Source organism: Malania oleifera, chromosome 1, assembly GCF_029873635.1.
Source record: "Malania oleifera isolate guangnan ecotype guangnan chromosome 1, ASM2987363v1, whole genome shotgun sequence".
Taxonomy (NCBI): domain Eukaryota; kingdom Viridiplantae; phylum Streptophyta; class Magnoliopsida; order Santalales; family Ximeniaceae; genus Malania; species Malania oleifera.
In genome coordinates, this window is record NC_080417.1 from 64,285,427 (window position 1) to 64,429,605 (window position 144,179).

Consider the following 144,179-nt stretch of genomic DNA (forward strand, 5'->3'; position numbering starts at 1 on the left):
CATCTCTTCAATATCCTGGACCCAATTCTCAATTATAATCGGGTCATCTCCTCCGGCAAAAGATGGGGGCTTCATTCGCGTAAACTGCTCGATCAAATAGCCACGCTCCCCAGAGCTCTTGGCTATCTCAGCCATCACCTGCTGGGTGACACTGCGCAGAACAACATCAGTATGGGCACCTCCCATACTGGAAGGTCCTGCTCCATCCCTCCTAGGGTTCATACCGCTACTTCCTAGATCCATCCTGAAAAGACAAGAACACACTTAAGAACCTTATCTTCTGCACAGACCCTACCCATTTCATTCTACTCAAATCTTATATTTATAATCAACTATTCTCCCCAATCATAACTCAAAGTCCAGTTCTGCCACCTAGACACATGACCCGATGATAGTTTACTATGATTTTCCTGAAATCGTCACCCGAGGAAAAACACAAAAACCACCATGGTAAATCCTGTACCTAGACCACAGATCAAACCTCAAATCATTTCCCATACTCTGGTATTGCTTCAACTGCATTCTAAAATCTACAGAACCTAGAAACCTAAGCTCTGATACCAAATAAAAACGACCTGCTAATAAAATAAAATTTTTTCCCCTATTATAATATCAAATCATTAACCTTAACAGCGGAAAGCCAACTATATAAAATAAATCCACACATAATACAATACCAGAGTGTAAAATCATTCCACCATATACAAACATCGTTGTTCTCTCAAAAAGTACCTTTACATATACCAATGGTTTACCAAAACATTCCACCCAAAAATAATACTCACTCTCAAAAAGGGCAGTACAACAGCCCCTCTACCTGCGAGCCTACACCACTCCCCTAGCAAGTTCACCTGAAAAACAATTCAACATTGGGATGAGTCAATGCTCAGTAAGATGAAACATGTTATTACTAATGTGTGGCTACTGAGTTATATTTCTGTATAAATAATCTGTTTTAAAAATAATATCACGAATAACTGGAACTATAAAAACTGGTACAAGCAACATATATTAAAATTATACAAATTTACTTTTCATAATACTGCTACCATTTGTGGAAATCTACTTATACTTATAATATCTGAGAAAATTTCTCTGCTTGGTTGTATGTCATGATTTAACCCCTCATGATAGGGTTGTGCGGCCCGAAGGTGGGACTTATCCTGGCTGACTGACCAAGGTAAGTCAACCAAACTCCGATAGTCTGATCAGCCCCCTCAATCCATATCTGATGGAGACCCGACGTGGCACGATCGATCTCATACCACTTACTATTTGAGTATAGTGATTGCACTCTGAACTGAATATCTGTAGCTACGGTACCGTGCTCTACTGTTTGATCTATTAGGGTCTGATACTATATAGGTAACTGATATCTGTAATATACTGTTTTTACAGTGGTTTCTAGAATAACCATAACCCCATAGAATTCATCTGAAATTTTAAATAAACTAACTAAAAATCTGATTTTTGTATAACTGAACTGCTGTTTAAATATCTCTATATTGGGGTGTTATGGTACTGATAAACGTGTTATTCTGAAATTACTGAAAATGCATATTTTTAAGTATACTGTACACTGAAAAATTGTCATTCTATAAACATGCAAGTATCATGGTATTTCTGTTAATAACTATAAACATGGTATTCACAAATTCTATAAATATAGTACTTGTTTCTGTTATTAACTCAAGCCACACAAGTAAATATTAATATTACCATGCTCTGAAAACTGTATATATAGTTTGAATAATAAGTTAATACAAGCATATAATTTGTACTGAAATCATATATGGTTACCTTCCATAACATGCTTCCCTTACCTGACTACTGGAAAAGCCCCTATGGTATACTGGTCCAACACCCGTAGGGCTTCCTATTCAACACCCTAAAAACATTCGCCAGAACAGAATATCATTATTTCTTTGTCTCCATCATTTTCTACAACTTCTAAAAGGCCAAAAACTGAATAAAAGGTCTTACGCTGATTCTGGGAAGAAATTCAACTCGATCCCACCAACGATCTGCCCCACCAAACTTGAAAAGAACTCCGCTAGGAGTCTCGTGGTGGCCTCAGATTGTCAATTTGGCGTTTGACGGGGCCAAAATCGAAGAAAGAAGAGGGGAGGACCACAGGAGAGAGAGGGATATTTTCGTTGATTTTTTCTACGATTAGACAAAGTTTAGGGCTATTTATACTGTGGCCTTCGTCAACGAGCCACGTCATCTTGTCGACGAGTCTAATAGGAAATTTTTCGATGAACTCTCCCCTTCGTCGACGAAATTCTAGATTGCCCAAAACATTCTCTTGGTATTTTCTCGTCGATGAAATATGCCCTCGTTGATGAGACCCTCTATGCATTTGCTCAGTATAAATTGAAAGCTTCAACATTTTACACTTCAATTCATTACAATCACATTTTGAAATATTCCTGTGCATTTGTCACTATCTTGGGAGGAAAGTCGTTGAATTCCTAAACTATGCCTAACACATGAGCTGGCACATATTAACACTATCCAATTTTTGATCATATTAATTATTATTAGTTATTTAATTACTTAAATTATTAATATTTCCTCTAATGATTATTTCAAAATACTCAGTTACTACCTATAACTATCTCAAAATATCATTATAATTATATCAAATTTATCCATATAATGGATGGGAAATGCAATGGTTGTGGTAATGCAATATATAGGAAACGTGGAAGAAAGGGACAAAGGCCAAGCTGTCATGTCTAAAGGAAGGAATTTCACCTTGAATTTTAGCTAAATTCAATTATATTTTTCTCAAACTTTATCCAAAAAGGTACATTTGTATTTCAACTTCAAATTCAATTACACAACACAAAGTCATGTTTCCAAACTAACTTTTTATAAATTAAAATTATGATTATTAAAAATTTCGATTTATCCAAACAAGGACTTATTGTCTAAACTAGTTAAGGGAGAATTAGTTAAGGGTTTACCTAAAACTCAGTTTGTAAAAGATAGAATATGTTATAAATGCCAACTAGGAAAACAAACTAGATCTTGCTTTAGGAAAAATATAGTCATCTCCACCACTAGACCACTTCAACTGTTGCGCACTTAGATCTATTTGGTCCTAACCAAACCCAAAGTCTAAGAGGTATGTCATTTGCTTTTGTAAATGTTGACAATTATTATAGATTCACATGGGTGTTGTTTCTTGCACATAAAGATGAAGCATGTGAAAACTTTATTAAGTTATGTAGAAGAATTTAGAATGAAAAGGGCTATATGATCACACATATATGAAGTGATAGGGGTAGAGAGTTTCAAAACAAGGGTATGGAAAAATATTGTGACTCAAAAGGAATCTCTCTTAATTTTTCTGCACCTACGACACCACAACAAAATGGAGAAGTTGAAGAAAGAATAGATCCCTACAGGAAATGAGTAGAACAATGCTAAATGAACATAAGTTACAGAAATACTTCTGAGCCGAAGCAGTGAGCACTACTTGCTATGTTTTGAATAGAGTTCTAATTAGGCCTACTCTTAATAAAATTCCATATGAATTGTGGAATTGCCATATACCTAATATTTCCTTTTTCCATGTCTTTGGCTGTAAATGTTTTGTTCTTAGAGATAATGAACACCTTGGAAAATTTGACACAAAATCTGATGAGGGTATCTTTTTAGGTTATGCCTTAGATAGTAAAGCCTATAGGGTGTATAACAAAATAACATTGACCGTTATAGAATCCATTTATGTAGTATTCGATGAGTCCAATCCATTTTCTAAAAGGTCTAATAAAGATGATCTAGAGATAAGTAAGGGATTAGAAAAACTATCTATTGAAAATAATTCAGATAAGGACACTGAAGTTAAAGAAACATCTTCTGAGAATATTCAAGCAGAAAGAGAGATTCATGAACTACCTAGGGAATGGAAGTGTGTAAGGAATCACCTTATAGATCGAATTATAGGCGAACCATCATGTCAAGTAGCTACCCGATCATCACTTAAAAATATGGTTAGACACTTTGCATTCTTATCATAGAAGAAGCCTAAGAATGTGAGTGAGGCAACTGAGGATAAATCATGGAGGATATCTATGCAGGAAGAATTAAACCAATTCGAGAGAAACAAAGTTTGGACATTAGTTCCTATACCTAATGATCACACTGTTATTGGAACAAAATGGGTCTATAGGAACAAGAAAGATGAAAATGAGATAGTAATTAGAAATAAAGTCAGACTAGTAGATCAAAGATATAACCAGGAGGAAGGCGTAGATTTTGTGCAAACATTTGCTCCTATTGTTAGAATGGAAGCCATTCGGATGTTATTGACATATGCTGCTTTTAAGAACTTCAAATTATATCAAATGGATGTTAAAAGTGCATTTCTAAACAGTTTTATAAATGAGGAAGTTCATGTTGAACAACCCCTAGGATTGGAAAACCACAAATTCCCAAATCATTTTTATAAATTGTCTAAAACCTTCAATGGGTTGAAGCAAGCTCCTAAAGTTTCGTAACAACGACTTAGTTGTTTTCTACAAGATAATGGGTTTTCTAAAGGGAAGATTCACACAACACTCTTCATAAAGGCTAAAAATGATAACTTGCTCCTAGTACAGATATACGTAGATGACATCATTCTTGGAGTAACAAACGAAGAGTTGTGTAATGAGTTTGCCAGCTGCATGCAAAATGAATTTGAAATGAGCATGATGGATAAACTTAATTTCTTCCTAGGACTCCAGATCAAACACGAAAACATGGAATCTTTATAAACTAATCAAAATACATTAGATGTGATGCCCTAATTTTTCATTCCATTTTTTTAAAAATAAAAACCACATATATCGGCCACATTAACCACTCATGCCATAATACACAACCCAACCCGCAAATGGGTACCGGGAAAACATCATACTCATATATATAATCCTAACAGTGGAAGTCATTTCATATACATATATACATCCTACAGCGAATACACATACCAGAGTGTCAACCAACCAAAGGATTATATATCAATATACATCCCAAAATAACAAAACTATTGGGGAATCATCCATCCCTAATATATACACTTACCCTGTAAGTCAGGGTACCAGCTCCACTCTATCTAGGAGCTTTATCACCAGCTCGATCTCGGTTTCCTGAAATATTTAAATAATTAGGCGAGACACATCTCAGTAAGACGGAATAAATTATCTAGAGTGTATGGCAATATGAGATTCATTATATCATAACATATAAGCATACCAGTGTTAGTATTTTCTAAGAAAATATACCATTCCACATTTACTATCATATAAATATACAAAATAAGTTTTCAAAAGCTTTTATAAGGCACAGATTCGTCGACGAGACACGTTACCTTGTCAACAAGTCTATGAAGGAAGTTCATCGACGAACTCGTAACCCTCGTCGATGAAATTCAGGCTCCCCTAAACAACTCTCGGTAAGTTCTCATTGATAAGACATGCATTCACGTCAACGAGACCAGTAAGTCTGTTCATCGACGAGCACTCTGCACTCGTCAATGAGGCCCCTGCAGGATCCCCTTTTCTTTTCTTTTTTATTATTATTTATTCTCTATAATTCTCCGGGTCTCTACATTCTCCCCTCCTTATAAAAATTTCATCCTCAAAATTTACTATTTGTAATATAAACATCCACTAAAGGAAAATTGGGTACTTATTTTATTACTTACTCTCACTTATGGTGGAGGAATACCGTGGTTACAAAAGGTCCTGGGAGATTACAACCATTGAAATAAAATTCTCCCCCAAACCATTAAAAATTTAAACACTACCTAACCTACACCATACAAATTAAATTACATACCTTAACCCTAATTTCTGTCGAACAGGTGTGGATATCTGTTGCGCATCTACTCCTCTAACTCCTAAGAAGCCTCCTCCACTGCATGGTTGCGCTGTAGAACTTTTACCAACGGTATACTTTTTGTACGCAACTCCTATTCTTTCCAATCCAAAATATGCACTAGCGCTTTTTCATAAGCCAAAGCATTACTGAGTTCCAGTGCCTCATATCTAATCACATGGGAGGGGTTTAGGATGTATTTCCTTAACATCGAAACGTGAAATACATCATGGGTTCTAGAAAAAGTAGGTGGCAGAGCCAACTTGTAAGCAACTGGACCCACTCTCTAAAGAATCTCAAATGACCCAATATACCTAGGTCTCAGTTTACCCTTCCTCCCAAATCTCATAACACCTTTTAACGGTGCCACTTTTAAAAACACATGATCCCCTGTGTCAAACTCTAACTCTCGCCGGCGAGTATTAGCACAACTCTTCTGCTGGCTCTGCGCTGCGCTAATTCTATCTTTGATGAGTTTAACTTTATCCTGAGTTTGTTGTATCAACCTTGACCCCACTATCTATATCTAGCCAATATCATCCCAATATAATGGGGATTGGAATCCTACCATACAATTCCTTAAATGGTGTCATCCCTATGCTGGCCTAATAACTGTTATTATACGCAAACTTGACCAATGATATAAGCTGTAACCAACTGCCCCCAAAATTCAGCACGCATGCACGTAGCATATCCTCCAATATCTGTATCATTCTCTCTGTCTGTCCATCTGTCTGAGGATGAAATGCAGTGCTAAACAACAATTGAGAATCGATGGCCTCTTGCAAACTCTTCCAGAAATAGGATGTGAATCGTGGGTCTCAGTCTTAAACTATGGACATAGGCACGCCATGTATTCTCACTCTCTCCTGTATATATCTCTGCCAATCTGTTTAAGGAGTAGTCACTCTGATAGGCAAAAAATGGGTAGTCTTCATTAGTCGATCGACCACTGCCCATATGGCGTCCTGTCCATGAAGCGCCGATGGTAGCCTAGTGACAAAATCCATCGTTATATGCTCCCACTTCCACTCAGGAATATACAGCGGCTGCAATGATCTCGCCGATCTTTGATGCTCAACTTTCATCTGCTGGCATATTAGACATGGTGCTACAAACTCAACAATTTATATTTTCATTCCGCTCCACCAAATTGAATCTCATAGATCCCTGTACATTTTAGTGCAACCAGGATGTACCGTGTACAAGGATCGGTGCGCTTCCTCCAAAATTACTTTCTTGATCTCGAGATCGGCAGGTACACATAACTTGGTATGGAACCTCAAGGCCCCATCATTTGAGATACTGAAATCTTCCTCCAAACCATCTTGTACTTTCTCTATCAACTCTACCAATTCTGCATCACTCCTCTGTGCCACTTTAATTCTTTCCTATAAAGTCAGTTGCAACGCCAGATTGATAATAAATTCCTAATGGTCACCCTCTACAAGTTCTATCCCCAACCTCTCTAGATCCATTTGAATGGAATGCTGAATCTCCACTACAGATACTAATGCACCCACTGATTTCCAACTCAAGGCATCAACCACCATATTTTCCTTCACGGAGTGGTAATTAATGATGCAATCGTAATCTTTTATCAGCTCTAACCATCTCCTTTGCCTCATGCTCAACTGATATGAACCCACAAGCTCCAAATTGCACACGATGATCAGCACATGCCAAGTGGACCCATCACAAGAGCTAAAGCCAAGAAGGTCAAGGAGGCTATGCATGGACTAATCGAGAAGTTGCTTGAGCAAGAGTCAATGAGGGCCATGGACACTAAAAAAAAAGACTTTCTTGAAGAGCCTACGATGCTAAATTATCTAAAGGCGGGTGAAGCTGGAACCTTAAGCCAATAAGGGCTATTTGGGGAATTTTTATGGATTAAATAGTGGGCCAATTGTATCGATTAAGCATGACATGTGACTCGCACATGTTTCATTAAATGACACATGGCATGTGACTTGCACATGTTTCATTAAATGACACGGCATGCTTAAGGTTATGTGGGATTATTTTATTGGCCAGATTAATGTCATAGTTTATTTTTATTGGTCAAACTAATGTCATGGCTTTCTTTTATTTTCTATAAGTTGTCAACTCTTTATTGTATTAAAGGATGATTATTTTTGCTGAATACAATTACTAGTGAGGTTTATTTCTCTTCAAGTTCTTCATTGAACTTTCACCAAACTTATCAAAGGTGCTACCTTTGTGGCATTCATCCATTAATTTGATATTCTTAGTTTGTGCTTCACGTCAAATAATAGGTCAAGGATTCACTGCCATGTTGAATCTTATTTTGGGTTTGGGGTTTTGATAAATCTGATTTGGGGTCTCCGGACGTTCATTCTTGGGGTTCCGTATCATTAACTCTTTCTGCATGAAAAAATATTTCAAACTCTTATGGTCAGTAAAAATTTCACACCTACCCCCATAAAGATAATGCCGCCAAATCTTTAGTGCATACACTACTGCTACTAGCTCCAAATCATGGGTGGGTAATTCTTCTCATAATCTTTCAACTGACATGAGGCATATGCTATAACTCTCCCCTACTGCATCATAACACAACCAAGCCTTTTATATGATGCATCACTATAAATCACAAAACCCCCATCACCAGAAGGAATCGTCAACACTGGTGCAATGATGAGTCGTTGCTTCAACTTCTGAAAGTTCTACTCGCATTCATCTAACCATTCAAATATTACCCATTTTCTGGTCAACCTCATCAGTGGACCAGACAATTTAGAGAAACCCTTAACGGATCTACAGTAGTATCCTGCCAATCCCATAAAACTTCTAATTTCCTACACATTCTTTGGTCTCACCCAATCAAATACCGCCTCGATCTTACTCGGATCCATTGATATACCACCCCTAGAGATTACATTTCCAAGAAAGGTAACCTGCTCTAGCCAAAATTCACACTTCTTAAGTTTCGCAAACAGTTTTCTTTCCCTCAATATCTGAAGTACTATCTTTAGATGTTCATTGTGCTCCTTTAGGCTCTTTAAATACACCAATATATCATTAATAATGAACTGATCCAGGTACCAGTAAAATACCCTGTTCATCAAATCCATAAACACCACATGAACATTTGTCAACCCAAACGACATAACCAAAAATTCATAATGGTCGAATCGAGTCCCGAAGGCCATTTTAGGAACATCCTCTAATCTAACTTTTACTTGATGATACCCAGATCGTAAATCTATTTTTAAGAAAACCTGTGTCTCCTGTAGATGATTAAACAAATCGTATGCGGGGAAGCGGGTATTTATTCTTGATGGTCACTTTATTAATTTCACAGTAGTCGATGCACATTTTCATCGATCAATCTTTCTTTTTCAAAAATAATATTGGCACTCCCCAGGGCGATACGCTGGGCTGAATAAATCCCCTGTGTAACAATTCTTACAACTAATCCTTTAATTCTGCCGATGTCATTTTGTATGATGCTTTTGAAATCGGTGTTGTCCCCGGTACTAGATCAATAGAAAACTCTACCTCAAGATCAGGAGGTAGTCCTAGAAAATCCTTAGGAAAAACATCAAGAAAATCATGCACTACTAGAATATCCTCAATCCTCAACGCTCTTTCTGAAACTGCCTTTTCACAAACCACAAAACCCTGACAACCATCTAATAGCAACTGCCTCACCTGAATGGCAGATAACAACTATGGTGGGGTACGCACACAAGATCCCGCAAACCTGTACTCTTGTCCCCCTGGAGGTCTAAACACAACCTCTTTCTAATGAAAATCTATACTGGCATAGTGAGCGACTAGCCAATCCATACCCAATATCACCTCGAATCCATGCATATCCAAGACAACCGGATCAGCCATTAAAATCCTCCCCTAAATACACATTAGACAATTGCTAAGTACTTTATTGCATGTCCCCACAGCCCCTGTTGACATAGATACTGAAAAACTAACCCCCAACCGTTGAGTTTCAAACCCACACAATTTTACAAATTCTTAGACGATGAAGGAATGGGTTGCCTCTGAATTAAACAAAGTAGTAGCTTTAAATGACAGAATTGAAATGATATCCGTCACAACGTCTCCAGCCACCTCTACATTTCCGGGTGTCAATGCATAAACTTATGTCGAGGTGGTATTCCTTTATTGACCACCACGAGGTGCCTGATGACCTCCTCTGTACAGTCTCGGAGTAGGTGCTATCGTTAGCGATACACGACAATCCCTCGCTAAATGTCTAGGTTGATAACATCGATAGCAAATTGTCTCCCTGAGCTAACATTCACCCGGGTGCCTCCTATAACATGTAAGACAAGGAGGGGGTACCTGACTGCCCTGTACAGCTTGATCTCTCACTATCTGTCTCCGTCCACCTCTGCTATCCTACCTCCTCCATGGTCCCCGACTATACCCTGCCTAAATATTTGAAGACGCAGGCTTCTTCCCCTAACTTTGCACTGTTGTGCCTCTCTAAAGGCCACCCTCAATAACAGCAGCTTTGTCTACCACCCATACAAATGTTTGAGCTTGAAAACCTATAACCTGCTTGAATAGATTCTGCCTCGAACCCTCCTCAAATTTTCTCGACTTCTTCTCTTCATCAGGTACCGGATACAGAGCAAACTGAGATAGCTCGACAAATCTCATCGCATATGGTTGTACTATCATCGGTCCCTACGTCAGATGTAAAAAATCCGTCACCTTTGCACCCCTAATCGTAGCGGGAAAATACCTCTTGAAAAACATCTCCTTGAAGTGGCTCCACGCCACCGCCACAAGGTCTGGTCTCTTCTCTTTCAACAATCTCGTTGATCTCCACCAGCGCTTTGCTTCCCCTATTAGCTTAAACGTCGTAAATAAGACTTTCTGCTCATCCGTACATGGCAACACTACCAGCATATCCTTTATTTCCTAGAGCCAATTCTCAGCTATCAATGGGTCAGCTCCTTTAGCAAATGATGGGGGTCTCATCCGCGTGAACTACTTGATTGTGCAACTCTGATCCCCTGAAACTCTAGCCATCTCAGCCATTACCTGCTGAGTGACACTACGCAATACTGCATCGAAATCCCTACCCCATATATGGGAAGGTCTTGCTCCATCACCTCTAGTATTCGTGTCACTGTTCTTAGGGTCCATCTTGAAAAGGAAACAACCAATCTCAGAATTCCATCTTTATCACACAATCAATATATTAATCAGATTATAGCTTATAAAACATCCTTCCAAAATCATATATCTTAATATCCTCAGTCCCCATTTAGAATTCGGTCCTAGCACCCAAAACAAGACCCAGCGATAGTATCCATGGTTTTCCTAAAATCGTCACCCCAGGAAAAACGCAGAAACAAAACCCCTGCTTCCAGGTCACAAGAAAGAATCCTAAATTCTAATCTCATCCTTTAACAACATCTATCTTATATCTCGTCAATATCCATTCTTATACTCTCGTATTGTATTCCATTGTTTACTAATGTCTCTAGAACCTAGCAAACCTAGGCTTTAATACCAAACTGTGAAGTCTCGATTTTTCATACCATTTTTTTTAAATAAAAACTACATATATCGGTCATGTCAACCACTAATACCATAATACACAACCCGACCCGCAAATGGGTATCGAGTAAACATCATACACACATATATAATCCTAACAGCAGAAGTCATTTCATATACATATATACATCCTACAGCAAATACACATACCAGAGTGTCAACCAACCAAAGGATTATATATCAATATACATCCCAAAATAACAAAACTCTAGGGGAATCATCCATCCCTAGTTTATACACTTACCCTGTAAGTCAGGGTACTAGCTCCACTCTATCTGGGAGCTCTATCACCAGCTTGATCTCGGTTTCCTAAAATATTTAAATGATTAGGTGAGATATATCTCATTAAGACAGAATAAATTATCTATAGTGTGTGGCATTATGAGATTCATTATATCATAACATATAAGCATGCCAGTATTAGTATTTTATGAGAAAATATATCATTCCACATTTACTATCATATAAATATACAAAATAAGATTTCAAAAGCTTTTATTTTCATTTCCAAAATCATTCACTATAATACCAAATTTACCCACGAGGTTCCCAAGAATAGAGAAACTTACCCACCCATACAGGCAGCTTCCCTCTGCCCTAAAATCGTTTACAACCTAGTCTGATTAACTCGAGTTCAGTTACATATGATACTTATCAAAGCACTCACCTTACTTAGTAAGCCCTTAGGTAGTGTGTTTTACTTCGCTTTAATTGTTTATTAACTCACGCTATTCATTTTCCATTTCATTCATTTTTCCCTTTTTCATGTTCATTTCCATTTCTAATTCTTTCCCTTTTTCCATTTCCATTTATAGCACATAAGTGTCCTCAGTAACCCACACTGCTGTGTCTGTAACTCATGGCTGCCCTAAGGATTTTTCTCCACGCCATGCTTCCCCCCATGGTCAGGGTTGTGCGGTCCGAAGGCTGGACTTAACCGCTGCTGGCCAACCTGGTTAAGTCAAATTTCATCACATATCTCATGTCTGTAGTACGACTGGCCGACCGAAGCCCTGATCCGGATTCATGGGGCACAACAACTCTACAATACAGCTCAGCCTATTGCCATGCCACAAGCTTCACAAGTCTTTGTGGTTGCACTGTTTCACTAGCAATGGTACCGTGCTCAATATCACAACCCATCATTAGGATTTCCATGTCCATCCATCAGGGTTTCACTGCCATATACTAATAATCATTATGTGGTATTGGCATTTCATACATTACATGTCTGTATTCCTCACGCGGAATTCCACATTTCATTTCTCACAATTTAGAGTACATATTGCAGAATTAACGTGCAATATTCACATTTCACATATTTACATTTCCCATAACCATATTTCGCATTTTCATATTACAGAATTAACATTGCAATATTTTCATTTCCCATATCCACATTTCTTATCATCATGTTTCACATGTTCACATTCCTCATATTCATATTGCAAAATTTTATTTTGCAATATACATATTTCAAAACCAGTATTCTCAACACATTTATCATTTCAATAATCCTTTCTCAGTTCATGATTCATTTCACCGCATTTATTATATAAATATCTTTTTTTCACTAATATTCAGTATTTCTCAAACACATTCACATATTTCACATTTCCTCATTTTTTCAGAAAATACATTTCCTGCATATTTTACTTTCAACATTTTCCCACAATTCAATTCTCATATCACAACACATTTCAATATCACATATTCCACAGGACAGTTCATTTATCCTAGTTTAAACATTTTCCAATATAATTCATATGGCACACAAATTTCATCTTATATTTATATTATAAATAAATTTTAGGTAAACTATCATATACCATTTTCACATAATTTCCAACCCATAATTTCCATAAAAATACTAGTATAATTTATTCCCCTTACCTGAGTTACTGAGATGCTCATAATAACACCCAATTTTACTCACCTTAATGTTCCCAACTCAAAAGCCTAAAAATCATATTTTAACCAAATTGATCACCTCATATCCCACAACAAATTCAGTATAATACTACTTAGATTTCAAATACTCCAAACAACCATAATACCCTTAAATCTCTTACTTACCTTGGTTTTGGGATGGTGCCCAAGTTGGCCTAACGGACGAACTACTCCAACAGATTTGAAGATAATCTTCCTAGAAGTAGCGTGGTATTTTTAGATTGTTAATCTGGGCTTTAACGAAGCCGAAATTGTAGAGAGAAGGGGAGAAGGACGAGTTTAGAGAGAGAGAGAGACCAGCTACATGAAATTTGCTTGCTGAAATCCCGAGGTTGGTGCTTTTATAGGGCGTGGATTCATCGACGAGATACGTCACCTCGTCAATGAGTCCATGAAAGAAGTTCGTCGACGAACTCGTAACTCTCATCAACGAAATTCAAGCTCCCCTAAACAACCCTCAGTAAGTTCTTGTCGACGAGACACGCGTCCATGTCGACGAGACACGCGTCCATGTCAACGAGACCAGTAAGCATGTTCGTTGACGAGCACTCTACACTCGTCGACGAGACCTTGCTGAATCCCCTTTTCTCTCATTTATTTTATTATTTATTCGCTATAATTCTTCGGGTCTCTACATTAGAGACTTGCTCAAAAGGTTCAATATGGAAGATGGTAAAATTTTAGGAACACCAATGAGTTCTTCCACAAAATTAGATAAAGATGAGCAAGGTATACCAGTAGATAGTAAGCTCTACCATGGATTGATTGGTAGCCTATTATACTTGACTGCTAGCAGGCCTGATATAATGTTTAGTGTTTGCATATGTGCAAGATTTCAGGTTGCACCTAAAGAGTCACATTTATTAGTAGTTAAAAGAATACTTAAATACATTATTGGAACTATTGAACTTGGATTATGGTATCCTAAGCACACTTATCTTGAGATTGTTAGTTATTTTGATGCTGACTTTGTCTGTAGTAAAGTGGATATAAAAAACACGAGCGACACTTGTCACTTTTTAGGACAATCCTTAGTTTCTTGGTTTTCCAAGAAATAGAACTTAGTTGCACTGTCCACAGCCGATGTTGAATACATAGCGGCTGAAACTTGTTGTGCTTGAACGCTTTACATGAAGCAACAACTCATGGACTATGGATTGCACTACGAAATTGTTCGCATAAAATGTGATAATACATAATAAATATCTCAAAGAATCCCATATCACACTCACGAACTAAGCACATAGAAATTAGATATCACTTCATTCGTGACCATGTGCAAAAGGGATATGTGGCACTTGAGTTTGTGTGCACAGATGCCTAATGGGCCGATATATTCACGAAACCACTTTCAAAGGATAGGTTTATCCAAATTAGAACTGAAGTAGGCTTGATGCATAGTGGAGAAGTTGCGTAAATATATATTTGAGTACATAGCTAAGGGGGAGCAACTTAAATTAATATTAAGTAATTGCTATTCGTAGAGTACTACATGTTAAACTCTTTTATGGATATTTGATACATGTTGATACACATATGACTTTTGGACTTTAATGAATTGAATTGTTTGTCTGCCTATATAAATGTAGATTGAAATACTGTTGTATGTTCAACATGAAAATTGTTTTTACAAAACAACTATACTTTTAGAAAGGGGGAGAAATACAAATTTTTAACAAAGGGGAGAGTTATTTCAGTTCGTACATTTTTTTACCGTATACCTTTTTGTTGATGTCAAAAGGGGGAGAGATATTTTCTAGAGCAAAAATAATTTTTTAGAGCAAAAGGGAGAGAAATATTATTGGGCATAATTGTCTCAATGTTTCAAATTGCATATTCTACAATATGTTTAAATTACATTGTTATATTATAAATCATGCATTGTCTTAGGAGGAGCCTTGTTAGGCTTAACCTATTTTTACTTGTGTATTTGTCATCATAAAAAAGTGGGAGATTGTTGACTCTATGAGTCCAATCTAGTTTTGGTAATGACAAATTACTTGGTATTTTACTTGTGCATTGAGATTTTGAACAGGATCATGACTTAGCATGCACGGATGATACGTAAGCTATGGAAGCCACGAGGAACTTGAAGCACATTTGACTTGACTCAATCCATGGTAGCAGAAGAGCAAAAGGAAAAAATAATCCAGATTTTTAGTTGTAATCTACATTAGGTTTGATTGTATTTGCATATTTCATAAGATTTGATGCGAAGCTCAAAATGACATAGAGGATGCATGTTTTTCATGAAATATTCATATGCATTTGTCATAGGGTGGATATGCATTTTAGAAGGATCGTAGGGCTAAAAAACAGGGCACTCATCGACTAGCCACATGAAGTCATTGACGAGCGAGTGTAGAACACTCGTTGACTAGTGAATCATCTCGTCGACGAGAAAATACCGAGACCCTAATTTTCTCAGTCAGCCCACTCGTCGCCGAATCTCCTGTTCTTGTTGACGAGCGACTGAAGGACATTCGTTGACTAGTACGGACATTCGTCGATGAGTCCGTTGGGCAAAACGACACTCGAGCACTAAAATGAACATATATTTTTATTAAATGTATTTTAAATGATCCAACGACCATAAATCATTTAGATGCCGAGATTACTTATAAATATCAACCCAAAACCCTAGTTTGTTAGCTTTTGAACCCTTGCACAACTTTCGCTAAGTTTTGCCTACTTTCAACATATGCACATCAAGTTTGGGCATTCTTCACTCTCATATTCAAGATCCAAGTGCTTACACTTATATTATCTTGTAAAAAGTGGTTTGATCTTGAGGTTTGGTAGATAGAGTTTACTTTACATTCAATATTATTGTCAAAGTTCATCTATTCTCGTATTCTTTTGTTTAAAATATTTATTGGGAGCAAGAACTCTAATGTTCCATATATTTGGTTGAAAAATCTTTTGTTATATTCAAAGGTATATATTTTTTTATTCAAAAGATTTCATATTATTTATGCAAAAGGTATTTGAAGGCAAGAGCTTAAATCTTTGTGATATTCAAAGTTATATTCTTATTCAAAGATTTTATTATTCTTTCGAAAGGTATTTGAAAGCAAATTTTAAGATCTCTAAAGCATATTTTTTAAGAAATCATTTTTGGGAGATATTGAATAAGGGTTAGATCTTTGAAGCATCATGAAGTTTGGGCATTCTTCACTCTCATCTTCAAGATCCAAGTGCTTACACTTATATTATCTTGTAAAAAGTGGTTTGATCTTGAGGTTTGGTAGATAGAGTTTACTTTACATTCAATATTATTGTCAAAGTTCATCTATTCTCGTATTCTTTTATTTAAAATATTTATTGGGAGTAAGAACTCTAATGTTCCATATATTTGGTTGAAAAATCTTTTGTTATATTCAAAGGTATATATTTTTTTATTCAAAAGATTTCATATTATTTCTGCAAAAGGTATTTGAAGGCAAGAGCTTAAATTTTTGTGATATTCAAAGTTATATTCTTATTCAAAGATTTTATTATTCTTGCAAAAGGAATTTGAAAGCAAATTTTAAGATCTCTAAAGCATATTTTTTAAGAAATCATTTTTGGGAGATATTGAATAAGGGTTAGATCTTTGAAGCATCATACATATAGATATATCTCATACAAAGATCATATTTTATGCATATACATCATTGAGAAAAACATATTCTATCTTGAGCTTCATATTATATCTTGTGAGAGTACTTAGGGTTGATTGTACTCATTAGCTTATTGAGAAGTGTCTGAGCATTCAAAAATATTTATTCATTATTTGTATTAACAGTTCGGTTAATGAATCGTGAGGAGGAAGCTACGCTTCTTGTAAACAGTAGATTGTAAGGAAGTAGTTATGCCTCTTGTAAGTAGCAGATTGTAACGAGAAACTTCGCTCGGGTTTAAAGAAGTGGTTTAGTGGAATCCTTGGGTGGTTTGGCCAAGGCAAGGAACGTAGGCCGGGTTTGGCCGAACCTTGTAAAAATTGTGTTTGCATCTCTCTTCCCTTAACTCATTTAAATTTTTGCTTGCATTTAATTATTTGCTTATTGTGTATGTATTAAACATTTATTACGTTTGTGAGTGATTGGGTATTATTGTTTGTTTGATAAAATCACACATTAAATTGGTAAGTCGTGTAATACTGAACTTGTAGTCACCTAGCCCGTGCTTGTGTGATTGTGTGTTTTCAAAATTAAGATTCAAAGACTAAGATTTTTCAAAATACTCAAGTCACCCCACTCTTTGGATTACACCTAAATTCACAATAAAATAGACTACATTATTTTGAGAATATTACAAGTGAAATAATGTTATGCTGGGAAAAAAAATTCTTTGAATAGAAATTTTCATAAAGTATGCATGGTCCAACAAAACCCTTACATTTTGATTCATCAAAAACAATTAAAAGTATTAGTGACCCTATTCAATAGTGGATCAATATAAATTTGTAATTGTTGAGTATAAATTGAAAGCTCTGACCACATTTGACACTTCAATTGGTTACAATCACATTTTGAAATATTCCTATGCATTTGTCACTCTCTTGGGAGAAAAATCCTTGAATTCCCAAACTATGCCTAGCACATTAGTTGGCACATATTAACACTATCCAATTTTTCATCATATTAATTATTATTATTTATTTAATTACTTAAATTATTAATATTTTCTTCTAAATTTATTACTATAAAGGTGATTCCTCCTTCGGTCTTCTTTTAAAAATATTAAATTTATTCTTATAATTACTAATGATTATTTCAAAATACTCCATTAATTACCTGTAACTATTTGAAAATATCATTATAATTATATCAATAATATTAAATTTATTCTTATAATTACTAATGATTATTTCAAAATACTCCATTAATTACCTGTAACTATTTGAAAATATCATTATAATTATATCAAATTTATCCATATAATGGATGAGAAATACAATGGTTGTAGTAATGCAATATATAGGAAATGCGAAGGAAGGGACAAGGGTCAAGTTTTCATGCCTAGAGGAAGGGATTTCACCTTGAATTTTATCTAAATTCAATTATATTTTTCTTAAATGTTATCCAAAATGGTACATCTGCATTTGGACTTCAAATTCACAACACAACACAAAGTTCATGTTTCCAAATTAACTTTTTATAAATTTATACGATGATTATTAAAAATTCTAATTTATTTTATTTTTTAAAAATAAATTTAGAGTACATTAATTTGAGAATATTAGAAGCAAAATGATGTTATATTGGGAAAAAAAAAATTCTTTGAATAGAAATTTTGATTTAGTATGGATGGTCTAACAAAACCCTTACATTTTGATTCATTAAAAAATAATTAAACGTATCAATTGCCCCATTTAATAGTGGATTAGTATAAATTTGTATTTGTTGAGTATAAATTGAAAGTTCACACTTGATACTTTAGTTGGTTACAATCACATTTAGAAATGTTCACACCTATTTGCCGCTCTTTTGGGAGAAAAATTCTTAATCCCCAAACTCTGCCCACATCCTATCTAATTTTTCGTCATACTAACTATTATTAGTTATTTAATCACTTAAATTATTAATTGTTTTCTTTAAAATTATTACTTATAATACTTTCTTCCTTTGCTATTTTCTTCTAAAAAAATCAAATTTATTTTTATAATTATCAGTAATTATTTTAAAATATTGCTTTAATTGTCCATACCCATCTCAAAATATTATTATAATTATATCAAATTTATTCATATAACTACTAAAGTATTCCTATAATTATTTATAATTATCATAAACTTATACTATTTAATTATTTGTTATTTTTTATAATTTTTAAAAGTTATTATTATTGCTGTTTTTCTATTTTCCTTAACCTTCTTCTGCCCCCTCCGCCCTCCCCCCTCGCTGGCTTTCTCCCTTCTTCAACGACGACGACACGAAGAAAAGGTCGTTTACAATACCAACTAGTGGATCCGCGCTTTTCTTTTCCCTTGATTCCTTTGTCATCGTATGAATAATGTATTCTCTCTTTTGCTCTATTTCTCTCCCAGTTCATTAATTTCACACTTCTCTGCATTTTCTCGAGAAAGTGTTTAAATTTTTTTCTGATCGTTTCCTGAGAAATACAAGGGTAAAGTCATTTCTCGTTCCATAACTCGAGTTAGGGTCTCTGGCGAAGCACTGTGGTTTCTGGGGCTTTAGGGTTTGAGTGGTTTTGATTATAGTTGTTAGGGCTTGAATTCGAAGATTGGTTGTGTTTAGATTGATATAAATTAGGCTTCGTGAATTGGATTGGTTGTTGTTGGTGGTGGTGGGGGGCGGGGGTGGTGTTGGTGGTGGTTAGGGTTTATGATGGTCGATTGATTGATGATGGTGAAGCTACTGGGATTGACTAGGGGAGAATCTTATGAGTCACCGCGAGAGATTACACGGACCAACCCTACAAGTGAGTCTGGGGAGAGCGGATGGCTCATCCGGTTTTTTGACTCTGCCTTCTTCTGTGAGTGGATTGCCGTTAGCTACTTGTACAAACATGATCACCCTGGTGTGCGAGACTACCTCTGTAATCGAATGTATACGCTTCCTCTCTCAGGCATTGAGAGCTATTTGTTTCAGATGTGCTACATGTTGGTGCATAAGCCAAGCCCATCGTTGGATAAGTTTGTTATTGATATGTGCTCAAAATCAATTAAAATAGCATTAAAAGTGCATTGGTTCTTGATGGCTGAACTTGAGGATTCAGATGATAATGATGGGATCAGTAGAATTCAAGAGAAGTGTCAGATTGCTGCAACATTGATGGGTGAGTGGCCCCCACTGGTGCAACCCCAGAATGCAGTAACAAGTCCTGGGAGTAAGAATTTAGTTCTCAACCGGATACTATCATCAAAACAGCGTTTACTGTCATTGACATCGTCACCACCAGTGCAGCAGTCATTATCATTCTCACCTTCATCTGGTAATAGCGGGTCACAGGAAGAGGGAAATAAACTGTCTCCTGATGAGAACAAGATTTTTAAGAAGTTTATTCCAGGTCCTAAGGTTCGGGATGCATTGTTGTTTAGGAAATCAGCGGAAAAGGATGAGGAGGAATCGGAGAAGGATGGGTTTTTCCGAAGGTTTTTGAGAGATAGTAGAGATGAGGACGAGGAGTTGTCATCAAGCTCAGAGGGATTTTTTAAACGGTTATTTCGTGACAGCAAGAATGACCTGGAGGAGAAAGTAGTTTCAAAATCAGTAGATGATGATGAGAAGGAAGGGTTTTTTAAGAAATTTTTTAAGGAGAAGTTTGAGGATAGGAGGGAAGGGAGTGATAGAAATGAGGATGAAAATAAGGTAAATATTGATGAAAGAGGGTCAAAATCTTCTGAAGATGATGTGAAGGAGGGTTTTTTTCGAAAATTTTTTAAGGAGAAATTTGAGGACAAGAAAGATGAGAACGATAAGATGGAAGAGGAAGACAAAGGGACTTCTAATGCCATGGAAGATGAGCCTTCAGATTTCTCATTGTTGCGTAGATTGTTTCGTGTGCACCCAGAAGATTCAAAGACTGCTGTGGCAAATGAAAACTGCAACAGTGGTGGTCCTTTTGAAAGCAGTCCAGGGACAGAGAACTTTTTCCGCAAACTGTTTAGAGATCGTGATCGTTCTGTGGAAGACTCTGAATTGTTTGGTTCAAAGAAGCACACAGAGGTCAGCAAAAATTATTTTCTATATTTCTTGCCTACTTCTAAAACTTAGACATCCATTTGCTGCATTTGATCTTTTTGAAAAATTTAGTTAGTGCTATTTTTCTGCAAAATTATATATCCTAGATTCTGCACTGTTGGATTTTTTAATTGTGAATAATGATGGAAATGGTGGATGATTAAGCACTGTAAAGTGTAGATATACATGTGAAATTGTGGACTGCATCTAATCTTTTTAATATTTATAATGCTAAAGAATGACAACAATTAGTTAAATAGCCATTCAAGTTCTAAGATATTCACTGCTGCCTGAACATTCCGAGCTTTGTTGTATTTTTTGAATTAAAAAGTAGTCTGTATTTAGAACGACAATGCTCATTTGTTTTTTCTTTTTGTAGTTGCTCTATTCCATTTTGCTAAACCATTATATACTGTTCTATGGCTTGTTTGGCTTGAGTAATTGTGATGGTCCTGGACTCCCAGGGCAGTTTTTGGTTGTAAATTTTTAAAGCAGGTTGAACTTTTTTCCTAGATGCAAACAAACATATGAAAATTTGAATTTCCAAGGAAAATGTGCCGTCTGCCAACCTTGTTGACCTAAATTTGGAATAGTAGGAAAAAAATGACATAATAGAAATTGTAAACTAGGAGTATGGGACACTTCACCAAGTTGCCATTCCCATTGCCATGGTAGGTACCATGCTGCTGTAATCACTCTAAACCACTTGTGTAATGTTTTGCTGTTGTGTTGTCGTTGTCCAGCAGATGCAAATAACACCATGATGGTCTTCAGCTCCTTTACAACATCCCCCACCCTGCACGTGGCCACCATTACTTTTGGCTGCATTCCATACTATCACCTTTGCTCCCCAACTTTTTAAGCAGGCTTGGACTTCTATGCCATATCCAATAATTGGAATCATGGCTTAACAAATTGGTCACTATGCAGTCCACACACTGATAATCTTTTTTAGGAAACAAAAATCCATTAATAAGCAAACAAAAGTACAAAAGATGGAGGATTAGACATCCTACATGAAATGAATAATACAATAACGCTGACCTCCAATCCTTTTGTAGATTACACAGTGACATGCCCTCAAAACTTCCAAGGGAATGTGCCCCTAAGTGAAAAAAAAAACCTATACAATAATTGGGGTGGAGAAGTTGACTAAGCTTTGATATCCTTACATTTCTCACTAGCCACAGCATCCAAAAGATTGCATGAACTGCACAAAATGAGGGGGCCCTTCCTTTCTACTTTTCCCAAAACCTTGATATCTCATTCGCTAGAAGTCGTTGGCGACGTGCTGGTGAGGGGAAAGAATGACGTGGGAAGGAATGATGGAGAATCTCGTGATTTCAGGAAAGATTTTCTATCTTTTCTACCTTGATGAAAATTTAAATTTGCTTCCTAATATAATATTGGGCTCAAGAGAGGGAAGTCTAGGCCTGTTACTAGTGGGCCTCTTATAGCCACTAAATGGGTGATTAGAGGTAAAGGGGAAGCGGGCCAACCCTGATCCAAAGGGGTGTTGGACCTGTCTCAGAAGATAAAAAAACAGAGGCTACTACCCAGACCTAAGAGAACACTGAAAAAAATAGTGAGGAAGATACTGAGACCAGAACCGTGGAAGAAAATACAGAAATCTGCCTAGAGGCGAATCTGCCTAGAGGTGAATGATTCTAGTGACAATGCTTAGCCTAAATTAATCGTAAAGGATAAGACTGAGCTTCCCAAAGATCCGATGAAGGATTTTTTTTTTTTTTTTTTGGGGGGGGGGTGGGGGTTGAAGAAGGTTGAATTAGAGGAAGGGGAAGTAGAGATTTTAGACGATGTACCTGAGCAGTAGGACAATTTAGAGGATTCGGTACAACAATCAATGCAGTAGAAAGAGGGCAGCTCCTCTTACAAAACTGATTCTAATTGCAGCAAAGGGCTGTATTCAGTTGAATATGAAGATACTAACATTTTGACCAGTTCAGTTCGGACGAGAGGTGCTTAGAAGCAGATGATGACCTAAGTATTGTGATTCTAATTCTGAATTACTAGTCGATTAGTTGGGAACTGAGTTAGAGATGGGAGTAGTAGACAGTTGGGAAGAACTTGCTAGAGATTTGTGTTTTAATGAAAGAGCAGAAGAGATATTATTGAGTAAGGAACAATCACTAATGGGAGTGGTAGACAATTGGGAAGAACTTGCTAGAGATTTGTGTTTTAACGAAAGAGCGGAAGAGATATTATTGAGTAAGAAACAATCGCATACACCTCAACTTACATAAAGAGAGAGTTCTTTATTGTCTTCTGGTATCGAACAAGGGTTAGATAGTTTGATTAAGCACAAGTCTAATTAGAGTACAACTTTGATTGATGAGGGGTATTTGCCCTTTGCTCCTGAGTCTATTCTTAGTAAGGTGGACTTTGGTGTTAGTCCTTTAAGTGTCCCGCCGGGGTGGGGGGGGGGGTGGGGGGGGAGATTAAAAGGAGACGACGACTCTAGTTGGCAAATTGAATTCTATGAAACTTGGAAAAGGTATTCCTCCTATTCCTGTTCAGTCTTTCTTTCCTGATGATTCTTTATGCCACAATGAGGAAATTAATGGAGGGAGTGATTTTGGTGTTGGTTGAGGGGGTTAAGTGAGTGGGACTATAGAGAGGGACTATAGAGACTTGAACGAGTTGTTAAATGTTATAACTTATGGGGTTGAAGTTAGTGAGTCCTGCAGGAGTTGAGGTTTAGTTGGTGATGAGCCCAAAAACTTATGAAAAGGAAAAAAAAGAGGGTGGAAAAGAATTAAAAAATTTAATTTCTGCCATCATTTATGGGAGAGGGAAGGGAACAGAGAGGGGGTAACCGCGTTAGATTATCAAGATTATTAGTTGGAGTGTTAGGGGTATAGGGGATGTTAGGAAGAGAAGTCTGACTAGGGTTTGTTAAGGAATTCCCCAATATTGTCTTAATCAAAGAGATTAAGCTTGAGTTAGTTGATGGGGAGGTAGTTAAGAGGGATTTGGGAAGGGTGGTGTAAGGATTGGGTTTTTTGTACCATCTTAGGTTTTGGTTGGGGGGGGGGGGGGCATTTTAGTGTTGTGGGGGAGACTCGGTCTATCACTAAAGTGGACAATTTAGTGGATTTTTTCTCTCTTTCTGTCTTGCTTGATATTGGAGATATAGATCATTGGTGGATTCCCTCTGTGTATGGTTCTTGTAGGCTTTCTTTTAGGGAAAATTTTTGGGATGTGCTGTATTTTGTTTTTGGTTTTTGCTTGTCTAGGTGGATTGCGGGTAGTGATTTTAACGCAGTCAGATTCCCTCAGGAAAAGAAGGGGGGTGGCAGGGTTAATGCCTCTATACCGAAGTTTGATGTGGTTATTAGGGAGTGTGGGTTGAGGGATCTTTCCTTTGGCAATGCCAATTTTACATGGTTGGTGGGTGAGGTTAGGGAGGTGGCTTGTAGAATCAAAAGGTTCTTGCTTTTCAATGATTGGGAGGAGTTGTTCCATAATATTTCTCAAGTAGTATTACCTAGACCGACTTTTGATCATTTTCCCATCTTGTTGGAATCTAGGAAAGTGCCTTGAGGCCCCTCCCCCTTTAGGTTTGGGAATATGTTATTAGAGCATGGCTCCTTTCATACCTTGGTTAGGGATTCTTGGAGTGAGGATGTGGAAAGGGGTTGGGAGGGGTCTAGGTTTATGAAGTTGAAGAGGTTGAAAGAAAATCTGAAAGTGTGGAATGGGGAGGTGTTTGGAGATATTAGGTTTAAAAATTCTATCATTCTAGGAGATTTGGTAGAGTTAGGTAGACAGGAAGGAGTAGTGATCCTTGCAAGGGAGGAAGAGGCTAAATGGGTTTCTCTGAAAAACAAATTGGAAGATCTGATATTTAAGGAAATGAGAAGTTGGCTCTAGAAGACAAAGTTTAAATGGGTTGGAGATGGTGACTGCAATTCTAAATTCTTTCATAGGATTAGCTAATGAAAAAAGGAGGAAGAATTTGATTAGGGAGATGGAGGTGGATAGTGGGGGGGGGGGGGTTATTATCTCGGATTCTAGTGTCATTGCCTCTAAGATCACTAGTTTTTATTATAATCTGTATATCGAGGAGGATGAGAGTAGACTGATAGTGGAAGGATTAGAGCGGGATCCTTTGCCTATTGATAGTATAGCTTGGTTAGAGAGACCTTTTGAGGAAGAGGAAGTTAGGGCTACAATTTTTGGGATGGAGAGGGATAAATCTCCTGGGCTGGATGGTTTTAATTTAGATTTTTATCAAGATTGTTGGGGGGTGGTGAAAATGACCTAATTAAGGTTTCCAATGAATTCTATTGGAATGGGGTTTTAAGTAAGAGTATTAATTCTATGTTATCACTTTAGTGCCTAAGAAAAGTAGGTCTATCAAGATTTCTAATCATATACAGATAAGACTATTTCAAGGCCCAAAATGCATTTGTGGGGGGAAGACAGATTGTGGATGCAATCCTGATTGCGAATGAAGCCGTTGAGGATATTAGGAGGGGGGATAAGAAGGGCTTGTTTTTATGTTGGATTTTGAAAAAGTTTACGATGTAGTGAGCTAGAACTTAATGGATAAAATATTCGTGAGCAAGGGGTTTGGAGATGGATGACGTAGATGGATGAAAGGTGATAGTTAATTTTGCGGTGATAGTGAATGGTGAGCCCAAATCTTGGTTCAAGGCCGCAAGGGGGATTAGACATGGTGTCGCACCTTTAGTTTGCAGATGATACTATCTTATTTCTAGAGGATCAAAAGCCTTCTTTCATTTATTTTGGGGCTTCTTCAAATTTTTGAATGGGTCTTGGCACTTAAGATTAATATGGGAAAGAGTGTTAGGGAATTAGCCTTGAAAGATGTGTGTGAGTTGGATTGGCCGGTGTGCTATCTAGGGGTTTCATTGGGAGGTTATCCTAGATCATGTAGTTTTTGGGATTCAGTGGTGGAGAGAGTGTCCAAGCATTTAGATGAGTGGAAGGGATCCATTTTTTTCATTGGAGGATTACTCTAATTTAGGTTTGTATTTCTATTATTCCGTTGTTTATTCTTTCTATTTTTAAAATTCCAATGGGATTTGTTAGTTAGATTGATAGAACTATGAGAGATTTTATTTGGTCAGGGGTAGCGGGTTCTAGGGATCATTTGGTGAGTTGGGAGGTGGTTTGTAGGACTAAGAGGGAGGGTGGTTTGGGTCTTGGAAATTTGGTGTCTAAGAACACAGCTTTTCTGGCTAAATGGCTCTGGTGGTTCTTGCTATAGGTTTCTTCATCGTGACATAAAGTTATTAAAAGTAAATTTGGACTTGATGGGAATGGATGGGATACAATTTGGTTCTAGATGTTCTTTAAAAAGTCTCTGGAAAGCTCTCTCTCAGATTTACCCTCTAATTATTCCCCATCCAAAATTTGTTTTGGGTAAGGGCCTATGGATGGTGGATGTCGTTATGTCCACCTCTTTTCTTTGCCTTTTTTGCTTGAACTCCGGGCAAAATGATCTTATGTCTTCTTTTAGTGTAGACTCGGCAGATTCTTTACCTTCTTGGGATTTTCACTTCAGGAGAGCCTTGAATGATAGGGAAACTATTTGAGTTATCTTCTTTTTTGGTTATGTTGAATAATTGTAGGGCATCTTCCGAAAATGATAGTTAATATTGGTTGCTGGATTCTTTGGGAGTTTATTCTTGTGAACCTTTCTATGAATTCTTGGTTGGGACAAATTTCTTCTTTCCACTCTACAAGGTTATATTGAAGGTCAAATCCCCCCCCCCCCCCTCCCTCTTAAAATCAATGCTTTTTTTTTTTGGTTGATTGTGCTTTATAGGATAAATAGTAATGACTTGATGCAAATTAGGAGACCTTTAAAGGTTCTCCTTCCTAATATATGCTTGCTTTGATTGTTCATAATCTGTTTCACATTTTTTCTTGCTCTGTGATTTTGCATGGAAGGTTTGGAACAAGTTATTCAATTACTTTGAAGAAAGCTGGGTTTGGGTTTGTCCTAGAACAGTGGAGGAGTTCTTGGCTATTTCTTTTGTGGGGTTTGGTTGGAAGAAGGATGGAATTGCATTATGGAATTGTGCCTTATTTGCAGTGTTTAGGGGCTTGTGGAAGGAATGTAGCTTGTCTATATTTTTGGGGAAGAATTTACCATATTGGTTGGTGTGGGAAAAGGATTTTTATGGCTTCTTTATGGTGTGTAGGCTATGGAAATTTCAAGGGAATGTGTATTTCAGATGTTCAGTGCGATTGGCAGTCTCTTCATAGGGGGTGTTGATTTTGTTTTGTTGTTTTTATTTTTTCTGTTTAGATTTTCCTGGGGATTCCTAGATTTCATTAAGATGTCTTCTCTCCTGATTGTACATTCTTTCTTTATCTAAAGAATTTCTTTTTCCATGGAAAAAAAGATTCCTTGCCACCTGGCAATGAAGAAAAAGGTGCGCATTAGTCTCATTGGACTTGCGACACAACATACGTGTATGTGGGTTGAGAGCGTTATTGTGTCTTCTTATGTGTAACAAGTGTTTCATATTAATGCTGTTAAGTGATGGGAGTTCAAGTGAAAACAGGATATTGAAAGGAATTCAAGCCTTCCAAATGACAACACAAAAGGAAAGAGCAAGGGGTTTTGGGTCTTGGAAGATGAGAAAAGAAAGACTTAGGAGAAAAGGAACCTGATGAATCGCTGAATAGATTTGAGCATTTTTCCTATCTTGAGAAATGAAAAAATCCAAAACACTCAGCAAAGAATTAAGCTTACCAACCCCTCTTTCACTAAGACTCCTAAAGAAGTTGGTAGTCCCAAGAAAGAGAGCCCCATATGAAAAGAAGAGAAGTAGTTGAGTGGATAATCTAAACAAATAAGGCACCGACTGTTCCAATGATGTCACTCGCCCAAATTTCTTCCCAAAACAGAATTCTATTCCCATTGCCCTCTGTGAGACGAATAAGAAGAAAGAATAAACTAGCAACTTGGGAAAAGAATTTCCAAGCACTAGCATGAGAAACATTTCCACTTCCTCTAGTATCCTTCTCATTCTTATGAATCCCATACTTAGTTCTAATAACATGATGCTGTAGCCAATTAGCCTCTAAGGGAACCTCCATAACCATTTTCCTATTGAAGAGGGTTTTTCATATACCATATTTCCAAGCCGCAAACCCCTTCAGACTTCTGTCTCCTGCGACATCCTAACCAAGAAGATGTTCCCTTTTGCTCTCATTGCAATCCTACAACAAGAAATCTCTTATCAACTTCTCCAAAACCCTCACCACACTCATTGGTACTCTAAAAAGTGATAAGAAATAAATGGGAATGTTAGAAAGGGATGTGCTAATGAGAGTAATGTTGATATTCATGTTGGATGTTTCAAATTTTTTAAAAAAACTATCTGTTTAATAAATATCATGTAACAATCGTCGGCATTATTTTAATTAAGTATATGTTAAATTTAGTACATTAGTTTTAATGTTTTGAAATATTAACTACTGCTTTAACGGTTTTGTATTTATGATGTTGGAGCTTGGAAGTTATACTTAATTTTGCCTATATAAATTGTGATCTAACTTCATTTCAAGATATGGTTTTTCTTCTTCAAAATAACTTTATCTTCTACTCTTTCTTGAGATTTATATTTTGTTGGACAACTAAGCCTCACTGCACCTCTCTATAGCTTTGGTGTTTGTGAGTGCACACAAAACCGAGCTGGCTGAGTAATCCTGGAGGTTATGCGTGCAATGACTATATGCACCGAGAAATGTTCTCCAACAACAAACAACAACAACAATAAGCCTTAAGTCCCACTAGTGGGGTCGACTACATGACTAATTCATCTGATCAAGAGCGTTTTCCTCTATTAGATTAAGGGATATTAAATCCTTCCTCACTACCTTATTCCGAGTTATTTTAGGCCTAACCTGATCCCTTTTCATGCCAGATACAATAACTAACTCACTTCTCCTTACAAGTGCTCTATTAGGCCTGCGTTTCAAATGCCCAAAATGTCTAAGCCCCCCTCCCTTATCTTGTTTTCAACTGGTTCTATGCCTAAATTATTACGTATATGTTGATTTCTTACTTTATCTTTTAATGTTAAATCACTCATCCTCCTTAACATTCGCATCTCAGCAACTTTTATTTTTTATACATGTTGTTTCTTAGTTGCCTAATATTCTGAACCATAGCATAGCTGACCTTATAGCCATCTTATTAAACTTTCCTTTTAATTTTAAGGGTATGCTACAATCACACAACACACCTGACGCACTTCATTTTACGCAACTTGTTTTAATTCTATGTACCGCATCTTCTTCAATTTCCTCTTCAACTTGCATAATATATCCAAGATATCTCAATCTATCAGTGCTATTAATCTCTTGATTAGTTTAATTTTCTCTCCATTGCTACTCTTTACATTACTGAAATTACATTTTATATATTTTGTCTTATTCATACTTATCTTGAACCCTTTAGACTCTAATGTGGCTCTCCAAAGTTCTAGCTTAGATTCCACTTTGCTTATATTATCATGAATCAACACAATATCATTTGCAAACAACATACACCAAGGAATCTCATTTTGGATATTCTTAGTCAGTTCATCAATTACTAAAGTAAAAAGATAAGGACTCAAAGTAGAACCTTGATGTACACATATTGTGAGCGGAAAATCTCTACATTCACCTCTTATAGTCTTAACGCTAATCACTATTCTATCATACATATCCTTAATGACCTTTGTATATCTACTACAAACTCCTTTCTTTTCTAAGACCCACCAAAGAACTTCTCTTGGTATTCTATCATAAGCTTTCTCTAGGTCAATAAAAACCATATGCAAGTCCCTCTTCTTTTCTAAAACTTTTCCATTAAACTTGTTAAAAGATTAATAACTTCTGTTGTTGATCTCCCAAGCATGAAACCAGATTGATTTTCTAAATCTTCTTTTCTAATCTTATTCTATGTTCAAATACCTTTTCCCATAATTTCATCGTATGACTCATAATCTTAATTCCATGATAGTTATTACAGTTTTGAATATCACTTTTGTTTTTGTACAAAGGTACTAATGTACTTTTTCTCCATTCTTCTTGCATTTTCTTGGGTTTTATAATAGTGATGAATAGATTAGTTAACCAATCAATTCTTTTATCCCCTAAACATTTCCAAACTTCAATTAGTACTTTATTTGGTCCTATAGATTTCCCACTTTTCATCTTTTTTAATGCCATGTTAACTTCGAGGACTCTAATTGTGCGAATAAATTTTTTATTTTTAGTCTTCTCATTTGTCACTTCTGAGTTCAATTTTCATTTTGGTTTTCATTATACAACTTATCAAATTATCTCCATTACCTCTCGTTTATGTCTTCTTCTCTAATTAAGACATTATCTTTCTCGTCCTTTATACATTTCACGTCACCTAAATTTTTGCATTTTCTTTCTCTAGTTCTAGCTAGTTTATAAATGTTTTTTCTCCTTCTTTTGTATCTAGTTTAGTATATAAAGTATCATAAGTTCTCACTGAGAAATGTTCTCCGTAGGTGCGAAATCGGCTTTTAAGGATAGTAGTCCTTCCACGCCTCTGCTTCTGATAAATATTTGTATTTTTATTAATAATTTAATTAGTAAATATTTTTCCTTCAATTATATTTCCAACAAGTAGTACTTGCGATAATGGATGTGGGCATCATGGATATTATGTATTAACATATGTAATAAGTGGCATGTACGAATTTGTCTTTGCATGAGCAAACTTGTAAAGAACATATAGATTCACATGTTTTGACCGAAAACCTTACGGTGCATTTTTTGGTGCGATGGAGTGGCTAAGATTTACAGAACAGAACAGAACAGAACAGAACTAGGCTAGCATGATTATTATTTTGTCCTATGTTTTGATTGCAATACCTAGAGGAAGGCTAATCATTCAAAAGTCTAGAATACCCTTTAGGTGGCGTTTAGTTAACAAAATAAAAAATATTGCCTTGGAATGTCCTGGGAATCTCATACCCAAAAATGGGATGCTAGCTTCATGGGAATATTTTGTGCAGTTTGTGTTATACGATACAATGTACATAAAGTGCTTGTGTTAGTGTTTGATTAGACACGGGAGTCTGCTAGGCATTTGAATAAGATTACCATTATACTTCTTTTTTTAATTGATCAGTGAAGGAAATTTATTTGAAGGGCATCTAGGGGATGCCAATCCAGAGTACAGATAGTCAACCATCCTGTACTGTGTCACAAAAATCAAGAATTAATTGTATTTGTTCACCACAAGCCCACTATGCCAGCTGGTAACTGCAGTAATCCACTGCTCTTTACTGATATGGAGTGGTGTTATCTAATTTTTAAACTCTCCTGTCACCATTATACTCTAGTCAACAATATAAGAAGAATAATTATATTTTCCACACAAAAATATAAATATATACCAAATTGAATCCATCTCCAATGAATATATACCAAATTGAATCCATCTCCTAATAAATTTCATCATCTTAAATGAAAAAAATTTAACATGTAATAATCCAATAACCGAAGTTTCAAAATTTCAGCAATTATCTTATATTATTGTGAAAGTTTATTATTATAAAATGAAAAAAACATGTAATAATAATACATTATGGGAGCATAAATGTCGAACCAGCCAAACTAGTGGAAAAAAATAAAGTTTCCATGGGAATGGGATGGGGGAGCATGGGAATCCTTCATTCGCATGGAACGTGAGAATTCCTGCCCTGTTAGGTCCAGCTGCAAAACAATTATGGAAATTGATGCAACATTACATTCCCAGGAATGTTGAAAAATGTTGCAAACAAGCACCCCCTCCCTCCCAAGGAAGCTTTTCACATTCTTTACATTTCTTTTCAATCAAGAAAGTAAGTTTTGTTTGTATACCACTCCCAATATCGAAATGGCAATTAATTTTTTTTTTATGCAATTTCCAGTGAAAATTTCACAAAGCGCTTGAAATTTATTGAAATCTTGAAATTTGAGCGAAAATTCAAAAATTTTAACTATAAAATGGAATTTCCTTAGCCCGTGACACTATCACCAAGTTGCCATTACTACTTCCAAAGTTTGGATCATGGTGCTGTAATCACTATGAGCAACTTCTGGTAATGTTTTGCTGTTACTTTATCACTCTTAGAAGTTATAAATAACACCATGTTATTCTTCTCCTCCTTTACTCGCACTATTGCTTTTGGCAACATCAACCATACCATTACCTTTCTCCATCACTGTTTAAGTTGGCTTGGAATTCTATGCTACATCCAACAATTGAGATAATAGTTTAAAAAATGATCACTGTGTGGTTCATATGGCAATAATAGGTGTGGTCATTGCGAATATTATGTAATGAATAACATGTACTTGTTTTTTTTTTTGGCACGAGTAAACTTATAAAGAACATACAAATTCACACTCTTTGACCCAACCTTTCATACCACTATTTTAAATGGGCTTTTTTTTTTTTCAGCAAATGTAATCAATATACATACAATATGTGCATGAAGAATTGAATATTCTTCTGGTTTCTTACTTATGGCAAGGAAAGCCTTATGCAATTCAGGCTAATAACTCACAAATATAGAAAAACATGAAAATTAGCATATTCAAATTCATACAAGGCATGATTGCAAATTATTTAGGGAATGAGGAAGAAATTAGGCCTGGAGGTGCATTGTTAGCTCTAAATTAAGAAGATGGGTATGTGATTAGAGGGTTGGAAGAGAGCGTATTTGTCTCTTGGGGGTTGTGTCCTCATCAGTGGTTGTGTCCTCATCAGTGCCTGACTTTCCAACATTCTTAGTTATTTCCTTTCTCTCTTTAGAGTCCCCTCAAAAGTAGCCAGGGCTCTACAGATGTTGATGCATGATTTCCTTTGGTTGGGGTCTAGGAGATCAAGAGAGATTGTTTTGTTAGTTGAGAGGTTGTTAGAAGATCCAAGATCCAAACCCGAAGGGGAATTGGGGCTTGGCAATGTGGTATCCAAAAAACATCTCTCTAATTTCTAAATGATTTTGGAGGTTTGTGCTAGAAGTAAATATTCTAGGGCACAAGGTTAAGGTTCCATGGAAATGGGTGAGGGACAGGAGGAAGCGGTATTATTTCTCATGCATGCCCCTGGGAGTTCTTGTCCTAGGCAGTGAGTCAATTTTTTTCTCTCACCCGCTTCAAAGTGGGAAATGGAAGGATTCTCATTTTGGGAGGATGTTTGAGTGGGTGGGGTTCCTATGGAGCCGAAGATGCCTCATTTTTTAATGCTTTCTTCTCTTCACAATGCACCTATCATATCATTCATTTCTTGTGAGGGGGGCTATCCTTTGTGGGACTTCCATTTTTTCAAGAAGAGGTTGATGAGCTTACCACCATGCTTTTTGCGTTGTATTGGTTTGTTTCTTCTGTTGAAGTATTTGGTAAATTGGAAGACATAATCATAATGATATGTCTCTCCCTCTATAATATATATCAAGTACATGACAATGACCATAATACCTTTACTAATTCCCACTAACATAGCAACAACACATGCTAAATGACCAAGGTAATTAACACCCCCCTCTCAAGTCGGAGTATAATATCACATGCTCCTATTAGTTACAAATGAAATTAACATGTGCACCCCCAAGGGTTTCATGAATAAATTCACAAGTTGGAATTCATACTTCACATGAGTTGTTGTAATGAACTTTTGTGCAAGTTTCTTCTAAACAAAGTGACATTCAACATCAATGTGTTTTGTGCGCTCCTAGAAGATTGGGCTGGTGGCTCTATGAATGGCAACTTGATTATCACGCATTAATTTCATAGGCCAAGACTGTGGAAAACCAAGTTCTTCCGATATGTATGTAGTTTGAGCTATGGCTTGATACTCTTTAACTCAACACTTGACCTAGTCATCACAGTTTGTTTCTTGCTCTTCCAAGATACTAAGTTACCACAAAAAAATAAAAATAAAAAATAAAATACTCAGTTGTGGATTAGGAAGGTGTCCTAGCCCAATCCGCATTTGTATATCTTTGAATATAAGTGTGACCTTGATCCTAATAAAAGAGACCTCTCCTAGGTGCACCTTTTGGTATCTCAAGTACGACATCCCTGTGACTAGTTCTTAGAGAATAAGAAACTAGCTAGTAATACTTTTGTCTGGTCGAGTGTGAGATAGTTCAACTTTCTAAAAAGTCTTAGGTATTTTTTTTTGATAGAAAAAGAAATTCATTAGATAAAAAAAGAATCTACAATCAGGAGAGAAGAAATCTCCTTAATGAAACCTTGGAATCCCCAAGAAAATTAAAAAAAAAAAAAGGAAAATCACAAAAAGAGTAAATCAGCAAAGAAAATCAACACACCCTAAGAAGAGACTGCCAATCGCGCTGAACGTCTTGAAATGCACATCCCCTTGAAATTTTCATTGTCTACACACCATAAAGAAGCCATAAAAACAACCTTTTCCACACCAACCAATATGGCAACTGCTTCCCTGAAAATATATGCAAGTTACGTTCCTTTCACAAGCCCCAAAAACTGCAAATAAAATAATGCAATTCCTTCCTTCTTCCTCCCAAACCCCACAAAAGATATTGCCAAGAAATCCTCCACTGTTCTAGGACAAACCTAGCTTTCTCCAAAGTAATTGAATAGCTTGTTCCAAACTTTCCATGCAATATCGGAGTGCAAGAAAAGATGTGAAACTAATTCTGAACAATCAAAACAAAGCATATATATAGAGCCGTAAAGAGAGCCTATAAGGGTCCCCTCATCTGCAACCAGTCATTAGTATTTATCCTATTAAGCACAACCAACCAAAGAAACACTTTGGTATCTGCAAAAAGTCTTTGGTATTGTCCAGGGTTGGGCCAACAAATCACTTATATCTTGCACTAACCTGCTGTAATCCCAACAACTCAATCTCACGTAGAAGGTTAAGAACATACTTGTTCGGTGACAAAATGGTTCCCATGCGAGATTTGAATGCTTCTATGCCCACGAAGTATTTCAATGATCCTAAATCTGTGGTTTGAAGTTCAGTTTGTGAAAAATGCTTCAGGTGTTGGATAAAATACAGCGGGATTTATTGCGCTTCCTTGAAGGAAAAAGTCAAGTTCTAAAACACGTAATCATTCAAACCACACTCTGGGAGACTGCTTTAGCTGGTACAAGGCTTGGTTGAGCCGACACACTAAGCCTGACTCCTCCTGAGTAGTATACCTAGGTGGTTGCTCCATATCTCCTCTTGACGATCACCATGTGGGAAGGCATTATTCACATCTAACTAATGCAATTTAGGGGCTAGTGACAGGTGGTGGCTAAGGAGATGAACAAATGAACCAAGGCAAGTTTGGCAATTAGGAAGTGTGTGTTTGAGTAATCCAAACCATATTCCTAAGTATATCCTTTAGCAACAAAACGGGCTTTCAAATGAGTCACACAACCATTAGGATTGACTTTCATGGTGAAAAGGTACCAACCACAAACTCCTTATGAGGAAAAGGTAACAATTCCCAAGTAGCATTACCTTGTAATGCATCTCTTCAACCATTGTAGTCTTCCATCCAAAATGGGCTGAGTCATCAGAAATAGATTTAGAAAGCGTGACAAAAGATAGAGTCCTAACAAAACATGAATATGGGGTGACAAGAAATCATAGCAAACAAAATTAAAGATGGGATACTGTATACATGTTTTTTTTGGCTTTTTAGATAGCAATGGGAAGATCAACATCTTGGGAAATGGGATCACCAGACAAGGAAGGCAAAGGTGTAGCATTAGAAGCTAGAGGATACTCTCCTTTCTTTAGTTGCTATTATATATGCGCCAACAAATTTGGATGGTTGAGGCCCCGAGGTTGGCTAAAGGACAAATGATATACACCCAAATATATGAGGTGGTAAAGAGATTAAAAAAGAGAGCATCTAGAAGATAATAGAGTAGGGAATTTTACCATCACTTGGGATCATTTGGAACCACTTATAGAAAAACTCTTTTTTGGGGAAAAAAATTATTATATAAAAAAGTACTTATCTAAAAGTTGTATGGGATTACTTATTATGTGTACTTATTTAGGAAAAAAAATATTTTTTAAGAAAATACCTATTTTCCTTGGCAAAAATTAGTTTGGAAAAGTACTTCAGTGAAAAAGTACTTATTTTTGAAGACGTTTTAAACATGGGCTGTGTGTGGTATCACTCCAAAACACTTTTGGAACAATCATATGATAAAGTAGGGTATGAGTGACTTAAAAAGCAATTATCTATTTTTTCTCTCTATGACTCTATTTTGCGAATAAGATTTAGAAAATAATGAGAGATTTCTTATGGTTAGGAGTTGGTGGTTTTTGGGATCATTTAGTTAGGTAGGAGGAGGCCTACAGGTTTAAAAAGGAGGGGGGCTGGGTCTTGGAAATTTGGTGTCTAAAAACCTCACTCTCCTAGCTAAATGATTGTGGCGTTTTCCTTTAGAAGATCATTTCCTTTGGCATAAGGTGATTAAAGGTAAGCATGGGTTGGGTGTTCTTTAGAGCGTCCTTGGAAATCTATTTTTCGGATTTATCCCTTATTCATTCTTCACATTAATTTTGTTGTGGGGAGGGGTTCTCGGATTCGTTTTTGGAAAGATCCATGGTTGGTGAATGATGTTCTATCCACATCTTTTCCTCACCTCGTTTGATTGAGCTTCGGGCGAGATATCATGATCTCTTTTTTTGTGGTCGATTTGGGTAGCACTCTAGTTTCTTGGAACTTTCATTTCAGAAGATCTCTAAATGATGGAGAGATGATGGAACTTTCCTCCTTGTTGTCGTTATTGAATAATTGTCATCTTCTTCAAATAGTAATGGTCCATCTTCGGCTTTGGATCTTTAGGGGTTTATTCTTGTAAATATTTTTCGAGTTTTTGACCCGTTACAACTTTTGTTTTCCTCTATTTTCACGTATTTGAAAGGCTAAAGCTCCCCCAAAGATATTGGCTTTCATTTGGCTTACTATGCTTAATAGAATCAATACAAATAATCTGTTGCAAATTAGGAGATCTTTGAAGGCCTCGTCTCCAAATGATTGTCTACTTTGTTATTTGAATTCTGAGTCGGCTCCTCATTTCTTCTTACACTGTGATTTTTCTTGGAGGATCTGGAATATTTTATTTGGTGTCTTGAGAGAAGCTTGGGTTTGTCCAGCAACAGTGGATGGAATTTTGGCTACCTAAAGGTTTTGGAAGGAAAAAAGATAGGTTTGCGTTGCGGAAGTGTGGAATTTTTGAAGTGTTGTGGGATTTATGGTTGGAGGGAAAAGGATAGATTTTTTCAGGGATAAATTGAGCAAGTAGCTGATTTGGTAGAAGCTTCATTATTTGGCTTTTTTACAGTGCGTTGGCTCTGATTGTTTTAAGGGAGCGAGCTTTCCGGAAGTTTAGTGAGATTGGAGAAATTTTCTGCTTTGATATTTCAAAGGTTTTTTTTTTTTTTTTTGGTGTTTTTAGTTTCTTTCTTTTTTATGGATTTTTCCAAAATTTTTATAGATGTCTTATTCTCCTTTTTGTAAATTCTTCTCTTTCTAATGAAATATCTTCTTTTTCTAAATAAAAAAATCTCTATTTGTTGTAGAGTGTGGGCATAAGATGATTGATGAGCAATATTGGACTTAGTGGCACGGTTCCACATCATATGTGTACTCAGGAGATCTTGGACTTATAAGGATGGTTTGGGCTCCAATTATGTGAGACGCCTTTTATAGGATAAACCCATGAGGCTAATGGGTCAAAGTGGGCAATACGTCACTGGAGTTGGGCCCAAAACTGTTGCTATCAGAGCCACCCTAAGGGTACTATGATATGGATGGATCCTACATAGAAGTGTAAGCCACTCTAATGAGAGTGTCAGAGATCGGACGGGAGAGCATGGCACGATCCCATATCAGATGCGTATTAGGGAGATCTTGGACTTAAAAGGATGGTTTGGGTTCCAACTATGTGAGGTGCCTTTTATAGGACCAACCCGTGAGGAGGTCAGTGGGCCAAAGCGGGCAATACCTCTCCGAAGTTGGAACAAAGACTATTACACTTGGGTCATATAGGTAGTGAATTGGGTTATGAAGTACTCATTAGCATCATCACTACGAAGTATTCAAACACGCATATCATATTGAGTCTTTATTTTAAAACAAAAAGCCTAAAAGATATGAAACAACTCAGAATCATCCTTTATTAAATAAAGCCAAGTTGTATTGGTGTAGGACAAGAAGTCGGACAATGGGTAGACCCTTGTTGGAGATTCATTCAAAAGGATTGGATCAAGGATAGTTGGGTTTAGATAGTAGTTTATTGTGTGTTTAGTTTATTTAGTACAGGATTATGTGTGTTTGGCTGCTTGTTTGTAGTGTTTTTGTATTTTAAGGGGTCGTTTGGCATCATTGTCAAAAATTACATAAATGAAAACTAGAAATGACAACCAAAAATCGGAAACAGAAACTAAAAATCAGAAACCAACAACCCAAATTCCCTACAACCATCTTCTCTGTTCTGAAATTTCAGAGTAAAAAAAAAAAAATAAAGAAAAGAAAAGAAAAGAAAAAGAAGTGCAGTTCTGAACTTTTCAATAAATTCCAGTTGTGTCCTCAAACTTTCAAATGCCCTTTACCTCGTAGATTTTCATAACACCTCCCACACCTTCAGAAACAACACCACCAAAATGCTTGCAACATTTCATTGCTGTCAGACCACACATGTGGTCCCATCTGCCGGCAGAATATTTTCCAGTGTCATTGGTTCTTTGCAATCCCTAACATCCTGTTTTTCTCTCATCACACCACCACCACCACTACTGTACTCCCTACCTCTTGATCTGCCGTTGCCTGAAATTTTATTGCCGAAGGACCCTCGCCAGAGGCTCATGCACCCCATGCACTAGCGACCTGTGTCAGGAAAACCTCCAATCTGTTCTGCAATTTCCAGATTCGTGAGAAATTCATCAGCCACAATATATTGGGTTTTTTCCATGATATTTTGATCTGCAGTGTGATATTTTGCATGTAAACTAGATAGTTTGCAAGAAAGTGTGCTAATTTGCTATGAAAAGTGAAAAATTGGTTACTGCCAGTGTCAAAAATCAGGTTTAATAGCTGCAATTCATGAGTTCTCTAAGTGAATTGGTTTCATTTTTTGTGGATACTTAAGATCTAAGGTGAAAATTGAATATGGTTCTTTCATAATTGGGAGTCAAGTTTATGGTTTTGCATGATTAAATTGAGAATTTTGGGCTATTACGTTAATGGATTTTGGCGATAGTTGGAGTATATATGAATAAATCCAGCAATATGGTGAAATCTTACTGGAAAAATGATTGGCTTTTGTCATAATCTATATATAATATCAAGCCATTCCATACCTTTATTAAGTATGGGAAAAGTCTGCAAATTCAATATTGATGGGGGATGTTCTACGAACGTGATTTTTAGAAATGGAGTCACTCGTATGCAACTTCATCTGAAACCCCATTGAAAGCCTAACGACACATATTGAATTGATAACGCTACTTTACATGATTGTGAAAGATGTTTGTTTCCTATCTTATGGGTGACTATTTTGATTACATTGGGTGTGATATCATACCCTTGAATATTGGCCATATACTCCATGGTTCTTCATGTTTGAAGACATCCAAAATCTTTCAGACATTTCTATTGTTGAGTTTGTCATTCTTGATGTGTTTTAGATGCCAATTATCAATTGAAGTCTATGATGTTGCTAGAGGGTTGTGGTTTCTTTGTATCACTCATGCATTGGATTTCGAAGAGTCCAAGTTTGCTTCTTACTTCTAGCCCTCCAACATTGCAAAATTTGAGGCCGAATTTTTTCTAACTAGGGGGGACTTGATGTAGGACAAGAAGCCGGATCTTGGACAGACTCTTGTTGGAGACACATTCAAAAGGATTGGGTCAAGGATTGTTAAGTTTAGTTAGTTTTTAATTGCGTGTTTAGTTTAGCTAGTGTAGGATTATGTGTATTGGGGGCTTCTTTGTAATATTTTTGTATTTTAAGGGTTTGTTTGTAGTTTCATGTTAGCGTTATATGTGTAATTTCATGTGTAGGTTTTCTCATAAATTGTATGTGAAGAAAGGCATGTTGTAGGAGGTTGTTGAATTTGAATTCGAAGTGAACGTGAGATCTCCCCCTTGTGTCTCCTCTCTTTTCCCCCCTCCTCCTCTTCAGTTTCTTCATCATTCTCCCCATGGCTGTAGATCTTTGATGCTGCCCCTGCTTCACATCCCTTATTGAATAATAAAACCTTAGACACAACTCAACTAGGAGACCAAACATTACAATTGACTGACATAAAAAAGCTTGCTGCCCATTTATTAAGTAAATGGAACAAGATGAAGCTTTCCCAGCTGACGAGACTCACACTCAAGACTAGTTCTTCTTTTTCTTACCTCTTAACTTCTTCTTCATCAGATCACTCGTACACTGGATCATTAAGACATTCATTACAAGTACAGTTGATGTCAAACCACTTATGACCGGTTTTGGTCATGGGTTCGTAAACCGAAAACCATCTCCATTGAAGTATAGACATGTAGCTCAAAGTAGGAACTAATTTTTTTTAACTTGTTTAATGAAGGATGACCAAGGCGACTATGGATTTGGAGTGCTGTAGCAGCAGTAGTGTAGTCTAAAGACGGAGAAAGCAAATTAAAGTGGTAAAGCCCGTGAGCTTGATGTCCTCTGCCAATCGCCTTCCTCATCCTTAAATCTTGAATGACAAAAGAATAAGGAAAGAATGTCTTCGACCAATTCATGGATTTTATAATCTTGCTAATAGACACAAGATTGAAGGAAAGCTTGGGAATATTCAAAATAGAAGAAAGTGAGAGTTAGTGGAATTTACTACATTTATTCCCTCAATAATAGTAGTGGTAACATGAGTTAGGCTTTTAGAGTATTGGTGGGTGGAAAAGATATTAGTTATATCTGCCATATGATCAGGAGCTACTGAATTTGTAATGGACTAGGTTGAGAAATATTGGAAGTTGTACGTACCTGTTTGAGGAAGAGATGCAAGGAGAAGAGAAGCTTGCTAGGGTGCTTAATATTGGAACTTCAAATACTCTTCCTCTGACATATAGTACACTATTGGTGATGTGTGGTGGTTTAGCATGAAGAACCCAACATTGCTAGATTGTGTGATCCCCACATTGATGATGATTGCGCTTGCTAGGGGGTTCTCTACCATGTCAATCTCTTCCATTACAAGCACTTGAACCACCTTGAGAACTTTTGTGCATGCATGATGGAAGAGTAGAATCACCTTGTGTAACAAAAGTAGTCTTCTCAGAGTTAAGAGACTAAAGAAAGGGTTGAGGAACGTGTATTGGAGGAAGAACTATGGACGTGAGAAGACGTGGCAATAAACATCGGTAGAAGATGGGCAACTTTGCAGTACCATGGATTTGGGACTAGATTGCTTCAAACTTGGGTTTCAAACCCGCTAGGAGCTGACTTTTGCATCTTGCTAACATTGGTGGTTATGGTTGCACGACGTTAAGCTCCTCATATGGATGTACTTCATCTCCGCAAAAAACTCTGTGACACCCTTATCTTCCTATTGTAACTGAAAATACTACAGGGATAGATTGTAGGTATGTGTAATGTTATTGGAATATAAGAGCTTGACATAATCCTAAATCTTCTTGCGTACATCCTGATGCATGCACATCCATGCAATCTGGGGTTCCATTGAGTTCCACAATAGGGAAACAATCAACCAACTCTTTTTTTTTGGTTGGTGATAGAAAAAGAAGACAATTTATTAAAACTGAGAAATGGAGTACATGATTTGGTCCTCCCCAACCAGCTAGAAAAACTGAAGAAAAACTATAAACAGCAAGGAAAAATACTGAAGTAGGAAAAAATAAAATACTATACAAAAAATCCATTGCAAGAACGTGGCCTTCCAATCTCTAGCAAGGTCAGACAGCAGAAGACCCTTAAAGAAACCTAAGGAGTGCACCCACAAGGAGGCTTGGGAAGCTTCTCTGTTCCACAAAAGTGTGAGCAGGTTGATTGACTTGTGGAAATCCTAGCCTTCCTCTCTACCTACAAGGTCCACAAAGAATGGAAAAAAACAGCTGCACACCATCGAGCTCTGCATTTCTTGTTCTTACCAGAACCCCTGAAACAATCAACAATGAACCAGCATAATACCGTCACAGCCCCAAAAAACTAACACACAGCTCCAAGAAACCAATGCACAGCCCTAATGGTACCAAGCAACCATTAACAAAGTTATATGGGCGAATAATTGAAAAAGGTTGGGTCTTTAAACAAAAGAAATGACTAACAACTTGATATTATTGAATTCCTATTGATCCAAACAAAAACATCATATCTCCATGAAACCTACCCATTGTGGAGTTGCCAAAACCCCTAAAGCTCACTTATGGGAATTCCTCCACAATCCCTTAACATAATTATATACAAAAATAATGTTTTCCATTTAAATGTCCTTTCTTTGTTGTGTCATCCATTTTTAAGGTTTGGTATTCCCTTGTGCCTCCATGATCTTGTCTTTTGGCATTTCAATGCTACCACATCCTCCAAATGCAAAGATTGGAAATGGGCTCCTGTTATGCATTCAACCCCTACTTTTGATCCCAATTCTATATGTCATTTGCAGACCTATATTAATTATGTGATGCACAGCAGTTTGCGAAATTTTATCTTAGGGCCTATTTTATGAAGAAAGGGTGGTGGGCGATTAGAAAACATGTTTGTTAAATTTCTAGGCAATGGCTAATTTAGGATTTTTGTTTAGTTCAGCAGGAGAAGATTAATGCTGGCGTTCAAGGTAAATGAACAATGATTTAGAATTAAGGTATACATAAATGTGAGTTGGTAGAAAATTAAATGGCTAATTCAGGATTTTGTTTACTTTAGTGGGAAAACATTAATCTTGAGGTTTAAGATGAAACAAAGTAGTGTTTAGATTAAATTAATGCATAAGAGTGAGTTGGCAGAAATTTGAATATGCTGGATTCAATAGAAAAAGAAGCAGCCATGTTTCAATGTTCTATAATCAAACTGTTGCACTGGAAATTTTGTTTATCAAACTGCAATGCCATTATTGGTGCGAGAGACTTTATTTGCAGATGCGTAGAAACTTTCTACTCAAGCAAGAACCTTCTTTAAACTGGCCTTGGTGTAAAAAGTTATATTCATCGACTCTGATTTCATTTGACACGAGACATATAATTTGTACACAGACTTTCTACACAAGGCTTTTTCAACCTTAAGAAAATATTTCTAGTAAGATTCAAAGAGATCTGAACTGTTCTATTAACCAATCTCATACCCAAGGTTTCCAATGGAGCCTGTGGATTCTCAGTGATCCTTGCGCTCCCAATGGTTCTATATGATAATAGGAAGAAACTCAAACTTTCTTGTCACTGCCTTTTAAAACCCCATCCTACACTTCCTTTTAAACCCAAATCCATTGGCATTGAGAAGAATTGGAAGAAACTTCCCTACACTTACCACCATAGGAGTAGAAAGAATAACTATTCAGCATTTAGTACCTTTCATGGGAGCACATGCTAATCCTGTATTTTGGTATAATCATTTACAGAATTTTATAGATAAATTATAGGCAAGAGGTTAAATGCATGAAAAATCAGAGAGAATTAATGACCACATTGCCTGGTGTAGAGGGGAACAATTTTTCCTTGAGGCAATTAACCTTCTTAGCAGCAGCCCCTAATTGATTCTACCATTAAGAGCAGGAGCTGCTGAAGTGCCATCTAAAATCTTAGCAATCAGATGTGCACCTTCCTCCACAACCTGGCCCATTAATTAAGCTACATCCTCCTTCAATATCCTAAGCTGCCAAAAATGGTCAACTCAGTAAAAAAAAGCAGTAGTTGGCATTCATTTCTATTTGTCATAATTTTTATGGTTGTTGAATTAGAACTCTCTTGTTGAGGAAAGAACATGAAAGCTCAAATCTATACTTGTAAGCAATGCAATGAAGAATTTATTCCAAAAGAGGCAATTTATTTCACAAAGACTGAAGTTGTGTTTAGGAGCATGGATTTCAGGCCCTGGATTTCTCTTTGTATTTGTATGGATTTGGACGAAACTCAGTATAATTTTGTATTCCATATCCAAATCCAAATCCACACATGTCCAAATCCAAGGATGGAGTTCTAAGCTTCCAAACATTTGGTACATATGTGGAATACTTGAATGCTGTCATTCAGTGAACTAAGATGTGGATAGCATATTCCTAAAACTACTTAGGATTAGGCTTCCTGAAAAGATTTGAAAATAAATTAGCATCATGAACAAATGGGAAAAAATGATCAAATATGTGAAATGTTTTTGACATGATGTGTGCATATTAGATTAGTGTTATCTCATTATGCTTACGAGTACTAGGTTGATTCACTAAGCTTGAAATTTGGCAGAAGCGTCCTGGCTCACCAAAGCAACGGAATGAAAAACTGAATGCTAAGCCTCCACTTCCAAACAATGCTGCATCCCAGTTTCGTAAAGGGACATATCATGAGTCATTGGACTTCGTGCTATCATTATGTGAAACGTCATATGGCTTGGTGGATATATTTCCTATTGAAGATCGCAAAAGTGCGCTTCGTGAGGTTGTCTATCCTTTTCATGCTTCATACAACACTTGACCCCGACTCACACTTGTGCACGTAAAGAGAAACTATTTTTCTTAATATTTTCTGACACTTGCCCTCCCCAGACCCTTGATGGTGGGGGAGCCTTCTGCACTGGGGTTACATTTATTTTCTGACATATTTGCTGCTTGTATGCTTTCTTGTGTCCCTAGTCACTTGCAGAGATCAATTTGCATGTAGCTGATGCTCAGGCCAGTGGAGGTATTACTTTATGTTCTTGGCAACTGCAGATTTAAGTAAAGGGGTGCTCATATTAATGTTAAGTTAATACATGGCTAAGCAGTAGCATATTTTAATTTGTTTCCTTTTTCTTTGTGGCAGAATTGGTTATATATTCTACTTGAAATTATGAGAAATTCTTAAAAATTTTGAGAATACTAGGACCTGCATTTATACGTGCCTGCATGTATCTATGTTTTTTTCTTTCTTCTTGATTATGTGGCTAAATGTATTCTTCATATCTGAATGTAACAGAAGGGTCTTTACTGAATGACAATCATGATTTTAAAACATGACTAGGATATTTAAAATATGGAAATGTGGGTTTTCTTTCGACCTGGTTAATATTCTAAAGAAATGTTTACTTCAAGTGTTTGCTGATAAAATTCAAGCTTTCAAGAACTGATGTTTCTAGCATCCTAACTTTGTCTTCTCAAGTTTATGCGTATTTTAACATAAAACTGAATGTGAAATCTCACTAATTATTCTAATTGTTGTGATAGTCCATTACTGTGTCCTTTGGAGATGTGTGGTTTTTGCAGTGTTTTCGACACTGTGGATTGCAAGGAATGCAAGGATCTTTAAAGACAATAAATTCCTTACCCGTTACTTGGGATAGTTTATTTTTTTGCCATCCTTTCGGGCTCGTTCTGTGGGTTTTTTTTTTTGTCAAAGAATGTTGTTATTCGACAACCAATGGGATTGGAAACTGGCTCTGGTGTAAATGAATCTGTTTTTTCCTTTTTTGTGTTTGTGAGGATTACTGATCCTCCACCTTTTGCATTCTTCTTTCCTTTCTCTTAATAATCTTCTTTTTCTATATATATATATGTGTGTGTGTGTTTGTATGTGTGTGTGTGTGTGTATGTATTTATAAGTAATTTTTTTTTTTCCAATTGGAGGTTTCATTAAAGTCATTGGCTCCATTTCTCATATGAATATTGTGGACTTCATTGTAGGAGTGTGCTTTCCAATGGGAAAGGGGATGTACCGTGTTATCCACATACCTGAAGATGAAGCAGTTCTTTTGAATTCTAGGGAAAAGGCTCCTTACCTTATATGCATTGAAGTTTTAAAAGGAGAAATGCCTAGGTATTATGGAGTTAAATTGCCTTACAGAGTAATAAACGTAGTTCTAAAAATTTATTTTGTTATTGTGTTTTGATAAAAAGAAATTATATTTTTATTGTGAAGAGTACAGTGATGGTGCAAATTTACATGGTTTTCCTTGCATTCTTAGCAGTGTTATGGATGCATCAAGTGCTCAAAAACTCTCTAAAGGAGGAATTCCTCTAGCAAATGGAGATGCGACGTTGCCGAAGCCACCTCCATGGGCATATCCTTTGTGGACTCCTCAGGAGGTGTCTCGCAATGGTAGTGATAGGATGTTGAGGTCTACTTCTCAGGCAATTGATCAGGTGATGGCTCATATGTGGGATGCAAAAGCAAAGTTTGTTAACGTGAGCTTTTCTTTGGAGAAGCAATTGATTTGCCAGTCAAAGAATATTGAAGCACCTCATTACAGTAGTAGGCAGCTTGCTTCAGTTCCCATGGAGATTTCATCAAATAGTTGTCAAGCTGGAGAATATGTTAATGATTTGGAATGGGTGAGTGTTGTGCTGACTGCTGATCCTGGGGTTCGTATGGAAGACATAGAGGATCAAGAGCCACCACGTCGGAAGGAGCACCGCCGTGTTCCAAGTACCATAGCCATAGAGGAAGTGAAGGTGGGTTTTTGTATTCTTTGGTAGTATTAATGCTGTAGTTGCTGTAATATTATTATTGAGACTTAAAATGGTTATCCTACTCACATCCGCAGCCCTCAGCCGACAAGATGTTTGAGGTTTTTTTTTTGTTGCTCTATTAATGGAAAGGTTTACTTAAGCAATTAGTTTACTGTTTTATTACCTTGTTATTAATGCAAACATATTCTTATGTTGCACTCGTCTCTTGTAATTTGACCAAATTATAACGGAGATGCTTTTTCATCCCTGAAACTTTCTTTCTTAGCTAATTGCACCTAGAAATATTGGAAGAGGTAAACTGTTCTTAAGGAAATGTTATATGTGATAGCATGGAGTAGTGCTCAATCTGTTAACCTCTCATGATTTGCATTAGACAGGCCAAGGATTCGAAATCCAGATCTGATGCTACAGTTGATGTAGATTGCTTGATGTTAGGATTTAATATGATCCAGAATTTGGTGCAATTTTGTGTTAGCGGTTCATATCATAGATGGGGATGATACTGCCAAATTGTTGGTGCTGGGGGCTGTTTCTGAAACTGAATCGTGTTCTAGAAGAGCTAGAGTTTGCTTGCCTTTTCTATTTGTTACTGCTGCTGCTGCTGCTACTGATACTCTTACTACTGCTATTATCATTTGAGCAATTCCACATCACCACATGGTGCAGTTGGATTTTACGGACAAATCGCCTTGTTTGGTGACACATAACCCACTCACTGCACTTCTTATAAACAGGTGGATTATGTGTCATAAATCCTACATGGTGTGGTTACAAATATGATGATCGAGTGACACAGCAAAGCATTATGGTTATCATCTTCATCATCATATTATTTACTGCTTTTATCCATCATTTAAGGTCCTGAAGTTATCTTTGTGATTTTTCTTTAATTTGGTTACGGTAGAGATAGCGTTAGTATGAATCATGTTCTTGGTTATTGGTGTATATTTTGCAAAAGAATTTGTGAACTGGTTGATTTAATTTGTACAGTTGTACCATTATTGAGTTGGTGTAAGTTTTGGGTTCTCCCACATAAATTGATGCACCAGCTGTCTGCATGGAAAGTTGGGGATGTTTTTTCGGTTGACTGACATTGTCAAAGATTATCCTATCATTTTTTCATGTTCTCCATTGCTTGAGTTTTGGCTGTAGTTACAGTGTAACTAATTGTTGCTTGTCTCGTATGCTTATTGTACTCTTTTTTTTCAGTGTTATAAATAACGGCTAATGTAGATGCAAGCGACATGATTGAAGAAGTATGAATATGAAATGTCGTTTGTATGATGTAAATGGTGGAAAACTAATATTCTCCCCTGGGGGGGGGGGGGGTATTCTTTAATTTTAGAAGATTTTGCTTTAAGGTCGAATATGGAGAAATTTATATCCAAAGCAAATCAGATTATGTGCTTAGCTTATGAGGATCATTAATATGTAGATAATTCAGCCTCTAGTTTTCTTCCTGGCGCCTTTCCATTTCAGTTGTTTGTCCTTAGCTTTTCTTCTTTTCAATAACTGTTCTTAGGCTAATCTTTTCACTTCTTTCAAGTTAATGAGACACTGGTTTTCTTTGTCATGCATGTAAAGTGTTTTTTATAACAGTGGGATGTTGTATTATGTTACAACCTTATAATACTTTCCATGTGGCAGCACTTGTCTGAGATGCTGAATACCTTTCCTCTGAATGTTCTGAGTTTCTGGTTGCAGTTTCAAGCCCTTAAATGTTAACATTGATTTGTACATGTGGCATATATATTCTCATATTTTTTGATGTTTGTGTGTCTGGTGTATGCATATTCTCCAAATGCTGCAATCTGATATATGTTTCTGTTCAAGGGTCCAGTTTTGATGAAGGATAAAGTGCTATACTATCATTTTGTTCTTGTACTTTTGGAGGCTAGATTCCTTGTATATGTTGTTTGGTAATTGAATTAATTCTGATAAGTGACCTATTGAGTCTTGTTTCTGAATTATAGTTCTCTTTTCCTGCAGGCTGCTGCCGCAAAAGGAGAAGCTCCTCCTGGACTCCCATTGAAAGGGGCTGGTCAAGATTCATCAGATTCACATCCAAAAGTGAGGAGTTGCTGGATATGTAGGCGTTTGTTTTCTTTTTGTATGGAATGTGGCTTCTCAAAGATTGAAATCATCTTATACAGGTTACGGATGGTGGTATTCCCAAGCCGAGTGATGCATTATCCGGTGAGCTTTGGAAGTTAAAGAAAGAGAGGATTCGAAAAGCTTCAGGTTATGGAAAATTACCTGGTTGGGACTTGCGTTCTGTAAGTTCTGTGCCTATTAGCCTGTGTGTTTTCTTTTAATTTTATTTCGTCAGATTCATTTCTTTTTAACTTAGTATCTTCAAGCATTCTTACTGATGATTGAGGGGGCACTCGATCTTAATATTAATTTATTGAAATAGCAAGAATATGCCTAATTATGAACATGTCTCCCCAAGTTTAGTCGATGTGCATAGTTGTTTCCTGTAGTGGTTGAAGTGTTTTGTTTCTTCAAAGTAACTTAATGATACGCCTGGAAAACTTTCCATTGGAAATGAGAACAGCAGAGTACCTATGGTGCAATGTTACCCTGCTTGTGATTGGTCATCGCCATTTAAAATTTTTTCTAGTATCTGCTGTATATCTACTCTTTCTGATGTGAATTCCTTTTGAGTGAATGGTCTTGCTCCTTTAATTAGGGACTTGAGGTGGTATTCTTTTTTTTTTGTTGAAGTCCAAACCTTTTCTAATTGACAGATAGAACCACTTGATTTGGGGGTTTCTCCTGGAATTATGAATAAGATATTGCATGCGGTTTGGGAATTCTTTTATATTTCTCATGATATTTTTTTGAGTGCTTTGATGATATCATTTTTTTTGTCAAAGTTTGTAACATATAGGAGTTCATTTTTATCCAGTTTGATGCCATTCTCATATACTCTGTGTTTTGTTACTCTTACATAAATGGAAGTTTCAATTTTTATCTCAGTTTTTGTCCATTGTATGCCCTTTTATATTATGGGGTGCCAGCTGTTGTCATCGCTGTTTACAAACTTATATACTGGAGTGTGGGATTGCTTTTTCTTGTCATGTGTAGCTACTGCCATTGTGGTGTTTTCACATTCTTATACGTTGGTCTTGTTCAGTGAATTGCCTGTGCATCATTGACTTAACTGGAATTTGTTTGCCATTGCAGGCACTACCTTTGTTTGATTTGTTGGTAGATAAAAAGAGCATATTTATGACTGCATAACAATATAAAGGTCACAAGATGTCACTGGAAAAATAATTTTTTCCCAAAAATTTTGAACTAAGTGGAAACGAGACCCAAACCAAAAAAAAAAAAAAAAGGGAGAAGGAAAAAGTGCCAAGGTATATAAATGAAGAAAAATAATTAAAACATGATAATAATGATAGTATATATTTACACACACACACACACAGAGTTTCAGAAGTCATAGTATATGATGATTGATGATTGAGACAAATGTCTTGAGTAAGTTGGAGGAGCTGGTGCACTGAAATGTTGCTTTGAATGAATTGATTCCTGTGCTGACAATGGACATGATGATAGTAAAGACTGACCCATTTTATAAAATATTTGTTATTGGAAATTGTGACCTAGAGTGATCTCCAGCTTACTAAGTGGTGTACCGGAAAATGAGCAGGAAATGTTAATAACTCTTCCAGATACTGCTGTAACTGTTGTAATTTGCAAACATATTGTTCTGTATGACAATTTACACAAATTCTGAGTTTGGAGACTTGACACTGATTTTTATGGAAACCTCCTTCCAGATGTTTGTATAGTTTATAACCATGCACATGATTTTAGTTGGTTCCACCTGGCCAATCTAACTCAAGTCGCAATTTAATAATATTATTCTATATTGACCAGCGTGATTTGATTCAGTTGGCTGGTTGAAGTGATTACATGACTTGAATGTCTCAATGAGGCTTCCTGCCATCAATACGGCAGTGGTTTTGTGTACTCCATCCATTCGCTGAATGACTTTAAACTTTTGATGTGCTTTTGCTTCTATATTATTATGCAGCTGTGGTGTAATAACAAGTTAATCTGGGAAGCCCTGTTGTATCGTGTGGTCAGATTTGCTAAAATGATTGTTTAAAAGCACCCTGAAAATGTATAAAATGCTTTAATAGTTAATATATGATGATTATATTGCAATGTTGGTTAAATAAATGCTTGGATATAATTAAAAAAGTTGAAGTACCTGACATGCCACTTAGTTGGGAGCATGGTTTTAAATAACAGCCGCGACCGTTACGTAACGCACTTAGTTGGGACTTGGGAGTGATATCACTTATGTGTCAGACATGAACACATTGGCACATAGCTGGCATGCATCCTACATGTATGCATGTATGTCCAACTAAAAATTATAAATTTTAAAAAACTTGAACCTCTGAAGGTAACAGCCATGAAACAGCCGTGATACAGCTGGGTTTATTTTTTAATTTTTTATTAAAATATGGTGAGAGTTCATGAAGGACTTATCTGATTTGGTTGGGGTTTTCCCTACTGGTAAAGCAACGGTGGTGTAGGCGAAGGTTTGCAGTTAGGCGTTTGTGCATGGAATCAGGTAGTGAAAACGGAAAAGAACGTGATCTGTGAAAGATGTAGTTATGTGATGCAGGTGCTACATCAGATGCAACAGTAGCAATCGCAGAAACAGCCTGCTTGTACATTGCCAATGGGACAACATCTTCGTAGGGGAAATACAGTGCCAATAGCAGATGCAGCTATGGTTTTGTTGGGAGATGGGAGTAAGTTGAAGGTGGAGTTGAGTGGAGCAGGGTGCTTAAAAATTATTTTGGACTTGGGTGGAATTTAGGAATTGAAGGACTTGAGGTTGGTTGGCTGAGTGAACATGCCGAACTTAAAAAAAATTATTAGTTGTGAGCTAGTCCTATGGACTGTGAGCAAAGGACATGGTCTAAAGTCTTGTGAGACTCAAAAGATGTCTGTAGGGAGGGCCAGTTTGAAAGATTTTAGATCCAAGGTCCATTGTGGTGCTTTGAAGGACCAAGCCCAAAATGGTTTAGAATCAGATGGCTGTATGAATCAGGCCAATATTCTAATTTGCTCATAGGAATGATGGGCCCAAGTATATGTTTGTTAAATAGAAGAGGGGTATAGCGCAGGGGTCGGGGACACTTTCTTCCAGCCCCTTAGGCCTGTTCTGAGCTGGAGAAGCAAAAACTTTGTTTGTATTCTTTGCAGATTAGGGTTAATGATGGAGTGCGTGCTGTAGGACAGAAGCAAGCTATGAAAGCATGGTTTAGGCGAGCATGGGAGGATGGCTGATGGTACGTCTTCAAGATTCTGGTGGGGATTGCTAGCAAGATCGGGAGGATCATTTGAGAGTTTTTGTGGTTCTGGGCCCGGGAGTCATAGGGACCATTTAGTGAGTTAGAATGAGGTTTGAAGATCTAAAAAGGAGGGGGCTTTGAGTCTTGGGAAGTTGGTGTCTAGAAACACTGCTCTTCTAGCTAAATGGCTATGGCGTTTCCCTCTAGAAGAATCGTACCTCTGCCATAAGTAATAAGAAGTAAGTTTGGGTTGGATGAGAATGGGTGGGATACCAATGCTAATTTAAGATGCTCTTTGGGGATTCTGTAAAGATCCATTTCTCAGATTTATCCTTCTTTCATCCCTCACGCTAAACTTGAGGTGGGGAGGGGTTCTCATATTCATTTTTGGAAAGATCCTTGGCTGGGAAATGCACTATTTTCTACTTCTTTCCCCTTAGGCCTGTTTCTGAGCTGGAGAAGCAAAAACTTTGTTTGTATTCTTTGCAGATTAGGGTTAATGATGGAGTGCGTGCTGTAGGGCAGAATCAAGCTAAGAAAGCATGGTTTAGTGGAGCATGGGAGGATGGCTGATGGTCCGTCTTCAAGATTCTGGTGGGGATTGCTAGCAAGATTAGGAGGATCATTTGAGAGTTTTTGTGGTTCTGGGCCGGGAGTCATAGGGACCATTTAGTGAGTTAGAATGAGGTTTGAAGATCTAAAAAGGAGGGGCTTTGAGTCTTGGGAAGTTGGTGTCTAGAAACACTGCTCTTCTAGCTAAATGGCTATGGCGTTTCCCTCTAGCAGAATCATCCCTCTGCCATAAGTAATAAGAAGTAAGTTTGGGTTGGATGAGAATGGGTGGGATGCCAATGCTAATTTAAGATGCTCTTTGGGAACTCTGTGAAGATCCATTTCTCAGATTTATCCTTGTTTCATCCCTCACTCTAAACTTGAGGTGGGGAGGGGTTCTCATATTCATTTTTGGAAAGACCCTTGGCTGGGAAATGCACTATTTTCTACTTCTTTCCGTCATCTATTTTGTCTTAGTTCTGAACTAAATAAATCCATTTTTTTTTCTTTTTTGGAGGAACACATTGACTGGATGATTTTTTCTTGGGCATTTTTTTTATAATGTTTATATTTAGTCTTGGAGAGTCTCAGTTTTTATTGGGAGATTTCTCATTTTACCTCTTGTAAATTCTCTTTCTATTAATGATATATTCTTTTGTTATTAAAAAAAAAGGGAGGATGGCTGATGTTTCACTGTCTTCAGTGGGAGAGGGTTGGTGTCGTGATGAAAGCAGTAAAATATTCTAGTGAATGTGGATTTTTTTTTTCTTTTTGGGGGTGGGGGGGCGGGGGATTAACTAAGGATCCTGAAGGGTGTGTGGAGGATTTCCAGGGTAAAGGCGTTGATGCAGGGGATAAGGTTACTGGTAAGGGAAGAATGTGTTTAAATGCTAGTGATAATAAAGGTTATATTCGTGACTAGGCTGGGTGGATATGGGAAAAGAGTCTGAATTCAATCAAGAATTCAGTTGGGGGAAAAAGAGAGAATTTTTAGAAGAAATGTTGAAGGAAGTTTGTGTATAGTGGAATCTTTAAGTGATCAGATTGGGGACATAGATGAGAATATTAGCAAATAGAAGGGGAAGAAAAAATTGGGTGATGTGCCAGAGAGTGATGGTGATGTCACAGAGAATGATAGAGATGATACTAGTCGATTTGATCAGGATGATGGATTGCTTCTAGATGAATTTCGGGAACAATATGGATATGGTTCTGATATGTCAATTTTGTTTGGGGATTTGTCACGTGTTCCTTTATCACCACTGGAAGGTTTGGAGGGTATTTCTATTTTAGAGGATGATGTAAGGGTAAAGGGCAGAGTGTAAGATGGGATTTCGCCTACTCCTGTGGAGAAGATAAATGGGAAGGACTTGGGCTCAAAACAATTGCTGGATAAAATAAGCCTGTGGTTGTGTGATCCTCTGTAATGAGGTCTGTTTGGATAGGGGTAAAAGGAAGACAAAATAAGCTAATCTGCAGTTTTCTGTGAATCATGATGGGAATGGTTTAAAGAGGGGCCTTCTTAATTAGTTTTCTTGCTTCTTTTGTTCTCTTTTGTCTTTTTTGTTTTTTTTAATGAGGATTTCTTGTCCTCGGGTGTGTTGTAATTTTCTCTTTTATTAAAAATTTTTTGAGTTCGGAGATACATTCTTGTAAATCATATTTTGAGTTCTTGACCCATTCTAATTCCTCTTTTCCTCTTTATTCTATTATTTGGAAGGCCAAAGTACCCCCAAAAGTTAAGGATTTTATTTGGTTGGTTGTGCTGAATAGAATCAATACTAATAACTTGTTGCAGATTAGGGGACCATTGAAGGCACTTTCTCTAGATGTTTGTGTATTTTGATGTAATAATATAAAGACCACAGTTTTTTTCTTCCCCGCATTGTGATTTCACATGGAGTATTTGGAACAAGTTATTTGGTGTTTTTAGAGAAGCTTGGGTTTGTCCAGAATCGAGGATTTCATTTGCTGCATTATGGAAATGTGGTTTCTTTGCAGTATTGTGGGGTTATGATTGGAGCATAACACATGGATCTTTTCAGGGAAGAAGTTTAATTGGCTGTTGGTTTGGGAAAAGATTCACTATTTGGCATTGTTGTGATATGTTGGGTTCGGGTATTTTAATGGGTTGAGCTTTCTGGAAGTTCAGCGAGATAGGATGTTGATTTAGGTGTAATCCCAAAGGAGGGGGGGGGGGGGGGGTGAATTGGGTATTTTAAAAATTCTTTGAAACTTATTCACATCTCAGTCCCTATGTCTAAATTTAACCAATTACTTATCAAGTTCGTGTGAGATTATTCAACAAACATACATGTAATGTGAGTAATGAAATGTAGTGCGGAAAGTAAAGAGATAAAGGAAGAGAGAATGCAAACACAGTTTTTACGAGGTTCAGCCAACTTGGCCTACGTCTTCGCCTTGAGCAACACACTCAAGGATTCCACTATAATCCCTGCTCCTTAAATTGGGACGGAGCTTCCCTTACAATCCGCTGCTTACAAGATGTACAACTTCCTCCTACTCCGCTACTTACAAGAGATACAACTCTCTCCCCAAACCCGGTTCACAACCTGAACCGTGAATACAATGAAATCTGTAAAATACTCAAAATTGCTTCCAACAAAGCTAGTGAGTACAATTCAAATTTCTAATGCTTTAACATATGATGAAACTTGAAGCTCTGAATGTATGAAACAATACAATCGTTTATGAATGAATATGTTTCAATATGCAAATTCTCTTTTTGCCAAAACTCCCAAGTAATGATATATTTAAACGCTTTGGAGAATATTAGGGTTCCAGTTCACTATGTGAAAATGCACAAATATATCTTATGTGAACTTATTCAAAAACTTTGTCTTGATTATTAGATCAATCAAAATAAACAACTTTCTTTCAAATATTCAATCACACAATGATCTTTGTAATATGCAAATATACATATATACAATATATATTCCAAAGATCAAACACCAATGTAATATCTTTTAGAAAAATATCCTTCAATAATATATCGTTATGAACTCTATGGATATTCAAACAAATAGTCTTATAATATTAAAACTATCAAGTCTTTGAATGAAAATTCACTTGACTCAAGAATATTTAATCAATGACAAAATCATTTCTCAAGTGATAATCTTATCAAAATGATCAAATAATGCAAACTCAATATCAACCTCTTAACACATATTCAAAAATGAATTTTGCAAAGAAAAGTTCTTTGAAAAAATATATATCAATCAACAAATCAGTATAGATAAAGAACTCTTATGAAAATAAATATTAACGTGCAGATTGATTAACTAAACTCAATACCAAACGGAGTGCACAGTGATTGCTAGATTGTCTTTTGTAAATCGAGGTAGCCTCAGATCAGATTCGACTTAAGAACTTTAAAATCCCAATCTAAAGTTTCAGCAGTATGTTCCAATTGAGCTAAGCGTGCAATCTCCTCAAGAGAATGCCAAAGGTTTGTTCTTGTGTATTCTCGTTGATCTCTCCCTTTGCACTAGGGTTTAGATGATGTATATATAGGCGCTTTACCTTTAGAATCAATCTTGACTGTTGGATTAAAAAATATCTCGCGAGTTCTCTTAATAAAAATTAAAATTTTAAGTTTTCCCACAAGTTCAGATGACTGAGATCAAGGGCCCAGACGACTGAAGTTTTTTTTAAGCTTCGAAAAAAATAACCTGGACACAGGGTCAGGCGATTGAGGTTGGGACTCAGACGACTAAAGTGTCGGGTTCAGGCGACTGAAGTGTGAGTTCAGTCTTCTGAGATGTTTCTGTCAGGTTTTGAGTTTCACCAGAAATTCTTTAGACGACTGAGGTTAACTTCGGTCTTCTAAAGTTGCCACTTCAAACGATTGAACGTTGACTTCGGTCTTCTGAAGTTCCAATTCCTGGATTTTTTTCTTTTAGTTTGAAAAATCTGTTTTGCTTTCTTTCTTGGCTCTTTTATAAAAATATTTTCCGGGGTTTTGACATTATTTTTAAGTCCATGAATGTCCCTTAATGATGTTCATAAAATGCATGAGTCCTAAGATCATTCTAGTTCATGATTTGAGCCTCAAATTGAATCATATGAAAATGTAAATATATGAGTTCTAAGTACCCATTCTCATGACGTTCTTGAACTTGTCACATGTATCTTCATTCTTGTATTCTTTGAGTTCCATGGATCTTGCCAAGATATGTATGCTTTGTTCTTTATGGTCTCCATGACTTATTATCCTTCCGTGCATGCTAAATATAGTTCCTGTTCACAATCTCAATGCACAGATCAAATACCAAGTGATTTGTCATTATCAAAACTGGATTGAATTCATAGAGTCAACATAGGAGTATTCTGTTGGTTTGATTTTGGGAGTTGTGGTTTTCTTTATTTTTTTTTCTTTCTTTCATTGTTCTTAGATTTTCTTTCTGGTTTGTTTCATATTTTATTGGGAGATGTCTTATTCTCCTTTATGTAAATTCGTAACCAATTTTTTTTCCTTGAAGAAGGTAAGATGAAATATATTAAAACTGACGGGTAAACAGAGATAAAATATTGCCTTTCTAGCCATCCAAATATGGTAGACTAATGTGGCCATAACTAGCTTGCTTAGAACAGCCAAAGGGTCACTAAGACCAACAATTTCTTTTATTGTCCCCCCAAAAAAAAAGAAGAATAGAATGTGACTCTTTAAAATAAAAGATGCGTCTTAAAAGTGAAAGAGGAGGAGCTAATTTCGTCATAGTTTCTTAAAGAAGCTTGTAAATGAAGCAAAATTTGGGACTGGATGTCACTCTGCTTGATTCATATTTATCAAATCTCAACTAGTTGAATTTGATTTTAAGCTTTGATGGTTGATTTTATTACTGTTATTATGCTATTAACTTATTTTCTAATGGTTGCTATGTTTTACTTTTACTAATCTGTGCATGTATATTTTTTAAAACGTGCCCATGCTGCAATTTGTCCTATGTCTTTTTGCTGTTGTTATGCTATTAACTTATTTTCTAATGGTTGCCATGTTACACTTATACTAATCTGTGTATTTATATTTTTTTAAATGTGCCCATGCTGCAATTTTTCCTATGTCTTTGAGTTTTGCTGTGTTGTCGTGAGGCCCGTGTCTTATGTCTGTTTCGTTTTGTTTTGTTTATTTTTTTAAAACAATGTTGGTTGTGTGGAGATACTGCTTGGAGCTATCTTTGTCCATATCTCTCATTTAGTCATAGTTTCCTGATTGGTCCTGATTCTTTCTATGGTTTTCTTTAATGTTAAATCAACAGTCTTACTGGTCTTGATTGGTCCTTTCCTCTTGCTAATTGTTAGTGGAAAGCTAACGTTCCCTTTGAGGCTAAGGCGTTTGTGTTGATGGCCATTCTTAAAGGAGTTAACACAATCTGTTGCAGATTAGAAGGTCTCACAAGGCCTTGTTTCCTGATTTATGTGTGATGTGCTATGCTAGTAGTGAGTCTTATGCTCATCTGTTTCTTAACTGCTCTGCAGTTTGGGGTTAATGGAATAAGCTTTTTGGTTTGTTTCACGGATCTTTGCTGTGCTCTGGTTCTTTGGAGAATTTTCTGATTTCTGCTACTGGTTTTGGGAGGTACAAGGAACTGAGGAGATTGTGGAAGTGTACAGTTTTAGATGCTTTATGGGTGGTTTGGCTTAAGAGATATCCTTGCATTTTCCATGATCACCCTCTGTTTGCTTTGGGAAAGGACAGTGTTTTTCTTTTTTTACCCTTTGAGTCTTATCCTTTCATTGTTTTAGTGGTTTTGGTTCATCTAACCTTTTTGATAGGTTGGCAATGTTAGTTTGATTTTTTGTTTGTATTTTTTTTTTTGTTCTCATATTGTTTCAGAGGACATCTCATCATCATTGTGTATTCATAATTCTTTTATTAAAAAATTCCTTTTTTTTTTAATCAACAAAAAAGTCTGCAATCTTATTTGTTATGCCATTTTCTGTTTTTGGAATTAAGGGACTTCCTTTTTATTATTTATTTTTTGAATTAGTGCAAATTTTGCTTTTATGTTCCATTGCAGATTATTGTGAAGAGCGGTGATGATTGCAGGCAGGAGCATCTTGCTGTTCAACTTATTTCACACTTCTATGGTAGGTATCTACAAAATAGGATATTTTTTGGGGTCCTTGGGTTGGTAAGTCTGTTAAAAGTTCAACATTAATAATTTATAAAAGTTCAACATTAATAATTTGATTTTGAGTCTTTGGTGGTTGGTAGGCTTCTTTAAGTTCAATATGGACCGTAGCTGTGTTAAATCTTTGTTTATGTGTGTGCATGCACGCCCTGCATTATGGGCTTAGTACAATAGAAATTTGGTAACATGTTCATTCACTGTTTGAATACATGTAATGTAGTTTTAGTGAGAGAAATATTAGAGAAAATATTAAACTTGATGGTCAAGAATTTCTTATCATTTGTAGATTTTGATACTTTGGATCTATTATGCAAATCATAATAGAGTTAAAGTATGTCGGGTAAAATGGAGAAGTGCTCCATGCTTGTTGATTGATCATAGAATACTGTTAAAATTAAAAAGGACAAAATACACTGACCTCCCCTAAGGTTTGGTAAAAAAACACTGACCTCCCCCAGTGTTTCCAAAATTCCAAAGACCTCCCCTAAGATTTTAAGAATTCTAGGGACCTCCCCTTAGGTTTGCCAAAAAGACATAAACTTTCACTTGTATTTTGCAAAAGAAAGGTATTTTTTGGGAGGGGGAGGGGGAGGGGTTGGTGTCATTTGGCAAATCTCAGGGGACTTCTTGAATTTTTGAAACGTCAAGGGAGGTCAATGGAATTTTTGAAACCTTAAGGGAGGTCCTTGTATTTTTGCCAAACCTTAGGGAAGGTGACTGTCTTTTGACCAAAAAATAAAGTTCTATAGGATGATAGAATGACTATAATAATGTTGGCAACAAGAAGCGACCTATCCAAAAAGTATTAAGTTGTTGAGAAATGAAAACGCTAAGGTGTATGAGTGATAACTTTAAAAGATTAGGAATGAACACAAAAGTGTAGGCTAGGTGTAGCACCTGTAGAATATTGGATGGGGAAAGGGTAGTTGAGATGATTTAAGCACTAGCAATGTAAAGGCCAAATAACATAGAGAGGAGTGATCTAATAAACATGACTGATGGTAGGAGTGGGAAAGGTAGACCTTGACAAGTGACAGCACTCTTTTTTGGTGGATATTGCTCAAAATCAGATGGAATGGTGGAAGAGGATTCATTCAGCATGCCCCACCCAGTTGGACTTATGCTAGCTGGTGGTGGTTGTTTCTATTCATTCATCTGGTGCCTGGACAATCAGGCAGAATTTTCATGTACTTGGGAATTCGAGTTGGATTTGGAGCTCCCTTCTGTTGTTTCTCTTCATTCATTGCTTTTCTATTTGCTCCTCTAGGGCCCAGCGCATCACATTGGTATGTCTGCAAAATTTTAGAGCCTCTATGGCTAGTGCACGTAAAATTTAAATCTAACCATCTGTTAGCTATATCTAACTTGTATAGGAATATCATTTAATTGAGTATAAATAACTAATGTTATCCATCAGATGGAGTTTTTTCTTTTTATTCTTTTTTAATGTTTTTCAGCCTGGGATGAGAAGAAAAAAAATCTTGTGCTTTCTAAATATTGCTCAAATATTATTTAGTGGTCTGATATTTCTGTTGACAGTCTATGAAGGTATTCAAACATTTTATAGCAGAATCTTGTTATCTTGTGGGGTGATTAGCTTTTATCTTAATACACCTGTAGGCAAAAGTGAAGTGATAAAATATGATTTGTTCACAAGATTCTCAGAGATACTTCTACGCACCTTGATTATAGCTTGACTTTCTTACTGATCTGGGTTAGGTTTCTTTTCTACTTGGGCACCTCCAAATCATTTTTTTTTTTCCCTTTTCTTTTCTTTTGTGAAGAGACATTTTTATCCATAATTTGTGCACGTGTTATTCATACACTACTATTAAGAGGATCCCCCTTTGGTTTCCTCTTTCTCTCTCTCTCTCTCTCTCTCTCCCCCCCCCCCCCCCCAACATCTTTCCAACAATATCATTGTGAAAAACTAGTCATCAGTCTCAATTGAGTTCAGAAAAGTGGTAGGAAGCGAGTAGTATATCTATTAGATTTTAAAACAATACCCATAATGAAATTAGGAAATAACTAATGGAACTTGTTTATGGGAATGTCACTAGATTTTGGAAGATACATTCCAGAGTGAAGACTTATAGATATAAGCAATAAGTATATTTAGGTTTCGAAGAATTGATTCTAGTTTGCCATGGGACTTTGTGTGGCAGCAATTGACTTTATACCATAAATATACTTCTAAGATGGCATGTAATAGTTTAAGTGGAAATTGGAAAGTAGTATTTGTTAATAAGTCAATTTTGAAGAAAGCTTTGACAGCCACTTTTGTTATTTTTCATTTTTGTTTTTTTCCTTTCCATAGCATGAGAAAGGGAAAAAAATTGCAATCTAAATGAGGACAGAAGGCCTTTGAATGAGAAAAATAAAAAAAAGAATGACTAGAAAAGAAAAACACAGCAGAAATTAAATGAGAAAGCCCCTTTTTAATTCCTTTCCAAATCGTAATTAATTGAACACTTCAAATTAGCTAGTTCATGTGAATTTTTCTTGCCTTGCTTTCACCACTATCAATTGATTTTCTTGCCCTCCAGGAGCAGACAAATGTGTTGTCACCTGTATCTTCACTATGCTCCAACAAAATAAGAAGTAGAAAATAGAAATGATAGCTAACAACCCCTAAATCTGAAGAATATGAAAAGCCAAAATTGGTCATGAGATCCAATATTGAACCACCAATGCCAGCAAACTCATGATAAAAAATTCAATTTTTCTCCTGTTATTAGGCTCATTGCTCCATTTCTTTTTATCCTTAGGACAACCTCGCCTGCTCACCTTCTCTCCTGATACCACCTTCAGGTTCTTTGGAGTTTCGACAACAAAAACTGCTATTGATGTTTCTGTTTAAACATCTTGTTGTCCAACACCAAAATATTTTTTCCGATGTTATCTTTTGCACGCAGCTCTTTAAGGGCAAGTGAGCCTATTATTACACTGAATATCCCAATGAAAGAGACTTCAACATTGTGTTGTACCTCCATGAAATAAGTGGGGGTGGAGCGGAAAACATATGTATGAGAGAGTTCCTAGACTTCACCAATGTGAATGCCCTCATTGATCTCCCTCTCATTGGTGGTACTTTCACTTGGTCCAACTCTAGAGACGCACCTTCCTTCTCAAGAATTGATAGGTTCCTTATCTCACTGCATTGGGATACCCACTTTTCCAAAACCACTCAAGAGCTCCTACCCAGGCCCATGTCAGATCATTTCCCTGTCTACATTGAGATGAGTGGAATCAAATGAGGACCAACCCCATTCCGCTTTGAAAAAAAATGTGGTTAAAGCACAATGGATTCAGGAGCCTCATTAAACTTTGGTGGTCCACACTGCATGTTGAGGAGAAAGCTGGCTTTGTGCTAGCTTCAAAACTAAAGAGTTTGAAAGAGAAGCTCAAAGTGTGGAATAAAAGCACTTTTGGAAACATTTAGCCGAAGAAGACCATTATTCTGAGCAACATCAAGATCCTTGATGAGCAAGACCTAAGACAAGGGTTCAGTTCTGATGAAAGGGCCAAAGAGTTTTGTTAAAGAAGGAGCTGATTGAGGCTTTTAGCCTTGAAGAGACCTCCTGGAAGCAGAATCTAGTGCCTTATAGCTCAAGGAGGGAGATTGGAATATCAGATTTTTCCATCGGATTGCCCATCCTAGATTGAACACCATTTCCAACATTGAAATCGGAGAGAACACCTTAACTGAGGAGAAGGACATTAAAAGGGGAATATGCAACTTTTTAAAGCTTTTTACTCTGAATCTGAAAGCTGGAGACTTGTAGTGGACGGCATCGATTTCAAATCTTTCAGCCCTTCCACCCTAGAGTGGCTTGAGAGAGCCTTTGAGGAAAGACTTAAGATCAAGTTAAGAAGAAGAAGAAGAAGAAGAAGAAGATGATGATGATGACGACTTTCCTGCTCGAAGAAGCCTCTGGCTCGCAAAGATGCAGAGCTGCTGGTTTGAAGATCAAGGCTCGCGAACCCAACTGGTTCGAACATGCAGGGAGATGCTGGTTTGGAGACAAAGGCTCTTTTGCTGGTTTGAATATGCACAGAGGCCTGCCTAGGGCTTAAAGTGAAAAATAAAAATGATCTTTATTTTTGATTTTTATATTTAACGGTAAAAAACAAAAGGGTAAAAGGTTGCACATTTGAGGTGCGACTAACTGAGCATCTCACCTTTAGTCACCTCATTGCGCATACCTGTGCTTCATGCAGGTCGCCTCGCCTCAGCCCTCTTGAGGCCCCAGACTTGTCTCTCTCATGCACCTCGTGCCTAGAAGGTGTGTTTGTAACTACTATGATAGGTAAACAAACACAGAATAATGATAAAGTGACAAAAAATACTTCAATCTCACGAACGTTGGGAAGATTTGTGGGCAATTTGCAGAGAGTTGGATTCTTGAAAGAATGAGCTAGCTTAAGAATGCTAACATGCGTCGAGAGAGAATCAAATGCTTTTCCATGCCCTTTCTTCTTGTGCTTCTTGTTCTTCTTCATCTTATCATTATTATTTGCCCGTTGGTGTGTGCTCCACACTTTTTACTTTTTGTCGACCCTTTATTTTTACTGTTATACTCTTTTTTCCTGTGGAAAAGATGAGTAATTATGGGGGAATTATAGAAATTTTTAATGCCAGACTAAAAGTTACAGTAACATGGGGAATCTCCTTTCAGTTAGTAATAGATTATTATCATCATTATTAGTGTTCATATGTTTTTGATTGGCAGAGAGAACTCAGTAGAGGGCCCCAAGGGGGTGACACCCAAGTAAAAACAATACCTAGGAAGATAATAGTCACTTGTAATACAAGGTGTCAAAAGTTAAAAATTGTCTCTTATCATGTGCAAACCACCACACCAACTAGTCGTGTGTTAATCCATCCATCTTTGATAATAGTGTGGGCCATAGCTGATCTCTCAAAAGCTCTTTTAGTCCTTTCCCTCTGCTCCAAAAACTGGTATGGGGAATTCTTTCCTTGTTTTGGCTAATGGCTTTCTAGGCCCAGATTTCATTCTCCACACAATCCAGATATTATTATTAATATTGTTGTTATTTTTATTGTGTTATCTAAGAAAAAAATATTGTATGTTTGTATGGTATATGTTTGCTACTGTTTTCCACTTCTAATTAGCCAAGGTTGGCATCACATCAACTGGTACAGTATGCTGACAGCAGTTAAATTTAGCCAAAATGCATATTTCAGCTTTGAAGGAATGGTTTTCTGTTTTATTACTTCCACACTGAAAGCTTTTTGTCAATGGGCTTTAATGTCAGATATATTCCAAGAAGCTGGCCTTCCTCTTTGGTTGCGACCTTATGAGGTCTTAGTTACTTCCTCTTACACAGCTCTAATAGAAACAATTCCAGACACGGTAATTTTTACAATTTTTCCTTTCAGAAAATTTTCTTTATGTTTCACATCAATGCAATAATGTGTATACTGGTTTGTAGGCTTCACTCCATTCCATCAAAAGTAGATTTCCTGGCATTACAAGTTTGCGTGACTTTTTTGTTGCCAAATATCAAGAAAATTCTCCAAGTTTTAAGCTTGCTCAGGTATTTGACAGCTGAGACTGGCAGGCATTCTTTAGTTTGATTGTTAATTATGATTGTCATTTCTTCTGCATCATGACAAGTATTTACTCTATTGTGTAAGGACAGAAAGTATAGTTGTTGTAATTATTTTTGTTACTGTTGTAGTTTATTCATTTTACTTTGGTTTGGGCTCTGTGAGAGACTGTAGATGCTTGAATCAGGGAATGGACATGGTAACTTGTTGAGCAATTTTGGATTTTGGATGCCTTAATTTTTTACAATTGATAAATTAAATAAGTAGTATCAAAAGATGTTTAACAGGAAGAAATTGGTTAGGCTGTCAGTTTTTACACGACAAACAAAAACAAAGTGATGTGGAACCCTTTAAGAATTGCCAGGCAAATAAAGATTTTTCCAATATAGGTTTTATTTTATTTATTTTATTATTTGTTTTACTCCTTGGCATCTGCTGGAAAATTAAGATATCTGATTGCAGCATAATGTAACCAATTTTTTGTTTTCTTTAATCAGAATGACAAGCATCATCAATTGTTACTTTGTTTCATTAACAATCTAGAAGCAATCTGTTTTGCCTTTAACAAGTATGGTTCCTAATGTTTCTTGGCCAGCTTCAATGATCAGAGATCATATTCTTCATTGTGGTGCATATGTGGATGCCTGCATTGTGGTTCATTACATTTACACCTGGATGTAAGATTGTGGGGCCTTGTTCTTTGGAAAGATATTTAAGAGCCTGCTTCCATGCTGATCTTCATCTGGGCCCACCCTTCATTACCCACAAAATTATCTAGTGCTTCTATTTAGTTTACTTTTGTTACTCTTATGCATAGAAAAGTTCTGAACATGGTTAAGCTCAGTGTTTTATGATGATGATGCAAAGATTTTGTATCATAAATAGCATACTTAGTTGGCATGTGACTGTTTACATACAGCATCAGTAGTGAGTATTAATCTGATTCGTCTGCTTGTTAAGCATTTGGAAACAGAAATGTGAATAGGTCCTTTGATTAGGATGTGTACGCATATAGGCTACAGACCAGAGTTACCACAACTCCTTACCTGCCAAAGGCATTTGTTCCTAAATGTGGTCAAAATTTTGCACAATACATTTTTGTAGCTGATTAGGTTTGTATATTTTGACTTGAGAATCATACTCCCATCTTATTATATTTCATTCTAAGCCACATTGCATGTACCTGTTGCCATTCTCATGTTATGATAACAAAATTCATGTTCTAGGTGATCTTGCTTTGTAATATGTATTTTTTTTTTTCATTGGATGTGTTTTTTCTCCTTGGCTAAGCTAATTACTAAGTTCTGCTGACATTTAGCTGCTGGAGCTTTCTAGTAGCTATGGGATATTACTTCATTAAATTTTTTCTTGTTCAAGAAAGGCATGAAGTAAATGAAAATGATTCTAAAATTATTTATTCGCGACTTTCCTGTTTTTGTTAGTTGTTAATAAAAATGATTGTGTTTACACAATTGAAATATTCTCTCTTTCTTTTAATGTCCAATTGATGTGAAAATTTAAAGAGAAAGATGATGCTAGGTTTGTTAAACTGTAACTTTTTTTTTTTTTTTAATGTTTTTTCATATTTATGGAGATTACATTCATATTGCCATAAATGAAAGTAATGCTTTCTTTCTTCAACGGATGAATAATGTAAAGCTTAATTTAGGGAAAGAAAAGATCACTGTAAAGCCATGTGGATGGGATTAATGAATTGTTCACATTGTAGTAATGCATTTATAGAGAAAGAATGAACTTAATTAGGTATCCGAGATTTAAGAGTTTTTACTCTTGAAAATTCCTTCAAAATTGAACTTTGCATGGGTAGATCTCCAGTTCCAAAGTACTTTATATATGCATTATTTTGTACCTTTTATTGTTTGTTTTTATAGTTTTATGTAATGATTTTTATATGTGAGCCGTGGTTGTGAAATCAGTGCCATATCATTAGAAGGTGCAAGATGTAGGTTGCAATGTGCATCTTGACAAAAGTATGGGGTTTTGTCAGGCCCTGTTGGGTTATGTTAAATCAAGTGCGAGCTGTCATGAGCCGAGTATTTCACACTTTGTGATTGGCTGTGCGACACTAGCTAAAAGACTTCTGCTTAACTGGTCACACAAAGATTACCGTGATTTACCAAAACACATTCATAGTAGTTAAGTGAAATGTAAGCGGAAGCAATAAGCAATTCATGAAAGTAAATGGGAGCAGTAAATATTGAAGCAACATAATTCATTAAACAATACCTCCGTAAGCAACATGTGTCTAACGAGGGAGGCAAGTAGGCTAGACATGTTTACAATGGCTAGTGAGTATTATAAGACTGATGAACACTCACCCTTCCGTAAAGAGCTTTATATGCTAATTTAGCTCTGACACTAGGATACATCAAACTCATCCTAGGAGTCATACTCTCATTTTATAGTAGGATAGAAATAACCTCAAAGCAATAAAACTTGTACTAGTGTTTACATAATGGTAACCCATCCCATGCACACGAGACAAGTGGTCACAGGCAAGCACAATGCTCTGGACAAGCTTGGCTCATGACACTCACCCACTTACGCGATTGACGTTCTTGTAGACTTTGATGCTAGGTGCTATTCAACATGGTTCACGAACAATTGCTTGTCTTCCACTAATATTCAGTTGATTCCTTCGTCTTCGGGCCTTTCTACTTCACTAAGGACTTGTGTCGCTTTTTCCTTGATGATGTAAACTATTTGTTTGCAAGGATAAGTTCAACTTCTCTTCTATCAAGTTGTGTTGTCTTCATTGGTGCTTTGGTTGACTGGCTTCTACTTGGATCTTCGGCGTTCTTGTTGAATGGCTTGAGGCAACTAATGTGAAACTCATGATGCACTTTTATCCAAGACGGAGGATCAAATTTGTAAGAGGCCTTCTCAACTTTAGCCAAGATAGGGACTGGTCCTTCATATTTGCGAAGTAGTTTCCTATCTTGACCTGGTAGCGATCTAATCTTTTTTGGACTAAGCTTAACAAGCACCAAGTCACCCACGTTGAAGTGCAACAGTATTCTTCCCTGATCTACCCATTTCTTCAATTGCTTAGAAGCTTTCTTCTGGTAGGCTTGGGCAGTCTCTATATACTGTCTCTATTCTTTGGTGAAGAAGTATGTTCATGGACTTTCTCCTTTTTACGGCTTGTCCACTATGTGAGGTAGCATTGACTACTGGCCTGTAATAAGCTTAAAAGGACTTTTGTTGGTTGTTTAGTTGTTTTGGGTGTTGAAATAAAGCTAAGCCACATAAAGTAGTTGCACCCAATTCTTTTGATTGGACTAATTGACTAAGAGTATTCAAAAGGAGGTTCCATGGTGTATGTTGTTTGTAGATGATATTGTATTAATTGATGAAATTAGGGACGGAATAGAGGTTGAGTTAGAATTATGGAGAGAAGTTTTAAAATCTAGAGGTTTTAGGATAAGTAGAAATAATACAGAATATATGAAATGTAATTTTAGTAATGATAGAAGGAATATTGGAGACAAAGTTAAACTTGATGATGAAGCAATAAATAGCACTTGTAGATTTCGATACCTTGGATCTATTATGCAAGCTGAAGGAAAAATTGAAGATGATTTAATGCATGAAGTTAAAGTAGGTTGGGTAAAATGGAGAAGTGCTTCAAGTGTGCTATGTGATTGTAGAATACCCTTAAAATTGAAAGGGAAGTTTTATAGGACAGCTATAAGACTAGCTATGCTATATGGATCGGAATGTTGGGTGGCGAAGAAACATAATATCCAAAATGTAAAAGTTGCCGAGATGAGAATGCTTAGATGTATGAGTGGTACAACATTGAAAGATAAATTAAAGAATGAACAAATTCACGATAAGTTGGGTGTAGCTCCTACAGAAGATAAGATAAGGGAGGGATGACTCAGATGGTATGGACACTTGCAATGTAGGCTACATAGTGCACCAACGAGGAAGAGTGAGTTAGTTACCGTGGGGGGCAATAGAAGGGGTAGGGGTAGATCGAAAATAATTTGGGAGGAGATAGTGAGTAAGGATTTAATATCCCTGAATCTGTCAAAAGAAATGATTCATAAATTGGCTGAAAAGGATTCATATAGCTGATCCCACCTAGTGGGACTTAAGGCTTGGTTTTGTTGTTGTTGTTGTTGTTGTACTCTTCTACTAGCCTGTTGAATCTCTTCGTTTGTCCATCTGTCTATGGGTGGTAACTCAAAGTGATGTCAAGCTTTGAATTGAGGACTCTAATTGTCAAAAAGCTGCTAGTGAGTCTTGAATCTCAGTCATTGATAATATCTTGGGGAACATCTTTTAAGAAACAATATTGCTGTCTCCTAAGCCAAACAATGCTTTGTCGTGGGTATGAAAGTGCTGTACTTCGAAAACCTATCTATAACCACAAGTGTAGACCCTACATCTCCCACTCTGGGTTGGTTGGTGATGAAGTCTAGTGAAACACTTTCCCACAGTTTGGCTTGTACTGTTGGGGACTTCAGTAGCCTTGCAATCTTCTTCTGCTCCACCTTGTCTTGTTGGAAAATGAGACTAATTTTTGTAGAATTGACCACAACATCATGCATATGTAGTTAGTAATACCTTTGCTTCAACAATGGCAAAGTGCGATACCATCTTGGATGATCTGCCCACATGGTGTCATGACACTCTTAGTAGTGTCTTCCTCAAATCTCCAACTCGAGGCACGAAGCCGATTACCATGTGTTATCAACAATCTGTCTTCTAACCAAGATTGCCGCACTTTGCCCTCTTTTTAAATCTTTATGATGTTTTGGGCTATTGGATCTTTGGCAAGGTTCTCCTTGATGTGCTATTGCACCATCATGGTAACCTTACTTACTGTCAAGTATGTTGCCATCTATAACGCCACCAGCTCGGCCTTCTTGTTCAGTGCATTTGTGATTTGGTTCATCTACTTTGTCATGTGCTCAAATAAAAAATCAAATTCATCTAGTAATTCTTGCCAAAGACCTTCCTTGGTTTTTGACTTTGGTTGCGTGAAAACTGATTGACAGCTGAATTATTTGTTTTTGCAACAAACTTCAACCAAAGTAATGTCACCACACACAGAGATAATGTGTTACCGCTAGCATCTCTTTCTCTTTAGTTGTGTACCTTTGTTTCAACTTCACTAAGCTATGACTCATACGCAACGGGATGACCATCGTGTGACAAGACTCCACCAACGACATAGTTTGATGCACGATAAAAGGGTTTCATGATGTCTAGAAGAGCAAGTATCAGATTTCTCATCATGACATCCTTCAAGTTGTCAAAGGCTTGTTGACACTTTTCTGTCTGGTTCCACCCATGACCCTTCTTTAGTAGTTCTATTTGAAGGAGTAGTTCTCTTCAAACACCCCTCCATGAACTTTCGATACTAATGGCAAGTCCAAGAAAGGAGCGTAGCTCCTTGTTGTTAGGATCTTCCAATCTAGAATAGCTTTTACCTTCTCCATATCCATCTTGATATGACCTTGCTCAATCACATGCCTAAGGAAATTGATGTCCGTTGAGTAAAATAGCACTTCTCTTTCTTCACATACTGATTGTTTTCCTTCAGCTTGTCGAGCACCTTCCATAGATGTTCTTTATGTTCTTCTAGACTGGAACTGTAGACAACTAGTCATTCAGGTATACCACGACCAACTTGTCAAGGTACTTGTGAAATACTTGATTCATCAAGGTGCAGGATGTCGCAAGTGCATTCATCAACCCAAATGGTATCACCAAGAACTCATATGTCCTATATTGTGTCTCATAGATTGTCTCAGTACATCCTCATTTGCTATCCTTACCTATAGTAGGTTGACCTCAAGTCAAGTTTAGTGGAGTACTTTGCATGACTTAGATGATTAAACAAATCAACAATGAGTGGGTGCTTGTTGCGCACAATCACCTTGTTGAGTGCACAGTAGTCCTCACTCATCCGCATGCTCTCATAATGTTTCTGCTAAAACAACACCGGTGATCCAGACAATGCTTTGGAAGAATGTAGGTAGCTTGCTTCCAATAGTTCATCAATTTGTTTCCTTAACTTTGCTAACTTTGGATGTGCCATCCAATATGACCCTTTAGTAAATGGCTTCACTTCTAGTAACAACTCGATCTTATACTCCACACCCCGTCGTGGAAGAAAGTTGTGAGGTAGCCAAGGTTGTTAGAATCAAGATCCTAAGTGGGATCATTGGAGGGGCCTATAGGATCGGATTGTGGGATCAGATTGAGAATTGTAAGATTCTACTTTAGTGTGAAGTAAATATAAAAAAATTATATATATATGGAACTTTATGAAAAGTCTTAAGACAAAACTTGGTTAGTACCTTATTTAGTAAGAGACGTTAAAAATACAATTAAATTATTAAAAAGTTAAGACAATTATAAAGAAATAAAAGAAGAAGAGCAAGAAAAGAAGAAGAGAAAAGGAAAAAATAGAGCTCACTGTTGAGTGTTTCTTGAAGCTTTTCAAGAAGCAGATGTATTTCAAAGCATACCTCTGTAGCTCTGCTAGATTGCTAGCTTGGCTCTTTTTTTCGCTGTTGTTGATCAAACAACAAGAAATCTGTGTTGAAGAGGACTGAGGTGTTCTTGTTGAACACTGAAGGAAGAAGAGGATAGAGGACTGATTCTGTTCACACACCAAGAACTCTGGTTGTTGAACACCAAAGAACTATTGATTGAACACCAAGATTGCTTACCGCTGCTGATTGAACATTAGTCACCAGATGGAAGGCTCTCTAGTTGTCGAATAGGAGAGAAATTCAAGTGTTGTGCTGCTGAACTCCAAAGAGGAGTAAAGAACTAAGGTGTTGAACTCCAAGGAATTTAGGTGCAAACACTACTGAATCTGTTCATCGATGGGAGGTTGGGAGCTATTTTTCCTCAATTTGTGAAGACTTTGGGTCAAATGTAAACCTTGTGGGGCCTTTGGGCCAATAAAAACATGTATTGGACCTTATGATTAAAGCCTAGAAGGGGGGAAAAAAAAGAAAGAAAACCAATCTAGCTAACAAAGTAGGATTTGTATGTGAGGGCACTCAACAACTTTATGAGGACCGCAATATAGGAAGCAGGCCATATTACCCTTACCATTGGGTTGTTGAATGATTGAGATGATGAAGTTTGCTTTGAAGTTGATGCCTTGTTGTCAGCTCCCCCGCTTTTGGGTTTGCCCTTGTTGAAAGACTTTCTGCCATTTCCATCCACACCAGTTTCTTTGGGCATTGTGAAACTCTCTTCAGCTTAGTCAAGTGTTATGCGGAAGCTTGTGTGGTAGGCAAGTCTTGAACTCTGTTGATGAAGTTTTGTCTTAGCCCATGGTTCAACCCCTAAAAAAAAAAGAGCAACTTATCTTTTTCCAGGACATGTCTCGGATATCCATCATGAAAGTAGAAAATTGTTCACATATTCCCTGATTGACCCATTGTGCTTGAGCTCTTTCAATTTACACTGAGTAGTCTATTCAACATTCTCAGGAAAGAATTAGTCCTTGAGCTCTCTCTTTAAGTCTGCCCAACGATCAAGGACATGGTGTTCGTTCTCAATTTTATCGTACTTGGTATGCCACCACAATTTAGCGTCACCAATCAAATACATTGTTGCAGTGGTTACCTTCACCTATTCCGGGTCTGTCCTCGTCACGTGATAGCAGTGCTTCATATAAAATAAGAAATTCACCTATTCTTTAGTATCATAGGCATTGCCAAACGTTTTGGATTTTGGCTCCTTGGTTTCTTTATACTCCAAAGCATTGGAGTTTTCCATAGTAAAAACCATCAAGTTCACCTTTGCAGTTAGATCTGCCATTTGAGCCTATAAAGGTTTCTATTGTATGGTGGAGGTCCTTTGGCATTTCCACCATAGAGCTTTGTTGATGTTTCTATGGTCCGTCCAAAGCATCAACACGTTTAGAAGGTCTAGCCATCTCCATGACAATATTGTTGGTGGTCTCAGCATGCGCTTTTAGTGCTTCAATTATCTCGGTATTGATTGGTACAATATTTTACCTATGCTTAACACAATTAAACAATGAAGACATTTGAATTCATGTAGCAATTACCCAAGTTGTGATACCAATTGTCATGTGCTGAGTATTTCACACCTTATGAAGGGCCATGTGACATTGGTTAAAGCACTCTTGCTTAACCAGTTAACCAAAGATTATCACAGTTTACCACTAGAGCACATTCATAGCAATTGAGTGAAATGTAAGCAGAAGTAGTAAACAATTCATGAAAGTAAATGGCAAGCAAGCGGTAAACATTAAAACAACGTAATTCATTAAACAACACCTCCATAAGCAACGTGTGTCTAACGAGGTAGGCAAGTAGGCTAAATACATTTATAATGGCTAGTGATTTTTACAAGACTGATGAACACTTGCCTCCCCTAAGCTTTATGTGCTAATTTAGCTCTAGCACTAGGAAACATCAAGTTGTTTGAGGAGTCATACTCCCATTTTTACACTAGCACAGAAATACCCTCAAAGCAATAAAACCTATACTAGTATTTACATAATGGTAGCCCATCCATGCGCATGAGACAAGTGGTCACAGACTCACCGGCAAGCATAATGCCCTGAACAAGCTTGGCTCGTGATGCAGTTTAGGCCTAAGGACCAGGAATGTGGCCTTAACTAGGTGTACCTTTGTATTAGTGTCTTGCAGTTGGGCTTTTTATTTATTTCTGAAGCTTAATTCTTCTTGGGCTAGATATATTTTAAATTTTTGGGTCTGCTGGTTTGCTTAAAACCAGCCAATTGGTAAAAAGCCTGAAGTGAAAAAGGGGAAAGCATCTCTATTTTTTTTGTCTTTTAATAAAAAGCATCTCTACTATTAATTACGGGAAGAGAAATGGATTTTAGTAATGGGTTTCCTTTAACACATTCTAATAAAACCCCTTCGCGTTTACAAGTAACCGTTTAATAAAAAAATTCAAAATATGGATAAAATAGTTATTTTGACGTACTACTATTAACTGCTTCACAGCACACCTTTATTTTTTGGTCATCTCCTCCTAAAATATCTCTATAACTAACCCCCCCCCTGCCTTGGGAATAAAAAGAGGAAAAAAAAATCAGGAATTTGGGGCAATGGAGCAACCGCATCTAGTAAAAATTAAAGGATCCTTCACAAAGCCTCTGTTTCTCTCATCAGTAGTTACCTCTCACTGTGTTCTCTCTCCCTCTCTCTCTCTCTCTCTCTCTCTCTCTCTCTCTCTCTCTCTCTCTCTCTCTCTCTCTCTCTCTCTCTTTATATATATATATATATTGATGAAGCCTCATTTAATGTCTTTCCCGCAGCAGCTCCATCTTACTGTTTTTCAATCTTTCCTGGTTAGTAATCTGTCCTTTCCAACTCAGTACTTTTATTCTTCTTATTTGCCTTTTCTTCTGTCTGTTCTCCGTATCAAAACCTTTGCTTATCCCCCCCTTTTCTTCTTGTATCCCTGTTTCTATTCATCACTTGTCTCTTCTGGTTTCTTTTTCTCTTTATCCTCTTCCATTGACTTCTATTTTAGTTTCTGTTTATCCTTAATCTTTCCATGTTGGTATTTTCCTTTTCATGATAATATTCAGGAGCCTAATTATTTGAGTTTACATTGCTAACATGAATTATATATAGATTAAAATCATTTATCTGTTGCATGTTTTCATGAGTATTTAATTTATTTAAATGTTTTATACCATTTAGACAGAATGCATATAGAATTTATTTGAAGTACACTTTCTTGGCTTAATTCTGTGTTCTGGGCCTTGCGCCTTGCACCTTGCGTTGAGGATGCTAGAGAGCTTTGCCCCTAGTCCTGCTCTAAGCTTTCAACAGCTATTCTTTTAAGCATTTCTTTTTTTTGTTTTGCTGAAAGTCTATTAAAATTGTTAATATGCTTCAAGATGGTATTTTTGTGCATCTTATCTCCACTCGTTGAATACTTTTTCTTGTAATTTTTTAAACTTTTTTTAGGTGAAAAAACATTGACTTTTTTTTTTTTTTAAAGATAAAATTTTAATTTCAGCTTGAACTCATGATTTTTGTTGCAGAGGAACTTTGTGGAAAGCATGGCTGGATATTCCCTTGTCTGCTACCTTCTGCAGGTATGCTTGCCTCACACTGTTTCTCCTGTGTCTCCAATCAGACATGCAAAAATTAGTGGAAATTTTAAAACATTATGAACTGTATCTTGGGTGTCAGTTCCTTGAATGCATAAAATATAAATGTTTGTGAATTAACCGTAAATGCATGTTCAAATAGCTTTTATTGTTATAGCCTTTACGAATACATGAGCTACGTGTTAGGTATTCTCTTTTTTTGATTACATGTTTTTTAATGGAGGAGGAGAGAGAAAAGGGGGAAAAATAACAGAAAGGGGTTGAAGTTTGGTTGGCAGGGCTTACCTGGAATTTTCTGTTTTATTATATTTTTTTCCCCTTTTGTTTTCAGTCCTTTTTTTTGTTTTTTGGTGCATTGGAAGCCTATGCTACACAACAGGGAGGTAACCTATCTCCCACCCCATACCCCTTCCTCTCAAGGTTAGAATTGGAGACCTACAACATGGAATTCCCAAGCCGTAACCATTGGGATGTCCCCTAGGGTACTCGATCCTTTCCGTTGTCAGCTCTTTTATGTACCTCTTATTATATCCATACAAGGATGTGATAGGATCAGTTGTGTAACAATGATAACACTTTTATTTGCTGTATATAATGAGGTGGGGGTTTCTCTCCCTCTCTAATAAATTTTTGTGGGTTTGCCATCTTTGTTGGGAATGGTATCTTTTATTCATACAACCTGATTATACTAGTGTGAGTTGTGGTGTATTCCCAAGAGGGGGTGGGTGAATTGGATATTTTAAAAATTCTAGGTCCCTTATGTCCTATTTTTAAAAACACAACCACACAAGCTTGAGGATATACACAAGTTTCAATATTACACAACCAATCTGATTTACGCAAAGGATTTCTCAAACAATCAGTATTACATAATCAATCTCAAGTGCGATAAATATTTAAAGCATTCACAATAATCACAATAAAATGAATATAAACTTTCACAAGCAAAAATTTAAGGTGTGTAGGGAAAGAGAAGCAAACACTAAGATTTTTACGAGGTTTGGCTATTCCCGCCTACATCCTTGCCTCAAGCAACTTGCTTGAGGATTTCCACTATCCGCACCTTAACCAAGGCGGAGTTGCCTTATTACAATCCGCTTCTTCCCACAAGGTGAAGCTACCTTCTCAGACAATACCCCATGCTTGGCTTGGTTCTATATCTGAACCACCAAATACAAATGTGAATATAAAATTTGAGTACAATGAAATGCTTCTTGAACAAGCTAATTTGTACTAATAAAATCTAAAACACTCTCACAAAATTTGATTTAAGCTCAATAGAGTTTAAGACCACCCAAAGATTTCTCCAAAAATGAGTGTAGGAGTTGCTAGGGTTTGCTCACAAGATAGTTTTTGCAATGAGAATAATAAATGAGCTCTTGAATCTTGCAATGGAAATTCTCAAAAATTCACTAGCTACAAAGGTTCCTCCAAAAATATTTTCAGAGAGATTGAGTGGGAGAAACTATGAATATGCTCTCAAAAATTATTTTTCAATGAAGAGAGTAAATGAGAGCTTTGAGTGATTTTGTGTGCATAAAAAGAATGCTCAAAGACTCAAATAAAGTGAATGTTTTCTCCACAAAAATATTCTTCAAAAGAAAGAGTGGGAGAAGCTAAAGCCTTGCTCTCAAAATAAATTTTTCAAAGAAGAGTATGAATGAAAGTAAATGCTTGAGAGATTTGAGTAGATGAGAAAGTAAATGCCCAATAAATGTAAGAATATGATATTTGCTTTTAAAAAGTTGTTTAGAGGGTGTTGGGCATCATATTTATAGGTTAAAACACAAAGTAGTCGTTTTATGGCCATTGGGGAAGTAAAATATGATTTTACTTTGAAAACTAGCTGTTTTATGGCCGTTAGCGTTCTATTTCTGATATGACTCATCAACGAGTGGTCTTGGGTCATCGACAAGTGTCCTTCATTCGTCGACAAGTCGCCCTCTCTCGTCGATGAGTCACTTGGGCTGAAAAATATATTTAGCTACTGACTTACTTTAGTCAACGAGTGCCTAGCACTAGTCGATGAGTCCTCTATTTTTCATGCCAAAAAGCCTTCTTTTGAGTTTAACTCTTTAAGTAAAGATTTTTCATGAAAATTCTGATTACCTAAGGTCAATCTAAGGTTGTTTTTGAGCTTTCCATCATATCATGTGAGGTGTGCATTTACAATTTAAACTAAAACAAATACAATTGGAAAAATTAAATGTGTCGTCATCCTTTTGCTCTTTGATCTTCCATGGAATGGGCCAAGTCATAATTGCTTTAAGTTCCTTGCTGGCTTCCATATTGCTGAGTATTTGTGCCTTCTGAATTATACATTTGTTCATACACTAAATGCACAAATAAGATTCTTACGATCTGTCATTATCAAAACAGGAATCGGACTCAAAAAGTCAACAACTAGGATAAAAGCAGTCGTCTTTGTGCTCAAAGACAACTACAGGATCTTACACAATACTGTGCTTACAAACTTCTTTTAAAAAAAAATTTCAAGTTTCTGGTTGGTTTTCAATATTTTTATGATATTTAATATTGACTTTACTCATTTAGTGGCTGATGAATGCTAGGAGCAGTTGCTCCATGCTGTCTCCTCATATGCTTGCCTTACGATTGAGCCACTTGGCCATTGTTTTGAAACATAATGAGGTAACTACTCCAGAAAGTCGGATTCTGAGCTACATGTTTATGTATTTATTTGATAAATTATGATAAACGAATGGGCAGCCCATTTTTATTTTTGGAAAAAAATGCCAAGTGACTGAACCATAGAGCAAGTGTTTTAGGAGACTGCATGGTGCAACTGCTCCCAGCATTCCTCTCTAGGATTTAACTGTTTAAATGGAAAGTCTCCATTCAAATCTTTTCTCTCCTGTGCATCATCATAGTAAATTAAGGTATTGAGACATCCGATGGTTTCGGTCTGTACAATTCCGTCAATTTATAATGCTTAGTTCTCCCTTTTCTTTTTTCTTCTTTCTTTTTCTTTTTCCATTTAGATAAATTTTATTTGTTGGCAATGTGAATATCATTATGAAACGTTTAGTAAAGGGATATACTAGGATGGGAAAAATATGTTTGATGTTCATACTTGATTGGTGTTTTGGAGCATTTAGAATTTGATGGGTTTGTTTGTTGTATACCTGCTTTTCCACCAGTTCTCTTTTTATTATTTAGGTGAAGGATCGGCACAATGGGAATCTTTTAATGGATGAAGAAGGTCATATTATCCATATAGATTTTGGTTTCATGCTCTCAAATTCACCTGGTGGTGTAAATTTTGAGAGTGCACCATTCAAATTAACTCGTGAACTTCTCGAGGTAAGATGCAATAAGATTTTATATGTCATGATAGCTTGCTATCCTTAATTTTGACTTTCTTAAGAAATGTTATGCTAATTTTATTTATTTATTCATTTATTGATCTTGAATTGGAGTTAGGTATGTTATGAATTCTAAAATGATCATGACTTTGGGATTGTGCTAGGTGATGGATTCTGATGCCGAAGGAGTTCCAAGCGAGTTCTTGGACTATTTCAAAGTATATATGAATATTCTTCAATGATTTTCGTTTTTTGAATTATTATTTTTTTTCCTTGTCATATTCCATACTAAATTCTCTTTTGGATTGTGCCCATGAATCTAGGTTCTATGCATTCAAGGTTTCCTAACATGCCGTAAACATGCGGAGCGCATTGTCCTCCTTGTTGAAATGTTGCAGGTAGCACCAATTTAATAATTTCATGGTTATAATTTTCTTCAATATTTGTTTTTTTTTCTTTGTTTTTTTTTGTCTGCTCTTAATTCTTATCCTTAATGGGTGATTTAGCCAGCTGCATTTTTTCCACTAGTTCAAGTATAGATTTACTATGATGGTGACTACGAAAATTTCATTATAATCCGCACTTCCATAATGACAATGTCAACTTGTGTCAAATTCTCTTTATTCTCTAATCACGTTGCAGCAAATGCTGCAATTTGTAAGGAACTACGCTAGCATATGTTTTCTAGAAATAATGATAAGTATGGAGAATTTTTTATACAAATTATAAATTTGAGAGTTTTGATTACTTTAGATAATCTTCACCAAATGTAGATTGTTTTTTTTTTTTTTTTTAATTTTTTTATGACACACATGAACACACGCACATACACATATTCACCAAAAGAAGCTTATTAAGAAATAGAGAGAGAATGTAAGAGAGGATAAAGCAAAAGATGAAGAAACCTAAGACAATTACTTTGAAAACCCTCATTTCAACCTCTTCCCACCATACTTGATATAGCATTTTTAATTCGCCAACACTTGTTGCCCCATTTTTCATCTTGCTTTCCCCGCAATTCAACCATCTACTGGAGCTAAAAGACAAAGACTCATCTTGTCCAAAATATGAATTTCAATTATTGTTTTCACCAACTTCTTTTTGGAAAGGTGGGCATGGGTAAAAAAGCAATATCTTCTAATCCCAGTCGCCCCTCCTCAATTGATCATCCCCCATTTTTTTGTTGTATTCATCTCCCTTAGAAATCCCTTCCAATTCCAGGGTAGGAGTCTCAGAGATATCTCTAGCATAAAAATATCCAACGTAAAACCATGGTTTTGAATTAAGGTCATGGGTATTGCAATACATGGGAGAAGCATACATTAAGAATGAAGATAGGTAAATAACACATTGATGCATTTAACAATAATAATGATAATAATGGTGATGATTTTAATGATGGCCTTGATTAAGTCATCGATGATAGTCTTATTGTTACCAATGAGACAAATGGTGGCTTGGAAAAATGGATATTCATGTTGTTTGGTTGTTTGTTTGACTGATATGCGTTAAAAATTATGTTCTTGTGTGTGTGTGTGTGCGTGTGTGTTTTTTTTAAATGATTATTTCATTTTGTTAGTAAGCCAAGTTGGTTAAGTTAGGAATGCAACAGTTTAAACACTTCATCTCTTCTTCTTTTTGTAATATGGGTGCCCTACCATAGATACTTGTAATTTTTTTGAGTCTTCATCACTTACTAACCAATTTTGTAGGTTTATATAATAGAAATTTATGAAAAAAAACAGCATGCACAGTAGAATCTTACAATCCTCGATCCAATTATATGATCCTATCTTGCAAACCATCCTAGCGATCCTATATAGGATCCTGATTTTATTAATCTTGACCATATCCATATCCATAGGTTGGGTTGGCGTTGTCTTTGGGTAGTGACTAGAAGAACTATCACTAGAAACGCTAGGATAAGGTCTATAAGGATATGCATGATTTGGATCATAATTTTCTGGTGGTGGAGGTCGATACTTTGGATAGTAGTTGCTATCATGAGACCTGTATGACTAATGAATCATGTAAACCAAAGTCTCCAAAGCTACAAACTACATCATATGAATCTTCAATATTCAAAAATCATAATTTTGAGGCACATCTTATAATCCAGAATGACTAGAATGATGTGCCCCCTACAAATGATGTGTCCCCTTCAAATGATGTTCCGTTGTCATACCCATAAGTTTCGGTTTGGCCTTGCCCATAATCGTATGTTGCACCTTCATGAACGCCACCATCAACCCCAACACCATTGCCACCACCCTCAGCATTGCTACCAACACTACCAACATCATCATCATCATCTTGATGGGCTGAAACCCAGATTATCTCGACTTTGTGTACGTTTAGATTTTAAACTTGAATCTTGCACATTTATTGGTGATTGACCACCTACTTCTTTTAATCAATTTGACTTATCTTGATGTCGAGTAATGGTGTGTCTCTCTTCACTAGCCATGGACTCAAAAGTATCATCTTCTTCAAAAATATTGTCCAAGTTGATGAGGTTAAAGCTATCATCTATGTCGTGTTGACTTCTCTTCATTGTTTGCCTTAACTTTAGGCTCATGTTATATTATACCAAAACAAGTTTTTGTAATCCTATGTACTTTACTTTATTCCTTGTTTGCATGTGGATGATTCCAAAGGTGCTTCATTTATGCTTAGAGTATGAAATTGATGTAGTTGGCAAAAAACTTTAATTGCTATGCTTTGAATCTTGGGAGCACACATGCCATAATGAATCCACCCTTCAGCTCCATTGAATAATATAAAAACATATGTTAATATGTGTGTACATTTTAAAAAGTGCAATTTGAATATAGAAATGATGGACTAGAGATAATTGTTAAACATAATTAAATTAGCATGATTTATTTGTTTCATAGCTCAATAACTATAAATGGATGATTGTGTGAAGTATAATTAATTAACTAGATATACGTTCTAGTATATTATATTATTATATAGTTTAAGCTCTAAAATTCAAATCTTAAAAGTGATTCTCTCTATAGAAATTATTAATGAATATTTAACACTTGATCGATTTGAGTATCTATATCAGTCACTGACTTGGTTATCACTTTGAGGAAGGGTGGGGCATCACAGAGAAATTGAGGATTCAGAAAATGGCTTGGAATTAGATTCGTAAACATATTAATCAATTATGGTACCTGAATACAAAAAACGTAACAACGAAATAATCATGGTTCGAAATTGCGGTCGCGGGTAAAGTCACATAACGGTCACGGGTGTTGTGGGTTGCGGGAGACGTGGATGTTACGTAATGGGAAGCGGGCGTAACGGTCGTGAATTTTTTTCACGCATGCACAACCATGCCAAAATCGAAAAATAAGCATGAAATCTATTAATACATGATTTTTAATGAATTTTGAAGGCTTTCATTCAACCTACAAATGCTTTTTAATAGGCATTAAGATTTTTATATTAGTTTTAGTGCGCTATTTACAAAAAAAAGCATATTTTTTTATAGTTTACATTACTTTAATGAGTAAAAAGATGTAGAAATGTAAGAATCAATTAATTAAAGTCATAAAGTTACTAAAAATGAATCAATAGACTCAATACTCAATATGCACATTGCACATACATGAATTTAAAAAGTGATTAATATCAAATATCAATAAATAGGTCAAAATACATGATTACAATATTACAAATTTATAACATAACCACATGTCGCCACCAAAAAGAATGACGTGGAGGGTCTTCATAATTTGCATCTGTATCTTGAGATTGGGATTGAAAATTATCTCTCCATCCTTCTGGAAATACATAGCTGAATAAACCCAAGTTTGCGTCATTTTGTTGTTGCTCTTGAAAATGTACTAGTGGTGAAAATCCAACTAATATAGGGGGTGCATAATCTCCTCTTTGACCATGTCCTAAATAATGTCCAAAAGTTGGGGCTGGGGCTGGCTCTGGGTAGTGTGTAGAAGAAGACTCACTAGATCTTGAGATTCCTGATCCACTAGGATAAAAATGTGAGTCACGAGATGTATAATGTGGATATGCTAGATGAGATCCATATGATTGTGATGATGAACCATCTAAACCAAAGTCGCTAAAACTACGAACCACACCATATGAATCTTCAGGAGAACCACTAGGGTCACCACGAGCACTCCTTCTCTTGGGTTGTGAAGATTGGTTCCCTGGAGGAATACCCAAGTCATAATTTTCAGGTATGTCATGTAGCCCATAACGATCAGAAGGATGTATATCCCTTACAAATGATGTCCCTATGTCATATCCATAATTATGTTCTACACCGCCGCCTCCACCACCGCCACTACCAGCCCCCCAACCCTAGCTCCATCACCACTATTACCATTATCATCACTTGGTGGGCTCAAACCAAGATTGTCATCACTTTGTGTACGTTCAGGACTTGAACTTGAATCATCATGCACGTTTATTGGTGGTTGATCACCTCATTCCCTAGTACCACCAACTTCTTCATTTAACCAATTTGAATTGTCCTGACCGTCGAGTAGTGGTGTCTCTCTCTCCTCTAACCATTGGCATAAAGGATCATCTTCTTCGAAAATGTAGTCCAAATTGATAGGATTGAAACCCTCTTCAATTTCTCGTTGGTGTCTTCTCATTGTACTTCTTAACTTTAACCTCATGTTGTAATGTACGAAAACAAGTTTTTTTAGTCTCATGTACTTTAATCTATTTCTTGTTTTCATATGGATGAGGCTAAATGTGCTCCATTTATGCTCACAATTCGAAGCTGATGTGGTCAGGTTAAGAACTTTGATTGCTATTCTTTGGAGCTCAGGAGCACACAAGCCATAATAAATCTACCATTCGGTTGCATGAATAATTAAAAAGAGTTTTATGTTAGCATAGCGTATATTTCAAAAGTCAAATTTGAACATAAAGAGAGAAAATAGAGCCATTCATCCATTATTTAGTTATATAGCCTATATGTACTAGGATTTGTTTGTTTTACTGCTCTTTGAGCTAATGGGGTTCCAAAAGTCTCCTGCCTATCTCGATGTTGCAACAACTAAAAAAGGATGATTGTGAAATATAATTAATTAATTAGATGTATTAATAATTATTTTTGAAAGTATTACAGAATACTAGAACAATTCATTATTCAATTTAATGGAACTAATACTTATTTGATTAATAGCTCGAATTTGAGTATCTATATCGAGTACCAACTTGATTATCACTTTTTTAACCCCATTCATGACTTCTTTAGCAACTTCAAGAGAGGGCGGGGCACCATAAAGAAATTGTGGGTTCAAAAAATATCCTTCAATTAAATTTAGAAATATATTAATCAATAGTTTTGTAATGCAACTATGCATAATTTAAAAGTTAAAATAATAAGAAATTGTATTTGATTCACACTTACTAGCAGCGTGTAAATCTTGGTGCAACTGAAAACTCCATTGGTTGTTAATAATTTTCAAAATAGTCTTTGTAAAACCGGCAATCTTTTTGAATGACCAACTTCATCCTATCAATTGCCTCGTATATGAAGCCCATGGTTGGTTTTTTATCACCATCACCCAATTTAAGAACTTTCTCTAAGGGTTCTTGCACTTTAATTATATTAGAGGCCTTCTGCCAAAATTCTTTGCCTAAGATAATTTTCTTTAAATCATATGCTGGGTCTGATTTTGCCATCCCAAACCTTGAGTTTTTCCAAGTATTAGATGTAAACATTTCCCTTAATACTTGTTTATGCCTGACAATAGTCTCCAAAGCAATGAAGTTTGTGGCAAATTGAGTGATGTCAGGGCGAAGTAACTCTCTATTATTTGTGAATTTCTTCATGAAATTCATTGTCCATGTGTGATTGTAAATAAATGAGGTTATTGTTCTTGCATCTTCTAAGACCTTCTTCACGTTACTTTTCTTACCAATATCTTCAAGAATAAGGTCTATACAATGAGCTATACATGCCGTCCAATAGAGATTGAGCCTCTTCTGCATTAATAATTTTCCTCCTGCCTTCATTCCAGCTTCATTATCAGTCACTACTTGGACAACATTCTCCTCTCCAATTTCTTCAACCACCTCGTCCACTAATCTGAAATGAAATTATGGATTTAATAATTACTACTATTTAATTAAAAACATGTAAGTCCATAATGCTATTTGCATATACAATTAAAATTAGAAAATTACCTGAAATAATATTCAACTGTTCTGCTTGACACATAAGAGACATCAACTGATTTATGAAACACGGTGCCTCTATCGCAATAAACTAAAAAGTTTATAATGTGTTTTCTAGTTGGTCATTTCCAACTATCACACATAAGGGTTGCATCTCTCTCCTTCCAAATTCTAGCAAAAGAAGCTATATAATTTTTCATTTCTTGATACTCTTGCTCCAAATAAATTTCAGATATCTCATTGGGTGATGGACCCTTCACCCCCTTTCCAACCTGTGTAATAATATCAAACATAGGCTGCATAAATGGAGAGTCAGCTACATTCGCTAGAATCCGATTATAAATTAGAAATTTTCCAACTGCTTTTCCTAATTTACTTCTTAAACCTTTCAGTAACTTAGTGTTGGTTTTTGGTTGTTTTGTACTCTTGCTTCTTTCTAAAATAGGATCCATTGCCTTTAGTCTAGCTTCAGGGGCATCAGGAATGATCCATTGTCGTCCACTACCTCCAGCTTCTCGACCACTATAAGATTGAGTTCTTGCTCTATTGAAACCACTGGTAGCACCATTGCCAGAGCCACCTCCCTCTTCATAAATATTACCCCCTTTAGTTGTTCTTGCTCGAAATTTGTCTCTTTTCTCACTGTTGCTGTGATTGTATGCTTTCTTGTCGAGCAAATCTCATACTTTCTTCTTCCAAGTCTTCTTCATCGCTCAAATTCTCAAAATCTCCTCTAATTTGGGCTTTTGCTTCTTCTTGCCTTTTTTTGTTTATCTCTTTTCTTCTCAGCATACTATTGTAGATGTTTCATTATTTGTTCTCTTACTTATGTGGTCACATTTGAGCGTCCAGCTACTTGACCCTTTTTATGTGCCAAGTGTTGTTTCAAGCGTGTAATGCCCTCTTTAATTATCTTCCCACATTATTTACACATAATAACGTGTCTATTACCATCCACCGCAGTACCAAAATGCCATCCAATATCCTCACTAGGTAAGTTCTTATTTCCTCTATCACGTGATGTTTTAAAACTTAAAAAATATTAATAAACCGGAAATATGTGATGGAACTAGATTTTCATAATTACCTTTCAAAAAATATAAGACAATTAAAATATTTATATATTAAGAAAATTTTATTTTACATAATTATTATTGATTGTTAATTTTTTACTCTATTAAATTACTTTTTTTTTTTAATTCAATTTAACATACATAATTTACAACAAGATATAATTTAAAAAAAAAACATAATGAAAAGTTTGGGACTTAAGTGCTGTGGGTGTTGAGTGTTGACTGATTTTTTAAAGCTTATCTCATACGCTGGAGATGAGCAGAGAGTTTGAGTGAGACCGAGAGAGGGGAGGGGACTCGGAGGAGCCTCGAAGCCTCGAAGGAGCGAAGCACGAATGGCCGATGACTTCAAGCTCCGGAGCCGAAATCAAAGGGTTTGGCTGTTGGCGAGTGGTGACGACTGGTGGAGGGAGTTGCCGAAGGGCCATTGGCGACTCGCAGAGGCGGTGGAGCTATTGCAGACCTGTCGTCAGTGACTCGCCAAGCTGCTGCAAGTCTGCAACTCCTGCAAGGCTGTGAAGATGAGTATATTTGCTAACTCTCAGGCTTCGAAGAAGTGAAACCTTCTTATTGCTTCGGCCAACAAAATTTTAAGGTAAGTTTTTCACTTTGCAGTTTGCTCTTTGAATGTTAGACTTAGATAGTTAGATTAAATGGCAGATGGGTGGTTGGGAGAGGGGGAAAGTAGCGCTGCAGCAGAAAACTTGCTTTAGGGATTCAGATTTTTGCAAGCTGTCGGCTATGTAATGGTCCGTAACAGACCGTTATGAAGTGTAACGTTGGGTAACGGCCGTTACGGAGACGTAACGGCCGTTACAACTGTGAATTTTTTTCGAACCGCATTATCGGCCCTTATCGGTTTCGGAGCCTTCGATTTTGTTACGTATCGGCTGTTACGCTACGTAACGGCCATTATTTGAAACCATGGATATAATATAGAATTTTGCGTAATTCAAAAGCTAAAATAATATGGAGGTGCATTTGTTTACATTTAAATGTTAGTCTTGATGGAATTGAAAACTCCATTGGTTATCAATTATTTAGTTAATCCTTGTAAAATTGACAATCTTTTTATTCGCCCTATCAATTGCCTCATATTTTTTTGATAACAAAGAAGAGATTTCATTAATAGGAGAAGGATTTACAAAGAGGAGGATAAGACATCTCCAATCAAAATTATGGAATTAACTTGAAGAAAAAAATCTAAAAATAATAGGGAAAGAAGACAAAAAATCAAATCAAAAGATTCCTCCAATCTTTCCGAACTTCCATAAAGTTAATTCCCTTAAAACACCCAAAACCAATGCACCACAAAGAAGCCAAGTAGTGAATCTTTTCCCAAACTAGATGCTACTTCAATTTCTTCCCCAAAAATATTTGTGCATTATGCTCCAAGCATAATCCCCACAATGTTGCAAAAGTACCACATTTCCAAATTACCACCCTATCCTTCTTCCAAAACTCTCAAAAGAAGTAGCCAACAATTCTTCCACCGATGCCGTGCACACCCAATTTTCTACTGAAACAACAAATAATTTACTCCAGTTTCTCCAAGAAAAATCAACAACAAAAAAACCAAGCCTTAGTCCCACTAAGTGGGGTCAGCTATATGAATCCTTTTCTGCCAATTTATGCGATTATCGACCATTTCTTTTGATAGATTCAAGGATATTAAATCCCTACTCACTATCTCCTCCCAAGTTATTTTAGGTTTACCCCTACCACTTCTACTGCCCCCCATAGTAACTAAGTCACTATTCTTCACAGGTGCACTATAAGGCCTACGTTGCAAGTGTCCATACCATCTGAGTCGTCCCTCCCTTATCTTATCTTCTATAGGAGCTACACCTAACTTATCACGAATATGTTGATTCTTTAATTTATCTTTCAATGTTATACCACTCATCAATTTAAGCATTCTCATCTCGGCAACTTTTACTTTTTGGATATTATGTTTCTTCGTCGCCCAGTATTCCGATCCATATAGCATAGCTGGTCTTATAGTTGTCCTATAAAACTTTCCTTTCAACTTTAAGGGTATTTTACGATCACATAGTACACTTGAAGCACTTCTCCATTTTATCCAACTAGCTTTAACTCTATGTATTACATCATCTTTAATTTCTCCTTCAGCTTGCATAATAGATCCAAGGTATCGAAATCTACAAATGCTATTTATTTTTTCATCATCAAGTTTAATTTTGTCTCCAATATTCCTCCTATCATTACTAAAATTATATTTCATATATTCCGTTTTATTTCTACTTACCCTAAAGCCTCTAGATTACAAAGATTCTCTCCATAATTCTAACTCAGCCTCTACTTCGTCCCTAGTTTCGTCAATTAATACAATATCATCTGCAAACAACATACACCATGGAACCTCCTTTTGAATACTCTTAGTCTATTGGTCCATCGCTAAAGCAAAAACATAAGGACTCAAAGCAGATCCTTGATGTACACCTATGGTAATTGGAAATTCTCTACTTTCTCCATCTATATAGTCCTTACACTAGTCATTACTCCATCGTACATATCCTTAATGACATCGGTATACCTACAACATACACCCTTTTTTTCTAAAACCCACCATAGAACTTCCTTAGGTATCCTATCATATGCTTTCTCAAGGTCAATAAATATCATTTGCAAGTCCCTCTTCTTTTCCTTAAACTTTTCCATTAATCTTCTTAAAAGATAAATAGCTTCTGTGGTAGATCTCCTTGACACGAAACCAAATTGATTTTCTGGGATCTTTGTTTCTAACCTTAATCTTTGTTCAACTATTCTTTCCCATAGTTTCATTGTATGACTCATAAGTTTAATTCCACGATAGTTATTACAATTTTGAATATCTCCTTTATTTTTGTATATAAGTCTTAAAGTGCTTTTCCTCCATTCATCTGGAATAACTCCACCTGTGATGCACTTGATGTCCTAATTTTTTCACACACAGCCGGTCCCAAGCCCGGGTAAAGGAGAAGGGTTGCGTTAGGTAGCTGACAGCCAGCATAAAATTTTTTAGATCACTATGATATGAATCCTTACCGAATATTCTCCAAGAAAAATCGTCGTATAAAAAAAATAAAAGACGTTGTTTTAGAATTCAAGTAGTAAACCAAGCAAACTTTTGGAGATATAACCTTCAAAGGTCTCCTGATTTGTAACAAGTTATTTTTATTGATTTTATTAAGCACAATCAACTAAATGAAAGCCTTTATTTTTGGGGAAACTTTGGCTTTCTGAATTAATGATTGTAGAGGGAAAAAAGAGTTGGAGCGGATCAAGAACTTCAAAAAAATGATTTACAAGAATAAATCCTTGAATAATCCAAAGACTAAGACCAAACATCCTATCTAAAGAAAGATGGAAATTATTCAATAATGACGTCAAGGAAGAAAGTTCCATTAGCTCTCTTTCATTTAGAGATCTTCTAAAAATGAAAGTTTCAAGAAACTAGAGGGCCAATTGATTCAACTGCAAAGAAGGAAATCACATTTTTCTACATTAAGCTGAATCGGAAGATTTAGTAATATTTCAATCTTCAGAAGTAAACATCTTCCCCAAGTTGTTCTTTTGAAGGTGGATTTAACGAAGAGTGATGAAGGCAGTTGCAAATCTTGCAACTGTAGGCCTTAGTAACTCCTTTCTTCTAGTGAACTGTCTCATCAAGTTCCTCACACAAACATGGTTATAAATATAAGCATTCAAAAATATTGCCTTTTTCAAAGTTATATGAATTTAGGGCATCTTCTCAATATCCTCAATATTAAATTGAGGCAATGGGCAGCACACAGGTGTCCAATATAAATGTAACGTCTTTGCCTCCAACAATCTCTTTGTTCAAAAATCAAGGAGTGAAGCCCTTAAAATATTAAAATAAACAATATATACACTATAGAATATAGTTCTAGAAATAAGTTCTTCTGTGCTACAACATAGTTTGGAACATTATCAGTTAATACTTGAATCACGTTTTGAGTCTCCAAATTCCTCCACCATCTCAGCAAGTAATTTGTACATTCTATCTACATTCTTCACAATATTAGAAGCATCAACAGACTTGATGAACACTGATCTCCTTGGAGAGTTCACTAAGAAGTTTATTATGTCCTTATTAGCAATTGAATCTCGCCAACCATCAGAGATAATCAAGCATCCATAATTTGCCCATTCCTTCTTATGGACCTTCATCAATTCTTTCATTCAATTAACCTCCTGCTTTAAAAAAGGAACTCTCACTTCATGATAGCTAAGCGACTTTATTCTAGGACTATATTGCCTAATCGATTTAAGTGCCACTACGAAGCTGTACAAACGTACAACATTAAATGGTATTCCGGCATCATACATCCACCTAGAAAAATCTTCAATTGCCTTTTCTCATAATTCTTTCTTGTACGCCTCATTTATTGATGTGTTCTTCATTTTCCCTTCTTTTCTAGTTTGAACCGCTTTCTTTGGATCAGGAGTTAAAAACAAGTCTATAGGCCCCTTCTGTTTTGGTTTCTTCAAGGTAGATTGGTATGAACTTTGACTTCGACTACTAAGCACTCTTTTGCCACGAGAGTCAATTTTTTGAACTTCATCCTCTTCATATTCACCATAATGATCTATGTCCACAGAGTTGGTCAATAACTCATTTTCCTCCTCTATATCTTTCTTCAACATATACTCCCTAATCTCCTCACGTACATGAGCAGGGCACTTAGAAATCCTCCGAAAATATGTTGTTTTGCCCGAAATATTCCTACCCTTGTGACTTTGCCACAAAAATGGCTAGTCAAATTATTTCTATTTTTTTTATCATCCAAATGTGCATACTTCCATGCAGGATCTTTCTTTGCAGAGGCAGAGTTTCCGCTTCCAGAATCCATTTAAGATTTAAGACACGGTATCCTAAATGCAAAAGCAATGTATAATATTTCAGAAAATGTATAGTTTGTATACTGCATTTCCAAACTAATTACAAAACAGTAGCTAAATTCAGTTAAAAAATGTTATATATTACTTATAAACTTGCATTAAACTACATAATTAATTACATATAATATTATAAGAAACAGCAGCAGCCAGCAGAAGAACTGAAGAAGATGACGAAGGCGAGGGCTCGGCTCGTTCTGGCTATTTCAGCTCGTTCTGGCTATTTCTTTATTAATAGGCTAATAGCTTAAAAAATTTCAAGTCACAACTCATGGCGACTGGCACATCAGTGTGCCCCCCTGCACCTAGGTGCCTCAGGCGTGTTTTTGACTACTATGCCTCTTTCTGCTGCATTGATTGTTGTACCAGATAATTGATACAGGCATGCTGCCTATCTACACCATCAGAAATCTTCACTTCCTCTTTAGCCAATTCAGCCTTCTCCGCCCCTGCTTCCATGACCTGGTCTTTGGGAAGATCAGTCATATTCTTCAAGGACAAATTAACCCGAGTATGCTTGCTGGAAACCTTCATCTCTGGGAAGATTTCTGTATTTTCTTCCACATTTCTGGTCTTAGTATTTTTCTTGCTGGTTTTTCCATCATTCTTTTGGACTTTTTTGCTAACCTTCTTACCTGATGAGCAGCTGATCTCACCCATCTGCAATACCACCTCCAATCAACCCGAGTCGTGAAGAAGCCAAAAAATCGCTCTTGCTGAACCTGAAACTACGACTCGCAACGGGTTAATCTGCAAAAGCCTAGGATAATTTTACTTAAAGGGTGTCGAAGATTTGCTAGGATGTTTTGAAGGGAGTTGAAAGGATTTTCTGAAAAAAAGATGGAAAACGAAAGGAAAATGGAGCTCAATAGGTCTTCGTAGGACAATTGACTAGCTAGATAATTGATTGACTATGATAAAATTGAACCACTCTCTGTTGTTGATGGAACTGCGTGAACCTTAAAGTCAATAGGTCTCACTGATGTATAAGGTTCGAACTCTTTGAAGGTGTTGAATCTACGATCTGATTGATTCCATGTCAAGGTTAGTTGAGAAACTAGGATTCAGGCGAGAAGATAAGGGAGAAGGATGTCCAAAGTTGTTTGCCATTCACGCTGTTGCAAAGGGCCGTCGCATTGCAAGGGATGGTCCATCTCCCCCGTCGCGTCTAGTTCTTTTGGTGCTACTACCTTTACCCAAGGTCTTAAATTTCGATTTCGACTCAAATTTTGAAGCTCCAATAGTATGGAAATTTTGACGAAAATTCTCAATGTCAATTTCGATTTCTATTTGAAAGAATAATGGAAATCAATAGTGAAGCATGGATTTCCCTTGTGAAACCTTAGAAATGGTTCACAGAAATAATAATGTAAGTTTTAGGACTAATATATTGCAAGTTAAATACATCTATGTTGTGTATGAGGTGGAAAAGTTGTAATATTGTGTGTGTATCAAAAGTATTTGTGAGATAATTTGCATTAAACATATTTAGTTAATACAAATGAAATTCATAAATCATTTAAAATATTATTTATTATACAAATAACGATAATTCATTCATAAATGGTTAAATAAAATGTTTGTAAGTTTATTTTCTCATATAATTCCAAAAGAACTTGTAATAATCTTTATTTCGATAAAAATAAATAAAATAAATTAAGAGAGAAATTTCACTTCGCTCTAAAATCTCTCATTTGAATTTTGACGAAATTTCATTGTGTAGTTAATATTTCGACAAGTTTCACTAAAATTTCGAGATATCGATAAATTTTAAATGATTCGTTGAGATTTCACGGAAATTATGAAAGATGGAAATTGACTAACATTTCAATTTCGAGGGTGACGGAAATTGGAAATTTTGACAATTTCGTGGAAATTTAAGACCGTGCGTTTTACCCCTTCAATTACTACCAACAACAACTAACTCTTCCTCACTGGAACACTACTTGGCCTTCTATTGGTGCTATTCGTATCGTATTACAAATATGTTTGTTCCTTAATTTATCCTTCATCCACCTTAACATTTGCATTTCGGTAACTGTTACTTTTTGGATATGATGTTTCTTAGTTGCTCAACATTTTGATCTGTATAGCATGATTGGTTTTGATAGTCGTCCTATAGAACTTCCTTTTAATTTTTAAGGGTATCTTGCAATCACAAAGCATGCCTGAAGCTCTCCTTCATTTTACCCAACCTTCTTTAATTGTATGTATTACATCTTTTGTTCAACCTCTCCTTTTACTTACATGATAGATCCAATGTATCAAAATCTACTAGTGCACTTAATTTCTCGATTATCAAGTTTAATTTCATCTCCAATATTCCTTCTTATGTGGGTGATGTTACATTTTATGTTGTCTATTTTATTTCCACTTATTTTGAAGCCTCTAGACTCTAAAGTTGTCATCCATAGTTCAAACTTCTATTCTACTTTACTCGTACCTTCATCAATTAGAACAATATCATATGCAAACAACATACACCATGGGATATCATTTGGATATTTCTAGTGAGTTCATCGATCACTAAAGTGAAAAGATAAGGACTCAAAGTAGAACCTTGATGTGCGCCTAATGTGCTTGGAGATTCTCTAGACTCTTCTCCTTTAGTCCTAACATTAATCGTTACCCTATCATACATATACTTAATGATAATTAGTATATTTACTGCAAACTACCTTCTTTTTCGACCCACCAAAAGACTTCCCTAAGTACTTGTAGGTTAATAAAAAATTAAAAACCATATGGAAATCCCTCATCTTTTCCTTGAACTTTTCCATTAACCTTCTTAGAAGATGAATAGCCTCTGTTGTTGACCTTCTCAACATAAAATCAAATTGATTATATGCGATCTTTGTTTCTAATTTTATTCTTCGTTCAATTATCCTTTCCCATGTTTTCATTGTATGATTCATAAGTTTAATTCAATAGTAGTTATTTCAATTTTGAATATCACCTTTGGTTTTTTTTTTTTAAATAAAGATATTAACGTGTTTTTCCTCCAATACTTCTGCATTCTATTGGTTTTTATAATATGGTCAAATAGATTTGTTGATCCTATACTTCCAATACTCCCTAAACATTTTCAAACTTCAATTGAGATGTTATCTGGTCCTATAAATTTCCCACTTTTCATTTTTCTAATGCCATCTTTACTTCATTGACTCTAATTTTGCAGATAAATCTTTGTTTCCTCATTTGTCAATTCTAAGTTCAAAATTTGAATTTAGTTTTCATTAAACAACTTATTAAAGTATCTTCACTAGCTCTCTTTTATGTCTTCTTCTTTAACTAGGACATTATAATCATTATCCTTTATACATTTCACATTACATAATTCTTTGCACTTTCTGTCTCTAGCTCTAGTGAGTTTATATGCCATTTTCTCTATCTTTTGTATCTAGCCTAGTATATAAATTATCTAAGCTCTATGTTTAGCTTCACTAATTGTTTATTTTTTTAAATTATTTTTTGCTTTTTTTCTTGCCTCTTAATACTTTTCAAGGTTTTCTATGTTTCTACAATTTTGACATGTTTTGTACCAAATTCTTTGTCTTCATGGATTTTTGGACATCTTGATCTCTCAACTAACTTTCTCTACTGCCTGAGAATCTTCTTCCAGATTCACGTAAAATCTCTCTTACTATCTTTCTAATAAAGTTAGCCCTATTCCATAGACTGTTAGCATCTTCCTTATCCCCTATTGTCCATTTCCCCTCTTTGATCATTTTATCATTAAATTTTACTATATTTTCTCCCTTCTGGTTCCACTACCTAATCCTCTTGCAATGATTTATTTTGTTCCTTCTTTCCCCTCTATGTTGTGTAGTCAAGCTTTCACCTGCGATAACTTTCTAGTCCTTACATTATAAACAATACGCTCTCCTAGTTAAGAAAAAATCTATTTGTCTTTGTCCACTCTTGAAGGTTAGTGTTATTCTCTTTCCTTAAAGCATGCATTCAGTATAACCAAATCATAATATATGGTAAGCTGAGAAATCGAATCACAGACTCATTTTTTATCTCCATATCCATGGCCTCCATGTATGTTCTCACATAGCCTTTATTGTCCTTTCCAGTGTGTCTATTGTAAATAAGCTGCTATATGCCTATATGTTTTCATCTTGATATCCCTTGTATAACAACACAATCCATATCCTCCCAAAATTGTTTTTTGAGGTTAATCCATAATAAGTATTATAACTTTCAAATTTCATAGTGGAACTGTCTTTTCATTTCTTATTACATGTGGATCAACTAATAAGGAATTTATGGGGAATAATTATTACCTTTATTCCCTAATTTTTCATTGTATTTTCTATCTTATTCCAAGGAATAGCTATTCTGCAAACCAAACGAACCTTAATCCTTTAATGTTAATTGGAATTGTTGAGTCTCAAATTCTATGCCTCACACTTTCATTTGAGCATTGATTGCACATTACACTTAATATGACACCATAGACTGAGTGCAAGTAGCAGCTATGGCAGGAAAAAAAGTAGATTGGAATGTCCTTTTTACATTGCATGGTTGACTCATTGTACTTGTTTAATTGTTTGGGTCAGGATTCAGGTTTCCCATGCTTTAAAGGCGGTCCCCGAACCATACAGAATTTAAGAAAACGATTTCATCTGAGTTTGACAGAAGAGGTCAGTTTCAACTATATTATTTTGTTTACTATTGTGTTGCTTTTATTTCCATAGTTCACAGTGGTATTCATCGGTTTCTAGCAGCAATGTGTGTCCTTGGTGCTTTCCCTCATTAGCAGCAGCTTAGATGCATGGCGAACACGGCAGTATGATTACTATCAGAGGGTTTTGAATGGGATATTGTAGCTTTGGATTTGATTGTTCATTACATGCTTGATCCCTTTTATGGAGCCAATCTCATGAAGTGTTTTGATTGGAATTAACATTTGTAGATCACTGTTGATAATGAAAAGTTAGTTTGATCTGGGGTGGCTTCAGAGATTTTAGTGGGATTGAGAGCATTATTGTTTTGAGGTATCTTCTTTTCCCAGTTTGAGGAATTTGTAATTGCATCGGCAGAAATATTCATTTGAGGCTTAGAAGGTTAAATTTCCTTCGGCAGAGGGTTTTTTGGGTTTCCTTTTGTTTCTTTATCAAATCTCATGTAATATGGAGTGATACTGGCTGGTGAGAGATGCTTCAATTCAACATTGAAGATGTGAGGTCTTTGTTCCGACCTTGGAACAGCACACTGTACAGTAATTTGGAGGGAGGTAGACTGGACAAAGTGGCTGTCGGAGGAGTATGTTTGTCATATGATGTGTTTGCAATGTGCTTCAAGCAGGCTAGTGATATGGAGCTGTCAAATGTGCGCTCTTGATCCTCCAGCTTCACTGCCAGAATTGATTTGGAACCATGAACCCGAAAGTGTTTGCACATTCCCAATATCTAAAAGCTGGCTTGCTATTTCTCGCCGATCTGATGAGCCCTTTGACGGTTGTCTGCCTGCCTCGAGTAGGTTCTTGAAATTAGCGTATATGATTTTATTGTGTATAATGTTTTCATTATTCTTGGGTGACACTGAAATGTTGTTCATTTAACACAATATATAGGAATGCAGAAGTTGGTGGCATTGATTGGCATTACTAGTTTTGTGTATCTTGTTCATGAAATTGAAGTAAAAAAAGCGGTCGAGCTTGAATTTTTCATCTTTGTATTACTCGTCTACAGTGAATTGGCTTGGAATGTGCTGGATGCATGTCATGGTTGAGTTCTGAAATGTACTGTGCCATTTTAATTTATATTCTTGGTTTTATTTTTACCACGAGATAAACCTAAAGTTTATTGTTTCCAACTCAGCTGGTAACGGGTTTCCCAGTATCTAGTGGGACCATTGTGCTGTTAACTACCACTTTCTATTCATCTCAAATGTGTCCATGTTTGTCAGTTTTGGAAAGATAGATTCGTAGCTAAATGCCTCCCAAGCTGAACTGCTTAGGAGTTTCTGTCTCCGTCGGCATCTTTCATGCTCCCTATGGAGGATAGCTTCTGCATTTTGAATTTTAATGTGTGGATTTGGACAAAATGAAATTCAAAAATAGAGTAAATGTCTTTATTTTGGTTAAATTTTCCGTCACCTTTTTTTTTCTTTGGCATTAGTAAGACGTTTGCAACTGCCGTATTTTCTTTATTGCAGTTTTGCTAATTTAACTATTGCTAAATCCTTTTGTTTTATGGAATGGGATTTGAGTTTCGGTCTCAAGCTGGTGACTTTGAAGGCACTGCTAAAAAGAATTTTTCATTACGCTAGTTATAAATTATAGAATGATAAATGTTGAAAGGGAAACAAAAACAGTGAGAGAATATAATGAAGATTATACTTTCAAGCTTTTTACTACGTGTTTGGCATATGGAAATGAAACGGAAATTGAAAGTAATTAAATCAAATTAATCAGTTGATTATGTTTCTTTGTTTGTGTGTTCGTTGTTTTCTTTTTAAAATTTTTATTTTATATTTCTTTTATTTTCATTTCATTGGCTTGACATTTCCAAGTTTTTAAGATATACAAGTCATGGCAGTGGTTGATTATTGTTAGGGGAGGAAAAAAGATATAAAATCTATTACACGACAAATAATAGCCATCAATGAGATTCAAGAAAAAGTGAGATTAAGTTTTGCACAGTAAAAGTTGGTAAAATATGTGTACTTGGTAACACAACATTTCTTATAGAAGAGTTCAAATGGTTGTATGCATACCCTAAAAGCCAATCATTTAGCAATGGTATTTTGTATTTTTTATTCCCTTAAGGGTCTACTTATCTCTAACAAACTTTATCATAAATGCTGAAAGGTAAATTTTCCAACCAATTATAACAACTATAAAGAAAAGGAAAAAAAATAACTTAAGCCCTCGGAAAGATTAGATTTACGAAAGTAAACTAAAGTCTTGCATTTTCTTAGGGTATTACCCTTGAAGAGAATTTGTCAGTATGAATGTTGGTGAGAGTTTTTGACATAGTTTAAACTTGAGCTGGTTGGTAAGATCGAAATCAATTAGTTAGTGAATCTAGGTCAATTTGGCTCAAATTAGGCAACTCGACCTAACTCATTAGACCAACTAGGTTGATCTAGTCCCTTAAAAAAAAGTAACTGAAGAAGTGTCAAGAAGAGTAATCCAAGAGCTTAGATACTAAGAAAAAGAATCTTACTAATTTATGCACCAAATATATGTTAAATAATGTCTTACACACACCCCATACACACAAATTAATCAAGCTGTTAACATGTATATCCTTAATTAAAATTTTATTTGAATCAAATATTTCCTCAAAAATTAGAATTTGTATGGTTTCAAATTATATCATTATAATAATATATAAATTTTCATTAATATTTATTTATGAGTGAACAATGGAACCCATGAAGGAAATGGTCCTTGGTGGTATTGTAAGGCCTCAACACGTCTTATGATTGAGGCATAAATCAACTCTTAACGCCCATTGAAGTAGCGCTTGCCTGGTGTGGCATGTCAGATGTTGATTATTTAATCTTGTGATGGCACCACAAATCCTATTGACAATTCAAATACCCTTTGGGCCACCATGATTCTCAATCAAATTCCATAATGTCTTGAGAATTTGTGAATACACTAAAAATGTATCTTTGGGCGTGGTTTTTGAGCTTGAAACTAGGGTCAATTTTGTCCCTTAAAGATTTTAGTATCTAATTCATGGGCCATCTTGTAAGCAGTAAATGCATTAGGGGAATATTAAGCTTTATAGAGATTCAACACAAGCTTAGAGAATTTGCAAGGGATTATCTCAAGGCTTCAACTTTGAAGTTCCTGATGTGCCAAACTTGGAGCAAGGAGTGGCAATCGCCACTTTTGTACACAACTTAACCCCCTTAAGTTCAACTTTTCACTGTCAAAGAAACTATTGGTGACTTCGCTTAAGCTACTGAAGAACATATAGGACTTTGCACGTTAAGGAAGTGGAGCATGTCTGAAAAGAAATAGAGTAGGAGAAAGAAAAGAAAAGAAAAGAATAAATGGGGGGGGGGGGGGGACATGTAGAGGAAGTCCCATAAGAAGAAGAAGGGTACTAGGCGATCCCCTAACAAGGATTGGACTTTGGAGAATATTTATGAGCATTTCACTCTGAGATGACACACAAGACTCGAAGCACCTTAAATGGTTTGGGATGGCTCTAAGGCCTTGTTCTTATGGGCTACTAAGTTAAAGCAAGATAAAGCAAATGTATGATATGACTGTGGTTAGTCTTCTTGGTAGGCCTAGCGAGAAAAGACTCAACTTTAGCACAAAATGCACTAGTTATGGAGCCTCCTTTGTGCTAATAGGGTTAAAACAGTGCCTAGTTCAACTAGCTCGATCATTTCCTTCTCAAACTAGAATCTTAAAGACTTGAAGTGACCCCAAAATGATTTCCTGGTGGTAATAGAGAAGAGGGTCTAGATTGACAATGGGAACTCGACAAATATCTTGTATTGGGACACTTTATAAAGATGAATATAGCTCTTAGCAAGTTGAAGTTAGTAAAACCCCTTCGTAGGGCTTTGTTAATGAAACTATGCAACCCTAGGAAATAGTAGCATTGCTAACTTCCTAGAGATCGAGCCTTATAAAACTATCCTAATGATGGATTTCCTTGTAATGAAGACCCCTATAGGATATAATGTTATTTTGTGGATACCTTTAAAATAAGAAGAGCTATAGCATCTAGAATGAGGATTCTATCCTTGCTTTCCAGCAATGTGGTTAGATAAATCTTTTAGACTCTTCGGATGAAGAAGGAGAGTTCGTGAGCTATCAGGCTGATCCATTTGAATGTTCTCATATCCAACTCATTAACAATGAGTGCTACCCGATAGCTTCAACAGAGGATCTAGGTTATAATCTCTGTTCCATCCAAGAATCATTATTGACACAATTTAAGAAGGGAAGCTGCATTTTACCCTCTCCTCCAGTCTGGGTATTAGCTGATAAATACTCAAAGCCGAGCAAAGTCATTGCATTCTTCGACACAGGAGCAACATCTGGCTTTCTTAAGCCAGGTATTCTCTTGAAAGACAAATGGAAGCCTTGTAACCAAGGATTCAAGGCAGCAAATGGAGAAAACTTCCATATCAAGTTAAAAAGTGTGCCTATTTATATTAAGCTTCATCTAGAATGCTTGATCAAGGCAACATTCTTTGGATCAAACCTTCCAAATAAAGATCTTCTCATTGGATTCGATATCATTCAACACTTAAACAAGGTCTAGGGGATAACCCAAGGTTTAAAATTCAGATCATATTTGTTACAATGGACCAAGACTCCTAATCCTCATTCTGTTGATCCTACACTAAGTGCCTTATTGGTATTAGAGCTATGGCATCTTAAAGACTCCTTTGGAACCTCCATCACTCCTTGAGCGATGAATGTATTTGCCCGCAATAGAGGTGATTGTCTTAAACTTAGCATGCTTTGTGGTTGCCACACTCCGTGTGGATCTCCACATCAGAACTGTGATGGATGAGAACCAGACTGTAGGTTTCATTCAAATATTCCATTTTCTCTTGAAGTCATTAGAGAATAAGACCTAAGGTGCCCTTGACCCGTTGAAGGCCGTGGAAGGCTAGGTTTGGCCTAGCAGAGCTGACATCTCTAATGATCAAGAGAGATCAAGGAAACTTTGATTGATTCTATGTTTTATTCCATAAGTTGGGCAAAAGGTCTATTCACTTATAGGTTGTGAGGGATGTTCTTATCTTGTCAATTAAGAAGTTATTGGCCTAACATGGCTTTTGAATCTCGTTTTGGTGATAACAAATGAAGGTTGATTTAACATGTGTTGTTAAATGATGATATTTTAGGAATGCTTAAATGACAAAGTTCAAAATATCAAAGGAAATGCAAGTTCAAGATCACCAAGGACCACAAAGCTACACTTATTTTCAAAGTGATCCAAAGGAAGCTCAAGCGGACCAAAATGATTCAAAGAATTGGGAAACCTAAAGTTGACTCAAGCTCAAAGTCTTAGCGGACTAAAAGCAAAAACTCATATGAAGACTTCAAAGCTTAGAGTATTTAAAGCTTTAGGATGAACTATGTACGTACTTCATATTCAAATATCATGTGAAATGATTTGAAGCTCTTTGGGGTTTGTCTTGGACGTAGAGACCTTGTTTTAAAAATGCTAGAAAATGTTTTTTTAAGGTAACAAAGCAAGCAAGCAAAGTGTTTTTGAAAAATAATCTGAAAAATAGAAATTTTGTCTGTTTAGGCGACTGAAGTGTAAGCTCAGGTGCTTGAAGAATTTCCTTAGGCAACTGAAGAATAAGTTCAGGTGTCTGAAGAATTTCTTGATGAATTTCTAAAGAGGAAGTGTACCCTTAGGCGACTGACCCTTGTCACCTCAGGTGTCTGACCTTGTTTTTAGTTCAAAAAATACAGTTTTAAAGAACCTCAGGTGATTGACCTCAACTCCTTAGGCAACCGAACACTGTTAACGACTATATTTTTAAAAGTTTTTAAATTCAAAATTAAGTTTCTTGTGCTCCAAATTTTGTAAAAACTTGGGAAATACTCCAAGTAAAGTTGGACAACATGAATTAAGCTTTATGAGCCTATAAATACATGTTTTCATGAATCAAACATACACCAAGCAATTGAAAAATCTGTTCTTAAGCTAAAAGCTCACTAATTCTCTCAAAGCTCTCTCTTGCTCATTCTTTCATTATGAATTGCTAAGATATTCTAAAGCACTAATCACTTTTCTCTGAGCTTTAATCATTTGAATTGCTGATTCCTTGTCAAGAGAAGTATTGCGGTGATATTGTTCTTGAGCTTCAATTCTATTTCGTTTGGTATTTGTTATTGAAGTATACAACACTTTCAATTGTACTAACCAGCTCTATCTGAGAGCATTTTTTGTACAAAAAATTTGTGTTGACTTTGGTGTGATCCCATGAGGGGAGGAGGGTGAATTGGGTTTTAAAAACTTTTTGGTAAATTTAAATGTTTCGCCGATTCACCACATTTCATATTCCATTCAATATTAAAAACGTGTATGTAAATGATTAAGTTATCAGTGCAGACATACACGTGTGCAACATATCTCATTTAAATTAAATGTGTGCATGCGAATAATTATAGCAGTGAACAAGCAAGCATACACATATGGTAATTAAAGTGCAATAATTAAATGAGATAAAGAGAGAGAGACACTATATTTGTTATCGAGGTTCGGCCAAACTAGCCTATGTCCTCGCCTTGGGCATACCTCCCAAGGATTCCACTAAGCTTGCTCACTTAAACAGGTGGAACAGAAGCCGTTTACATCCTCTCCTTACAGGGTGAGGAAAACCCCAGTTCAATTTTCGAGCTGAACCGAATCGGTCTCATTTATGAGGCTGCAACTCCCTAATTCGATTTTCGGGCTGAACCGAACAGGTCTCACTTATGGGGCTAAGAATCCCAAGTTCAATTTTAAGGCTGAACCCAACCAATATACTAAAATCATTTTTTTGCCATAATATTGCTTCTGAAAATACAAGCATGGATGTACACATTAAGCACATAAAACTACACATTCCAATGATATGAAATAATGCTCATGGAATAAGGATGTTTTCAAAATAATTTTTGTAATCTTTGAATATAATATATATGATGAGCACCTTAAAGATTTAAACTCTAAACCAAATATTTTTCTGAAAAAATATTTTCAATAAGACATAGGAGAACCTAGGGTTATAGTTTCAAAAACTTTGCAGAAAACAAAATATATGCATTTGAAGATCTATGTGCAAATCAAAGCAAGTAAATGCCCAAATAAAATACTCTTTTGTAAAACATGATTTACAATAATAAATAAAAGTGAGTTTTGGAGAATAAAGGTTTGCCCCAAGAAATAGTTTTTTGCAATAAAAATTAGTTGGGGGAACTTTGATTAACAAAATTATTTGAGGATTTGGGAGTTAATCAAAGTTGTTAATCTTGAAAAATGAAAAGGTATTTATAATTTTTTTGAAAATTATGACCATTAAGGACCTATTGGGGATTTTGAAAAAGTTTAATTAAATTTTAACCCCAATTACCGTAGTTAATTTTGGGCAACCCGAGAATTTCGGTTTCTTAGACTTTAGGTGCGGTCGCCCGAATAGACACAGATGGAAATGATAATTTTTGAAGTTCAGGTGCCTAAAAATTGGTTTGGGTGGCTGAACTAGGTGATTTTCAAAATGTTCGAGATTTGGTCACCCGAACTTAAGTTCGGTCTGCCGAACTTGCACATTTAATCGCCCGAGGGTGTTTTGAACATGAATGTTCAGGTGCCTAAGTTGGTGGAAAAGGACAGGGTACAAGTTCGGTTAACTGAAGATGCTACGGTAATTTGAGTTCAATCGCCCGAAGTCAGGTCAACTATTTGACCAGTCAATAGTTCAGTCGATCGAGGCAATTTGACTTGCCTAATTCGGTCACCCGAACCCCTTTCAAATTTCAATTTAGATTATATTTCACCCCTGTTATTGTCCTTAAGTGAAGTGCAGGGTCCTAGGGTCTCCTCTAAGGTATAGGCATTTTAATTTACCCCAAAATACCTAGCGTCAGTTGACCTCGAAGTCAGCCCTAAGGTCTGTCTATGGTTCTGCCTGAGCATTAAGATATATCATGCAGGATGTATGCAGTTATTACAGATCAACATATAAAAATAAATGCAATACAAATAAAACACAAATATCTTCTTCTTCTTCTTCTTCTTCTTCTTTTGCTCTTTCGTATTCATGGAATATGTCAAATGATGTGTTCTTTGAGCTCCGTCTAGTTTCCATCTCAGACCTCTTATGTGAGTGTTAAATTATAACCTGTTCAATCACTAGATACACATATAAGTAACTTGCGGTTTGTCATTATCAAAACCAGGGATTGGACTAAAAAAACCACCAATTTGTTTTCTTGTTTCTTGTTTCTTTGATGGTTCAGGTATTTGGATCGTTGTAACCGAGCATGGGGTATCACTTGGAGAGGGGGCTCCACCCTAAAGGAGGGTTGTAATCGGTTTGTTCCACCCGAAAAAGAACGAGTTAGTGGAATCCTTAGGTGGTCTTGCCTAAGGCGAGGACGGAGGCTGGGGATGAGCCGAACCTCGTAAAAAATCTTGATCTCACTCTCTTTACCCTTTTCTATTTAAATTTTAGAATATAAAAATTGTGTTTCAAAGTGCAAGGTTGCTGAAAATCTGAGATTGAGAAGACCTTTTAAATCTAAGAAAGTACCTTGGTTAATATTTTGCGGAAACCTTTAAGGGAGTACGTTTATTAACTGCGTGCAGAAATCTTGTTTAAAAGGAGCGCATAAAAATTCATTCGAACAGGGCTATAAACTGAATTCTTGCTAACGTTGAAAAACAAAGTGTTGTGGCTCTCACAAAGTTGGCTAATTATTGTATGGTTGGGTGATTGTTTATTTTTGGTTTGTAATTGGTTTGGTGAGTGTGGTTGATTGGTTTAAATATTTAAAATTGATAGCTTCCTTGTGTGTTTGATTAAGTGTGGTAATAACTCTAAAAGAACTTTTTATAAATCCAATTTGCCCCCCTTTTGGGATAACACCTTAACTTTCAATTGGTATCAGAGTCTAGTTATAGAAAATCCTAATTAAAAGCTACGTAAAGGTCTAAATGGCACACCTAGGTGTTTCCCCTTTTTCTAAAGGCCAATCATCTATTAGATTGCCTATCTTTTGTGGTTTAAGTTATACATTTTTGTTAGTTTTGGTGCAACCCCAAGAGTGGGGTGAATTGGGTATTTAAAATTTATCGCCTAGGTTTACTGGTTTTATCAACAGTGTAGTACAACCTAGGGTCAGTCTACGCAATCAACAAATAAACATACACGTACAGTAAAAGTAAGGTGCGATAAATAGACAATACATGCAACATGTTATTGAGGTTCGACCAAATTGCGTACGTCCTCGCCTTGGCTACACTAGCACAAGGATTCCACTAAAGTTCACTTAACGGGTGGAGCGACACCAGTTACAACCAGGTTAATTCAAGGGACTGACCTCAACCAACACGCCTTACCAGGATGACACACTTAGCTTTCCTAACTAGGTTTAAGCCAGCCCGAGACTATTCAATAGGGCTAGTCTCCCTCTTCAGGCCCGTGCTTGGAATACAACCAATGTGTATAAAATTTGTATATGGAAATAAGCTTCCATATAAGCATATATGTGCACCAATACAGCTCAATCAATATTGCAAGCACGAATGATTTGTAAATATGCTCAATGCTCTAATGTGTGCTAAACACTCAATCAAGTATAGATTATCAGTCCAGATCTAGAGTATATATCAAAGCAAGATTTGAAACACAATATGTGAATAACACAAGATCACATCAAGGTTTCAAATATGCTTAAGCAAGTTGATTCAAATAAACTCAATAAGATATTTCAATATACAAAGCACAATGGAGTGTTTGAAAACTAGCTTTTGAAAAGGATTTTGCACACAAAAATTATAGGTTTAGGTATCTTGCAATGACAATGCAAGAACCACAACCTTCTAAGTCTTCCCACACAAGATTTATCAAGTAAAATCGGTGGAAGGACTTAAGGATATACTCTCAAATAAAATCAATCAAACAATATACCAAATGAGAGTACTAGATAATAAGACTAAGCACAATTAGTTTAGAAATACTCACAACACTTAAAAGATCAAGAAAAATGGTGTGTATGAGTATTTGAGAGTAGTATAGACTAAAAGGATATTTTTGAAATTGAGAGAATTTTGGCCTTAATCAAAATGCTAATCCTTGCTAATTATGACAAATGAACAGGTATTTATAGGTAAGGAGAAATTTTTGATCGTTGGGGATCCAATAGGAATAATTAATTTTGTTTAAAAAGCCATTAAGAATATTAACCTAGTTTACCCAATTTGAAAACCAGTAATAAATATTTTAACCCGTGAGGTTCGAGTGCCCAGCCTAAGGTTCGGGTGTCCGAACAGACTCACTCAAAAAATCGATTTTGAATGGTTCGAGTGCCCGAAGAAACGGTCAGTAGGCTAAACAAAAGTCAGTAGCATTTTGTTCGTAAATTCGGATACTTGGTTCCAAGTTCGGTTAATCGAACTAACCAATTCGGTTGCCCGAGTAGTTGAAAAGTGCTCTGACATGGATTCTGGTGCCCAAGGGAGATACATTCAAATTAGGTTCAGGTGCCCGAACACAAAGTCAACAATTTGACTTGTTTGGTCGCCCAAGCCATTTTCCATGGCTTGGGTTCAGTCGCCCGAACCCTCTCAACATTTTTTAGTTAAGTTCATTTTTAGCCTATTTAATTCCCTTAATATGAAGCGTGATGTTGGGGACTTTGTGTACTAAAAGTAGGTACCTAAAGTCTAACTAGGGTCTGTTATGAGCATACTTACCTACCATGCATGGTGTAAATTATTACAACCGCAGGGTGTACAATCCATAATAAGTATTACATCCGAGAATGAAGAAATGAAATAATAAATACAAATACAACACAAAATTCTTCATTCTTTGGCACGAATACCGCACGCCATCATGGTATGTCTTTTAGTCCGAATACACGTGCATAGTGAACCTAAATGCAAGCCTTAGTACAACCATCAGTACCAAGAATATTTGTCATGATCAAAATTGGGTGTGACCTATCAGGTCAACAATCTCCCCCTTTTTGATGATGACAAATACTTTATGCAAAAGTGGGTACAGTTAAGAAAGGCTCCCCCTGACTTTATGCATAAAGATAATTAAAGTAATGGATAATTATGGATTAAGCAATGTTTTACCCACTTTTGCCTCTTCTCCCCCTTTTGACAATAGCAAAAAGGGTTAAGTAATATAACACGAAGGTAAAATATCTCATTTAGATACAAAAGGTATATTGGGAGGAATTTAAAAAAATTCGGCAGCATGCCATTTGAAAATAAAACATTCCCAAGATAGCCTTGAACCTAAGTGACCTGTTTGGAGTTTCAATGAACAATATATAGTATATTTCAATCAATTAACTCAAACAGAATGTGCATCAAAGAAGTAAAGGTAGCATGTAGCACATTAACAATCTTAATGTTTTATACTCCCCCAAAGGATGATTATGCAAGGATGAATATTGATTTTTCATTTAGCTTTCACTCATCTTTTCAAAAATATTTTAATGATAATTTTATCATAATCATCTTTGGTTGCCAAAACAAACATGTATTCCCATAAGGTATAATATAATGAAAACATGTGGACCAGATACCAATTGTTATAACTACGTGGTAGAGGAGATACTAACTGTTAAAATACCACTAGTTATAAATACATGTTGTTTTGAAATGAACATGATATCAAACTAAGATTTAACAAAATGTGCACATTGATACCACATTGTTAATGCATTTTCCAAAGGATATAAAAATGAAGGCAAAATACATATTTATTTTATCAGAGCCTAATGATTTTAAGGTTAAGTGACTTCCCCTAAGAATATACACTTTCTTTATATATCAACTTGAGCATAATTCAAAAATTATTTTAAAAGCACAACTCAAGTTTTAAGAAGTTTAGCATTTAGAAATGATATAGAGTTGTGTGCATGAATTTTGAAAAACTTTGACAGCATTTTGTTTGAAAATGTGATCTTCCATGAGAACTTGCCAGTTTCAAAGCACTTTAAATATGTACGTATAACCAGCTCTAGAAAATTCAAAAAATTTAAAGTAAATGAGCTAAGTGTAAGTATTTAAAATCCAAGATTAAATTTCTTATCCACACACAGTTTTCAATTTCAAAATTTTGGGCAATGTCTACAGAAAATTCAGCAGCATGCCGGCTGTAAACATGACATTTCCCTAAATTAACCTGCACAAAAATGATCCTCAAATGAGCAATATCTCAAGAGTTTAAGGCATTCGAGAACCTAAATCTACCAGCAGGCAATTCTCAATCACTGCATCTGCCATGCAGGAGGCTTTCAACACAAACATGCCTTCAATAATATAGTCATGTAAGCACATAAATCATGCAAGCCTGAATACTATTAGATATATATTAACATAAGAAAAAACATAATCACCACAAGATAGTATCTACGTGTGTGTGTGGTGAGTGTGTTCAGTAAAACAAAAAGAAATAAAATCTGTTTTAAAGTTATTATAGACCAGATGAAAGTGTATGTAAATAAAGCATAAAGTAGATCATATAAAAGCTGAGATATGAAGTAACTGATCCTCACGATGCACTACTAGGTCTCCTCGTCATCTTGATCATCATCCTTCTCACCACTCGTTCCCATCTGATCCTCCCCAATATCCTCGTCATTTATCTCTCTCAACCGCTCACTGAGAATATGAAAGTTAGCCCGCATATCGGACCGGAACTCAGGGAACTCGCTCAAAAGTGAGTCAAGTCTAGCATGAGAGGAGGATGCCTGCTCTATCATGGAGGTCCTGAACTTTTGAAATGATGCAGAGAGGTCGGTGATGGCCACCATGATCTCGGCATTGGACGGCGCATGGGGAAGCTCCTACGGGATCTCCTGAGCTACTGGGTCTCTCTCAGGAGCAGTGGGAAACCACATGTTACCAGTGAGCTCGTATCCCATTAATTTGAAAGTGGTGGAGTTAAAATGTCAGAGGGCCTAACTTTCTTGATGGTAGCAAATGTAGTCCTGGTAACCCTCTCCCTAACAAATAGTCTAGACAAGATACAACCGTAAGGCAGTATGATCCTTTTTCCAACGATCTTGAGAAACATCCATCATAGGATCAGCCTGGGGAGATCTGACTTCTTTCATGTGAATAGGCACCACATCACAAAGCAATCTCAATAAGATACGTGATCCCTAGATCCTGACTTTGGCAGTATATTATATGAAATCAGGTGGTGTACCACCTTTGCCTCCAAAGTCAGTGATCTGTAGCTGGATGTGTGTCAATTCAGCTACAAGATTCATCATAACAAGATTGACGAAGGTGCTTACCGTGAAATCCTGCTCACTAATCTAGGTGGAGGATGAATTAAGATAAATAAAGTCGCCACGTTGGATTTGAAATGTCTTCGCCGGATAAGTGTCATCAAAGTGGAGGTCAGTCTCGAGTACCCTAGAATAGTAGCCTTGGCCATCCTGTGCAAGATTGGAATAGAACATTCGGATGAGCAGAGGATACATCCCCCTGGGTTGGAAGGCGATGAACTCGTACCATCCCTGGTACTGAAACATGTCCAGGACGTTATTGAAATGGGATTGCATAAACTCTATGTCTAGGATTTTTCCTAAGATGGGATCTTTAGGACAAAAAACCCTATCATATTTAATTCACCTGTTGGGTGTAAGGAACCACTGCTCAAGTGGAATGCCTGTAGCAGTACATCTATGATCCCTAGCCAGGAAAATTTTTTTTTTCTCAAAAGGTACTAGGCTGAAAGGTGGGAAAATGCAAGGGGGCTCTCAAGGATGGATGTAAAATGAGCTATTTTTTGCGGAATCCCATATATATCAGTGCATTTCGGGCGTCTGAGAAGAAGTTCGGTCGTCCAAACAACTATAATTGCACAGCCCCACTGAGTCTATTCAATTGACTGAGCAATGGTTCGGTCGACTGAATTTTAGTCACCATTTTGCAAGATTGAGGATTAGCCACCCGAACTTAAGATGAACTACATTGGTTGGTCGCCTAAAGTTTACCTTTGGTTAACCTGAAAGAAAATTCGGTTACCCAATTCAGTAGCTCGAATAAATTTGAATGTAAATGTTCAGCCGCTCAAAGAATGGTCAACACCCTAGTCAGACTTCCAAGTTCGGTCGCCCGAAGTGCAAAAGCACTATATGGTTTGGTCGCCCGAGCTTGGTCAACGTCTTCTGTTTTGACTAGTTTTCCCAAGCTAAGACCCCTATGATTTATCTACAAGACTTAGGGCTTTATGAGGACTCCTAATCAGTTCTATGAATGCAAGAGAACACCTATGGGTCAAGAAGAAATGGGATCGGATTTGACTCTCCAAATTTGTCTCATTTTAAGTCCCTTTCTCTTAAATGCACAATCAAACTTGGTATGACCCTTCTTCTTACACAAAGCACATAGGTATTGGTGTATGGACCTGAAGAGGTACTAGCAAAATCTTTGGACTCCCTTACAAAGTACCCCATGTATATACTTTTCTTCTTCCTATTTCTTACTCCATTGTAGCCTATACCTTCCCTATCTAAGGTCATTTTATGCGATCCTAACAACTTATTGAAGTTGTCCTTACCTCTAGTGAATGTGTAAATAATCCTAGATTGGTCCTCTATTTTCTTTTCAAGCTCTTTCATTTTCATATTTTTAAGACCCTTGCAATCATCCTGAAGTTTAACGAATTCTTTGGTCAAATTTGTTCATGTTCAATAATCAAGTGGTCCTTTTTATTATCATTAGAAACTTGAGATTTCAAAACATTCAATTCCTTTTCTAATGACTCATTTCTGCTTTCCAGTCTTTTAATTTTCAAATTATTTTCTCTTTCAACAAGAACTTTTGAGTCACATTCTTTAATGCATGCATTATACTTGTTTTTCAGCATATAATATTTCTTATTCGATTTAACAAGTAACTTATGAGTCCTAATATATTCAATTTGCAGTTCTTCATAAGTAGGAATGCTCTCACTATCACTAATATCATATAATTCACAATCAGACACATCATTCAAATCAGCATATGAATCATTTTCAGATTTGTCTACTAAAGCAGAAGGAATAGAGATAACCTCATCATCAGTTAAAGCAACAAAACCCTAGTTACCTTCCTTAAGATCAGTGGAGCTTGAATCGCACGGAGAGATGACTTCCTTTTGCATGGATGCACCATATCTCCTGTCAAGTTCATCCCAGATCTGCTTAGCATTACTACACGCCATAACCTCGCATAAAACATTAGAATCGAAAGCATGCAGTAAGGTATTCATGACATCAAAATTTACCTGCACTAAGTTCCTATCATGATCATTTAGTTCACACTCAGATTTAGGAACATCGATATACCCAGTAGATTTCATAGGCACACAATCACCCTGATCAATGACTTTTCAAAATTTCCAATTTAAGGCTTTCACATACACAATCATTTTGAATTTCCATACAACATAGTTATCACCACAGAATACTGGTGGGTGTGTGACTAGTTTTCCCTCATATGAAGGGGATGCACTAACACGAGCCATTATAATCTTTTACTAAATGACGCCTAAGTCTAAGTTACAAGGCTCTGATACCAATTGTTAGTTTTGGTGCAATCCCAAGAGGGGGGAGGGTGAATTGGGTATTTAAAATTTATCGCCTAGGTTTACTGGTTTTATCAACAGTGTAGTACAACCTAGGGTCAGTCTACGCAATCAACAAATAAACATACACGTGCAGTAAAAGTAAGGTGCGAGAAATAGACAATACACGTAATATGTTATCTAGGTTTGGCCTAATTGCCTACGTCCCCGCCTTGGCTACACTAGCACAAGGATTACACTAAAGCTCACTTAACGAGTGGAGCGGCACTGGTTACAACCAGGTCAATTCAGGGGGCTGACCTCAACCAACACGTCTTACCAGGGGCACTTAGCTTTCCTAACTAGGTCTAAGTCAGTCTGAGACTATTCAATAGGGCTAGTCTCCCTCTTCAGGCCCGTGCCTGGAATACAACCAATGTGTATAAAATTTATACATGGAAATACGTTTCCACACAAGCATATATGTGCACCAATACAGCTCAATCAATATTGCAAGCACGAATGATATGTACATATGTTTAGTGCTCTAATGTGTGCTAAACACTCAATCAAGTATAGATTATTAGTCTAGATCTAGAGTGTACATCAAAGCAAGATTTGAAACACAATATGTGAGTAACACAAGATCACATCAAGGTTTCAAATATGCTTAAGCAAGTTGATTCAAATAAACTCAATAAGATATTTCAATATACAAAGCACAATGGAGTATTTGAAAGCTAGCTTTTGAAAACGATTTTGCACACAAAAATTATAGGTTTAGGTATCTTGCAATGACAATGCAAGAACCACAACCTTCTAAGTCTTCCCACACAAGATTTATCAAGTAAAATCGGTGGAAGGACTTAAGGCTCTACTCTCAAATAAAATCAATCAAACAATATACCAAATAAGAGTAGTAGCTAATAAGACTGAGCACAATCAGTTTAGAAATACTCACAATACTTAAAAATCAAGAAAAATGGAGTGTATGAGTGTTTGGGAGTAATATAGGCTAAAAGGAGATTTTTGAAATTGACAGAATTTAGGCCTTAATCAAAATGCTAATATTTGCTAATTATGACAAATGAACAAGTATTTATAGACAAGGAGAAATTTTTGACCGTTGGGGACCCAATAGGAATAATTAAATTTGTTTTAAAATTCAAAGAATATTAACCCAGTTTATCCCATTTAAAAACTAGTAAAAAATATTTTAACCCACGAGGTTTGGGTGCTCGGCCTGATGCCCGAACAGACTCACTCAGAAAATCGGTTTTTAATGGTTTGGGTGCCTGAAGAAACGGCCGGTCAGTTGAACAAAAGTCAGTAGCATTTTGTTCGTAAATTCGGGTGCCCGGTTCCAAGTTTGGTTAACCAAACTAACCGATTCAGTCGCCCGAGTCCAATTTGAACGTGATCATTCGGTCGCCCAAGTAGTTGAAAAATGCTCTGACACAGATTCGGGTGCCTGAGGGAGATACACTCAAATCAGGTTCGGGTGCCCGAACACAAAGTCAATAATTTGACTTGTTCGGTCGCCCAAGCTGTTTTCCACGGCTTGGGTTCGGTTGCCCGAACCGTTTCAACATTTTCAGTTAAGTTCATTTTTAGCCAATTTAATTCCCCTGATATGAAGAGTGATGTTGGGAACTTTGTGTAGCAAAAGTAGGTACCTAAGGTCCAACTAGGGTCTATTATAAGCATACCTACCTACCATGCAGAATGCAAATTATTACAAGCCGTAGGGTATACAGTCCATAATAAGTTTTACATCCCAGAATGAAGAAATGAAATAATAAATACAAATGCAACACACAATTCTTCATTCTTTGGCACGAAAACCACACGCCATCATGGTATGCCTTTTAGTCCGAATACACGTGCACAGTGAACCTACATGCAAGTCTTAGCATGACCATCAGTACCAAGAGTATTTTTCATGATCAAAACTGGGTGTGATGTATCAGGTGAACAATTTTGAAAACAAAAAATGAAGATATATATTCAAACCATGGATTGGAAAGCATGGAAGGTTGTCACACATGTTGACTATATTCCTACTAAACTAGTAGATGACAAAGAAGTTCCTAAAGAAGAAAGAGATTTGACCGATAATGATTATAAAATGATGCGAGAAAACTCTAGTGCCATGAATGCACTATATTGTACTTTAGATGTTAATGAGTTTAATAGGTCATGACATGTAAATCAGCCAAAGAAATTTGGGACAAGTTAGAAGTAACCTATGAAGTAACCATAGATGTTAGAGATAGTAGAATTGACACGCTCACAAGTGAGTATGAGGCTTTGAAGATGAACTTGGATAAAACCATCACTAATATGTATGCTAGGTTCACTCACATAATAAACTCTCTCAATGCCTTAGGGAAAAATTACTCAACTTATGAAATGATCTGAAAAATCCTTAGAGGACTACCACAAATTTGGGAACCTAAGGCCACTGCCTTTACGGAAGCAAGAAATTTGAAAAAAACCTCCCTAGATGAATTAATAGGTTCTCTTCTCACATATGAGATGACAATGAATGAAAGAAATTCAGAGAATAATAATAAAAACAAGAAATCAATAGCCCTTAAGGCTAGTAAAGAAAGCTTTAGTGATGAGGATGAAGACAATGAATTAGATGATGAAGAATTAGCCTTTATCACTAAAAGACTCGGAAAATTTTTTAGGAAGAATAGAAAATTCCCTCGAAATTTTAAAGGATCAAAAACAAACAAAGAAGAAATAAACACAAAGAAAATTAAGTAAGATCCACCAACTTGTTATAATTGTAAGAAAGTTGGACACATTAAACCCGATTGTCCATAGTTGAAGAAGGACAAGAAGAAGAAAATGAAGGCAATGAAAGCTACGTGAGATGACACAAGCTCAAACGAATCAGAGGATAACTCAAGTGAACAAGAAGTTGCCAACATGTGCTTTATGGCACACAATGCTGATGTAAATTCTTATTATATTTCATCGGAGGAATCTAGTGGAGAATTTAGGAATAATTCATGTGAAAGTATGCCTTCTTACAAAGAAATCCAAGTTGAACTATTTAACTTACACAATAGGTTCATCAAAGTATCTAAGAGAAACATAGCCTTAAAAGAACAAAATGAAAATCTTAAGAATCAACTAGAAAGTTCTAAATTAGCTGAAAAAGAAAAATTTCTCATATTGATGATCTAATGAAGAAAATTAACAATATGTCTCAAGGATTAATAAAATTACAAGTAAATGATGAAGGGAAGAAAGTCCTAGAAATAAGTGGTCTTAAAAGAAAAATTGAAGATAAAGATAAAATCATTTACAATTTCACTAGAGGAAAAGAAAATTTTGAAAGGATGGTTGGTCAACAAAGGATGATAAGTAATAAAGAAGGAATAGGCTACAATGGAATAGAAAATAAAAAGAAGAAAAAATTATTTATGGGATATTTGAAGCTAAATACTATGCAAGCACATCTTCTACAAATATACATGAAAACACTACTTGCTACTTGTATAGAAATTAGGGACACATAAAGTTCAATTGTCCACTTAAAAAGAAATATGTCAAAATTAAGAATGAATGGAGAGTAAACACTAAAACTAGGTATGACTCAAAAAGAATTAAGAAGGTTTGGGTTCCAAAAGTAACACAATGAATCCTTCCTTGTAGGTATGCTTTAGGACTACTCCATCAAAGGAAAAATGGTACTTGGATAGTGGGTGTTCAAGGCATATGATGGGAGATAAAACAAAGTTCACATCCCTAGTTCAAAAAATGGAGGCTATGTGACCTTTGGTGACAACGCCAAAGGTAAAATCATTGGAATAGGTAAAATTGGTAAAGAACCCTCACCTACTAGTGGTGATGTTTTGTTAGTTGATGGACTAAAGTATAATCTTTTAAGTATAAGTCAACTTAGTGACAAAGGTCTTGACATAATCTTTAAACAAGATAAGTGTATAGTTCAAAATCCTAGAAATCATGATATTCTGTTCACAACCTATAGAGTAAATAATGTATATTGTATAAACCTTGAAAACTTAGTTCTCAAGATGTTACATGCTTGGCTGCCATAAATGAAGTTAGTTGGCTTTGGCATAGAAGGCTAGGACATGGAAGCATGGACATATTATCAAACCCATCTAGAAAGAACTTAGTTAAAGGTTTACCAAATACAAAGTTCATAAAAGATAAAATTTGTGATGCTTGTCAACTTGGAAAACAAATCAAAACAAGTTTCAAAAAGAAGAAACATATATCAACTAGTAGACCCTTAGAACTTATACATTTAGATTTGTTTGGTCTTACTAGAACCCAAAGCTTAGGAGGAAAGCAATATGCCTTTGTTATAGTTGACGATTACTCTAGGTTTACATGGGTATTGTTTTTAGTCTCCAAGGATGAAGCTTGTAATATGTTGATAAATCTATGCAAGAAATTTTAAAATGAAAATGGATATAATGTTTCAAACATAAGAAGTGATCAAGGAAGAGAATTCAACAACAAAGATGTTGATAAATTTTGCAATGAACATAGAATTAATCATAATTTTTCAGCACCTAGAACTCCACAACAAAATGGAGTTGTTGAAAAAAAATAGAACACTTCAAGAAATGGCAAGAAAAATGTTAAATAAATATAATCTACCAAAATACTTTTGGGCTGAAGCTGTAAACACTGCATGCTATGTAGTAAATAGGGTTTCTATAAGAACAAATTTGAATAAAACTCCCTATGAACTTTGTAAAGGTAGAAGGCCTAACATCTCTTACTTCCTACAGTCACTAATCAATCTCAAATGAAAGGAGAAGATGACATAATAGACACACAGAACAATTTTAGGATCATGGAAGCTGAGCTGAGTGCTAGGTTGGCTAAGCAAAGAGAGTGTAGAATAGTCCTCCAATGTTAGAGAAGTGTAAAGTAGAAGAAAGATAAATGTATACAAGTTGAAGAGGAAATAATGGCCTTGAGAAGAAAACTCCAAACAAAGGCCAAACTCAACAAAACATTGCTCAATAAGATGATGGAATTGATGGTCATCACAAATAAAGGAAAGGTTGCTTAGATTTTGGAACCCGAGACAGAACTAGAATCTCTATATGTTGACTTTGGTGTATTCCTAAGAGGGCGGAGGGTGAATTGGGTATTTAAAAATTTAACTCCTAGGTTTAACTAATCCAACAACAATATTTCACAACCTAGGGTCTTTCTAAGCATATACCAATTGCGCAGATAATATGCGGAAATTAAATCATGCGCAGCGTTCAAAATATATCGAATATAACATACATGTGCAGGAATATAAAGTGCTGGAAATATAAAGTACACACATGATATGTTATCGGGGTTCGGCCAATATTGCTTACGTCTCCACCTCAACTCACAAGCCTGAGGATTACCACTATTGCTTACAAGCGCCTATGCCATAACCAACTAACTTCATTTTCAATAGAAAAGCATGTCACTTGTAGTGAAGCTAAGTTATCAAGAGAAGTAGTATAAACATTTTCATGGCGATCTGCAGTAAAAAGCACTTTGTGATCTGATTTATTTTCTACTATGCATTTATCATTTTCAAAAGATACTTTATATCCTTTATCACACAATTGACTTATGCTTAGTAAATTATGTTTCAGCCCATCAACCAATAAAACATTATCAATAGCAAGAGAGAAATCCTTACCAACCTTACCTACCCCAATGATGCGTCCTTTTGCATTGTCGCCAAATGTCACATAACCACCATCCTTGTGAATGATTGAAGTGAATTTTCCCTTGTTGCTGGTCATGCGTTGTGAGCATCCGCTATCCAAGTACCACCTGTCCTTGGAGGAGGACGATCTCAGGCATACCTGCAAGATAAACAAAGTAGCTGATGTTGGTCCCCAAGTTTTGTTGGGTCCACGGGAGTTAGTAACTGGATCTTCCTTAACTACTCGCACGTTTCTAATTTTCGCATGCTTATTCCTAAGTGGGCAATCAAACTGAATATGGCCAATTTTTTTACATTTAAAACATCTTATTCTACATTTAGGATCTTTAGGAGGGACATAATACTTTGACTCACGTGTAAAATGTCCTAAGTAAAGATTAGGTCGTCTAACATTTTCAATACCATTAAAACTAAGACCCTTTTTACTTAAGTAGTTTCTTTGGGCACCAAGTAGTTTTTCAAAATTGCGTTTGTCCTCGGTGAATTTAAAAATGATTTTGGAGCTATCATTCGATTTCTCTCAAGATCAACAATAGTAACATCTTTTTCTTTTAAAATGGAAGCATGAGAGGTTTTTGCAATATCAAACAATTTTGACCAATTTTCACATTTCTTTTTCAAATCATCATTTTCTTTGGTCATTTTACTCAACAGTTTAGATACATGAATATATTCAAATTGCAATTCTCTAAACGTAGGCATGCAATCAGAATCACAATCATCAGATGAATAATATGAAGATAATGAACTATAAGACGATACCTCATCATCATGTGCCATAAGCACAGATTAGCGACCTCTGAGTTGCTATGGTCTGATTCTGAGTCACTGCTGCTTAGTTTATCCTATGATGTCCCAGCCTTCATGGCTTTCTTCTTTTTATTAACCTCCTTTTTCAGTAGAGGGCAATTTGGTTTGATATGCCCGACCTTGTTGCAATTATAACATGTGGGAGCATTTGATTTTTCTTTTCTTTTGCTAGACTCTCCCTTCTCAGTTGTAGACTCCCTATATTTTTTATATGGCTTTCTATTCTTCCTGAAGAATTTGCTAAATTTTCTAGTTAAGCATGGCCATATCATCATCAGTGTCAGATTCATTGCATTCACTATATGTGTTAGTGGAGGTTTTCAATGCAGTCACTTTCTTTGCCCTATTATATTCATTGAGTCTCTCATTTATGACCAATTCATAAGTGATCTGGGAACCTATCAATTCATCTAGAGTCATCGCCTTAAGGTCTCTACCCTCAGCAATGGTCGTAGCCTTGGCTTCCCAAACAGGAGGTAAGCCTCTAAGGATCTTCCTAATCATCTCATATGTGGGATAGGTCTTTCCTAATGCACGTAGTGAGTTTATGATGTGTGTGAATCTAGTGTACATGCTCTGAATGGACTCACCTACATTCATCCTAAAGGCCTTATACTCACTAGTCAACATATCTATCCTACTATCTTTCACATCCCTAATACCCTCATATGTGACCTCTAGCTTATCCTAGATTTCTTTTGCAGTAGAACATGCCATAATTCTGTTAAATTCATTTACATCAAGACTACAGTACAAAATATTCATAGAAGTGACATTTAAACTAACAACTTTCATATCATCATCATCATCATCATATTCTTCTTTAGTCTTAGAAATTCTAGTCGTGCCCTCAGTTTTCATAGGGACATAATTTCCCTTAGAGACAATCCTCCACACCTTCCAATTAGTATTATGAAGGTAGATGCGTATCCTCTGTTTCCAGAAGGTGTAATTAACACCACTGAAAACAGGAGGTCATGTGGAAGATGGTCCCTCAGGGAAATGGGTCATGGAGCAATGAGCCATATGTGATCTTTTGCAAAATAATAGCTAGTCTATGCTACGTGGCTTTGATACCAATTGTTAGCTTTACCGTGATCCCAAAAGGGGAGGGGGTGAATGGGTACTTTTAAAATTTAAGCCCTAGGTAAATCTCCTAACAACAGTATATTCACTACCCTATGGTCATTCTAGTGCAAGTAATGTAAATCAGTTGTAATATGTACCAGTAATTAAATAAAGCAATCTAATTAACAACACAAGCACCAGGAAGCAGTAAAGGAAGAGTGACACACAGAAATGTTATCGAGGTTCGGTCAAATGCCTACGTCCCCTCCTTGGCTAACAAGCACAAGGATTACCACTATAATTGCTCACTTAAACGGTTGGAGCGGTACCTAAACAAACCAGGTCAATTAGCATAGGGCTGACCTTAACCTTTACAACCAATCCTTACCGGACTGGATTACCGCCCCCTCAGGCCATGCTTGGAAACATTCAGATTTTACAACAATGAGTATTGGTATAGTGATTATGCTTTCATGTAAAGCAGATATGTACCTAGTTACGTGCAATCACATACATCGTTAAACGATATAATATGTAAGCTCAATATGTGGTTTAATATATGCTCTCAAATAAATATTTTCTATCAATGTAATTGGTGCGTGAGAGTGCAATCAATATACTCTTTGTATCACAAGATGTATTCAATCAAAGTGCTCAAACAAAGATATCAATCAAATCTCATATATTTCAACCAGCAGGTTTTCTCAATCGTGTAAAGCTTAAGTAATGTATATGCTTGGTTTGCAAAAGGAGTTTAATCTTTGCATTCAACAAATGATATAAATCAATGAATATTGCAACAAATATTTTTATCACATAAACAAATATCTTTTCAAAGGTTTGTCAAGATAAATCTCACAAGATATTTGGAAATGTTTTGAAAAGATTTTGCAATCCAAAAACAAATACGAACTTCGCAAGATATTGCAATGAATATGCAATACTCAGAAGTTCAATAGAAGTCTTCTTAGAAGAGACTTATTAACAAAGTCCCCTAAGAATACTTAGGTTTGATTCTCAAGAAAAATTGTATCAATCAATCACAAGCCAAAGGAGAGCAAACCTTTAGAGCAAACAACACTCAAATCAAACTTACGAAGGATTTTGGCAATAAGAGAAGGTAAGTGTGAGTGTATGGAGCTTCGAAATGAGTGTTATGGATTTTGAAATTGAGAGAGAATTTTTAATCAGGTTTGCTAATCTTGTTGCTAATTATTCCAAATGAAGGGGTATATATAGACTTCCCCCTGATTATAATCGTTAGGGACAGAAGTGGAATAATTAGAAAAGTTTTAACAATATTTAATTAATTTAACCTCGTTTAAAAAAGTTAATTACGGTAAAAAATTCAGAGCAACTCGAGAGCACCGGTCGACCAGGACAAGTTCGGTTAACCAAAGTTCTTGAGGTTGGTCTACCGAGCAAGAAATGAACTGGGAGTTCAGTCGACCGGACTTGTATGTTCAAAGGCAATTTTTCCATTTTTGCAAGGTTCGGTCGACCAGGGTCAATTTGAACTGAGCTGGTCGGTCGACCAGGTTGGTGATATTCAAAATATGTTCGGTCAACCAGGAGGTCAATAAAGTTGACCATTGGGTGTTCAGTCAACCGGGGCCAAGTGAACTGCAAGAGTTCGGTCGATTGGGCTATGGTCAACCAGTTGACCCGGTCCTTGGTCGGTCGACCGGGGGCAAAATGTTCATGAAGTACCGGTCGACCGAGTGTGCACATTTAGTGCATTTCGGTCCTGTTTCAGCTAACAAACACCCTATTCAAATAACTAACACATACAAGTGAGTGAGTGAGTGTCCTAGGGTCATTTCTAGGTCCTGTTTTAGTTATTTTTGGTTTGAGCTTACTTATTAGATCATGCATGTGATGTGTGTGTGATTATTACAAACCAAACCCTATTTACTATTACAGACCCTTTGCATAAAAGTGAAATACAATACAACAGAAATTGGGTCTTCAACTTCAATCTCTCTTTGTGCATTATGATCTGCCAATTTGAGTTCCTGCACGTAACCTCAAACACCCATTAAATATAACAAGTATTTGTCATTATCAAAACTGGGCGTGACCTATAAGGTTAATAGAGAGAGTATAGACTTTTTATTTTGCAAAAGGGTTCTAAAAAATACAGAGGATTTTTTTGCTAATCAGATTGCTAATTACTTGGTAATTTGAGCAAATGAACCCCTATATATAGAGAAGGCTTAAATTATAACCGTTGGGGATACATAGGAAATTATTAAAATTGTTTTAAATGAGTTTAAGAAAATTAACCCTATTTAACCCCAATAAATCGTGGTAAAATTTAAGCCAAGTCGAGAGTTTCGATCGACCGAGCCATAGGTTTGGTTGCTCGAACAGACACAATAGAAAAAAGTTACTTTTAAAATTTGGGATCCTGAATGAGGGTTTGGTTTGCTGACCAAAGCAATTTTCCAATCTGTCCGAGATTCGGTCCCTCGATCACAAGTTTGGTCACCCAGGAGTATTTTGAATGTGAAGTTCGGGTGCCCAATTTGTTGGAAATAGTTAGGGTATATGTTCGGTTGACCGAGGATGGTGAAGTCCTTTTTGGTTCGGTCGCCCAAAGTCAGGTCAACACGCTGGCTATTCAACGGTTCAGTCGATAGAGGTGTTATGAACACTAAGGTTCGGTTGCCCGAAACCTTACTAATTTAGCCCTTTAAGTCCCGTTTCAATTCAATAAGTTCCCCTGATAGCATATGTGATTTTTGGGACTAACCTAAGTGTGAGAGCAAGGACTTAGTGTTGGAATTGGTGTGATCCCAAGAGGGAGGGTGAATTGGGTTTTAAAAACGTTTTGACTAATTTAAATGTTTCACCGATTCACGATGTATCATATCCCATTCAACATATACCCGTGTATGTAAAATGATTTTAAAGCAGAAAGATAACATACACGTGCGCAGTATATCGTATTTAAATTAAATGCATGTATGCAAATAATTAAGACATTTAACAAACATTTATACACATGCTGAAATTTAAGTGCACGAATTTAAATAAGATAGAGAGAGACACGAGATTTGTTATCGAGGTTCAGCCAAACCGGCCTACGTTCCCACCTTGGGCATACGCCCCAAGTATTTCACTAAACCTGCTCACTTAATCGGGCGGAGTAAAAGCCTTTTACATCCTCCCCTTATGGCGCGAGGAAAACCCCAGCTCAATTACTAGGCTGAGCCGAATTAGTCTCACTTATGGGGCTGAGACTCCCTAGTTCAATTTTGGGCTGAACCAAACCGGTCTCATTTGCGTGGCTGAGACTCCCCAGTTCAATTAACGGGCTGAACCCAACCGGTACATTAAAACCATTTTTGTACATGTAAATGCTTCTGAGAAGTACAAGTAGAAATGTACACATTAAAGTTCTGAGATGTATGCACTTTCTTATGATATGATTTGAGCTCAGTAGAGTAAAGGGTACTTTTCTAAATAATATTTGCACAGATGAAATGTACATGAAAAATGAGTATTTCTGTTCTCCTATAAATTTTTTTGCAAGTAAATAATATTTGGAGAAACTAGGAATTTTAAGCTCAAAAGTATTTGTGCAATAAATAATTTTTCTCCCAAGAATATTTACCAAAGAAATAACTCGGAGAAAACTTAAGCAATTACCCTCAAAAATATTTTTCAAAGATAAAAGCTATGTGAGAGTAAAAGAAATTAAAATGCCCTAAATAAATTACTCTTCTCAATAAAACGATTTTGAAATAAATGCATGAAAGAGAGTTGGAGAGACTTTTATAAAAATATTTGGCCCCAAAAGAGTGATTTAAATAATAAAAAGTATTTTGGGGGAACTTTGATTAACAATGGATTAGAGAGAAAATTTGGGTTAATCAAAGTTGCTAATTTGGAGTAATGAGGGGGTATTTATGAAGTTTGTGAAAAATATGACCATTGGGGACATGGAGGTCACTTTAGAAAAAGATTAATGATGTTTAATTAAAATTAACCTCATTTTACTGCGGTAAAAAATTCACCAACCCGAGACGCTCGGTCGACCGGACGCGAGGTTCAGTTGACCAAGTGACTGAGTTCAGTCGATCGGGTGAATTTTGAATTGCAAGTTCGGTCGATTTGACATCGAGGTGCAAGGGCCATTCTTTCATTTAGTGTGGTTCGGTCAACCAGGAGTCAAATGAACTAAAAAGTTCGGTTGACCATACCGTTGAGTTCCGCACATGGGAACTCGGTCGACCAGGTGGTTGGCATGTAATTTTGGCACGGTCGACTAGATGGTCAAAATGTTGACTCCAAGGGAGTTCGGTCGACCGGGTATAAATGAACTGGCAAGTTCAGTCGATCGGGTCGTGGTCAAACTATTGACCTGATCCTAGTTCGGTCAATCGGGAGGAATTGTACTAGATAGTATAGTCGACCGAACATGCATTTTAAGTGCATTTCGGTTCCAACTTCATTATACATTCACCCTATTCATATAATGTTTATTTTTAATGCAATAGGAGACTTTTTCATACAGATTTGTGGGTCCTAAGGTCAGTCTAAGGCATTTAAGAATTAACCCCAAAAATCTGGTGTCGGTCGACCTTCGGTCGACTGAAGTTTTTGTAAACTTTGTTTAGCCTCGATTTTGACCCTAAAGCTATTCCAAAAACTTTGTATGATTTTAGACTATTTAGAAAAAGGTTTTTGGTGAGATGTGCTGGTCTCTAGGGTCTATCTACGATCATTCTGAGCATTCAAACGCGTCATGCAGATGCATTTATTATTACAGGCCAAAGATATAAAAATTAAATGCAATTACAATAAATAAACGTCTTCTTCATCTTTTTGCTCTTCTGACTTCATGGAATGCGTTTAATCGTGTAGTCTTTAAGTCCTATAAGCTTCTATCACCGTTTCCTTATGTGTGTGTTAAATAAATGGGTCTGTTCACATGCTAAACACACACATAAGAAACATGTGCTTTGTCAGCATCAAAAACAGGGATCAGACTCAAAAAATCAACACTTAGGGTCTTTCTAAGGTCTTTGAGCTAACCTTAAAAATTCAATGTCGGTTGACCCAATCCCTAAGGTCATTCAATGTTCTTGAACTTATAGGTTCCTACATGCGTGATATGCAGATTATTACATACCGATAATTAATTGTTATAGACCCAATGAATTGAATATGAATTACAAATAAATTGGACACTTGGGTCTTCTTTTTATTCAAGCCATTGTGTGCTGCCATATGATTTTGCCAATTTGATCTTGCACACAAACTCGACAAACATTAAATACCTTGTATTTTTCATTATAAAAAATGAGATAGGACTCAAAAAGTCAACACTATACCTGCCGGGGTTCACTCCAGCTCATGGGCAACCCTCTGCCTAGCTAGCTAATACGACAAATGGCTCGGCTCCGAGTGCACAGTTGTTTATACCCACCATGTTGGCTTAGGGATTCTTAGCTGTAGGGACACCCTCAGTTGTGTTCCAAGATCCAGGAATGACAAAGGATCATACTCTCAAGTCAAAAACAGAGCGAAAGTATGAGGTACTACAAGAGCACCTGTTGGCTTTGTGGGGGCCTGCATTCAACCTTGTTGCATTCTGGCAAAGGCCCAAGGATTGCATTAGCTTGGTAGGCCAAGCCTGCGGCACCGCTTATGGTTTGGTGCAACCCATCATGTCCACTTGATGCTTAGTGTGAGGCTCTGCACTGCTGTTTTAGGGAATAAGTTGCACCCTTGTAGCACCAATTGGTTTTAGAAGAACCAGTAGCGCTTGATCTTGACAAGTGATATCAGAGCAAGGTTGTGGGTTTGAGCGCCCCGGGGTAGTTGTTGGGGGGAGATTGTTGGTTTTATGGGGACCATAAGTCAACCCTGTCGCATTATAGGAGGGGCCCAAGGATTGTATTGGTTTGGCAGGCCAAACTCGTGGTAACCCTCAGCTCATAGTTTGGTGCAGCCCTCATGTCCACTAGATGCTTAGTGTGGGGCTCTACGCTATCGTTTAAGGGAATAAGTTGCGCCTCTTCTAGAACCAATTGGTTTTAGAAGGAATCTTGAACTGGATAGGGGTCGGTATACCCCTAAACTAGAATGCAGGACAAATCATCAGTTATGTGGGTTTCCGTCCCTTTCCTATCTTGGACCTCATAATCAAACTCCGTAAGAGAAAAATCACCCTAATCAACCTAGGCTTGGTCTCTTTCTTTGTGAGAAGGTACCGAAAAGCGGCGTGATCGGAGTACACAATAACCTTTGACCATAGGAGATACGAGCGAAATTTATCAAGTGCGAAAACTACTGCTAGAAGCTCTTTCTTGGTTGTGGTATAATTCAATTAAGCTCCTTGAAGAGTCTCAATAGCGTAGTCAATCACATGAGGCAACTTATCTACCCGTTGTTCCAACATGGCCCCTATGGCATAATTTGACACATCGCATATGATCTCAAAAGGTAGGGACCAATCAGGTAGCTACATGATTTGGGCGGAAGAGAGCAACATCCTAAGAATTTCAAATGCAGTGAGAAAATTTTTATCAAACTTAAAGGGTGCATCTTTTATTAATAAGTTGGTTAAGGGCCAAGAAATTTTGCTAAAGTCCTTGATGAATAGCCAATAAAAAACTAGCGTGCCCTAGGAATAACCTCACTTGGTTACTTGAAGTGGGGGGAGGAATTTTGGAAATCAGCTCTACCTTAGCCCTATCTATTTCGATCCCCCTAGCGAAGACAATGTGCCCTAAAACTATTCCCTCTTGAACTATAAAATGGCTCTTCTCCCAGCTCAACACTAGATTCGTGTCCATACATCTTTCTAGGACTTTGGAAGGGTTTTCCAAGCATGCATCAAAGGAGAATCCAAACACAAAAAAATCATCCATAAATACCTCAAGGAATTTTTCAACCATGTCGGAAAAGATGGCAAGCATGCGCCTTTGAAAGGTCGTAGGTGCATTGCATAGTCCAAAGGGCATCCTTCTATAGGCAAAGGTCCTTGTTGGCCTTACAAGGCTTAAAATCTTATTTTGATGATAACAAACAAGAGAAATTTAACATATTTGGTTGAGTGATGATATTTTAGGATTCAAGTAAATGAATACAAAGATGAATGCTCACAATGAACATTAAAAGCTTATATTTCAAAGAAAGATGATCATATGAAGCTTAAAGAATCAAAGCATGGATGCAAAGATGATCTAATAAAGCTTGAAGATCATGGATATTACAAAAGGACTTGCTAAATGCTTAAAGTATAGCAAAGCAAGAGAGCTAAAGAAAAGCAAAGAAAAGCAAGAAAGCCAAAGAAAAGCAAAGCGAGAGAGCTCAAAGAAAGACAAGCATGAAGACTTAAGCGCCTAGAATGTCAAAAGTTATAAGAAGTCTTTATGTAAGTACTTCATATTTTAAATATCTTATGGAAATATGTTTAAGGATCTTATAAGGTTAAATATTGACTTAGAGGCTTTATTTTAAAACTCGGAAAATGTTTTATAACAAATCAAAGCAAGAGAGCAAAAAGGATTTTTGAAAAGTAAAATGAAAAATCTAGAGTTGGTCTGCCCAGTCGACTGAGGTGTACCCTCAGAAGTCTGAAGATGTAACTTTAGACGTCTGAAGATTTACTTCATATGCCTGAAGAATTAATTGCTGAAACACAAAACAGGTAGACACCTTCGGACGTCTGAACTGTAATTTTAGTTGTCTAAACAAGAACTTTAGAAGCCTGAACCTACGCCTCAGACGTTTGACCCTGTATCTAGTTCAATTTTTCAAAACTTTAAGGAACTTCAGAAGATTGAACCAGAAAGTTTAGTTGTCTGAACACTATTAATAGTAAATATTTTTAAAAGTTTTTAAATTCAAATATTGATTTCTTGTGCCCTAAAATTAATGAAAACTTGGAAAATACTCCAAGTGAACTTGGGCAACACGAAAATACTTTTCTAAGCCTATAAATATATGGTTTTGCAAATCAAATTGACATCAAGAAAGAAAGAATTGAAAAATCTGTTGAAAGCAACTTGCTCTTGAAAAGCTCTCTTGCTCACTCATTGCAATACTCTTTTGCTGAGAAACTAAAGTGCTGATCATCTCAAATCTAGTTCATACTGCTGATATCCATCTAGAGAAGGAATTGATGAATTCTATACTTGAGCTTCATCTTATTTCATATTTATATTTAAATTTTGAAGTATATAATGCTGATTTTGTACTAATTTGTTCTTTGAGAGAGTGTTCTTGTACGCAGCGATTATCTTACATGCAGTGTTTTTGACGACTCCAGGTTATTGGATCGTTGCCCAAGCATGGGGTATCGCTTGGAGAGGCATTGTTCTGGCCTAGTGAAGGAGTGTTTGTAAAGGTTTTGTTCTACCCGGAAAGGAAAATGTATAGTGGAATCCTTAGGTGGTTTGCCTAAGACGAGGACGTAGGCTGGGGATAAGCCGAACCTCATAAAAACCTTGGTCTCCTTCTTTTTTCCTTACTCTCTTTATTTTTGAGCATACTTATAAACTGCGTGGATGATTTAAATTCTTGATCATATATACTACATAGTTTGGAAATTAAATAAACTAAAGTTTAATTTGCTTTTGGGATTGCGAAAATCGAAAGGGAGTATGTTGGTTGATCAATAATTTGTGGAAACCATAAGGGAGTATGTTGATTGGTTAACACCCGAAGACTCTTTAAATAAAAGTTTATTTAAAGTCTAAGCTTTTTGGAAAGAGTTTTGAATGCGATATTGCTTATCATCTTGAAAGACAAATTTAATTCTCAACACGACTTACAAACATGCAAAAGCTGAAACTTGTAAAAGAACCGAATCTCATATCTTAGTTGAATATATTGTGGTTGATTGGTTTGATTGATTGATTGGTTAACTAAGTTTTTTTTTTTTAATTTTGTGGTTGTGGATTGAATAAAAAGAACTAATATTTTGTGTGATTGCCAAATCAACAAAAGGTTGAGAATTCATAAAAAGAATTAAAAGAAAATTTTAATAATCCAATTCACCTCCCTCTTGGGACTATACTTCTACTTTCAATACCGAATGGGCTTGTGAAGGTAGTCTTCTCTTGATCATCTAAGTGGATTGCAACTTGATTATACCCAGAATACCCATCCAAAAAGCAATAAAAATTCTGTCCCGCTAGCCTCTCTAATATCAATGAATGGCAATGGGAAGTGGTCTTTTCGGGTAAGTTATTAAGTTTCCGATAGTCAATGCACGCCCGCCACCGGCTTGTGATGCGAGTGGGAATACCTTCACCCTTATCATTTTCAACAATTGTGATCCTGGATTTCTTGGGGACCACTTGTGTGGGGCTCACAAACTCACTATCAGAAATAGGAAATATGATCCCAACATCTAGGAGTTTGACCATTTCCTTCAAGACCACCTCCTTCATATCAGGGTTAAGTTTTCGTTGTATCTCACGAATAGGCTTAGCATTTGGCTTAAGGTGAATTTGATGTATGCAGACGGATGGATCTATACCCTTAAGGTCCACCATCGAACACCCTATGATTCTCATATATTTTCTCAAGACGTGAATGAGCCTAGATTCCTGTGAACTATCTAACCTAGATGATATGATAACGGACAAGGTCTCTTGGGGGGCCTTTTTTTTTTTTTTTTTTTCTTTTGGTAAAAGAGGGCGGAACCTCCTTTCTTTATTAGAAAACCCCTTACTTATGGTAGAGGAATACAGTGGTTCCAGTAAAACAAGCTACAAACAGATAAAATCGAAACGCAACAAAATGAAACGAAGACAAAAAAACACATTAGACTCTTAAATTAGGAAGACCAATTTTTTCAAGGTGTATCATGCCTCTAACTAGATGGGGTAAAGAAGCAAACTCCAGATATCTCATAGTGGTACCTTCCTCTCCCTGACGAGCCAATAAGTTCGTGACCTTATTTCCTTCTCTGAATTGGTGAGTAATGGTGAAAGTAATCATGGAAAGAGCCTTAAGAAGCTCTTCCCAAAAAACCCACAAATACCATACCATGCATCTCCGAGAACGAACCCAATTGAACACTACCTTAGAATCACATTCAATCTCCACATTCATATAACTCATTTCTTTACACATCCGCACTCACTTTGTCAGGGTCCTAAGTTCGACTTTATTATTAGAGCCATAGAAAAAGAAGGAAGAATAAGCAAACAGGAAAGCCCCGCTGCAATCTTGAATCACACCACCCCCTCCACATGTCCCTGAGTTTCTACGACAACTACCATCTACGTTCAACGTTGTGGACCCAACTAGAGGGTACCCTCACCTAACAACATAAGGAGTCCATGCCTTCAGAGTGATAATTGGAATCTCAAAAGCACTTAAAACTTTGCTATCCTGAGTGGAAAGGGATCCGCTTGATCTCATATTCTATGAAATCCTCCTAAGTCATTCCTTGATTGCCAACCAAACTCCTTCAACCGATTCCTTAGCACCTTCCATTCAGGCTCTACATCGACGAGCCCAAAGTCTCGAAGTTATTAAACTCGGTAACATACCAATGATTACACCCCTCTAAGTCGTTTCTTAGCGTAAGTAAACCAATGTTGAACACAAAAAATCCAAGAAACTACATTCGTACAAGGAACCCCCAAGGCTGTAGCAGCAAAATACCGAACCTTCATAGCAATCTTACTTGAGCGAAGGACATGATTCAAGGTTTCTGTGTGCCCCATCTTGCAACAGTTACACCGAGAAGCAAGACCAATACCCAAGGATTGAACTTTCTTATCCATCGGCAATCTATCAAAACGAGCTTTCCAAGCACATATGCTGACCTTTTTTGGCAAGAGATTGTGTCACAACCAATCCATATCCCTTACCTATGGCCCTTTGACTCTAATTAAATCCCAAGAACTTGACAATGTGAAGCTTCCTTTATCATTGAATTTCCAAATTAGAATATCCTCACTTGGTCTCCCACAAGCGATATTCTGTATGACTTCTTTGGCTTTGTCATTACCAACCAACTCCACTAAGTGCTGCCTATCCCAGACATTATCCACCCACACATTTTTAATATTAAGCAAATGATTTTGAATATTGTTAAATTGCAAACAAAGTGGGCCACTAGCCAACCAATTATCAAACCAAAACGAACCCTTGCCATTCTTTACCTTCATCTTTACTTTCTCCTGGGGGCCTAAGAAGACATACATGAGAGAAGCTGGCAGGGGCTTCAACGCAAGTGATGGTGGGGCCCGATGGAAGGACGTGTTGGAACGCTAGAGAGGGTAGGAAGATATTCGAACCTAACTTTCTAGGGCCTTTTTTTTTCTAGGTTAGAGGCCAATTCACCAAAAGCAGAGACACGCACATGGGTCCCTCTAAACCTAAAGTAGAAGACTGATCAAATGGAAGCCTATCCTCAAGTTTTGATTAGTTAAAATTTAAAGATAATCCCATGCTGATCAAATACCATTCGTGGGATGACTGTACAAGTAGCATAGTACCTCTTCACATGATCGTACTCCCGAACCACAAGTGATTGCATAGATAATACTTGTCAAATCCTTAGATATAGATGTAATTAGAAGACCAATCAACTAGTAGCAATTAGTTAAATAAGCAAATTGTGTTTAGGATATTACCTATTAGTGGCGACCTTTTTAAATTATATTTTGACCAATTTCTCACCCTATTCATTTTATTAGTTCAAACTCCCAATTTGAGTCCAGGTGGTTGAGAGATCACTTTTGGGAAGTGATGACCCTCATACAGTTGCAACATATGAGACCACTCATTCAATTGATTTAAAAAAAAAAAAAAAAAGTGTGAACCATCAAATTCAATAATGGAAATTATTGAATAAAATAACTTGTTAACAATAAATTGTCAATAAACAAATGAACAAACACTAAAACATCTAGAAAGGTGCAGATGCCACATCTCTAAAACCAAATAATTTTATTCCATTCATTGATTCCGATCCCTCGCTCGATTCGACAACTTTATTTTCAACATTTCGCCCCGCGACACTAACCACTGGCTGCAGCCCCTGCAAACTGTCACCCATTAGAAAATAATAACATTCATTTCGCCTTATTTGTTCATTGTCTGCACATAAATATTCATAAAAACATCACGTTAGTCTTAAAACAAATATTGAAAAGCCTACCATATCATTTTACAAATCAAACATCACAATAGGTTATATATCTCTATACCCTCGTAAAGTATAGTCTAGGCTCTCTTAAAAGTGGGAGAATGATTGAACAGATAGATATCTATACAACTATAAAATATAAATATAGAATTTATATATGGATAGAAAACTGCAGACTACTAATATTTATATCACTACTTCTCTCATATACAAAGGAAAAAAGAATATGCATTAGTTAATCTATCTAATGCAATATGCGTGCTACGGCTTCTCCTCCTGATTCCTGAATTATACTGTCATAAGTTTGAAAGCGATTTTGCAAAGGTCTTTGACGGACCTCAGTAAAGATGCTCAAAGCTTCTTCCATGCTCCTTGTGTTCATCACGTACAACGCTGCCTCCTGCAATCATATATCTTTAATTACTCTATACACCTGCACGTCTACACACACACACACACACACACACACACACACATCTTTAATTACCCTGGCAAATTGAATCTGCTCAATGCTCAGAGTCCGAGGCTCGCTTTCGATTGATGACTGTCTCTCAATTCGACCCCCCGTCGCCGGTCCTTCCATGTCTTCAATTTTTTCCTTTCGTTCTGGAGAGAGAGAGAGAGAGAGAGAGAGAGAGAGAGAGAGAGAGAGAGAGAGAGAGAGAGAGAGAGAGAGAGTGAGAGGAGAGAGAAATGAGGGAGTCGCATGGAACGAAAGGGATGGGGGAGGCTATTGCACTACGGAACGTAACCTGGATTTTTACTTTTTATGTTGGCGGAGATTTGTACGTGTGGCATTCCAGTGGGGCTTCCATGCGACGCGTGTCCCGTCGCGAGCCCTCATCTCATTTGAGGAAACTCTTTGTCGGATACGAACATGTCGAGCTTTCCATTTACAGCAGCTGCAACCCTTTCTTTCATTTCGAATACTTTTTTATATTTTATTTTATGCGCTGCTGTCCTGAATCAACTGGTGCGTGATCCGCGCGGCACGTGTATATCATACGTGTACTGTTACGCAACTCCGACAGACTAGGAGGGCCGCAGCTGGTCATCAGGTTGATGGGGTCTCAAAAAACATTATTTACCAAATATACATTCATGTGATTTTTGAAAATTCAATTTTTCTCAAGACATGGTCTATTATTTTATTACCATCTTATACAAGTGTGACAATGGTCGTAATTTGTTGGTATTCTATTGGATTATATGAGGTATGAAGATACGTTGTCGCATTGTTCCTTGCAAAATGTTTGCTCATAATGTTGTTGTATGTTGTATTTTAATTTATAAGGATTAGAAGGACTGACGTAATCCATTTTATAAAATTCAACTTAAATGGGATGGTTTCGGGAGAACTAGTGTAATGTACATGCGGTGCATCTGCTGACGTTTCTTATATTTAACCATTTGAGTTAAGACTTGTATATATGCACATGTAAAACAAATATAATTTCAAGAGTAATGTTTACGTATTATCTCTAATTTAACCGATCCCTTCATTGAATAATTTATTTTCATTTTCAAAAACATTGGATAAAACAATACAATTAAGTTTGGCTACGCTTCTTTATACATCCAAAAAATCTTATTTTTTGAGATTTTTGTTGATAGCACAACACTAGCTGAAGTGATTCATTAGTTCGCAAGATGAAGCCATGGAGGTCTTGCTTAACTACGGAATCAAGTTCTGAAATCTCATAATTAGTTCAAATATTTTTCAACCCTAGCAAGGCTGTAAGGAAAAATCGAACATTTAAGTAAGGAATTTCAGTGAAGTATCTTGAACGTACATGTAGCTCATAGTTGCATATTTACTTGCTCCAACTAATTTTAGTGAAGTATTTTGTTTTTTGTTTTTTTTTTTTTAATTTTTGCATTCATTTAATCCTAGTGAGCCATTTCATGCTAGTCTAATCGAGATTGTAATATAGCTTAGTTTTATTTTGATGTTGTGACTTGAATTTACAATAACATTACAAAATATGAAGGAATCAAGTTCTTTTTTACATACTGAACAAAAGAAAGAAAGAAAAAAAAAGGTCTTTCATTTTGATAACTAGAAGTGATTCTTGTACCAATGTGAACAATTTTTGTTGTTGTTAACAGTCATTTTTTACCTAAACAATTTTGTAACTAAGCTGAATTTATATAATAAAAAAAAGGCTAAAAAGATGTGTCGTACAAGGTAGTTGAGTGACCATTTAATTACGATCGATTGACCTCATTCCCTTCTTTGTTTTAGCGCTATTGATAAGTAGTTGATTGACTCACTTAAGGCAGTCAATTGGTTCAGTGAAATTTGAATTTTTGAGATGTTTGCATTTGATTGGTTAGTGGATATAGACATGCCAAGTCTCATGGTTGTTGTCATGTGTCAAGCAATGACCATGACTAGTTATTAGGTGGTGGCTTTTAGTTTGAATTTGAATAGAATTAATACAAAGGCATTTGAGCATCTATGGGGGTTGAAGGAATAGAATTATGTTTTAGGAAAAACTTAAAAGAGAATTACATCTTATTTCTCATTTTTGTTGTGAATTCTTTTGGGGCGTGTGCATTCTAAAGTGCATCCCCACTTAATTTACGCTTGTTGGGTTAATATTAGGCCAGTCATATTACCCTATTCTTGTGTTTTCAAGTTTCATTTTAGTTTATGTGCAAAGTCATGCATGGTGTTTTTATAATTTGTTTGTGTATGTTTTTGTATGAAGTATGTACTTTTATGATGAAAAATGAAATCTATGATGCATTTAGGATGAAGTTGTAGTTTGATTTTGTATAGAAATTGCACAAAAATACATAAAATTTGCACTTTTCAAGGGTCTGGCAGACACGATTGACCACTGGCATTAAAAAACATAGTTGTTGGCAACTATAGACGATTGAACAACCTTTGTAGACAGCTGACCTACTTGTCCAGAGGCTATATTTTTTTACCATTTTTCTTTAAAATTTTCATGTTGTTGATGGTTCGAGATGCTCACCAAAGTGTATGATTGAGTCTATTTGTTGTTAGTTTGATGAGTTTTCATGATTTTTCCATAATAAAATTCATTTCCTTAAGTGGCTTTCAAGAGATTTCAAGTGTTTTCAAGTTTTTTAACCAAAAATCTAGATTGAATGCTAATGACATGGCTTTTGGGTATTCTTCAAAGATTTCAAGTTCTTCAAACATTAGTTTTCAAGACCGATTTGTGGTTCTCCCACTAAAAAAACCAAATTTCTTCAATGTTTGAAGAATAAAATGACATTTTCAAAGTAATTACCTATGAAGTGACTTAAGAGTGGAAAAGTGTCTTCTTTTCAACTTACACATGATTCCAAGGTTTTGCTTTTGTAGAAAGTTCATAAAAAAAATCAATGTTTTTAAACAAAAAAGGAGATTTTTCAACTAAGGGTTTCAAGTGTTTTTCAAGGATTTCAAAGATCATCAAAATGTTTTCCAAAATCATATTTTAAAATGTTTCGATGAACTATAAATGGATTAATTCTTCTCTGCATGATATGTAGTCAAACTACGATTATAGACTCAACCATACCAAATAAAAAAACCAAAACTATCTTTCACTTTCTTCTTCTCCTTCTTTCAAGTTTATGTATAAAGATATTTGCGTTTTGGAGAGCCAAAACGTAGTGGGGTCTTCATGATGTTAAGTCCTCTGCATGGACCTTATGAAAGGCTTTTCAAAAGGGTTTTAGCGTATGAAAATTTTTCTATAAAAGAACAAAAAAGGAAAATGTTACAGAAGGCAGTGGACTGGTCTCCACACACAGTTGATTGGGCATTGTTGCAACTCATTTTCTTTAAAATTTTAAATATTTTTTTCCATATAAAAATATTTTTTTCTTGAGGAAGACACATACATAAGTTAAGTACGGTAACCATTCATGGAATGGGTACTGTAGGGTATTGATTTTTTGAATTCTATCAAAAAAGAATTTAAAGAATTACCTTCCATATTCGCAATTGTACTCCTAAACCTAATTTAAAAAAAAATATTTTCCTTTATTTTTAGTTTTTAAAACTAAAATAAAGTGGCAATTCCTTTTTCTAAAATAAAAAGGGTTAGTTAGATAACTAAAGTAAGAGATAGAATCATAAAAATCAAGATGGTATTAGGACAAGAGATAATAAATATCATTAGTGCTTATGCTCCTCAAGTTGGCTTAGCAGAAAATCTTAAGAGACAATTTTGGGAAGATATGAATAATATTATACAAGGCATACTAGAAACTGAGAAAATATTTATAGGAGGAGATCTGAATGGACACTTTGGAAGAGATAATAAAAATTATGAGAGGATACATAGAGGATATGGATATGGAGACAAAAATGAGTCTGGGGAGATGATCTTAGACTTTGCTATGTCATATGATTTTAGTAATGAATACTTGCTTTAAGAAGAGAGAAGAACACTTAATAACCTTTAAAAGTGGACAAAATAGAAGTCAAATAGATTTTTTTTTTTAACTAGGAGGGTAGATTGTTTATCATGCAAGGATTGTAAAGTTATTCCAGGTGAAAGCCTAACCACACAACATAGAGTCTTAGTGTTAGATATATGGATTAAAAAATGGAAGAAAAAAGATAAAATAAACCAGTTTAGGAGAACTAGATGGTGGAACCTAAAAGAGAAAAATATAATAAAATTTAAAGATAAAATGATCAAAGATGGGGATTGAACCTTAGAGGATGAGATAGATACAAACACTCTTTGGAATAGATTAACTAACTCTATTAAAAAGATAGCAAAAGAGATTTTAGGTGAATTAAGGGGAAGATTCTCGAATAGTAAAGAAAGTTGGTGGTGAGATAAAGATGTACAAAAAATCATAAAGATAAAAAAAATTTGGTATAAAATGTGGCAAAAATGTAGAAATAGAGATAACTTTGAAAAATATAAGGAGGCGAGAAAAGATGCAAAAAGGGCCGTTAGTGAAGCTAAATATATATCATTTAATAGTGTGTATGATAGATTAGGTACAAAAGAAGTTGGAAGAGATATATTTAAACTTGCTAAAGTTATAGAAAAGAAGAGCAAGGACTTAGGAAATGTAAAATGTATAAAAAGTGAGGATGATATTGTCTTGATTAAGGATGAAGATATTAAAGAAAGATGGCGAAGTTACTTTAGTAAGTTGTTTAACGAAAACCAAATAGAAGGCTTAAACTTAGAATTGTCAAATGAGGAAAAGACTAAAACTATAAGATTTATTCGCAAAATTAAAGTTAACGAAGTTAAGTTTGCGCTAAAAAAATAAAAAATGAAAAAACTATGGGACCAGATAACATCCTAATTGAAGTTTGGAAATGCTTGGGTGATAACGGAATTATTTGGTTAACTAATTTATTTAATACAATTGTAAAAACTAAGAAAATGCCAGATGAATGGAGGAAAAACACTTTAATACCTATATACAAAAATAAAGGAGATATTCAAAATTGTAATAACTCTCGTGAAATTAAACTTACGAGTCATATAATGAAACTATAGGAAAGAGTAGTTGAACAAAGATTAAGGTTAAAAACGAAGATCTCAAAAAATCAATTTAGTTTTATGTCTGGGAGATCTATCACAGAAGCTATTTATCTTTTAAGAAGATTAATGGAAAATTTTAGGGAAAAGAAGAGGGACTTGCATATGATATTTATTGACCTTGAGAAAGCATATGATAGGATACCTAGGAAAGTTCTATAGTGGGTTTTAGAAAAAAATGGATGTATGTTGTAGGTATACCGATGTCATTAAGGATATGTACGATGAAGTAATGACTAGTGTAAGGACTATAGATGGAGAAACTAGAGAATTTCTAATTACCGTAGGTGTACATTAAGGATTTGCTTTGAGTCCTTATCCCTTTGCTTTAGTGATGGACCAATTGACTAAGAGTATTCAAAAGGAGGTTCCATGGTGTATGTTGTTTGCAGATAATATTGTATTAATTGACGAAATTAGGGATGGAGTAGAGGTTGAGTTAGAATTATGGAGAGAAACTTTGGAATCTAGAGGCTTTAAGATAAATAGAAATAAAACAATGAAATGTAATTTTAGTAATGATAGGAGGAATATTGGAAATAAAGTTAAACTTGATGATGAAGAAATAAATAGCACTTGTAGATTTTGATACCTTGGATCTATTATGCAAGCTGAAGGAGAAATTGAAGATGATGTAATGCATAGAGTTAAAGCAGGTTGGGTAAAATGGAGAAGTGCTTCAAGTGTGCTATGTGATCATAGAATACCTTTAAAATTGAAAGGGAAGTTTCATAGGACAACTATAAGACCAGCTATGCTATATGGATCATGATGTTGGGCAACGAAGAAACATAATATCCAAAAAGTAAAAGTTGCCAAGATGAGGATGCTTAGATGGATGAGTGGTATAACATTGAAAGATAAATTAAGGAATGAACATATTCGTGGTAAGTTAGGTGTAGCTCCTATAGAAGATAAGATATGGGAGTGACGACTCAGATGGTATGGACACTTGCAACGTAAGCCTTATAGTGCACCTATGAGGAAGAGTGACTTAGTTACTGTGGGGGGCAGTAGAAGGGGTAGGGGTAGACCTAAAATAACTTGGGAGGAGATAGTGAGTAAGGATTTAATATCCTTGAATCCATCAAAAGAAATGGTCAATGATCACTTAAATTGGTGGAAACGAACTTGTATAGCCGACCCCACTTAGTGGGACTAAGGCTTGGTTTTGTTGTTGTTTACCAAACTTGTTGAAATCCAAAATAGGCCACTCGAGCCTCGTGCTCACAATAGCACTATCTATTATATTAGCATGTCATGAACCTATTCCCTTAAAATGAAACTTGTTAACTAAAATATCAAATTCATTAATTTATCTGTGAGAAAATGAATCATTTAAGATTGGAAATAAAAAAAATTGTCGTGACATCCCAGGAGCAGGGGCCCCGGGAGGCAAGGGAATAACATATACGATTTTTGAAAATTTTGAATTTTGGAGTCGCCACTAACCTATTTTCCTTGGTGTGGTTAAAACACCTAGTTACTACTCATTTGATTGGTCACTAAACTAAACCTAGGTGAAGGAACCAGTAGTCTCGAAATGCATATACCAGGATTGGGATAGGGAGTTCAATATGTAAGGAGAAAGTATTCGCACCCCCTAGACACTCGTTCTATGTACGGTGCTAATTAATTAAGAACTATCTCTAAATTAAATTTAATAACCTTTTTAATTAACTCATTTTAAAATAAAAGAATGAATGAATGAATAAATATATAAAATTAATAGGAGATTAGAAAATCTGGGTGTGACCTAGGAATGTCTAATAAGACCTTCAAAAGAGGGGACAAGATAAACCCCCCTTAGAGCCGATACAGGTGAGGTCTAAAAATACCCCATTGCCCTTTTTAAAATCATAGGGACACACCCACACAAAAATCAAGAAAATCAACAAAAAGTATCTTTAAAAATATTTCCAGATTTTTCAAAATCTTTGTAAATTTTTTTTGAATATTTTAAACATTTTTCCAAAATTTTTGTGATTTTTCAAAGAATTTTCCTTACTTTTTTTTTCTTTTTTTTTTTTTGTTCTAAGTTAAAATAACTCAAAATATTTTTCTCGATTTCACAAATATTTTCAAAATTTTTTCCTTATTTTCCTAATTGTTTGTGATTTTTATGCTATTTTTCTTTAATTTTTAAAATTAGTAGCTAGTTGAAAATATTAAATCAATTGATTCATTTAAAATGAACTAGATCAACCCAGCAGGTGCCACGTGTCCACTCATAGTGGTGACACATGGCCTCTCATTTAAAAAAAAAATTTAAATGGGGTGAAGTCAACATGACATCATCTCGGACATGTGTTGCCAACTGGTTTACCCAATCCTTTGAACATGAAGTACTGGCGTGGCAAAGATCTAGCTATCTGGAAAAAACACGGATCGTATGTCTCAGATTGGGCTATGTCTCCTACTGAGATGCTAGGCCCAGGATGAGCCACATGGCACCATGCGGTGGTGACACGTGGCCCACTACACCTTGATATAAAACCCGTTTTTTCCCATTTTCCCCCCATTTTTTCACGTCTCTCGCTAAAACCTGTTTTTTTCCCATTCCCCCCCCCATTTTTTCACCTCTCTCTCTCTCTCTCTCTCTCTCTCACTCTCTCAATCTCTCTGATCTTTCTCTCTCGGCCTTTCCCTTTTCTTTGATTTCTTCTTTCTCCTTCTTCTTCTAGCTCTTTCTCCCCTCTCAGATATGCTCCTCCCCCAAGATCTCTCGTATCTATTCCTTCTTCTTCTTCTTCTTCTTCTTCTTCTTCTTTTCCTCGGGTTTCAATCCATTTTTCTCGTTTTACCTTTAAATCTCTTAGTTTTCCTTTCTTTTTGTTTTATTGTCATCTTTGCTCGCTCTTATTTTTCCTCATAGATCCCTACACCCCTCAATTTGCAAGCTTGGATTGAAGCAACCCAAAGGGGGTTCGGTTGTTTGATAAGTTATCTCAACTATTATTTTCATTTTTTATGCCTTTTCTTTTATTTTCATATGAACAGATTACCACATTGTTTGGATTTGTTTGAATCCTGAAATTGCTTCTAGCTTTTGTTTGAATTCTAAGATTTCTCTAGGCTTGGGACGATGGGCTCAAGTCCAATGTTGGGCCTGATTAGTTTTAAAAAATGGGCCCTGGGGCTTCTTTGAAAACTATGCCTATGAGCTATTTTAAAACTAGGCTTGCAGGTTTTTATTAAAAAAAAAAATTTGGCTTGGGCTTTGTTCTTAGGCTGGGCTCAAGGTGCTTATTTTAAATATTAATGAGTTGAGCTTTGTTTTGAAAATGGGCTTTCAATATTGGGATTTAAAATCGTGGAGATGGGGGAATTTTTGAAATTTAGCTTGGCTTTTTAAAATTGGGCTGGTGGGTTGATTATAAAAACATGGGCTAGCAAGGTATTTTAAAATTGGGCTATAGGGGTTGGTTTTAAAATGTGGGCTGCAAAGCTTTCTTTAAAATTGGGCTTATGGGCTTGGTTTAATAGAGTAGGGCTGTTAGGATTCTAGCTTGGCAAGTAGGGCTCTACGTGTATACCTACATGGAAGTATCCTTCTTCTGACTGGGTAACTATGATATATGATAACTATGGAAGGGTAAAGCCAAAAATTACCCATACCTGATGTCTTCTACTCCTTTGAGTCTTCTTATCCCTACATTCTCCTCTTTCTAGGCTTTTACTTTTTCTCTCGAGTGGTCCTCTAGGTTGGGTGTCTGTCTTTTTGGGTAGGCAGGGATGCCTTTGGGTGGCAGGGCACTAGGTTGTGCTGCCTTCTTCTATGAGAAGGGTAGGAAATTACCCCTTAATTTTCTCCAAGGTTTTTACCTTTGAGACTTCACTGGCCTATTCCTAAACTCACAATGATGCCTATTTACACTTTTTCTTTCTAAGCTCTCTCTATTTTTTTTTTGCTCAATATATTGATGTTTGTCCTTCTATGAACCTCTATTTATAGGGTTGGAGCCTTAGCTAGGATAGGCAACCGTTAGGACTTTCCTTTCCCCGTGCCTTCCTTTCATCCAATTCCTCGCATGTGCTTTCCTTCCTGTAGCAAGAAATCCCCTTTTTCGTGCGATTTGGCCAATTCTATTTTTCTTAGTGAGTCTTTGGTTGAATATATGAAGGGATGCATCCCAATATTTTGAAATTTTCTCCAATTAATTGCAAAATCGCTCAAATTTTATTTCCTTTACTACTTAATCTCCTTTATATTTTTGGATGCAGGTACCTACAAAGATGCTTTGAGGTTATTCTTGTGTGTAGAATTTTTATTCGACCCTTCTGTATTTTCTGTATTTTGGCATTTCTTGTAATGTATTTCCCTATACCCCTGTATTTCACAACCCCTAATGTATTTCCTTGTGTCTCTGTATCTCTGTATTTTGTTATTTCTACAAAAGGTGAAATGAATAAAAATGTTATTTAATAAAAAGGGTCAGGTTGTATTGCAGGTATCTATTAAAAAAAACTTTATAAATAAGTAAAAGAAATGTTTTCAAAAAAAAAAAAAAAAAGGAATCCGGTTGAATAAAATAAAAAATGCTATCAAAAAGGGACCCTGTAGAAGCCCGAACTTGGAAAATAAAAGAAAATAAATATAAAAGAGAGAAATAAAGGAAAAGAAAGGAAAAATGAAAAAAATGGGTCGGCAAGACCAAAATCGTTGACGGTTTTTCTACAGTTTGAGAAAATCGTCGCCGGTTTCAGTCAACTGGGAGGGTCAACTGCCAAATCGTTGCCAATTTTTTGAGGACAGGGAAAACCGTCGACGGTTTTCCTGGGAGCCTACTTACTTAAGGGCTAAGCAAGGCATATATTCTTTCATAACTTAAAAATTATCCCTCTCTCTATCTCTCTGGGTTTTTGGACTCTCTCTCTCTACTCACTCCCTTGTGGCTATCTCTCTCTCTCTCTCTCTCTCTCTCCCCCCCCCCGTAGGCTCACCCAGAGCCCGTGCTCAGTCTCCGATCACTCTCCCCTTTTTTTTTCTCGACTTGCCGATTTGTTCTCGGTGGCAGATCAAAAGGCTAGGGTTTTTGGTTTCGGAACGTTAGCGGTCATTTTTTTTGTTCAGGAATAGGTAAGGGGATTAAGTTAAGTCGGGTTTTTTAAATAAGTTTGAACTGATTAAATTACTTTATATATACGTATACTATGATTTTAAAGGTTGTTTCGAAAACCAACCGTTCAAATATGGATTTTTCAAATATAGGATATATGATACGGTATTTTGAATAAAATGAATGGTGGAAAGCTTGCTTATAAAATAAATATACTATAAGATACTAGTTGGTTATTTCTGGATTATGTTTAAATACTAAAATATTGTGACAGATGAATAATCCGTATAGTCATGGTGTAACAGAATTTGGGGTATAGTTGTGAAAATACTAAACTGTTTGTGAATAATATTAGAACTGCCTGTGTAAAATTTTGGGATTTGATATGACGGTTGGAGGCTGGGTTTTATTTATCAGCCGAGGGCCGGGTTTTATTAAATGACAGGTTCTATATGAAATGAGTTTATAATAAAGTTTTTATTATCGAAATTGCATGATATGATTTAAGAACCCTAAGGACCATTTGTATTGTGAGCATGGAACCATTGCTAGGGACTTATATTGAGACCGTGTGTGCCCACACAGTACTGAGAGGTGTAGGGTGGTCTCTGCCGTTTAACTTGCATAAGGATGAAGTACCTTTCTTGGGGACTTGAACCAGGAAGTGGTAAGGCTATCGGACCTACAACTTAGTTGTGGATCCCTGTAGACATACTTATAGATGGTTACTTTGATTGTGTCTAGGTTGATCCCCCAGGGCATAAGTCCTGCCTTCGAGCCGCACAACCCATACCATGGGGGAAGTAAATGGTGTGTTAGTCCCAGGGAGTCTCTTCTATGCATATTTGTTGAATTATGTAAATGGTATTATTATTTATTGATCTGGTTTATACTGGGGAAGCAAATGCATATTTTTCAACTATAATAATGTTTATGACAAAGTAAACTCTCCGCCTGAGGGCTTGCTAAGAAAGGTGAGTACTGTGATAAGTATCAATTGTAACCATACCAGGTTGCATAACGTGTTAGAGCAGAGGGGAGCTACATGTATGGACATGTAATCTCCCCTATCCTAAAAAACTTTTGCCTATAAATAATTGTGTGTGTGCGTGTGTGAGTATGGTTTGAGGAATGGTTTTATAACTGTGGTTGTTTAACAACTGATGATATATTGTATACACTAAAATTCATGGTGGCCATACACTGATATTAACTTAATATGCTTTACTAAGAAGTGTCTCACCCCAATATACAAATCATTTTTAAGGACCATCTCAAGATAGGGCTTAGCAAGCTTCGGGGCAGGGTGATAGCTAGTTTTAGTTTTTGTGAGTGTTTGTAAGAACTCTAATGTAATTAAGTTATGTTTGAAGTCTCTAGATATGCAATATGGTAGTATGGACTCAGTTAGTTTTCTTTCTTTTGGTTGGGATGTAATATGGATATTTGAGCTCGAAATATTCAATTCTTGGTCTAACTCATCAAAGGATCACACCCCACACTGAGGCAATTTTTAAAGGATTTGGTCCCAAATGGAGTTCAAACTAAAACAGAGATAAGATTTCTCCATAAAAAAAATAATGAAAGGTGCAATAAAAAATGAAGATGCAAAAAAGAGAAGAAATAAAGAAAGAGAAAGAAATAAAAATAGGGAACATACATCACACATGATCCTTGACCAATGATTACCTTTGTTAACATCAACAAAATTTGAGCCTTATTATATCTCTTTCTTCTTTGAACTTTATCCCTTTAGCCTCTACGGTCCAAATGAAAGCCTAGACCAGATGGGTATGCATTGTTGTCTTGAATGATTTGTTAGACTCAATGTTGAGTCTGAACTATATAATGACCTGATCCTAAAAAAGTACGTAGGCAACTTGTTCAAATGACAAGTTCGGTCAATACTTTGCAAATGCCTCGCCACAAACTGGGGCAGAAGATATCATTTAGAGAAGGGAATTTTAAGCCTTAGTTTCCTTATTTTTCTAAGAACTCGCATCCTTTGGCCTACATTTCATCTTGGGTCCCAAAGTCCATCTCGAGATCAAAATAGGGGTAGAGCTTCACTAAACTATGGACAGCTGCCTGAACAAGAAAGCGACATTGGTTTCCTAGCAAAAGCTAGAAAGGGAAATGTTTCCTTCGAAAAAACTAAGGCAATTGACAAAGGGAGAGAGTGAGTTATTCAGCCTGATAGTCTAACATCAATGTCACATGACTTTCGAATACTAGTATAAAATTTTTCTTTCAAAATAGCATGAACATGGAAGAACATCTATTTTGTGCATATGACCTTTTGATTTTGCAAATTGGTGTCCAAAATGCATGATCATTCATTTTTTAAAACCCCTTTCATCCTTCAAAAGCTCCAAAAGACGACTGGACAGTCAAAGAAGTATCCCACAAGGCTGGCCGATTTACTTTTCTAGATCTTCTTATTCAAGTAGAAATTGAAAACATGGTCAGGAGCAGTTACAGATACATTTAACAGGGGCAAATTTCGTCTTGAGCTTCATTGTAGCTAGTCCCGATGCCTTCACATTAGAGTAGAAGTTAGAAGTTGAAAGCTTGGCCAAGATCAGTGACATGTAACTGGGGCAAATTCCATGTTGAGCTTCATTGTATCCAGTCTCGATGCCTTCACATTAGAGTAGAATTTGAAAACACGCCAAGAGCAGTTACAAGGCAAATTCCATGATAAGCTTCATCATAACCTTCACTTTAGAGTAGAATTCAAAAACATGGCTAGGAGCAGTTATAGATGCATTTAACTGGGGTAAATTCCATGTTCAGCTTCATTGTAGCCAGTCCCGATGCCTTCACATTAGTGTAGAATTTAGAAGTTGAAATCTTGGCCAAGATCAATGACATGTAACTGGGGTAAATTCCGTGTTGAGCTTCACTGTAGCCAGTCTCGGTGTCTTCACGTCAGAGTAGAATTCGAAAACATGGCCAGGAGCAGCTATAGATGCATTTAACTGGGGCAAATTCCATGATAAGCTTTATTGTAGCCAGTCTTGGTGCCTTCACACAGAGTAGAATTCGAAAACATGGCCAGTTCCGATGCCTGCATATAATAACCCCAAAAATGGCTATACAAGATTAGTGGAGTGATTTCAAAAAAAATAAAAATAAAAAAATTAATTAATTAAATTTATTAAAAAATAATAATTAAAATTTATTTTTAATTTTATTAATAAAAATATTATTATTATTATTGTGACGTCCCTCAATTCTTAACATAAAATATCACATAATAAATAAAATGGTCAACCCGAACCCGTAGGTAGCGGGGACACCTGTCAAACACAGCGAAAAACCTAGCAGCAGTAAACATAAAATCTCAAACATCCAATCATAAAACATAATATCAGAGCATTCTATACATCCTCACATACATCCAAATATCTCTAGGGTCAAACACAAAATAACTCTGACGCTATTACAAAATCTTACCCTTCTCACAGGGTAATCTCACTAGCTCAACGGCGGCCCTGACCCGCCAGTCTCTTAGGAGCTCTTGAAAAATTAATTAAGTTTGGGGGTGAGACACTTCTCAGTAAGGGAAAATAAACTAAATACAGCTGTGTGGCAACATGAATATTTAATGCATTTGTACGTATACAATACATTTCATAATTCTATAAACATAATCATA

General features: G+C 36.2%; 2 protein-coding genes across 7 annotated transcripts; one reads left to right on the forward strand and one right to left on the reverse strand.

Annotated features, from left to right (window-relative positions):
- The first annotated feature begins 19,222 nt into the window (after positions 1–19,222).
- Positions 19,223–95,635, forward strand: LOC131164790 (phosphatidylinositol 4-kinase beta 2). 6 transcript variants are annotated; one of them, XM_058122243.1, is made up of 16 exons: positions 19,223–21,053; positions 44,522–44,713; positions 44,908–44,956; positions 45,934–46,066; positions 46,215–46,701; positions 48,709–48,789; positions 48,873–48,995; positions 58,646–58,715; positions 64,040–64,137; positions 64,217–64,321; positions 74,389–74,442; positions 77,635–77,778; positions 77,945–77,998; positions 78,104–78,178; positions 94,516–94,599; positions 94,681–95,635. In XM_058122243.1, exons 1-16 carry the CDS (start codon positions 19,728–19,730, stop codon positions 94,783–94,785), a joined length of 3,180 nt encoding a protein of 1,059 aa, XP_057978226.1. In that variant the 5' UTR covers positions 19,223–19,727; the 3' UTR covers positions 94,786–95,635. The 6 variants fall into 6 exon arrangements, with proteins under 6 accessions (XP_057978226.1, XP_057978244.1, XP_057978252.1 ...); XM_058122261.1 differs by having other exon boundaries at positions 46,218–46,701; XM_058122269.1 differs by having other exon boundaries at positions 46,218–46,701; positions 94,684–95,635.
- Positions 95,636–129,587: 33,952 nt separating this feature from the next.
- On the reverse strand, positions 129,588–130,558 carry LOC131160373 (uncharacterized). The gene is made up of 3 exons (XM_058116004.1): positions 130,406–130,558; positions 130,256–130,318; positions 129,588–129,810 (listed from the first exon to the last, which is right to left on the reverse strand). The coding sequence occupies exons 1-3, from the start codon at positions 130,499–130,501 to the stop codon at positions 129,679–129,681; spliced, it is 291 nt and encodes a 96-aa protein (XP_057971987.1). The 5' UTR covers positions 130,502–130,558; the 3' UTR covers positions 129,588–129,678.
- Positions 130,559–144,179: the final 13,621 nt, after the last annotated feature.

Excerpts from the sequence above, each read along its gene's own strand:
- LOC131160373 (XM_058116004.1), bottom strand. The coding sequence starts at position 130,501 with ATGGAAGGACCGGCGACGGGGGGTCGAATTGAGAGACAGTCATCAATC. Across the intron at positions 130,319-130,405 it reads AGCAGATTCAATTTGCCAGG|GAGGCAGCGTTGTACGTGAT; the intron begins GTAATTAAAGAT and ends ATATGATTGCAG. Across the intron at positions 129,811-130,255 it reads CTTTGAGCATCTTTACTGAG|GGGCTGCAGCCAGTGGTTAG; the intron begins GTCCGTCAAAGA and ends GACAGTTTGCAG.
- LOC131164790 (XM_058122243.1), top strand. The coding sequence starts at position 19,728 with ATGATGGTGAAGCTACTGGGATTGACTAGGGGAGAATCTTATGAGTCA. Across the intron at positions 46,702-48,708 it reads TAGCCATAGAGGAAGTGAAG|GCTGCTGCCGCAAAAGGAGA; the intron begins GTGGGTTTTTGT and ends CTTTTCCTGCAG. Across the intron at positions 64,138-64,216 it reads TAGAAACAATTCCAGACACG|GCTTCACTCCATTCCATCAA; the intron begins GTAATTTTTACA and ends ACTGGTTTGTAG.